The 142,979-nt window shown below is 45.9% G+C and overlaps 3 protein-coding genes and 1 long non-coding RNA gene across 9 annotated transcripts in view; 2 read left to right on the top strand and 2 right to left on the bottom strand.

Annotated features, from left to right (window-relative positions):
• Positions 1–12,179, top strand: part of RCN2 (reticulocalbin 2) — a 17,752-nt gene extending 5,573 nt beyond the window's left edge. The window contains exons 4-7 of one of the 2 annotated variants that reach the window (XM_081549554.1): positions 5,840–5,941; positions 9,251–9,347; positions 10,518–10,660; positions 11,334–12,179. In XM_081549554.1, the coding sequence (XP_081405680.1) occupies positions 5,840–5,941; positions 9,251–9,347; positions 10,518–10,660; positions 11,334–11,486 (495 nt within the window). In that variant the 3' untranslated portion in view covers positions 11,487–12,179. Of the gene's footprint in view, positions 1–5,827; positions 5,942–9,250; positions 9,348–10,517; positions 10,661–11,333 lie in introns of both variants that reach the window. The other variant, XM_081549553.1, reaches the window with a different exon arrangement.
• Positions 12,180–57,248: 45,069 nt separating this feature from the next.
• On the top strand, positions 57,249–99,626 carry PSTPIP1 (proline-serine-threonine phosphatase interacting protein 1). 4 transcript variants are annotated; one of them, XM_081549547.1, is made up of 15 exons: positions 57,249–57,734; positions 80,930–81,030; positions 81,367–81,441; positions 90,129–90,163; positions 90,404–90,510; positions 92,190–92,252; positions 92,855–92,953; positions 93,856–93,901; positions 94,814–94,893; positions 95,441–95,539; positions 96,610–96,706; positions 97,230–97,320; positions 97,990–98,045; positions 98,258–98,382; positions 99,327–99,626. In XM_081549547.1, the coding sequence occupies exons 1-15, from the start codon at positions 57,699–57,701 to the stop codon at positions 99,456–99,458; spliced, it is 1,242 nt and encodes a 413-aa protein (XP_081405673.1). In that variant the 5' UTR covers positions 57,249–57,698; the 3' UTR covers positions 99,459–99,626. The 4 variants fall into 4 exon arrangements, with proteins under 4 accessions (XP_081405673.1, XP_081405672.1, XP_081405674.1 ...); XM_081549546.1 differs by having other exon boundaries at positions 98,249–98,382; XM_081549548.1 differs by lacking the exons at positions 57,249–57,734; positions 80,930–81,030; positions 81,367–81,441 and adding an exon at positions 89,094–89,251 and having other exon boundaries at positions 98,249–98,382.
• On the bottom strand, positions 97,478–99,520 carry LOC145529343 (uncharacterized). The gene is made up of 3 exons (XR_014071127.1): positions 98,528–99,520; positions 97,971–98,039; positions 97,478–97,696 (listed from the first exon to the last, which is right to left on the bottom strand). It is a non-coding gene; the product is annotated as an uncharacterized LOC145529343 (long non-coding RNA).
• A 14,642-nt stretch (positions 99,627–114,268) lies between the features above and the next one.
• TSPAN3 (tetraspanin 3) lies at positions 114,269–141,017 on the bottom strand. 2 transcript variants are annotated; one of them, XM_081549550.1, is made up of 7 exons: positions 140,767–141,017; positions 126,791–126,982; positions 126,466–126,540; positions 123,267–123,368; positions 122,163–122,315; positions 121,822–121,905; positions 114,269–115,177 (listed from the first exon to the last, which is right to left on the bottom strand). In XM_081549550.1, exons 1-7 carry the CDS (start codon positions 140,827–140,829, stop codon positions 115,085–115,087), a joined length of 762 nt encoding a protein of 253 aa, XP_081405676.1. In that variant the 5' UTR covers positions 140,830–141,017; the 3' UTR covers positions 114,269–115,084. The 2 variants fall into 2 exon arrangements, with proteins under 2 accessions (XP_081405676.1, XP_081405677.1); XM_081549551.1 differs by lacking the exon at positions 126,466–126,540.
• Between the last annotated feature and the right edge of the window lie 1,962 nt (positions 141,018–142,979).

Genomic DNA, 142,979 nt, shown 5'->3' with positions numbered 1-142,979 from the left:
TCTTTTTGGCTATTGTGAGTAATGTTGCTATGAACATGGATGTACAAATATCTCTTTGAGATCCTGCCTTTAATTCTTTTGGGTGTACATCCAGAAGTGGAATTGCTAGTTCATGTATAGTAATTCTGTTTTTAAATTTCTGAGGAACTGCAACACTGTCTTCCATAGTGGCTGCACCATTTAAAAACTTATTTTTAAAGATTCAGTATCACTGTGAGTTGTGTTGTGTCTCATGGTTTAATTTGTTGAAATATACTTCTTAAGCAGAGTTGAGGAAGATGTATTTAGGACTTAATAGGAACTTTTAAAGACTTTACTTAGTAGTAGTAGGAACTCTGTAAGACAAATTACTATAAGTCTTAGAAATCGATATTGTGAATACTTTGTATTTCAGAGGTAATTTTATAGACTTTTTTTAAAAAGAGATTTTTGTATGTGGAAAAAACTTTTTGCAAAGGTTGTGTCCCAAAATATTAGTCAAGGGTGCTTTGAAAACTTTTGAGCTTCCTCTGTTGGTATCTACAATTGAGTTTTTACTGTGGCTATACTGTAGCATTGTATATGCTATTTATTTTAGAACCATATTGGCCACTTGAACTCTGTAGGTCATCACTAACTCAAAATTGGTTGTTTCTCTGCTAAGGATTGTCGACTAAAAAAAATGCACAACTTGAGAGTTGTGTGTTAAGTTTTATTTGAGGCAATAGGAGGACTGCAGCCCGGGAGACAACACCTCAGATAGCTCTGAGAAACTGCTTCAAAGTTGTAGAGGGGAAGAAAAGGACAGTATATATGTGATTTTGGTAAAGGGGGAGTACATACAGTAAAGCACATTTATTTTTTAGAAAGCTTCTGCTGGTCTTATGAAGCTTCTGCTAGTCATGAGAAACAGTTGTCAACCATGAAGGATTTTAGTGCTTTTCTAGAGATGAGGACATACAAGAATTGGGCTCATAAAATTATCTCCTGAGAATATCTAACTATCTGAAGGCCTGTCCTGCCAGTTTTCTCAGAACTCAGAGTGCCTGGTTTCTGCTGTCTGTCCTGAGCTCCTTCAGAGGGTGTTGGAGGCCAGCAGCTACAGCAGCACATGATTTAATTCTTGTAGAGGTAGATGGCAAGTACCCATGGCAAGTGCCAATTTGTGGTTGACATGATTATGCATATGCTATGCCTGTACCACCAGTAGGGAGGTTAAGGGCTCCAGCTTTGGGGTCAGTCAGCTTGGCTTTACATTCAGCATGGGCTTCCCCAGTGGCTCGTCAGCTAAAGAATCCACTTGCAATTCAGGAGCTGGAGGGGATGTGAGTTCAATCCCTGGGTTGGGAAGATCCCCTGGAGGAGAAAATGGAAACCCACTCCAGTATTCTTGCCAGGAAAATCCTATGGACTGGCGGGCTACAGTCCAAAGGGTCGCAAAGCATCAAAAAGGACTGAGCACACACACAATACCACATGACAGTGGTGAGCCTTTAGGTTAAATTAAGCCTCCTATGCCTCAGTTTGCTCATGTCTAAAAATGGGGATGATAATAGTATGGAGAAATAGTGACAAATAGTAGCAGTTGAACTGATAAATCCTATGTTAATTTGAAAGAAAATTGTTGAAGAAAACGTGTGATTCACATGTTTATCTTTAATACATATATACAATCAGCTTTTGGAAGTTGTTTAAGCATTTGTTAACTGTATCAGCTTTAGAATAGATAAAATTTAATATATAGGGGAAATATCCTCTTTTTCTCCTTATTTGGGTCTTCATCTTACAGCAGACTGAAAAGAGTGTAAATCAGTCTTTTCACTACTTAGTGCTAAAAAGAAAACAAATGATGATAATGAGATTTAGAATTTGTCTGTCTGCTAGTTATTCTCCTTTACTGTAGGAATTAACTCACCTTAAAAGCATCGTTCACATTCCAAGATTTTTTCTAAAACCGAACCATGGTATGACATTATGACTTCTTTACCAGGGAATAATACAAACGTTAAATACAGTATTTTAAAACCTTACCAGAAGTAGATTCTGTGTTTCTTTTTTTCACTCAAAAGATTTAATTATTATCCCATCAAAAAGTAGGAAAATTGTGTAGCTTTTTAAAATCTATATTCTTTGGAGGGTGGAGGGTGGAATGTAATAATACATGATGGTATTGAGAAGAAAATCTTCACTTTGAAGAAATACATGACTTGTTACATAAACTGTATATGAGCAATGTTTTTTTTTTAAAGATGTCTGATTTTAATGCCGTGTTTCCCACCCAGGTACTCAGGACATGTTGATTATAAGACGGTACTTTTAAAGAATGAATTAGATGGACCTTATAGCCTAAAGCAATCAATGGGTCCCTGAAATGAACACTTCTCAATGGGAGTCCTATTGGTCCTGTTGCTTATTCTTCAACAACATAAGAATATGTCTCTAAAAAAAAAAAAAAGAATATGTCTCTACAAGAAATTCTATTTATAATACATTGTTAGAACTTTATATATATATATTTACATACATAACCCACTAAAAGTAGATGTGGGATGTAAAAATAAACCCAGACACAACTGCATGATCCTGCAAAATAAAAAAAGAGTGAAGAATGCATCCATCTTGATCAAAGTTACAGCCTAAACATTGTACCATAAAATAATCATAAAAAGTAATTGGATATCCAAATAAAATGTTTCTGTATGGAAGCCTATTAAAAAACAAAAATCAATTTGATAGCTGAATTATATGTTACTTTTAATGTTTTCATATAGAGAATAGAGATAAGCTGGAATAATGACCCTCTCAGGCTGTGAGATGCCGGAAAAAAGTATTTCTTTATGACCTGATGAACAAGTATAGTCAGCACTTTTAAGCAGGATAATTAAAGTTTGAGGACCTACCTGGCAAAAGCTCAATTCCTCTAACTTCTAAAGCCAGCTGCTGAATGTGCCTGTATAAGCAGGATTTATTTGTGTAAGATATAATCATGCATGTGGCTAATCAGAATTTTAAGACCTAGACTTTTGTTCTGTTATCACAGGTTATATATTTCCTCATGTAAAATCTTTAGTCTACCAAAAGATGGCAGTTTTGTTCTTCACAGGTTTCTGTTACAATGTAAAAATAAATGACTATGGTAGTTGCTACCTTTTACTACCGGGTATAGTACTCTCCATGCACTAGAACACAAGGGTTTTATACAGAAAAAAAAGGGTTGAGGTTTTATGAAACTGACACTCCTTTGTAGTCGTCTGTTAGAAATTTCCCCCTTTGGAAAAAGTCTTTTGGTGTATTAGCTTCTTAATATGAGTCTCTAATAAATTGTGTTCTTTAAATGACCATGAATAAAACTTTTAAAAATCACATTATTTTTTAAAAACCTGAGAAATGTAAACGAGAAAAGTACTTTTTTTTTTTTTTAAGAAATCTCAGCTGTTGAAAGAGAACCTTTCTTTCCATAGGCAAATTTGGCCACATTTAGCTCCCTCTGCTGAAACATGGACCTTTTTGCTCCAGATTGAAGGGTTCTTTCATAAGGAAATCTAAGCACTTTAGTATTTTGAATAGTGATTTATTAAAAAAACTCAATTGACTCAGCTAAGTACCTCAAGTTCTTGTTTTTCTTCTTTTCCCCATGTTAAACCTGAACATGTAAGTTATTTAGTCTAGTTATTTAAAATTATGAAACATTAAGTTAAAAGCAGCTATTTGGAAACATTTTTTTTTCCCTCTGTCGTGATTGGGTGAATATAACTGGCTAGCGGAATCTGCGTGTTTAAAAGACAAATTCCTTGGGGAAAGAAGTGAGCTTCTCCACTGTAAATCAGTCATCGTAAAATAACTTAGTGTTTCAGTAAATGACTGCTACCTAACCTCTAGTATTCTAAAAAATTGAAAAGAACATTTCTTTTCAACAGTGAAACACATAAATTGAAAGCTTCTAAAATATTTGAAATTGTGCTTTTTAAAAAATGTGCAGTTTAATACACATCAGTTTATAAAAAGGAAAATTATTCCTAGAAATTTCTCAAAATAAAATATATGCAAGATTAGCAGTATGCCACTATTGGCTTCCAAGGCTCTTAATTACAGAATTACCTTTGAGAAAATTGATTAAAAGCAGCTTTTTCCGTAATAGTCACTACTGCTTGGTTTCCTACCAGAGTGTACTTGAGGGGAAAGGAAAGGAAGATGGATGACAAAGTAGAAAAGTTATGATTATTTAACTCAACCCCAAGACAGGGGCTTTTCAACTTCTGATGTGTTTATCTGGACATACAGAATTAGCACTATAAACAGCCTACAAATTGTAGACTCCCAAATATTATTTACCAAAAGTATTCTCATAAGAGGAGCATTTTTTGAAACCTGTTACAGTGTTTTTGAAAAGTCATTTTGAAGGCTAGAAACAGAAACAGGCATACCAAGGACTAATACATAGTCTAAATTCATTGCTTTGGGGGCGTTCAAAAAATTACTGCGATTGTTAAAGAAGAGAGTGTGTAGTATTGTAGAAAGAACCGGAAGGATCCAAGTTCAATATATTTTAGTTGTTTTCCTGACATCCCTTTCAATAAATCATTTTAATCTCAGTTTTTCTATCAATAATAGTAACATGTAACATTTATTGAATACCTAATATGTTTTCTAGTTGCTTGATAGGAATTCTCATCCCAGTTGCTTAATAGAGATTTTTTCTTATTTATTATGAATTGTTCAGTTTATTTAAACTAAAACAAAACAAAACAAGAAAAAAACAGTTCACTGATTCCTCTCTCTTCCCTACCAGCCACTTCTGGCAGCCACCAGTCTGCTCTATCTGTGAACTTGGTTTTAAAGGGATTTTTTTGTTTGTTTGTTGTTAGATTCTACATATGAGAGGTCATACAGTATTTGTCTTTCTCTGACTTATTTCATATAGCATAATGCCCTTGAGGTATATCCATGTTGTCTCAAATGGCAAGATTTTATTCTTTATGGCTGAGTAATATTGTACTATATATATATAGTGGAATATATTATATAATTTCTATATATAATTTCTTTATCCATTTATCCATCACTGGATATAGGTTGTTTCCATGTGTTGGCTACTGTAAGTAATGCTGCAGTGAACACAGAGGCTTGTATATCTTCTTGAGTTAGTATTTTTATTTTCTTTAGATAAATACCCAGAAGTGGAATTGCTGGACTGTCTTGTTGTATAGCATCCAGGTGTCAGGTGTACCTCACTGTGGTTTTGATTTGCATTTCCCTGATGATTTATGATGCCGAGCATCTTTTCATGTGCCTGTTGGCCATCTGTATATATTCAGAAAACATCTATTCAGACCTGCCCATTTTTTTAGTTGGACTGTTTATTTTTCTATTGAGTTGTACGAGTTCTCTATATATTTTGGATATTAGCCCCTTATCAGATAGATGATTTGCAAATATTTTCTCCTATTCAGTAGCTTTCATTTTGTTGATGATTTCTTTGGCTGCGCAGAAGCCTTTTAGTTTGAGGTAGTCTCACTTGTTTATTTTTGCTTCTGTTGTTTTTGGTGTCAAATTATCCCAATTGTATAGTTGAGGAGCCTAAAGAGGTTAAGCAGTTTGCCCTAAGTAACAAGTTAGGAAGTGGTGTTGCTGGAATTCAGATCTGAGTCTCCCTCTGTCACTGTACTGCTTCCAGTAAATGCTTGTTATTTGCCCAATTACCATCAAAGGGATGATGTGAGGATAAAATGTGATAATGGATGTAAATGTACTTTAGAGTTCACATAGCTTGTATTTTTCAAAGTATTTTTAATGACATTATGGGATGAATGAGAAAACCTTTAAACTGTTCAATATTTAATTTTCAAAGCTTCATTTAAAGGACAAGAAGCGATTTGAAAAAGCTAACCAGGACTCAGGCCCTGGTTTGAACCTTGAAGAGTTTATTGCTTTTGAGCATCCTGAAGAAGTTGATTATATGACGGTAAGGAAGAAAAAATTTCAAGATAACTATTGAATAGCCAAAACTTTAAAACTTACTTTTACACAGTAATGAAAATATATAGAAAACAGAATTTTAGGAGACGATCTAAACTTTTCCTTGCTTCAGAAAAGGAGTGGGAAGAAGGAGGTTTTCTGGTGGAGTGGGGGTGTGTACAGAGCAGGAGAAGGTAAGGAATGAGGTTTTCTTTAATCTCTGAAATATGTATGTGTGTCCGTCTTTCCCTGGCTCTTTCATAACTGGGTTATCTTCAGTGCCTTCCTTGTCCTTTTGTAGCTTTCAAACTTTTCTCAGGTGTTTCAATATCAGTAACACTAGAACTTCCTGTTTAGTTTACAAGGTTACTTGTGAAAACTTTTGGTCTGGGAACACTATCACATTTAGATCCTTTTCATAGAGTGTGGGGGTGGGATGAGGTAGGGGGATGCAACTGCTAATGACTAATAATGTTTTTGCAGCTTTAGGCATAATGAGTCCTCTCATCCTTTTAGTACTTAAACGAAGTACCAGCTCTTCAAAATTTTGTTGAAGTCTAGGTATAATTCAACACTGATTAAGTCCCTGCTATGACTTGGTAAACTTCTTGAGAGCAGAAACTATCATATTGGAGAGTAAACATTAACATAAGAAATGACTTTTAAAAAATAGACTAAACATTTACATTGAGATCTGTTGCCCAGCATCAGCCCCCAGCTGTGTGGCTTGGTTCCCTGGACATTTCAGGGAGGGAAGATGTAGCATTTTGCTTAATGGGTCATGGTTGGATGCTGTTGCCTTGATAGCAGGACTGCAGATACATTTTTCTCTCTAGCTCAGTGGCAAGACACCACCACAGTGCCATTTCTCTTGCCATTTTGAGACTTTGGATTTCTTACTTTCCACAAAGTACATGACCTAGTTTGAGAACATTGCTGAGCACAATTTGTTTAAGTGCCATAATTAAGTGGAGATAAGTTAATTGAGCCCTAGCATGGTAGGCAGAGGATGTTGGATCTTGATTATCTGAGGAATAAGGAACAGTTGAAGACTGAGGAGGGAAATGACCAGTGATAGTAATGAAATAATTTAGGCATTATGTGTATGGCCCTGGAATATAAGGTGGCAATGGAATGAATTGATGAATGAACAACATTTTGAAGAAAGCATAGACAGGAATGTTGACTGATGTAGCATGGGAGGGGAAGAGGGCGAGAATCAGAAATGGCTCTGAGGTTGGAAGCTTGAGTAACAAGGATACAAAAGCAGTACCATTGCAGAATGGGATATGTCAGGATGGGAAAGGATGGTCTTTGTGCTGAGTTGGAGTTGATGGCAGCACACAAATGGGTGATCCTAAGGTGGTGTCTCATTCAGAGCAGCTTCATTAATTTCTGTTTACCTTAATTGTCTTTGTGGATCCCTTTTTCTTTTTTTCTCCTTTAACGGTATATAGGATAGGAAAGGGCAGGATATAAGATCAACTAAGTGATTCTACTTTGAATTAAAAGTTGGAATTTAAAAATATTTTCATTCACATAATTTAAAAAATTATTTTAACCAAGACAGCATTCTTGAAATAAGTCTGTTGTTTCCCAAGAGGATTACTTGGATGGAGTAATAATCATTTTGATCAGTGATTCTTTTATTGGATCACAGACTCTTTTAAAAAAAAATATGAGGCAAGCTGTGTACCCGGCCCCAGAAAAGTCCTGAACATGTCCATGTTCATACATATAAGATACTGGGTTATAATTTCAAGAGATTCTCAGATCCTCTCTCCAAAACTAATCTTTGGGTCTCCAGGTTAACATCCCCTGGTTTCTGTATCGAAAATCTGTTATCTTTGATTTAAAAAAAATAACCAACAACTTTTACTTAAGGGTTGTTTCATACAGATGTAGATAAAGCCCCTCGATTTGACTACAATAAGAGACTTTTGAGAATAGATTTCACTGTAGTTGTGGTGCTAGAATTCAGGCTGAAAAAGTATTCAGGCAGCAGCAGGTAATGAGGAAATGAGAACAGTAGATGTTACCTCTGAGAGGAAAAGAAAGAACAGGATGGAAGTTAAAGAGTGCAGCCGAGTCATGGGAACTTGAATGTTTTTAAAGGCATAGAAGAAGGAGCTAGTGGAAAAGGTTGGAGAGGCTGGAGTTAAGAGTAAAAGAAAGCACTCAGGAAGTGGGGAAGTACAGGATCTAGGAAGACAATTGAGGGCTTCATCCTAGGGAAGAGGGGCAGAGCTTTAACTGCTGAGATCAAAGAGAAGGATGAGAGGAACAGGCATCAAAATAGAGGTGGTTAAAGGTGAGGATGCAGTGCTGGGAAACAAGGAAGGATTGCAGAAGACCTCTACCATGCTTAGAAAAACAGGAAGTCTTTGCCAAGAGCATGTTGGAGAGAGTTGGCATAAGGCTTAGAGAAAAGAGAGATGTCAAAAAACAGCCATAGAGTGTTAGGGAAGCGGAGGCAGAGATAGACTTCCAAGCTGCAGTGAGAGCCCACAGAAGTGGTAAAAAATAAATTTATAAGGATTAGGTTTCTATTTTTGTATCTTCCTCTGATTCTGGAATAAAGGAGAAAGTGATGTGGATCTGATGCATAGGGTGAGGACTGGCATAATAAGAAAAGGGTCCAAGGGGATACAGGAATGTAATAAGGGAAGCACTGAAGCATGTCATCTTGGGAAAGTATAACTAGAGAGGGTGTGATCTTTGGGTCAGAAGGGATTAGTTGGTAAGGAGCCTTAAGAAGAGTCAGGAACCAATTTGGGGGCAGTCTAGGGTGGATAAGAGTAGATGGGTGGAAGAGGAAGCAAGGAAGTTGAAGTTTTATAGGGGACTGCAGGCAACAGTTCTATGCAGAGACATCTGAGATGAGGGTTCTTTTGGCTTGTTAATGGATTGGCAGGAAAGTGAAATTAAAGAAGACAAAGGTAGTATAAGATATATCATTCTTCAGAAGGAGGTAATGTGCAGAAAATAGAAGTGTGAGTTTATTGCCAAGGTTTTCAGGAGGGTGAGGTGGAGTGCTCAATAATAGAAGCTTAAGGATGTTAAATTCTAAGCTATTAATATTTGAGGTTTTATTCCTGCTTCTAAATTCCAGTGTTTAGAAAGATTGTGTGGCAAGTATAGACAAAATAATTATTCCTAAAGAATAATTAGGTTAATTATTTCTATAGTAGGACTAATTAATTATAGTAGAAGTAATTCAATAATTAATTCTATAGTAGAATTGATTCAGATGGTGATGGGGTTGAAACTTTTGTGACAGATTTTTTTTTTTTTTTGGTGAACATACATGCAATAGGAATTTGTCATTCAAGAAGCTTTAGAAGAACATGACAAGAATGGTGATGGATTTGTTAGTTTGGAAGAATTTCTTGGTGACTACAGGCGGGACCCAAGTAAGTAGACTGGGGATGTGTGGAAGGAAGGGGGAAAAAAGGAAGAAATTGAAAGATAGTCTTGCTCATCGAGAGCTCTGTTTGACAAAGGAAAATGGAAGGAGAACTGGGCCTAATACCTCCTTGTTCTGCCAAGTTCAATAAAATACTAGGGAAACAAAGGGACTTAAAGCTTAGCTGAGAATGCTGTTTTGCTCACTTTTAGTTCCACATGTACAGCCAAGCATTCTTCTTCCTTTTCAAACAAATACTATGTAATTATCAATTCAGATGGGTGAGGAAGTAAAGGTTGATGTTTTTAAACATACTCCTGTACCTTTGCATGTAGATCTTAGAAGAAAAAAATATATAAAATCCTATAAATACTGGAGTAAGACTGTGGAAAGTGGCTTACTGAGTATTTGAAATTTAAGGAGTTTGTATATGCAGCTTTTTATATAAGCAGCTGTCTTTTAAGAATTTTTGCTTAGGAGCGTCACTTACTGTGAATGTCACTTTAAAATTACCTGTGGCATTACTTTATAAGAACACATAGGAAGATTTAGTCACATGATATTCATAAAACCATTACCCAGTTCAAACTTGGGCAAACAATATCAGAACAAGCAGCAGCAGTTAGCAAAATTACTAGTTTGTGGTAATATGCAACACATTTTTAATTTTTTTTTCTCCATAAGATTTTTACATAGACTTTCATGTTTGTTTGTTTGTTTTTCACTTTTTCAGTTGAGTTTTATCCCAGAACAGTTTTATAACAAAGCTGATTTTTTTTTCTTCTTTTTGGCCACACCACACAGCATGTGGGATCCTAGTTCCCCCACCAGGGCATTGAATCCACAGTGCCTGCAGTAGACGCACAGAGGCCCAACCCCTGGACTGCCAGGGAGGTCCCTGTGCAACAGTTTTACATAGGTCCCCTCCCTTTTGAACCTCCCTGTCATCTCCCTCCCTAGCCCACCCCTCTATGCAACAATTTTAAAACTCTGAGTATCACTTTTGAAAATTACTACAGAGTTTGCACTTATTTCAGCCCTTTTCAGTTAAGTGCTTTGTTTCTTTGGGCCTCCTTTATGTGGTAAGCTTTAAATTCATTTCCTCGATCTGGGGCTATATCAGACTTCTTTTGGATACATGTGATATTCTTATGTATGCATGTTAATATATTAATAGCCGCAAATGAAGATCCAGAGTGGATACTTGTTGAGAAAGACAGATTCATGAATGATTATGATAAAGATGCTGATGGCAGACTTGATCCGCAAGAGCTGTTGTCCTGGGTTGTACCCAATAACCAGGGTATTGCACAAGAAGAGGTAAGTATTACAGAATGATTCTCTCATCCCCAAATTGGTGCTATTGTTGGTAAAGGAAATTCAGAATCTTAAGCCAAAGAAGGAAGTAGTGGAGTTATTTAGGATCAATGCATTGCTATTTCTTGATTTAAATCTATGATCTGTCCCCGATGGGGAGGGAGGTGGGTGGGGGGTCCAGGAAGGGGAACACATGTAAACCCATGGCTGATTCATGTCAATGTATGGCAAAAACTATTACAATATTGTAAAGTAATTAGCCCCCAACTAAAATAAATAAATTTATAAAAAAAAAATCTATGATCTGTTTTAGACTGTCAAAGAGACAAGAAGTTAAGATGATATTATGTATGAATTCAATAGTACAATAGAATAACAAAAGTTTGTATTTACTTCTGGGGCTCAAAATGGGTTATACTAATTTTCCTTGACTTTGAGATAGCCTGAATTGGATTTGAGTTGGGAGGAGACAGAACCCAGCAGAAATTAAGAAAGGAGATAATGAGAAATGCTGTAGACAGACCCAGTCATGATAGTTAATTCTTTTAGATACTTAGACAATAATGAGTACACTTGGTATACCTGAATGATTTTGACAAATCAGATCCCATTAAAATGTGAACATCTTGCTGAAAAATACTTATTACGCTTGACACCTTTTTGTTTTATTTTAAAGGCTCTTCATCTAATTGATGAAATGGATTTGAATAGTGACCGAAGGCTCTCTGAAGAAGAGATTCTGGAGAACCAGGACTTGTTTCTTACAAGTGAAGCCACAGATTACGGCAGACAGCTTCATGATGAATATTTTTATCATGATGAGCTTTGATCCCCGGGTGTATCTGAGTAGAGCACTGGCTCCTTTTATAGTTTGTTACCAGCTTTACTTTTGTGATAAAATGTTGATGTTATATTTTACACTCTTAAGTCTTACCAGAGTCAAAATTATCTTAATGTACATTATAGTTTTGGCCTTTTAGGGGAAAAGAAAAACAAAAGCCTGATATTTATTTCCAAATGCATTGAAGAAATGAAACAATGTTGTGCCATATGACAAAAAAGTCTTTGCTAAATATTCCATCTGTTTAGTACTGTATTGTGAAATATTTGAGTTCTGTTTCCATACTTGAAAAAAAAATGGAGGATTTCAGAGATGGCTGAACAATATTATTTAAGTAGTATGTGACTAAGCTATCAGTTTTTGTTTTAAGTAGGTTTAACTTGGGAACTGACAGAAGGACATTGTTTTTAGGTTTAGCATTTTGTTTTAAAACCTTTAAAGGAACCTTAGAAGGACTTATACCTCACATATTAATGTTGAGAAGTTCTGCTTAATTTTAAAATGGTTTCTGTAAAGGGTTTTATTGTATGAAATAGAACTTTATATTTTTGCATATGTATAGATAGTAATTATATTTAATGTGTAACTATAGCATTACGGTGTGTGGAATTTGACTTTGTCCAGAACTCTTTTCTTTTCTTTTTTTTTGACTGATTAAAAATGAAATGTCCTATCTTTTTATATGTTTGCTTGATTTTCTTTGACCTTCAGGTAAACCTTGAATTCAGCAAAAGTTTTGTTGTATTATACATTACCTCACCTCATTCATTCCTGTATTTGAGAAGTAGATGTTCTCAAAACTTTGTAAATTATATTCTTGCTGCATATTCTTATTTTGTTTTTTTTTTTTGGATAAAAGAATCATATTGTAATTGAATGTACACCTGACACATTTCAGTTGCTAGTGTAGGAAATGTGGTCTTGCTCTTTCAGGCTGGAAACAATCATAAGGATCGCATGGGTTGAAATTACCAGTAGAGCCTCAGATCAGTCATACTGAAATTAAAATCACACTTGATAGGCATTTGTCCACACCTATGTGGTCAGTTTTAACCTTATTCAGGAAGTTAGCTTGTTACTTTTGTGGGGAGTAAGAAAAGTGAGGAGGTGAGAAATTAATTTTTTTCCTAGCTGTAACTCACAGATAGTTTCTGTTTCCTTAAATTACCTGTATTTGCGGGTGAAGAGGTCAGCTATGCATTCTGTTAATCTTTTTCCAATCTGAAGTTGTCTCTTTTGTAGTACGCACAGCATTGGAAGGCTCAGCTAGCCTTTATGAATGTTAGAGAAAACCTGAAACTCTTTTCTGATAGAATTAACTGTGTCTGCTTACCTCTCTATTGCTCCCATTTTTGCTGATGTGAGTTGTGAATGCACATTATAGACTCTCACACTTGAATGATAGCTTGCTTACTCTGGTGACTAAAGTACATGGTTTTCATTTTAACTTAAAATACTTGTCTGGTTCTTTAAGAATTAAAATATACACAATTATAACTCATCTGCCATTTGTCAACCTTACCGAAATCAGGATATTTGGAATAACTAGTTTGATTAGCATGCTAATCATTTGTTTTTCTTACTAGAGTCTCCAAAATCTATACAAGAATTGTTAGAGGATCAGATACAGCTTTTATTTTAATCTGATGAGTTAAGAGTTAGCATTCTACATTCAGCCTTGATTTCACATGGATATAAGAATTTTGGTGACATTATTAGTGGTCATCCATATCTGTACTTCTTTAATCCCTAGCATAAAGAAAGAAATTATACTTTCTAGCCGCCATGTAGGTGAACAAGGGCTGATTCTAACCAGTTAAATGTGAGTGGAAGTAGTATACGTCACTCCCAAAGCAGACCAGTGACAAACCTTTGCCATGCCTTTGCCCTGGTGTTGTAGAGGACGCCTCACTTGAAATGGTGAAGCCACAAGATCAAAGTAGTCCTTTTAAAGGTTTCTTGTGTTTTGGCTGCGCTGGGTCTTCATTGCCGTGCACAGGCTTTCTCTAGTTGTGGCAAGCTGGGCGCTACTCATCCTTGCCGTGTGTGGGCTTCTCTTGCAGGGGCTTCTCTCGTTGCAGAGCATGGGCTCTAGAGTGCAGGCTCAGTAGTTATGTCGCACGGCTTAGTTGCATGTGAAATCTTCCTGGACCAGGTATTGAACCCATGTCCCCTTCATTGGCAGGTGGATTCTTCATGGAAAGTCCCGAAGTAGTCTTGATTACTGAGTGACCCCAAGAAGGTCAGGTGGACCCTCAGTGGACTTTGCATGATCAAAAAATAAGACTTTTATTATGTTAAGCTGCTAAGATTTTGGTAAGAGCACAGCCTATCCTTACTAAGCGAAGATTTAGTATTAAATAATTGGCTTGTATAAGCATACAGAGAACAAGAATCTGCTTTGAACAGAGTTTCTATAATTCAGAATAGAAAAGTTTATTTCTTTTGCTAATTCAAAATAGAAAAGTTTATTTTTAATGCTTTCATTTGGATTTAAATTTTAAAGCTCTTTAAAAATAAAGCTTTTATTTTGATTTTAATAGAATTAGGATAATTTGAATTTATTCTTATAGAATGAGACTTTTTGAATTATTAGCTGATTCTGGCTGAAGGACTTAATAAATTCCTCCACCCCAGCCCCTGGCAAACCCTAAAATTACTGTCTCCTTAGTTTTGCCTTTTCCAGAACATCATGTAGTTGGAATTTTTGCAATATATGTCCTCTTTAGGTTCCTTTGCAGTTTTAAATTTATGCATTAAATTATGCATTTATCTCTCAGGTGTTTGTGTTACTGTATTTCCTTTTAAGTGAGAAATTTCTTCTTAAAAAAACTTCTATAAGATCTTTTCAAGTTTAAAAAACTATTTGGGAAAGCAAATTAGAGTTAAGTTTTTGAAACAAGTGTAACAACCAATATGCTTCATTTCAACATTGAGTTTTTGTCAAATATTTGGCAAGATTTTCTGGCTGCTATGAAGTTTTTTACAGCTGATATTAGTGAGTAGCTCAGCTGCTTAAGGGCATCCAGAACAGCTACTAATATGTCTCAGTTTTATTTGAAAAAAAAAAAGGACTCAATTCAAGTACAAAGGAAAATGCACTTTCACAGTGCGTGTTCACCATATCTTAATTGCAGATTTATTGCAACCTGGAGTTCACCATATCTTTATTGCAAATTAACCAAAGACAGCTCATGAGCTATAGAAAGTAAATTTAAATTCTTGAAATTTTAAAAATGGTTAAAGGGATTTAAAAAATTTACATAGCCTTTAATCTTGGTTTTGTGAAAAAACAAGATTAAACAAAAACCACCCTAGTTTTGTTTTCCGTTCTACAAAGTTATTTTTCTTCTCTTCTGAGGCCAGTTTCCAAAGAACAGAAGACATCACTCTTCTGCTCTGTGGTCCCATTAATAATGGTTGGTAACACAGGTAAAGAGACCATCCCATTACAAGAACACACTAAAAGTATGAACAAAGGTGAGTTTTCTTTGTGCCAGCTGCTGGCCTGTCTGAATTGATGCTTTGTTGTTCCATCTAACAACAAATGACCTCATGCAAGTGACTGATTTTGTTCGCGTACTCTAAAAAAAAAAAAATCTTGATTACCTTTAATTGTGATCTTGCATTCGTGGTGATAAGGAAAGGGAAGTTGGGCTAAGCGAAGGCTGAGCTGTGACTAGCTGTTTACTATTTCACCTGACCATCCTACAGCAATTAGTCCTCCAGTTGTGCTCCTTCTGCCCTTCCACTTTTTATACCCCAACACCTCAGCAAAACTAACTCCCAAACAACCCACCAAAGCAAAGCAACAGAAGCTGAGAGCCTAGAGAAGGGAAGATGAGGGTGATTTGTATTAATGCCACTCTCCTGCTCAATTTAAAAACATGATAAACATTTATAAAATTTCCTATATGACAAAGAAAAAGTATAACAGTTTATCTACAAATCAATGTGATTTAGATATATCACTTTATCTAAAAATCTTGTGTCAAGTTAAAGGAATGAAATATAAGTGTCTTGAGGACTACTCCTGTATCTTTATCCTTGTGTTTCCAGTGGCCAGTATGTGATTAGCACATAGTAGATATTTACTGAATGAATTTACTAATGGCACAAGATGAGAGAAAGCTGACATAATATCAGTTTGTCTCAATGACTAATTTTTTTTAATGTCTCTTAGCCTGTTCTTGTCTTGCTGCTGCTGCTGCTAAGTCGCTTCAGTCGTGTCCAACTCCGTGCGACCCCATAGATGGCAGCCCACCAGGCTCCGCCATCCCTGGGATTCTCCAGGCAAGAATACTGGAGTGGGGTGCCATTGCCTTCTCCTCTTGTCTTGCAGTCTCATTTAAAAAAGATTTTTTCCCCCTTTGGATATTTAAATATATTTATGTTTAAGTATCTTTGAGATTATTTTGTTGGTTCTAGGTGTTGTCCCATTTGTCAGTCCACTGACTCGTCTTCGTTATGGTTTGCAAATTTTGACTGAATTCACATTTAGTGAGAGCTGTTTGCATGGAGAGGCTTGCATATCTGAGGATGTAGAAGTCTTTGTTAGGCCTTGTGAGTTTTATCAGTTCTAGACAGGTTTCTGTGTTAAATTTCTTAGCCTAAAAGTTTCTATACTTCACAGTATGAATTTGGACTCCCTATGTATCTGCATGAGCACAGTTTTGGTGACTAGTTTCTCATCCCTGTTGGCTCATATGGTGAAGAATCTGCCTGCAAAGCGGGAGACCTGGGTTTGATATCTAGGTCAGGAAGATCCCCTGGAGAAGGGAATGGCTACCCACTCCAGTATTCCTGCCTGGAGAATCCCATGGACAGAGGAGCCTGCCGGGCTATAGTCCATGGGGTCGCAAAGAGTCAGACATGACTGAGCAACTAACACTTTCTCATCGATGACAGTTGGCAGATATTGTACTTCCTTGTTCCTTTTTAGCCCAGTGAGTGGAGTTTTTCTAGTCTTCATCTCAGAGAGAGCCTCTTCCTGGTCCTGGCCAGCTCCCCACTGTAGAAGCATCATCTCCTTTCTTTTTCTTTGGTATTAAGACCTCAGCCCCAGTGGTTAAGTTCACATTCAGGGACCCTATCTGATCCCCCTGTGAGCCATCACGCCCTTGTTCATTCCTTCTTTGTTTTTATTCCTTCTTTATTTCTAGCACCTGGAGGTTTCTTTCTTGCTCTTACACTCCAATCTATAATCTTCAATGTTTTGGATTGTATTTTGTCTAACATTTAAGTGTGTTTGGAGCAGGATTTCAGTCAGCTATTATGACTAAGAAGCCTTACTATTAATTTACGTTGATAGAAAGCTGGATTTTTTTATGTGACCATAAGCTAGTAGCATAAAATTGTGCAAAATATATAATGCAATCTTAAATGCTTTAAAAATAAATGCAATGTGCAGATTGTGAGAAAAGTTCTACTGCTAGTTAGATCTCATTTGTTTCTTAGACTTAGCCATGAGGTCAGAGCAAATCAGGGGTCAGCTGAGTCAACTAAATGACTAAACTGGAATTCTTAAAATTGCTTGAAAGAAGAAGAATGGGGACACATCAAAGGGATGCTGGAATCAGTTTGTAGGGGTTCTCACTGGCCAAATATGGTATAATTTAAGCATCAAAATAAATCATGATAATAGATTATAAGCTTTTGAATAAAATAAAAATCCAAGTCCATGGTGAAATGAAGAATTAAAAAACAGATGAGTGAGAGAAGAATACTCTTCCATATAGAGGAATGCCAACTTATAAATGTAGAATAAATGCTGGAGTTAAAAAAATCAAGGGATGCCAGAACTAATGGGTGAAAATTTGATGAAAAACATATTTACAATTTCAAAGTATCTTCCCACAAATTACTATTCTCATTATAAAGAGAAAAATAGTAGCTTTATAGCTGAGAAACCTGACAGACAAACCATAACCAAGTAGTCCAAGTTAATATCACCAATATAGGAACTAACCAACATTGTGTGTTTCTGATACGGTCATTGAGAAGGACACACCATCAGTTCTGCTGTATTCCTGAAAAACTCCAGCTGAGCCTTGAATAACATGGGCTTGAATTATGGGGCCCACTTATACATGGAGTTTTTTTCAATAGTAAACTCTACAGCATTGCGTGACCCACCATTGGTTGAATCTGTAGATGTAGAGCAGCGGCAGATCGAGAGGGTCATGTGAAAATCATTCTCAAAGTTTCCACTGTGCAGTGACTTGGCACCCTTACTCCCCAGTGTTGTTCAAGGGTCAACACCACATAGTCTGAATTTAACCACAAAGAAACCTCACAGACACAAAGTGAGGGACATCCTACAATACATTTGACCTATATTCTTCAAAAGTGGCAATGTCAAGAAAAGCCAAAAAAGGCCAAGGAGCTCTTCTAGTTTAAAAGAGACTAAGAGACTATGACATCTAGATATAGCGTGTGATCCTGGACTGGGTCCTAGAGAAGGGAAAAATAGGTATAAAGGATGTTAATGGAGTAACCCTGACTTTTGAAAATGCACTGTAGTTAATATTATTGTATCAATGGTAAGTGTCGTTACTTTTGACAACTGAACAGTGGTTATGAGAATGTCCTTGTTCTTACATGCTGAAGAATTTTTTTTTTTTGAAGTATTTTTAGAAGAGAAAGGAGTACGATGGCTGCAACTTACTTTCAAGTAGTTCAGGAAAAACAAAAATGTCTGTGTTTGTGCACTGGAGAAGGAGGGAGGGGAAAGACAGACTAATATGCAAATGGGGCAAAATATAAGCAGTTGATTAAGTCAAAGTTATAGTTTCAAACTTAAGTTTCAAAAATACATGAAAATTTAAGAATTAGCCCTCCCCCTAAAATACATTCTAACAGTAGGATTGATTATACACCATTCAGCAAGGTTGTTGCTGCAGATGGATTTAATTAGGAGGTAATGGCAGGAAATGTGTAGGTTATTTCAGAGTTTACTGGGTAACGCCATGAAGTGTATAAGCTTGGCAGGTTGACTTTGAGACGATCATTTTGGTTCCAGAGATAAGATGATCTGGAATAAGCGTGTGTAGCCAAAGTGCTGAGCCACCAAAGTTTGTCTCTGCCTTCTGAGTCCTAACCCCCATCCAATCCTCCTCCAGATGTTCAGTATTCTGATGACCTCTCTTGTTCTCAGTCTCTTGTTTCCTACTACTTACCTTCTTTATAAACTTCCATACCCAACAATACTATCGTACCTGTTGGTTTCTGTCCCTACCATCTTGAGAGCTTTTTAAACAGAGGGAAAAAAAAAAAAAATTCTCTTTTAATTGTATTTGTATCCCATGAAGTTACATTATAACTGAATAGGCTGGCAAAAGAGAAAGGATCCAGGAAAACTTTGGCATGGGGTGACTCTATTCAAAACCACGCGAGGGAGTAGAGTTCACCAACGACAGAGAAGCGACTTCCCTGGTGGCTCAGCTGGTAAAGAATCTGCCTGCAATGCAGGAAACCTGGGTTTGATCCCTGGGGTGGGGAAGATCCCCTGAAGGATGGTGTGACAGCCCACTCCAATATTCTTGCCTGGAGAATCCCACGGTCAGAGGAGCCTGGTGAGCGACAGTCCATGGGGTCACAAAGAGTCGGACATGACTGAGCTACTAATCACAGCACAGGGGTGGGGACAGGACAGTATCCCAAGCAAACAGGATATAGGAGAGGAAACATCTATTTCTGATGACAGAAACCTTGAATCCAAACCACTGCTGGCTCCTACCAGAGAAACTGGGTCCCCATCCCTGCTTGCTCGCCTGGGCTGGCATTCCTACGGCAGTACAGTCCACACAGAAGCCTGACTATGGAATTCACATAAAGTTTCTTGAGCACATGTCTCCTGACTTCAGCCTCCTGAAAAATGCTTTTTTTCCTTTTGGTTTTCATGAGGCCACGCTCTTCTACTTTTTCTCCTTCCCATTTGATCACTGCTTCTCAGACTCTTTTATGGGCTTTTCTTCCACCCTCTGGGGTTTTATCCATGGCTTTTTCTCTTTCCACACTTTACCTAAATTATTTCCACTACCCCCATAGCTTGGAGAATTTCTCTAAGCTGAGACTCCAAAGTCCACAACTCAGTGTTGAAGGAGCCTGCACATCAACTTTTGGTATATATGAATACTTGAGCTTTTCACGAGAAGTCCCTGAAAATGGGCACATTTTCTCATCCAGGAGAACTCTTTGCTTTGTGGGCCAGCAGTAAGAGGCCATGGGTTAAAGCCTGTGGTGTTTGCAATGGAGAGAATGAAAGAAGTTGAACAGGAGCTGGTCTCCCATATGAAGGGAAGCATGAAATGGGGGCAGCCCTTGGAATGTCCATTTAAGAACCCATATGGGTATAGCAGTCAAGCAGTGTAGCACTGACATAAGAGAAAAGAACTGAGAGTCCAGAAATTAATCTGTGGTGGTAGACAAGGGCGCCAAGACAGTTTAGTGGGGGAAAGAACAGTCTCTTCAACAAATGGTGCAGGGACAAATGGATAGCCAAATGTAAAAGAATGAAATTGGACCCCTTCCTCAAACCATATATGAAAATCAACTCAAAATGGAACATAGGCCTAAATATGAGCTGAAACTGTAAAACTCTTGAAGAAATTGTATAAGTAAATCTTTGTGACCATGATCAAAAGAAAAAAATAAACTGAATTTCATCAAAATTTAAAACTTTTGTGCTTTAAAGATAACATTAAGAAAGTGAAAAGATAATCCACAGAATAAGAGAAAATATTTGCAAATCATACCTGATAAACAACTTATATCTAGGATATATAAAGGACTCTTACCACTCACTTTTAACAATAAAAAATAAAATAGCTCAACAAATTATCCAATTAAAATATGGACAAATTATCCGAATAAACATTTATTCCAGGTATATATACAAATGACCGATAAGAGCATGAAAAGATGCTCAACATCACTCATCATTGTGTGCTTAGTCTCTCAGTCTGACTCTTCGCGACCCCATGAACTATAGTAGACTGTAGCCTGCCAGGCTCTTCTGTCCTTGGGATTCTCCAGGCAAGAACACTGGAGTGGGTTGCCATGCCCTCCTCCAAGGGATCTTCTCAACCCAGGGATCGAACCCAGGTCTCCTGCATTGCAGGCACATTCTTTATCATCTGAGCCACCAGGGAAGCCCTCACTAATCATTAGGGAAATGCAAATCACAACCACAATGACGTAACACATCATACATACTTGGTATGTATATAATCAAAAAGGCAGATAATAATAAGCATTCATGTAGAAGTGGATAAATTAGGAACTTTACATGTTGCCAGTGGGAATGTAAAATTATGGAGCTGTTTTGGAAAACATCCTGGCAGTTCCTTAAAAGTTAAACAGAGAATTACCACATGACCCAGCAATTCCACTCCTAAGTATTGGGTCGGCCAAAAAGTGTGTTTGGGCTTTTCTGAACATCTTACAGAAAAACTGGAACACGCTTTTTGGCCAACCCTCTATATACCCTGAGGAGATGAAAACATACACACACAAAAACTGTACAAAAATGTTCATAGCAGCACTATCCATAATAGTCAAAAGCATGAAATCAATCCAAATGTTCACCAACTGATGCATAGATAAATCAAAGGTGGTATATTCATATAAAGGAATGTTATCTGGCTATGGAAGGGAATAAAGTACTGATACAAACTACAACATGGAAGACCCTCTATATCATCTGCTAAGTGAAAGAAGTCAGTCATAAAAACCACATGAGCTATATGACTCCAAAATCTTGAGAGACAGAAAGTAGATTAGCGGTCACCTAGGTCTGGATGTAGGGGTATGAATAGTGACTGCTAATGAGTCCCTGGTGGTCCAGTGGCTAGGACCCCATGCTCCCAATGCAGGAGGCCTGGGTTCAATCCCTGGTCAGGGAACTAGATCCCACATGCTGGAACTAAGAGTTCTCATGCCACAACTAAAGATCCTGAGTGCCATAACTAAGACCCAGTGCAGCCAAATAAATAAATTAAATTAAAATGTTTTAAAAAGAAAAAATAAAAATAAATAAATAAATATATAAAAAGAAAAAATCAAATCATATATGGGTTCACACCAGAAGTCCCCCAGAAGACTTCCCTGATGGGTCACTATGAGCCACAGAATCAGGATAACCATCTGAGACAGGAGAGACTCCTCACTACAGACTGATCTTTCCCCACTGCCTGCCACCCCACCTCTCCTCCCAGACTCCAGCACCAGAAAGGAGCAGAGGACAGCAGAGATCCCAATTACTCCACCCCACTGAAATCCTCTGAACTCAGGGCTGGAGGGGGGACACCCTGGGGGCACTTTGCGAGCATTTAAAGTGCAAGGTCAGGGGGCCCAGGCGCCCTGCCATTTGGGGGGCAATCTTGTACAAGAAATAATTGTACTTTGTTCCACCTGGTTTTAGATTGTCCCAGTGGACATTCATGTAGGTGAAACTTCTGCTTATGATCATCTGAGCCTAGAATCAAACTCCACTTTAAACAAACTATTTTTCACATAGTTTTAATGTACACTGCATTTCCAGAAATTCAATACTATGCAAATCAAAGGAAGCTAGGCTTCCTTTTATTTAGAACTTTTCCAAGAGTTGTTCACCATTGCAGAAAAACAAGTCCCAAATGACATTCCCACTAGTGGTATGTTCATGTGTACATGTGTTGTCACTTCAGTCGTGTCCGACTCTCTGCAACCCCATGGACTGTAGCCCGCCAGGCTCCTCTGTCCATGGGATTCTCCAGGCAGGAATACTGGAGTGGGTTGCCATACTCTCCTCCAGTGAATCTTCCCTACCCAGGGATCGAACCCACATCTCTTGTGTCTCCTGCATTGGCAGGCGGGTTCTTTACTGCTAGTGCTACCTGAGTCCCTGATAAAAAACCTTGGTATCCTGCTTTTGTATCTGAGCTCATTCACAGTACAAACATCTGACAGCAGTACTTCCAGACGTCTTCTGGGATAGTCATTCCCAAGTATTTTCATGTTAAGATAATACCCTTCCCAAATTCATACACTGAAGTCCTAACCCCCCAGCACCTCAGGATGTGACTGTATTTAGAGATAGCACCTTTAAAGAGGTCATTATCATTAAATGAGGTCACAAGGGTGGGGCGTTAATCTCATAGGATTGGCGTCCATATGCAAAGAAGAAGAGACCCCAGGTGTCCAAGTGCACAGAGGAAAGGCCGCTGTCTGTAAGCCAAGGAGAGAAGTCTCTCCAGAAATAGACCTGGTAGACACCTTGACCTTGGACTTCCAGCCTCCAGAAGTGTGAAAAAGTAAATGTCTATTGTTGAAGCCACACAGTCTGTGGTTATGGCAGCCTTAGCAGCCTAGTATACAGTCTCCCGAGCTTCCCAGGTGGCACTAGTGGTCTGTGCCACATGTCTGCCAATGCAGGAGACACAGGAGATGTGGGTTTCATCCCTGGGTCAGGAAGATCCCCTGGAGGAGGACACGGCAATCCAGTTGAGGAGTCTTGCCTGGAGAATCCTACATACAGAGGAGACTGGCGGGCTGCAGTTCATAGGGTTGCTAAGAGTCAGACACGACTGAAGCGACTTAGCACACACGCACACTCATACCCCTCACCCACACACACACGAGCTGTGACTGCATGTACAGAGACGTGTCAATACTGTTGGCAACTCGGTGAGGCAGGGAATAAGTACACTCACCTCTCTCCTTTTGCTGTTGCCTCCCATCAGCTTAATGCTGCAGGAAGCCCGGGTGATGCAGTCTGTGGAGGTTGCGTCCCTGGGCCCAGAGCAGACCGTAGGGGCATGGAGAATATACGGAGGGGGAGACAATCAGTATATAATGATTTTTAAAAATTTTATATGTAAGTTATACTACATATGAGTTTTATTTCAAGATAGTAAAGCAGCTGTTAACAACATTATTATTATTACAGGGAATATGGGGTCTGTTTAGGATTGAAAACCACTGCCAACAGCCACCAGTGCCTCTAGGGAGGCAGGGAAACAGGCTTTGACTAGACACTAGTTTAAAAATGAAAAAGATTATGTCTTAAATACTGTGTCTTATACTGTGAAGTGGGGGAGTTGTAACCACAAAAACGACAGGCAAGTTTAGGAATCTGACCAAGATACCCTTGCATGCATACTCAGTCACTTCAGTCATTTCCAACTCTTTACAACTCTATGGACTGTAGCCCACCAGGCTCCTCTGTCCATGGGTTTCTCCAGGCAAGAATACTGGAGTGGGTTGCCATGCCCTCCTCCAGGGGATCTTCCTGACCCAGGGATGAAACCCACATCTCCTGTGTCTCCTGCATTGCAGGTGGATTTTTTATTCCCCACAAAGGAAGCCCCAAGATATCTTTAAGGAATCCAATTCCCAATGGGAAAGATGGGTATAATTAACCCAAACACAGTTGAGGGACAATTATTTTCTTAATATATAAATTATATCAAATTGCTTGTATAATTTTTTAAAAAGCAATAAAACAGTCTCTCTGGACTCAGTAACATTATATTTAATATCATTAAATCATGTATAATTATAGTTTGGAGGATAAGATAGTGTACCTTATCTAACCCAATTTTAGCAGATTGAAAAAATGAGACTTTTTCTGACCATGGAAGTAAATACAAAGATGCAAAATGGATGAAGTAGTCCTACCAATAAACTCGTCTCTGGTTACAAACCAGGAGCCAGCCCTCTGACTTCTCAATGCTCAATGTTGCCTTCTGTTTGCTAAAGCCCTTCCTCCACTTGCTCTTCACCTAAATAGCCCACAACAAATGATAGAGTTCCCTGGTCTGTTCCTCATCCAAACTGCGAGCTCCCTGAGGCAGGGACTGTGATGTGAACTGCTTTATATGTCCTTCAGTTTCTGGTGGACAGTTTCAGTTTCCGGTTGGTTGTTTGATTCATTTTCCAATTGGTAGGGGTTGAACCAGTAGTTTTCAAACTTTCACCTGGAGAGTTTTTCAGAAACACTGTTGTTTGGCCCCCTCCCCTAGAGATTCTGACCCAATTGGTCTCCAGACACCCAGGTGATTCCTAATATGTAGCTGGGTCTAGTTCAGGGTTTCTGCACCTTGGCACTGTTGACTTTGGGGACTGAATTATTCTTTGTTGGGGGCAGGGAAGAGCTGTGCATAGCAGGATGTTTAACAGCATCGTCAGCTTCTACTCATCAGATGCCAGTAGCACCCTCCCTTCAGTTGTAACAGATAAAAAACAGCCAAAAGTCCCCCGAGGGCAAACTCACCCCATGTAGAAACACTGGTCTAGTTGCTCTGGATATCACTTTAACAATCTAGTTTTGAAAGCCCATAATTTTGTTTTCTCTGGTCTGTTCTGACAGGAAGCTGCCTCACTGTGTCTGGGAAAAGCACTAGGCTGGTGTCAGAAGGAGGACCTGAGTTTCAGCCACTTAACCTCAGTGCAATCTGGGCAGCTCTCTTTGTTCCCAGTCTGGTTCCTCATCAGAGGACTATGGAAGAGTTCAAAGGAATGGGTCTTTATATTTCTTTCCAGCTCTGAGTCTTGGTCCTTGCCTGCTTTACCTAGCAACCGGTTAGAACTAGAGTGTGTTTTCTATTTAATACATTCATTGAAAAGAATTTTATATTTCCCATTTAATTAAGAAAAAGTAGATGAAATTGCCTTATGGTTGTGACTCTGATTTCCCACTCCAGCTCCTGTAGCCACCTCCCAGGAGGCAGATGAAAAGTAAGGCATGACATTGTTTTCATTCCTAAGTTACATAACCAATTTCAGGGTGGAATATGATTTAAACAGACAGGAAGAAACACTGCCTTTTTACGAGAGGAATTTAAAAGTGGAGATGATGGATTTAACAATTTAACTTTCAAAGACAAAAAATGTCTGTAGGAAATTTGGAAGGTGGATGTTATTTTTTTCTTTAATGTAATGCTTGTATTAAATGAATTTAAATGAAGTATTTCCAGTTTGGGGTGTGTGATTTCAAATGAATCTGTGATAATTTAAGGAGGCCCTGTATAACTACCTGTAAAAGAGGCAGAGTAGACTGGAGGAAGGTGGAGTAAAGCAGGCTCCATGGAGCCTTCCCCATGCTCTAAAGTCAAAAACTTTATAGAGTCCAATCCAGCAGCTTCTCACCCCTTCATTACTACTGCCTTAATTAGTGTAATTGCCTCTTATTCTTTGCACCCATCTTTTGACTTCCCCTTCCCCCACCCACCACCCCCTTCTCCATCATCTCTTCTCTACAAGGTGACCGTAGAATACAATTGGCCCCACTGCCCACTGCCACTTGGAAAAAAGTGTTTGTCTACCAGTGGTCTTAGTTGCCGCATGCAGGGTCTTCGATCTTTGTTGCAGCCTGTGGGATCTTTAACTGCAGCATGTGGGATCTAGTTCTCTGATCAGGGATGGAACCCAGGCCCCCTGAATTGGGAGTGTGGAGTCTTAGCCACTGGATCACCAGGGAGGTCCCTGCTTTGCCATTTTACTCAGAATGAAAACCGAATAGCTACAGGATTCTGCCCCTGCTCTTTTCCCTTATTCACTCCTCTCCCTCCACAATGAACACCGTTATAATTCCTAAATAGAGCAGGCACTTGGCATGTTCCTGCCTCAGGACTCTTGCACTCACTCTTCCTTCTCCCAAGGATGCTCTTCCCCCAGAGAGCCATAGGGTGCCTCCTTTACTTCCTTCAGGTCTTGGTAAAAGGTCACCTGGGTAATACAGCCATCACGACCACCTTATTTAATACTGCAACCTGCCACCTACATACTGACTCCTCATTCCTTAGGCTCTGCTCTTCTTTTGTTCCCATAGTACTACCATCACCTTCAAACACGCTAGATAATTCACTTATAACATCTATTCTCTTGTCTATTTCCCTCCACCAGAATATAAACTCCACGAGGGCAGAGTTCTATGTTTCCTTCTCTCATGTTTTCCAAGTACCTAGAATAATGCATGAACATAATAGTTACTCCAGAAACCATTTAAATGAATGAATGAGTGACGAAATATGAAGCCTGAGCTTGGGCAAGTTGCTTAGCTTCTCTGAGTCTCTCTGTCTCCTTACTTTTATTTACATGGAGGTGATGAGTTGCTATATTTACCTAATAGAGTCATTGTGTGAATCAAATGAGTTCTTACCTGAAGAGACGTAGCACAGTGCCTGACATACAGAAAGGTCTCAGTTAGCCGTTTTTATTGCTGTTATTAAACTGTTTCCCAGGACCGAAATTGGGGCGCAGCATCTGCTGAGTGAATGAATGTGCTCCTGGCTGCATGACTAAAAAGCAATGCATCTGAGGCAGCAGCTGGACAGTGAAGCTGGGCAAGCTGGAGCTGGAGCAGGTCAGGTGCGGGAAACCCACCTTGAAGGTAGCCCAGGGCTGCCCTGGTACCCCCTCCCCTAAGTGGTGTGTGGACCTGATATGTGGCTCCTAGGGAAAGATCTATGTTAGGGAAGTGTGTAGAGAATGATCATAAGTAAGATGAGAAGGGAAGGAGTGCAGAAGTGGGGAGATCAAGTAGGAGGGGGTTGACTCATCTCGGGAGTAATGAGCCCTTGGGTAAGACAACTGTGGTTGGAACAGATGGTGGAGACATTTTGGAGACAGAATCGACTCCTTCAAAGCAGGCTCAGAAAGGCAATCTGCTTTTTACACTCTGTCAGGTAGCAGAAATATGATGAACATGAATGATGTGGTTCTTACCTACCATTAATTCCTAAATGGACGTTGATTTTTTATTAACAGGCTCTGGGGCCTATTATTCAACAGAGAAGCAGACTGTTTTTCTCATGGGGAATGTTTAGACTAGAAAAAAAGGAAATTCTTTCCTTGCTAAGTAATAATAGAGAGATGAAGTAGACATGGCCAAAACACAATGTGAAGGAAAGCTCTGGAACCCGCTGTCATGAAACAGTTCTTGTCAAGCCTCAGTGAGGACCGAGGCAGTTTCTCTTAGAAGTTAAAACAGGAAATACCTTGTGATTAAAGCTCCTTTAATTTTTGATAGCTGCTGCTGGTTTGAGAACTTTGGCATTTCAAAATCTCAGTAAAGTGTTTTGTTTTTTTTTTTTGAAGCAACAGAAGGGCAAACCTTTGATAAGGCTGCAAGGTGAGATGAATTCCACAACTGAAGTTAAGATGCCAGAGATAAAGGCTCCTTTTATACATATATTGGCCGCCAATTGACAGTTCCTGCCCTTTAAACTTAATTGCCAGGGCTCTCTCTGGGACTAGGAGGTTTCACAGTCTGTTGTCAGTCTTTGATGCTCAGGTGGTGTTAAATATTTTAGAAACCAACAACAACCCCCACCCTAACCCCCCAGACTCTAACACCTCTTTGCCCGAATGACACCCCAGCCTCCTACTTTGTTCCCCCCACCCCCACCCCACACAGCTTCTCTTCCTTCCTCACATCCTCTAGGATTGCAAAGTCAGGTTGCCATTGTTGTTATTTGAGCGTTTCTCATCTCGTAGGAGCCGCATCTCCTGGAGTGGAACTGCAACCTGTCCTCTGTGTACTGACTCCTCATTCCCTAAGCTCCAATCTTCTTTTGTTCGCATAGCTCACCGCTGGAATAGGCCCGCAAGTCTTCTCAGAATTTTGAAATTGCCCTTGTTCAGATCCCTAGGACAGTCTGCAGGGACTTTAGGCCTACACAGGAGTGTTATTCAAATGCTTGTTGAAGGCTGTTCTCTTGATCACTGCCATCTCCAAGACAAAATGACTGTTTTCTTGCCAGTTTTTCCTCAAGGGCCAAATCTGGGTCCAGAGGAGCAGTTTCCTTTGGTCTCTGAAATGAAGTGGTCCGCAAAACAAGGCTAATGTGTCTGCTCCCAGCCCTGTGAGACTCTTTGTGGGGGCGATGCCATGGGCGGTGCCTGGGGAAGGAACCAGAGTAAACTCAGGCACCTGTGGAGTGTGTGGGTCTCACTGCACCCTTTTCTACTGGGCACTTAGAAACACTTCCATTCCTTGAAACCTTTCTGTCTTTCTCCATTTCATCCAGCCGTTCTCAGAGAGTAGTTTTGAAACCAGTAGCATCAGCATCACCTGGGAATAGGTTAGACAGGCAGATTCTCAGGCCCCACCCCAATCTTCTGATTCAGAAACTCAGGAGTCTTTGTTTTACCAAGCCCTCCAGGTAATTCTAGAGGTCAAGAGGGAGAACCATCTATCTGACCTGCTGTTCTATGGGTGTGGGTCCTCAGATTGCTTTGCTTATCGTTTAGAAAGCCTGCTGTGTATTTCTATATATCTGAAGTCACCTCATGGACCCTGACAACAAGAACCTCCATGGCAGGAGGGAAGGAGGGCAGTGAGTGTTGCGAAATGCCTGGGGAGGAAATCTCAGACAGGCTCCGGTCTGCTTGGGATCTTCACACCTTTAAAAAGGGAGAGCGCTCTCGACAACTGGGAAGGGGAAAAATATCCATTAAAGAGAAAAACAACTGCTATTTTGAATCAGTAGCAGAGCCAATTGAAGTGATAGCCATAAAACATTTTTACTTCTTACCAGAGAATCCCTTTAGGGCAGGTAATGATCTGTTAAATATCAAAGGAGCAGACCAAGGACCTGAGAACATTTAATAGGGAGAAGAGGTGAGGTGGGGGTGGCGGGGAGGAGGATGTGGGCTCTGCCTTCCACAGACCACAGCCCAGACTGTGGGGAAGAAGACCAGGATCAGGACCAATGCAGAGAACCACAGACAGGCATGTGCATCTGTGGGGCGGGGCGGGGTGGACTCCTCTGGATCATTAGAGCTGCCCAACAATGGTGCAGCATCTTAGGGGTAAAAGGGAGCCCCCCTGACTCTGGGACCATGTAAGTCTGGGCGGCACTGTGACAGAAACACCATAACAAAGGGTATACTTGTATCATGTAAGAAGCTGATCTAGGGTCAATGTTCTGCAGATTTTTTTAAAAAATCAGAACTCTTTCTTTAAGCGAGATAGTCCACCACGATACTTATAAAAAAGATCAAAGAGGGGCCTCTTCGGTGATCCTGGGGACATGTCCTCTTTGAAATATCCTAGATGAGTACCAAGGGCTTCCAAGGTGGCGCTAGTGGTAAAGAACCTGTCTGCCAATGCTGGAGACGTAAGAGACGTGGATTGGATCCCTGGGTCAGGAAGATCCCCTGGAGAAGAGAATGGCAATCTGCTCCAGTATTCTTGCCTGGAGAATCCTATGGACAGAAGAGCCTGAGGGGCTACAGTCCATAGGGTCACACAGAGTTGGACACTACTGAAGCGACTTAGCATGGCATAGCCCAGGTGAGTACCAAAATCCCTTTCCATATGAGCTCCTCTGATTCTGTGGTTCTTTGACCTCTTTTCAAACCAGAACATCTCTCTCTTCTCCCCAGGCTTCTCTGGAGTTGCCTACAAGCTTCCTGGGATATGCGCTACTAAACTATCAATAGTTACAGAAGATGAAAAAAACCTAAGAGTGCATGCAGTCACACACCTCACATGCCCCTCCCAGGGATGCACACAGTGAGGGCTTCCCATCCTGAGGCCAGGTGAGGGCAGGGGCCCCGATCTGAGCTCACCTGAGAAGGACGCGCCTGTCTTTAGCCACCTCCAGTGTAGACAGGGATAAAGGGCAGGCAGCCTAAAGTCTGAACCAACAGGTAGACCTGAACAGAATGGGTTTTCCAAGCTGTGAGAGTCCCATCTTGAAGCTGGCTCAGAATGCTCTCTGAGCCTGCCCTGGTGGGGGGTCTCAGAAGTGAAGAGGGGGGTTTCCTTAACGCTGAAGGGGCCAAATGTGAGATGAACCTGGGACACGCTGTGAGGGGGCTGGGAGCCAGGCCCTCCCTTCTCTGTCCAACATTGCTGGCTCTCTGAGCCTTGTTTTTTTTTTCCAACAGAAACAGAGTTTTTGTCATAAAATTCTTGGACCACTTGACTTTCTGGATTATAACATCTCCCGCCGGCCCCTTCCCCCCACAACAGTGATGATAGCTTTAGTCTCTCTTATAAACGCCTAATGGAAACTTTTTCCTTCAGAAGAGCAATAGAAAGAAAACATCAAGGAGATTTCATTATGGGGCAACTTCTTCTCTGGTTAGTGAGAGGCAGGGCAGTGACCTGGAGCTGATTTTGTTCATTTAAAAGAAGAGACAATTGTTTGTTCATGCAACAAACATTTCCTAAAGCCATGGAGCGGCTGGCTTTCTGCTAGACATTGGGGATATTTGCAGTTTCAGTTCTGAAGGAGCCATGAGGTCGGGGGATAAACATGGGAAAATCAGAGTCCAGGATCCATGCATTGATGGCAATTTGTATACATAGGCTGAATAAAAAAGGGACGAAAAGCCTTTCTAAAAGCCTTGTAAGCAGAGAATAGAGAATATGTAAGCAGCATGAAGTCAGGGTATTGAAACTGAAAAGCTGATTGACCTCTCTATCTAAAATTTTATTTCCTTTTCTGTCCTCTCTGACGTCAGTCTTGTGCTCACTGAACACTAATCAGCCACAGTCAGATGACTAAAACTGCTGTTGTAGGTAACCTTGATAACCTACAAACTTAGGTTGTTTCTCCAGGGCAAGATGAGCTAACAGACCCTGGAGCCATGCACCACCTGGCCAGAGAATCGTCCACCAGAGACATCCTGACTCCTGAAACCACGATTAAGAAATGTCACAGAAATGTCACAAGACCATGAGTAACCCCAGCTTCTTTGCTCTTCTGCTTTAAAAAGCCTCTAACTCAAAAACCAAGTGTGAGTGGGTCTGAGGCTTGTTTCCCAACTCCCTCGCTTGGCACCCTGCAATAAAGCCTCACTTTGCTGCCAACACCCGCTGTCAGAGTTAGACTTTCTGCACTGTGGACACACATGAGCGCTTTTTGCTTGGTTACAGAAGTATCGACCTGTTCTCCTGGGTGGAGATGAGCAGGAGAGGTGCTGCGGAGAAGGGGGCAGCGGATGGCCTGGTGAGCTGGGCAAGGTAAGATCTGATGGGCACTGTCTGCTCAACTGGGGAGCTGAGACTTTATTCTAAGAGCCAGGAGTAGCCGTTGATGGGTTCCAAGCAGGAGAAGGTCCTGACCACATCCGTACTTTAGAAAGACTCCTCTGTGAAATGACACAACATCTAGGATTTGCATCCAGATAAACCTAGACCAAGGCTTCCCAGGTAGTGCTAATGGTAAAGAACCTGCCTGCCAGTGCAGGAGACATAAGAGACACCGGTTCAATCCCTGGGTTGGAAAGATCCTCTGAATAGGAAATGGCAACCCACTCCAGTACTCTTGCCTGGAGAATCCCATGGACAGAGAAGCCTGGTGGGCTACAGTCCAGAGAGTCACAGAGAGTTGGACACGACTGAAGCAACTAAGCATGCACGCAACCTTAGACCAAAAGACAAAAAGCAATTAGTTGGTGGACTTTGTATTGGAAACAGCCCATATATCTATCAAAAGGCTCATTGAATAAAAAAGTATCAGGCAGCTGTAGCTGGGAATGAGAAATTTCTCCACTTATATTCTGAGTAAAAAGGGAATGTGTATATAATAGTTATTTAATAAAGACAGAGATCAAATATATAAGCATACAGATGTATCTACTTGTATTTAAAATAAACAATGGAGTGACAAATCAATGAGAAGGGGTGAGGGACCATACAGAGGGGAGGGATGGAGATAAAAGCTGAAATTATTTGAATAAACGTTGTTTTGTATATTTGACTTTGGAACCAAGCAAATATTTCATGTAAAGCACAAAATTAAATTTAAAAAAGGAATTTCTAAGAGTAAAGAAACAAAATGGAACAAATGAGCATAAGTGTGCCTGCGGTCAGTGGGGTAAGCAGGCAGGTGAGCCATTCAAACACAGTGATTTGACTGTATATCTATAGAGAGAAAAGGAAAGATACACCCATTTGAATGCAGAGTTCCAAAGAACAGCAAGGAGAGATAAGAAAGGCTTCCTCAGTGATCAATGCAAAGAAATAGGGGAAAACAATAGAATGGGAAAGACGAGATCTCTTCGAGAAAATTAGAGATACCAAGGGAACATTTCATGCAAAGATGGGCTCGATAAAGGACAGAAATGCTATGGCCCTAACAGAAGCAGAAGATATTAAGAAGAGGTGGCAAAAATACAGAGAAGAACTGTACAAAAAAGATCTTCATGACCCAGATAATCACGATGGTGTGATCACTCACCTAGAGCCAGATATCCTGGAATGTGAAGTAAAGTGGGCCTTAGGAAGCATCACTACAAACAAAGCTAGAGGAGGTGATGGAATTCCAGTTGAGCTATTTCAAATCCTCAAAGATGATGCTGTGAAAGTGCTGCACTCAATATGCCAGCAAATTTGGAAAACTCAGCAGTGGTCACAGGACTGGAAAAGGTCAGTTTTCATTCCAATCCCAAAGAAAGGCAATGCCAAAGAATGCTCAAACTACTGCACAAATGCACTCATCTCACATGCTAGCAAAGTAATGCTTAAAATTCTCCAAGCCAGGCTTCAACAGTACGTGAACCATGAACTTTCAAATGTTCAAGCTGGATTTAGAAAAGGTAGAGGAACCAGAGATCAAATTGCCAACATTCGTTGGATTATCAAGAAGCAAGAGAGTTCCAGAGAAACATCTACTTCTGCTTTATTGACTACACCAAAGGCTTTGACTGTGTGGATCTCAATAAACTGTGGAAAATTCTGAAAGAGATGGGAATACCAGACCACCTGACCTGCCTCCTGAGAAATCTGTATGCATGTCAAAAAGCAACAGTTAGAACTGGACGTGGAACAACAGGCTGGTTCCAAATCAGGAAAGGAATATGTTAAGGCTGTATATTGTCACCCTGCTTGTTTAACTTATATGCAGAGTACATCATGAGAAACACTGGGCTGGATGAAGCACAAGCTGGAATCAAGATTGCTGGGAGAAATAGCAATAACCTCAGATAAGCAGATGACACCACCCTTATGGCAGAAAGTGAAGAACTAAATAGCCTCTTGATGAATGTGAAAGGGAAGAGTGAAAAAATTGGCTTAATATACAACATTCAGAAAACTAAGATCATGGCATCCAGTTCCATCACTTCATGACAAATAGATGGGGAAACAATGGAAACAGTGACAGACTTTATTCTTTTGAGCTCCAAAATCACTGCAGATGTTGAGTGCAGCCATGAAATTAAAAGACGCTTGCTCCTTGGAAAAAAAGCTATGACCAACCTCGACAGCATATTAAAAAGCAGAGACATTACTTTGCCAACAAAGGTCCATCTAGTCAAAGCTATGGTTTTGCCAGTAGTCATGTATGGATGTGAGAGTTGGAGTACAAAGAAAGCTGAGTGCCGAAGAATTGATGCTTTTGAACTGTGGTGTTGGAGAAGACTCTTGAGAGTCTCTCGGACTGCAAGGAGATCCAACCAGTCCATCCTAAAGGAAATCAGTCCTGAATATTCATTGGAAGGACTGATGCTGAAGCTGAAACTCCAATACTTTGGCCACCTGATGCGAAGAACTGACTCATTGAAAAAGACCCTGATGCTGGGAAAGATTGAAGGCGAGAGGAGAAGGGGACGATAGAGGATGAGATGGTTGGGTGGCATCACCGACTCAATGGACATGAGTTTGAATAAGCTCTGGGAGTTGGTGATGGACAGGGAAGCCTGGCGTGCTGTAGTCCATGGGGTCACAAAGAGTCAGACATGACTGAGCGACGGGAATGAACTGAACTGAACTGAGCCTGCTGTGGTCCCCTTTGCCTGGCAAAGCAATAAAGCTATCCTTTTCTACTTCACCCAAAACTCTCTCTCTGAGATTTGATTTGGCAATAATGTACAGAGAAGCTGAGCTTTCGGCATCAGGTGGGAGAATTGGTACTGGTACTCTGAGACTGTAGTGTGTTCAATGCAGGATGAAGCCAATGAGAGATTATGTGAAATTCTGTATTGTGTGGTGTCTTTGAGAAATGAGACTCTTGGCATGGAAGAAAGGAGATGCAGGTGGAGGCAATAAGAAGTTATGCAAAAACCCCATAGTGCTGAATTTGAGTTGAAAGTATCAGTATGAGCTTACATGTTTTATCTTTAAGACTAACAGAAAACATGTTCTCTAGCTCTGACCTCTGAAAAGACCTAGGAATAGTAATCCAGTATCAGCAAGCACCCCCAGTGTGCCCAGAATGTAGTCTTAAAATTTCATTTCCCAATGAAAGATTAGGGCTCCGTGAAGAAATGGGTGATTCCAGGGCTGGGACAGGAAATAGTCATGAGGAGATGGTCATAGCAGGTGGGAAGGAAGCCCTCAGAGACTCCTAGGAGAGTGTAAGGGTTATCCTCAGGACTCAGGAGTCAACAGGAAGAGCCTCCTTTTGGCCAAAGATGGACACTTTTAGCATCGATAAAGGTAAAACTGCAATGGATTGAATACCTCAAATAGGTTTAATTCCAAGAGTTCATAATGATATTGAAACAAATCTAATCGCTCACCTTTGGAGTATGCTTACAAGCAAACTCATTCTTTTGAAAATCGACAAAGATGTAAAATTAACTTTGAGCATTTATCTGTGCTTCCTACACAAACTGCACTACTGCATAATGAAATAATAGATGAGAGGAAGTTTCCCTTTTTAAATATTATTTATTTATATATATTTGGTTGTGCTGAGTCCTTGTTGCAGTGCGCAAGCTTTTTCTAGACAGAGCTACTTTTCATTGCGGTGTGTGGGCTCCTCATTGCTGTGGTTTCTCGTGTTGCAGAGCATGGGCTCTAGGCGGGTGGGCTTCAGTAGTTGCAGCAGGCGGGCTCTGTGGCATGTGGAATCTTCCCAGACCAGGGATCAAACCCATGTTCCCAGCATTGGCAGGCAGATTCCTATCCACTGTACTACCAGGGAAGTCTAGGAAGTTTCTCTTTATAGAAGTAATTCAGTTCATAAATGAAAAAGGAATGATATAATTGGAATGTCACCATTTGGCAACTCTCAATTAATTAATGGATAGTGACACTGGGTTAGCAACATCTGCCAACATCACAAATAAAGACAATCAGATATTGCATGGCTTCTGTGAAGTATTCTTGCCAAAAAAGTCAACCTAAATCTAGATTCAAGTAGCAACTATAGGAAACACATGGGATCTAAGAAAATATTAAAAGACACCATGGAGATGCAATCAGTAAAATCTGTGTTGTGGAAACCTCTATAGGATAAATGATCTAGTTTCTTAAACCAATAAACTGCAGGAAAAAGTGAGGAGGAAACTGATATTTAAAAGAAACTTAAAAGACACATTACTAATTACAATGTGCAGGACTTATTTATATCAAGATTCAAACTGAAAAAAATGAGATAAAAATTTTGTGACATTTAAAACAACATTAAAACAAATTTGAACACTGGCTGGATATTTGATATTAAAATTATTATTGTTTTTAAGTGTGATGTTATTGTGGTTGTGTTTTTTTTTCCTGAGTCCTTATCTTTTAGAAATATATACAGAAATAGTTATTATGAAATGATGTATCTGTTTTCTTCCAGACTTCTCTGGTAGTCCTGTGGTTAAGACTGCCTACTCCCAGTGCAGGAGGCCTAGGTTCGATCCATAGTCAGGGAACTAGATCTGCCTGCCACAACTAAGACCCAGAGCACCCCACCCCCCCCCAAAAAAAATCCTTGAACTCTGTGCTGGAACATGGAACCTTGAAAAGGGCTCCCTTTTTCCTACCCCCCACCCCCAGCTTTTTCCCACATTACCAGGAACCTTGTGCACATGTGTGTGCACATCCCAGCTCACATATCCAAGCTCCATCCATACCCTCTGCCAAAGCTGCCCCTTGCTTGGTCATCCTCTGGGCCTATGGCTGCACACACTAACAGTTCAGTTTGCCCTTAGCAGGACAGAGTTGTGAGGAAGAGGCCCTTGCAAGTTTAGGGGCCATGTGGGCATGCTATTCCAGAGTCTCGGGGACCTGAAATTTGTTCTAGAAGGTATGCACAGCTCTGTGTGATTATGTGTCCTTGGTCCCGTTGACTCCTTATGCTGTGGAGAACCATATGGTTGAGGAGGGCCATGGGGGGCTCAGGGTCAGTGGGTCCTCAGGGTGATGCCAGCAACTGCTGGTGGGAGGATGGGAATTTTATCTCAGGTGAAGCAAAATTGAGAGGCTCCTGGTGTTTCCAAAACCCAAAATTAAATGTGTGATTTTCATCTAAGAGATGACAGAAAGAGGATAATATTCTTGGCCCCCAGCCCTAACCCCACAGCAAGATGACTTGTGGAATCTTAGTTCCCTGACCAGGGATCACACCCAGGCCCCGGTAGTGAAAACACTGAGTCCTAACCACTGAGCCACCAAGGAATTCCCTGGAAGGCATCTTAAAAGGCCTGATTTATCCTTTAAGGATTTAAAATCTGACTGTTTGGAGTAACATTATAAATAACACAATCATTTTGGCTCAATTTGAGGGGCAAGTATAAGATCAATTACACATATCTTACTTTCTAAAAAGAAGTCACAGCCCTTATTGAAATTGAATTCATATTGTGCCTCCAAAATGAAACTGGCATGCTTTCCAAAACCAAACATCAGGGGATGTTGCCCCCCAAGACTTACTGGTATGGCTGGCCAAGGTCTCTCAGTCTCATTTGAACAATCTTTGCTTCTCAGCCTCCTAAAACTCCACCCTCAGTACTTGTTGCTTTGGCATTAGTGGCATTGTTGTCAAACAATAATCAGTATCCAGCCTTCAAAGAACAAAGAAATTTGTGTGGGTCTGAAGAACTGCAATTTGAGGGACTTCCCTGGTGGTCCAGTGGGTAAGACTCTGTGTTCTCAAGGCAAGGGGCCTGGGTTTGATCCCTGGTCAGGGTACTAGATCTCACATTTGCTACTTACAAAAAAAAAATCCTGCATGCCACAATAAAGATCTAAGATCCTGTGTGCTGCAAATAAGACCTGGCACAGACAAATAAATAAATAATGTTTTGTTTTGTTTTAAATAAAAGAATTGCAATTTGAGAGACACAGATTTGAGTAGAATGGAAAGAGGGTTCCAGGGAAGCAAAAGAGTCAGGATTTTATAAAGGCAAAGACCACAAGTTGTTCAAATGGTCTGGTAGAAATTATGATGGACTCTGACACAGGAAAGGAAATATTTCTCCTTGAGGAAAAGACTGTCACGAGTTATTTAGGCTAAGGGTCCAAACGGTATCTTTACTGTCTGGAACACTGGGCAGATATTCTGGATGCCTGAGTTGAGACAATAACTGGTCAAAGTTCAGATTCCATCTGGGCTGAGGTGAGCATAAATCACACTCACTAAGCGCCTCCCGGCTCCATGTTAGAGAGCTCTCTTAGCAATACTGACTCCATTTTAATTTTCCTTTCACAGTGCACACCAGGTTCTTAAAGCATCATGCAACTTGTTCTAGGAAGGGAAACTTTTCAAACCCTCACACCTTAGTGAGAACAAGTGCATCAGCTCTTTTCACAGGATGGACCAGTGCAGCCAGAGAGTCCCTGGTGCCGTATGGAAGGGTGAAGGATGAGCACAGGACTTTAGGAATGGTACTTCCTAACTTCCACCCAAGTTTGTCTTCTTTATAATTGTGCTGAGGGCTCCTATATGTGATACAGAATAGATCACAGACATCAAAGGTCAGTAGTTTTTCAGGGCTCTGTAAGAAAGGCAGTGCTTTTGAGGCTTGTGTCCTTGGAATCCTGGCTGATTTTGGAGCTGGATACAAGGACAAAAATCCCAGCAGGCTTCCAGTTGGCCAGTGTGCTGCCAGGGCCCTGCCCTCACAGCCACAGCAGCCTGAACACTGAGCTGTTAGGCAATCAAGGCTTTAGAGGTAGGCCAGGACAGATTGCCCAGCCTCTGTTCTCTAAGTTTTGGTTCAACTCTAATAGACCTCCAACCACCCTTCTGGCCTCTAGCGGGCGCATTTCTCAGTCTCATGGTCTTTTTAGGGTGTAATTTCTTGACCCTTGACCACAAGTTCCTAGGAATTTTCTGGATGGGTGGGTGATAAACCAAATGCCACTGTTCTGTTGACTGAAACCCTTGGAAGACCTTGGCCCCAGAGCTGGAGCAGACGGACTTGACTTTGGGCTTGGAGACTGGAGCTTGCAGGGTTTTTCATCAGTTTTGCCCTTAGCTGTGGGCAGTGAGATTGAGTTACTTAGCCTCATGGTCCATTATCATCTTTGAGTAAATCCTCTTCCTTCATTTTGAATTAATGAATTTCCTCTTATCCCATTGTTGTTCAGTTGTTGTGTCCAACTCTTTGAGACCCCATGGACTGCAGCACACCAGGCTTCCTTGTCCTTCACTATCTCCCAGAGCTTGCTCAAACTCATGTCCATTGAGTCAGTGATGCCATCCAACCATCTCATCCTCTGTCACCCTCTTCTTCTGCCCTCAATCTTTCCCAGCCTCAGGGTATTTCCCAATGAGTTGGCTCTTCACATCAGGTGGCCAAAGTTTTGGGCTTCAGCTTCAGCATCAGTCCTTCAGTGAATATTCAGAGTTGATTTTCTTCAGGACTGACTGGTTTGATCTCCTTGCTGTCTAAGGCACTCATCCCATAGTTCCCTCCTGTTCTCCTATCCACTATAGGTAAGCACTCTAATGTGCTTAATGCATATCTTTTTATTTGCACGTGTTCTTGCATGTGTTTTGTGTGAATATATTTTTTTAACTCAGAAAATAATTTATTTTTCTTAAGTGTAAGGGGAAACTTAGAAGCATTAATACATTATCAGGACTTTAATCCAAATGTTGAATAAGCATATCATTCCAAACTCAGGGCCTGGGCAATAGGAAAATGAAAAATACTTTGAGGGATAAAAATATATTGTGAATAACACATGAATTTACATTTCCACTTGGGTGTACTATTTCAAAATTGATAGAATTTTGGTACATTTGAACTAGTACAGAATTATTGAGAGTAACCACTGAAATACCTTTCAACTATAAGAATATGGAAAATTGCAAAATAAAAATAATATAACATAGGAGAACTATTATATGATCATTCTGGTCTACAAAATGAGCCTCCAAATTTTGGTTGAGAAATGTTCCCCTAGTATCCTAAAAAATAAGCACAGTCTTTGAAATCTTTTACCCATTGATATCAGATAGTCGTGTTCCTTTTATTAATACCAGAGGCAATAGTACAATGCTAAAAATAAGCATGTACCTATACTTGTACTATGAATGTACGGAAATGGTATTCTGTTATAAAATCTCATCTGCCTTCCTACTTTTTTCACTGAACGCTTTGATTTTAAGATCCACATTGCTGAGTCTGCCTGCAGTGCGTCAGCCACGTGTTCCTCGTTCACGCCCTGCTGGAGGACTCTCAGGCTACCCCTCCCTCCTCCATCACGGGCACAGGGACAGAATTTCTGGGTCATAGGACTGAGATGGAGGTTTTAGTCTGGAAACCTACAAGCACCCAAGCGCCAAAACCCCTCCCCTGTGCCTGGAGGAGACGTTTTGGAAGTCTGCAGAGTCACGACGCCTCCCATCCTCCCTGCAGCACTAGGCTGAACTCCTAAAACTACAGGATTTGGGGTAGGAATGTCAGAGTTGAGGAGCAGCCATTCTCCCCCTCTCTGCTCTCGGAGACGACATTGTGGGGTCCAGTTGAGAGGCCCAGCATCAGCAAAGAATTTGCTGGCAAGTCCTGAATGCTGAGTTGGCCCCACCTGCACAGCTCAGGATAGGGGGACAGCCAGCCCTCACCCCAAGGCTGGGAAGTGACTGTGGCCAGGTCTCCACAGGCAGAAGACTTGAGCAGGGACACTCTGGGGTCAGGCGGCTCCCTCGCAACTGCCCCTGCCCCTGCCCCCAGGCAATCCTTTGGGGGCAGCTTCACTAACTGTTGGACTGAAGTCAAGAGGCTCAGGCTTCTCACACTAAAAAAAATTCAGAAACACTCTGATTGACTCTGACACAAAGCTCTTCCAGCCATAAGATGGGGCCGAGGGGGCTCTTGCTGATTTCCACTGCCCCACACTGCCAGCCTTCAGGGGGCGCTGTTCCTCCAACATCAGAGATTCTGAGCAAGAAACAAGGGCAGCTCCCGAGTGACAGCTCAGTGGTGCCTCACAGGGATGGTAAAGACCCTGCCAACAAAGGCTTGGGGAGAATGAAGGCAAACTGGATCAGGCAGAAACATGGCAACTCCTTTGGGCGTGTACCTGGGCTTCCTCCTGCCTTGCTCCAATAGCACCACCTGCTTCTCCTTGCTCCACGAGACCCTCTAAATGCAGACCAAGAGAGGCTGAGCCCTCCCTCCACACTGCCTGGTCCTGCACTTCTGTTTCCTGCCTCCTCACCTTCTAGCAGGAGAGCAGAGGCCTTCCCTGGTAGGACCTGAGGATGGCCTTCTCCAGAAAGACACAGCCACAACTTCTGTGAATGACAGACACCCTGTGACCAGAGGAAGGACAGTGTGGGGGAGGACATTTCTTTGCTCTCCGGACCTTTGTCCCATGGGCATCACTCTCAGTTAAGGAGAGCCTGGGGCAAAGCCAGTGAGATTGGGTGTGGGAGAGTGGGCAGGCGAGTAGAAGCCCATGACGTGTAAGGGCACCCTAGGGAAACCTAGGGCAGGGGTGGGTGACAGACTTGTAGGAAATAAGCATGGTCTCTGCCTGGAGAAAGGGCACTCACTATGGGGGTAACACCCATTCATGCCACAACTATTCTCTGAGCATCTCTTATATGTCAGGCCCTGGGCTAGTTGCAGCAAGAGCTGTGTGGTTCCAATGGTCTGGAGCCGATATTGGAGAGCAGAGACAAACAGTATACTTATGAGTGTGTGCATAGTTATGTCCTACTTTGCAACCCCATTGACTGTAACCCGCCAGGCTTCTCTGTCCATGGGATTTCCCAGGCAAGAATACTGGAGTGGGTTGTCATTTCCTCCTCCAGGGGATCTTTCCGATCCAGGGACTGAACCTGCGTCTCTTCCGTCTCCTGCATTGGCAGGCAGATTCTTTACCGCTGAGACACCTGGGAAGCTCAAGTAAGCAAACACATAATTCTAAATAGCAATATGAACAATGAGGGAAATTGGGAGGGTGCTGAGACGGAGAATAATGGGGAGGAGGGAGACATGCTGATCAGGAAAGGAGGCACACAGGCTGAAGCAGGGATTATGGAGGTTTACCCCTGCCCAGCATCCCTTTCCCTCTTCTCCTACAGCCCTCTGGGTTCCCTCCTCTACTCTTGATCCACAAGGCTCTGGGAGAGGACATGTGACCCATTTCCAGCCGATCAGGGCAGCACATCCCACACTGGCCACAGTGATTGGTTCATAGATGGGCACATGACCCCAGTCAGGCAAAGGAAAGTCAGGCTGGAAGTTTGACTGGACTATTGGATAAGAAGCTGTCTCTTTTTCATTTGAGGATATTAAAACAAGGGTGTAAGCCTTGAACAGCCATGAGTGGCCGCATGAAAAGAGTGTGCCTGAGAACACAGCCAACCTCAAGGAAAGCAGAGATGAGAATTTCTCCAGAGAGAGAGAGATCTTTCGATCAAGCCCTAAGGCCATTTTTGGAATCTGCAGGAGGGAAGAGGAAAAGAAACCTCAGCGTTCCCCTAAACTCTCTTCAGAATCGTCTTCATCAGTCTTCTCTCTGCCCTCACCTCTATATGGAGCTGAAGGATGGTGTTGGGCAGCAGTGCAGGGTCTGTTTGGAGCCCCCTTTTGGCAGGTCCTGCAAGCACAAGTAGTTCCCTGAAGTCTCTTGTCTTCACCTTTGGACATCAGTCAAAACTCTGTGGGAGCAGAAAAACCCCGTCTTTAACATCTTGTTACGTGAGTATTGTTGGCTGATTCCTATAAATAAGGAAAACGAAGCTCAGGGAGGTTGAGTAACTTTCCAAGAACACAGAGCTAAACTCATGCCCCAGTTTGCCTGGCTTCAAATCTTCCTCCCTCTTTCTACTATCCCAATCTAAGGGGTGTTATGGCTGGGCAGGCAGATGGCCCCTAGCGTTGGGGTTATAGGCAGCTTGAGCTGGGATTCAGGGCCATAACTCCAGCTCTGGCAGGCTGTGGGCAGGGCGGTCCCACATCCAGAGTGACATTTATCTGGAAAGCTCAGCTCAGGGTCTAGGCTTAACAGTCATGAATCAAGTGCCCAATGTGCTTCATCCAGATATGAAACTGATGACCAGCCAGAGCTCATGATACTTGCAGCTGGCTGCCTTCTTGTCCTCCTTTCCTGAGTCAGGGCTGACCCCTAGGATGGGGTGAGGCTGAGGCTGGCCAGCAGGGAACCCCAGCTGTTAGGAGCAGAAAAAGGCAGTGTCAGGAGCCAGACCCTACACCTTTCTCCCACATCCATCCCTTCCCGGACCAGGGCCAGGCTCCTCATGTCTCTCTGGAGTCCTCACCTGCCCCTCTGCCTCCAGCCTCACCCCTCACCCCTATCCCCCAGAGCTGCCACTGTTTGCCTGATCATTCATGTCTTGCTGCCAAATGAAGGTCCAAAAACATGTTTTGTAACAGCAACCCTTATCTACAGAGGATCTTTGAAATTTCTGGGCCTGGCATTTACAGTGGTTCAAAATGTGGCCTTCCTAAACTATTTTTAGCTTTGTTTCTCCTTCTTTCAGATGAGTATCCTGCATGTGTGTCAAACTGTGTGTGCCACACATTGGCTCAGGCAATTTCTTCCATCCCTGCCTCCCCTCTCCATTGTTACTAAGGCAGTTCATTCGTTCAGTCCATCCATCTTTTGTTCAACAGGTATTCCAGGCATCTCGCTCTACACCCATTCCAGGCAGCTTCGCAGACCACATCTCTGACACCTCACCCCTGTTTCTTCCCCTGCTGCACTCAACTGCAAACCTTTCAAGGGCAGGGGCTGTGTCTTGCCTCTTTTGCAGTCCCACAATGTCCTGCCTATGGCAGGGGTTAATAAATGTATACCATTTGAATGGGACAAACACAGGCTCTGGTGGGAAAGCACTAAAAACACTGGCTTGAGAGGCTAGAGATTAGTCTCAGCTCTGCCACTTACTAGTGTGGCTCATGGAGAACTACTGTCCTTCTCTGGGCCTCAGGATGCCCACCTGTAAAATGGGACTACCATCCTATCCTGGGCACCTTGCTGGGCTGGAGTGGGTGGGAGACTGTGCAGGTGTGGCTGTTACTACGATGGTCTCTCCCATAGGCAGGGTGTGTGTTGACAGTGGAGGGAGATGACTATGTTTCTTGGAGCCCTTTGGCCATGAGAGCTGAGTTGTGCAAAGACAGCAGGAGGACACTCTCAGGACCCTCAGACACCAGCCCAGGGGTTTCAGCAGGGGAAATGGCCAGCAACCTGATACACGTGTCTTTCTGAAGCTGGATGCGATGCTCCAATGCTCCAGGGCGTTCTGCCAGTATCCAGGGAGGTAGGGGCTGGCAGGAGCTGTTCTCCAGCCCCAGGCTGTCTGTGAAGGGTCCGTGGGCATGGCATCACTTGGCTCATTTGCAGTCCCATGGTCCTCAAGGCTCCAGACTGCCTCCAGTAACTTTCAGGGGGGTGGTGTGTGTAAAGGAAAGTGGAGTTTGAGTCAGAGCATTTTATCATCACAGGCTATCTGAGTGGAAAGGGACAGCTGAGCCCTCGGAGTCAGCAGCCTCACTGTCCAGAGGGGAAGCCGAGGCTCACACTGGAGAAGGGACAGGCCAAGGTCACTTTTATAGTCCAGGGGTGGGTTTTGGAGATTGAAGCCCAGCTCTGTCACTTACTCCTGTAAGAGCTGGAGCAAATTATGACCCTAAGTCTCAGTTTCTGTAAATGTTAATGTGTGTGTGTTAGTTGCTCAGTTGGGTCCAACTCTTTGTGACTCCATGGACTGTAGGCCACCAGGCTCCTCTGTCCATGGGATTCTCCAGGCAAGAATACTGGAGTGACTCGCCATTCCCTTCTCCAGGAAATCTTTCCGACTCAGGGATAGAACCCAGGTGTCCTGCATTATAGGCAGATTCTTTATGGTGTCAGCCACCGGGGAAGCTCGTAAATATTAATAGGAGTTTTCAATTCTAATATGGTACACCTGTGAGGATTGGCGGGACTGGTGTGTATAAGGTGCCAGAGGCAGCTCAGGCATGTCTCCAACCTGGCCCAGGGTCAAAGGGATGCTCCTTCCTGGACATCCTGAGCTGCTCAGGGGAAATTCCGCCCTGTTTCTCAGGTGACAAAACTGTCAAAGGCTTTTGGAGCCAGGGCAGGAGGAGGCAAGTCTAAGATTGTGCCAGTCAGGAGACTGATTCTGAGGAAGTGAGTAGTTTGGGGCCTGGGCCAGCCTTCCCACCCTTTCCTTTTCTTCATTTGCTCATTCATTCCTCAGACGTGGATTGAGTGTCTACTCAGCAATGGATTCTGTCTGGCTGCTGCTCCATCAGGGAGGAAGAAGACCAACTGCTCACCGTCTGAAACCCTCATGGTCCAGTGGGGAGAGAGACAAAGCAAGGAGACACCACAAGAGTGGGAGTTGCTGTGAGAGTCTGCACAGGGTAGGGGACACAGAAGAAGTGGAGCTGCAGAAAGCTTGCACTTTCTTTATTCTCATTTTAATTGCAGAGCAAGTTTACATGGTTGAGATCAAGCTGTATAATTTTATAATCTGCTATTTTCATTTGGCATTAGTCATAAATGTTTTCTCCATGTGGTTATTAAACTCTTTATAAATATTTTCAATGGTTGCAGCATATTTTCAGCAGAGCAACACCATAATTTAATTAGGCTTAGACATAGATTGGGGGATTTTTTTCCCCCTATGATACATAATACTTTTACAAACATCTTTATACATAAATTGTTTCCCATGTTTCTTGTTATTTCCCCAGGGTAGATTTCTGGTCATGGAATTCCTGGACACAGTGTATCAAATTTTAAAAATTCTTCAGTGATTCCTTGGTATCTACTGCCAAGTGTCTTTCTGAATTGGTTTTTCGGGGGCACCCCAGAGTGGCTGCTGTAGCACTGGCCGGATTTAAGTCTGTGTAGAGGTAGAAGTTTATAGTGGAAAGATAGGTTGGGGATGGGGGTTTGAATATACAGACTTGGGATTCCAGTCCCAGACCCTTTACTCCCTCACCCTGTACAGTTCTCCTGTGACGGAGCAATGACACTCTCCTTGAGTTGTTTTCTGAGGACGAGAGATGGTAGACCTGAAGCACACAGCTCGGCGTCTGACGCACAGTAGGAGCACAGTAATGGTGACTACCACAGATGACAGCATCCTGGTCAGGACTGGGAGGAATTCATGCCCTCTAGAAACAGAGGCTGCAGGGTGAGGCCTCAGCTCCAGCTTTCACCAGCCCAGGCACAAGTCCTCTTACACTGGCCAAGCCAGAGGTCCCAGCAGCCCTGCAGGCAACAGGGCAGAAGGACGGAGCCAGAGAATGTGAACAAAAGGCTCTGGGGGCAAACAGAGGGAGGAAGTGATTCCCATGCAGACTGAGGAGGGGAGTGGGAAGGAGAGGAAGCAGGAAGGGGGTAGAGGTCTAGGGGCCACAGGAAAAGGCGGGACCAAGGGGATGAGAGCCAAAGGGAAGGGCTGGTTCTATACTGGAAAGTAAGGTGAATCCAGGTACTAACCAGGTCTCCCGAAGCTGTCCCAAGGCCAGGGGTGGGCACTAGGGGCTCTGACAGGCTGCCCACACCTGGTTCTGTGACTAGCTCACTGGACAAGAACTTGACCCTTTGCCAGCACTGGCAGGCCCACCTGCAGAAGTCTCTGGGGTCCTTCTATTTCTGACATCCTCTGGGCAGGTAACTCCCTGGAGAGATGAATGACTCCCCATTTGGTCCTCTAAGTTTAAATATCTACCAGACAATTTCTCTGCTGCAAACAGGAGACAGAACCACTCTGGGTCTCTTGTACCAATGGGAAGACTTTTCTGGAGGATTGTTGGAAAGGGGAAGTGCAGAGCTCAGAGGAAAAATGCTTGCTCAGAGAGAGTGACCACAGAGCAGAGTGGACAGGGAAGCCCTGAGGCAGGCTGGAGGAGAATTAGAAAATGGTGCCTACTTTGGTGGGTGAAGTCCCATGTCATACTGCTTGGCTAGAGAAGCAAGCTCTGGTTTTCAACCCTCACTCATCCTCTTGGCTGGACCTTCTTATGCGGCAGTTTGCATTCTGCACAAGCAGACCCTGAGGCAGAGTTTGGAGTACATGATGTTTATTAGAGATCCACACCTGTTGAAAGGAAGGGGGAGAAATCAGGACTGGGCAGAGGAGAGTCAACCTGTGTTTCAGGCTCAGTCAAGCTCAGCAAACCCAGCACCAGGTCATCAGAGTTGTCCAAGCATCAGATCTCAATGGAGGGGCCTTTAACCTTGTGCCTCCAATAGTCACGCCAGGAAAGGTGTGACCTCAGGTACGGTGCCTCCTGCAACTGAGAAGGAAGGAATTGACAGCTGGAGACTCTGTGCTGGGTACTCTCCCTGCAGCGGTGCAGCAGGTCCTTTGGAAGGGGACCTGGGCTTCATGTCTTTCACGTCTTAAGCAGTGAACAACCTACTCAAATATACATGGCAGCCCTGTGGGAGAGAACTTTTAGAGGTCACAAACCTGTGCCTTCTCTAGATGCTTTGAAAAGTGTGGATGAGGAAAAATAAAAACAAGTGACAGATCATTGTCTTTGTGCTAAGGGAGTCCCGTCAGGAGAGTCACATCCTCTGAGCATGATGGTTCCTGATTTTCTGGCCTGGCAGTTTCGAAATGTCCGGGTTGTTGTATCTCACCACTTCCTCCCCTTCCCCTGCACTAGCTCCTGGGTCTTATAATATGCTTTCTGCTGGGAAAGGGTGTCAGATTACTGTTCTATTTGTCTCCTTTTCCACTTTCTGTGTGATTTGGCCACAAGTTCTTGACTTTTGGTAGTGAGAAGGCAGCCCTAGAAAGAGGCATGATCTTCACGGGAAGAAGGGAGATGGAACCCTCTGGCTCCAAGATCTTCAGTGGTCCCTCAGTGCTCCTAGTTTGAAGTCCAAACCCTCAACCTGGCATACAACACCTGCATGAGCTGCCCTGCCTCTTCCCAGCCTGGCACACAGCACCACTGAATGAATGGAAGTGTTTATTGTCATTAATAGTGATGATGATGATAATAATAATAAAAGAATTCATGTTTCTCTAGGCTCCTCCAAACTGCAGCCATCCATCATTCAGGGCTAAGATTAGCAATGACCTAAAACTTCTCAGCTCACCTATTCATACAAAATCATGACTCCTTAAAAGTCTACTCCAACCATTTTTGGGAGACAAAGGTAAAGAGCAGTGAGTTAAGAGCAAAACTTCAGGGTTTTCCCTGGCTGTCCAGTAGTTAAAACTTCGCCTTCCAGCATAGAGGGTGCAGGTTCCATTACTAGTGGGGAAGCTAAGATCCCACATGCCTTGAAGCCAAAAAACCAGAACATAAAACACAAAACAATATTGTAACAAATTCAATAAAGACTTGAAAAGAGCGAAACTTTGGACTCGCCATTGAAAGCAACCACGGATCCTCGGAGAAACCTTGATTCTAGAGCTAGGGGCAGGTAAGTAAGAAATACTCAAAAACAGTGTCACATGAAAAGGACACAGAAACTCCTCTAATCTGGGACAGTCTGATCATCAACATAAATAACAGTAATAACTGATTATAACCTATTGAAATAGAAATTCCTGAGTCTTCATTAATATAAATGAATGAATAGATAAATGAGGAAAAGGGAACACTTCTGTTCAGTAGGATGCCAGCTAATAAATCTAGATGGAAGGGTGGAGTCAGAAAATCGTCAATGGATGTCAAACCAAGCAGGCGAAGATGTGATGAGGAACAGATGCATATATTTACATAGTCTCAAAATTTTTCCTATAAAATACTTATTAAACGTGAAAGGAAAAACTGGTGGATACCACCTCAACCAAGTGACCAAAGTTAATGTCACCAACAATGGGACAAGTTGACCTCATGTGCCTCCTGATATGATGCACTGAGAAGAACACAAAAGTACTTATGTGGTGTTCCTGTCATACAAAGTATGTGATCTGAACGTAATCATGAGGGAAGAACCAGATGCAAACCCAAGTGGAGAGACATTCTACAAAATGAGCAGCCTGCCATTTTCCAAAGTATCAGTGTCATGAATGTCAAGGGAAAATAGAGGAACTGTCAGAGATGGAAGGAGACCAGGAGGGAAAAATAGACTTAAGGGACATTATAACTGATGGAATTAAAGGTGACTGAGGAGGGGGACGAGAAAAGAACATTGTATCAATGTTCAGTTTCTTGGTTTTGACACTTGCGCTGTGGTTATCTAAGAGAATGTCCTTGTTCGCAGGAAATACTGAAGAATTTAGAGGTAAAGTGTTCCATGTCTCTAGCTTACTCAGATAATATCTACTTCATTACTGCTGCTGCTGCTAAGTCGCTTCAGTCGTGTCTGACTCTGTGCGACCCCATAGACGGCAGCCCATCAGGCTCCACCATCCCTGGGATTCTCCAGGCAAGAATACTGGAGTGGGTTGCCATTTCCTTCTCCAGTGCATGAAAGGGAAAAGTGAAAGTGAAGTCGTTCAGTCGTGTCCGACTCTTAGCGACCCCATGGACTGTAGCCTACCAGGCTCCTCTGTCCATGGGACTTTCCAGGCAAGAGTACTGGAGTGGGGTGCCATTGCCTTCTCCAAAACTTCATTACTAAGCATATGTAATTAGTAGGCCTATGTAAGTACATAGAGAGATATAATAATAAAGTAACTGTGGTAAAAATTTAAATAATCTGTTGAATCTGGGGAAAGAGGATGAGAGTTCCTTGTACTCTTTACTTTTTAAACTATATCAAAATAAAATGTAAAAATTAAAAAAAATATGAGAACACATGTCTTTCACAGATATCCAGAAAGGGGTGCTGCTGAGGACAGGGCTTGGGAAGACACTAGAGAGCTGGGCACCGGCTCCCCAAGAACATGGGGTCTCACCGTCTGATGAGAGCCTGCTGCCATGTCCCTCCACACTGCCCAGGCCACCAGCCACTCCTGGGATCTGTTCTGCTGTTTGAAGTCCTGGGAGTAGGTCTTCTCCAGCCACTCCCTGAGAGGACAGCACCTTAGCAGCAACACTGCCAGGTCTGAAATGCTGTCATCACGGTGGGCTCACAGGCCACTGTGCACGGGATCTGAGCTAGACGACTTTTCATGTTCTTAAGTACTGGGCTAGGCATGTTAGAAACATCTTATATAAATTTTATAGCAACCCTGTTAAATACATAGGCTCATCATCCCCTTGTTCCAGACGAGGAACCTTCTCGGTGAGGTGAGGCTGGAGCCAGGATTCAAATCCTGCTCTTCGGTCTGCAAGTCTAGTGCTCTCCCCACCTCCCACCTGCCAGCTGGACGTGCCCAGCCCCCTTCTGCTTCCCCGTGCTGGTGTACGCTGTCTCCTTTGCTGCATCCGTGCTCCCTTCCCCATTTCTCAACTTAGTGATTTTCTGGCCCAGACAAAACTGAAGTCAAGGTCTCCTGCCTTTGAATGCCAGGATCTCAGTAATAATTAAACACCAGCTGGGCCAAAATCAAGCTTTGCCTTATTGTGAGCAAAGATACTTTCTGACCAAATGAAGACCAGTCCAACTGGGGAGAGGATTTTGAAAAACTGTTGATGCTCTTTTTTGAGACAGCTGCTGTTATGAAAAACACAAACCAAAACGGGCTAGAAAGGACCGGAGCAGGAACCAGGGGTGGGAGGTGGTTATACCCTGCCTTCTCTGTTATTAAAAGGAATCTGATCAGTGGTTCTGTCCTGCCAGGCCTCAGTTTCCTCACCTGTAAAATGGAGCAGTAAGGGAATGAGAGGAGTTCCCTTCCAAGCGTGTGCGTCTGACTCACAGACTGTGACTAGAAACTGTGACAGATTCCCTGCCCCTGCCCAGTCAGTATGTCTAAGCTGAGATCTGGCCTTATGTCTTTTAACCAAGTACCACTGGTCTTCTGATAGGCCCCCTTCCTGCCATTTGAGACCCTTGAAAGGGTCTCTTCGGGTCTTTCCACCTCTGCATTCCTCCGCCCTCTGCCTGGTGAGCTGGCGGTGGTGGTTCTCAGCCTTCACCAAGGAGCCCTTCCCCCACGTCTGCGGGGCTGGGTGGGGGGTCCTGGTGACCCTGCTGGCCACCTGCTGGCCACTTAGCACTTCTGTGATGTTTTCTAAGCCTTCCGGCCAGCAACACCCAGCTTCTGAAGAGTGATGATGACTGGAAACTCAGAGTCACACCCTGGTGGCTGCAAATTACTAAATCTGAAAGCTCCTTGTCAACTCGGAAGAGCTGCATGAGTGGGAAGAAGCTTTATTTTTTTTGCAACTGCTTGTCTGGGGCAAACTGAAAAGTAGAATCTATAGCACATCCTAAGGCCCACAGGCCTCATCCATGGGCCCCTCCATGAAGATCTGGGGCCAGGACCTCCCCAGGTGTCAGACAGGCCATCTGGGAGCCCTGCCCCCACCCCACAGGGCCCCTGGTCCCTGAACTTCCTCCTCAGCTGCTGACTTCCCCTCTTCCCTCTCCCTCCTCACCAGGCTTCAGCCCCAGACTCTGCCCTGGCCCCTCACCTCCAGCCCTACTCTCTAGGAAGGAAAGACTCCACTTGGGGTGGGACTCTAGCTCAAGTGGTAGAGAATCCTCCTGCCATGCAGGAGACACAAGAGATATGAGTTTGATCCCTGGGTTGGGAAAATTCCCTGGAGCAGGAACTGGCAACAATGGCTACCCGCTCCAGTATTCTTGCCTGGAAAATCCCATGGACAGAGGAGCCTGGTGGGCTACAGTCCATGGGATTGCAGAGTCGGACACGACTGAGCATGCACACACTGACAAGTTAGCTGAACTCTCTGAACCTCAGCTTCCATATCTGCTGGATGACATGAGACCTCAGGCGTGTGTGCTTAGCACATGGCTCTGTGTGCTGAGACCTCAGCAGGCCTTCACTGTCATTCTGGAAACTCCTTGCTGACTGCACCAGCGAGCTCCTTCTGGCTACTCAGGCCCCAGCTCCTCTCCTGTGGGAGGACTCCCCTCTCTCCTGCACCCACCGCTGTCCTGCAGTCAGCACATTTCCCTACCTGGGCTGCCTCCCCCATCAGACAGGCAGGAGCGCTGCCTTGTTTGCTTCCATGTCCCTAGATAAGAAGGCTCAGGAAATGTCGGTGGGTGCTGTGCAGCCAGGCTTGTTCCATTCCGGGGCAGGGTAGCTGAGGTTGAGGGTGGAGGCCCCAGCCTGGTGGACATGTGCCTCTGGCCAACTGGAGAAGCCTGACCCATTTCCCCCAGGGACAGTGGGCCATGGTGCTTGGGTACAGGAACATTCCTATTCAACCATGGGGTAGATGGGGTGAGCAGACACCCCACAGCCATGCCAGCATCATGGCGGTGCGTTCTGCTTCTCCAGGAAGGAAAGATACGTGTGTCACCTGGCCTGCCTGGACAATGGCAGATATTATCAAGACAACAATGAGAAAAGTGAACGTGAAAGTGTTAGTCGCTCAGTCATGTCTGGCTCTGCGAACCCGTGGGCTGTACACCATCAGGTTTTTCTGTCCATGGGATTCTCCAGACAAGAATACTGGAGCGGGTAGCCATTTCCTTCTCCAGGGGATCTTCCTGACCCAGAGATAGAATCCAGGTCTCCTGAATTGCAGGCAGAGAGAGGCAAGACAAATGCCCCCTGGACCACTGGTGATGCTATTTCCGAATAAAATTCATGGTAAGGGCCTTCTGAATGCCAAATGTCACCAAGGAGCTTTGAGATGCTCCTTTCTACAATGCCTTCCCTTTTCTAGAAGGCTCCAACCTATTGCTCAAGATTCTTTCTGTTTGAGATAAGGTTGAAGGGTAGGCTGGGGTCAGATCATGCAGGATCTACAGACCATGTAAGGCCAATGCCTATTATTCAAAGAGCATTGAGAAATCATAGCTAAGGTGACAATGGAAAGTACATGATCTAATTTGGTCTGAAAATGTCATCCTGATGTGTGGAGAATAGGCGGTAGTGAGCAGGGTTTGCTACAGAGATGTACATCTTGAAACTCTTTATAATACTGTCTTCGGCTTTCTGTTTTTAAGTGAAGCCTGATGGGACAATGAGACATGGATTCAGGGCTTGGAGCCTTGGCTCATGCATGGCTCTGTCTCCTACCACCTTCCCTGATGGGTTCTCAGCTTTCCCCTCCCCACTCCTGCCTACCCACCACTGCCACCCTCTGCCCCCAGCAGGGCCCTGGCATAGGTGTGGGGAGGCTCAGTGTTGCCTGGCAGCATTTCAGGATGGGGCATGGCAGTAGTTGTCCCCACACTGAGCTGACAGCACTGTGGCACATTCAGCAGGTGACTCAGGTCTCCTGCTCACTCCTGACCCACGTACCTAGGGCATCCTGGTATGAGCTTGCAATAGTCTTGGGGATCACCCTCCACCGTGAGAAAGGGAGATGCCTGGCTTGACTTCCCTGCCCCCAGCCGGAGAATGCAGTCTGGTGACTGGCAGGAGGGGAAACCCAGCAGCTGGTGGGTTTCCTCCAAAAGTTAGTCAAGAGATGGAGGGCGCTTGTCCCTCAAGCGTTCCCATGCCCAAGGGGGTGCAACATTAAATAGCAAATGAAGCAAGCTGACAGAACATAGGAAAGGAAAAGACTATATTTTAGAACCTTTAATGGCAATTTGTCCCTTGCCTTGTTAATAAGAGGCCCCACACTTTCATTTTGCATTGATGCTGCAAATGACAGCTGGTCCTGGCAGAGAGCTATCAGTGAGATCAAGCATGTAAAATGCATGCGGGCCCTGCAGGCAGTAATACTCCCCTGATGCTGGCTTGTGTTTTTGTTGTTTATTTGGCTCAAGAGGATAGATGAACTGGCTTCAGGAGCCAAACCTCTCCAAGGGGCTGGCTGTGGCAATGTTGTAATAACTGATTTTGCATTTTGTTCTCAATCCACGGACCTATTACTTCTTGAGTTTGAGTTCTTCAAGGAGACGTTTTCAAATGTCATGCAAAACAGGATGAGGCTCAGCCTTCATGGTGGGACTCCCTCTTTAAATAGGAGCAAAGTCTGGCTCCAAGCACAGCTGCCTGGACCTCAAGGCGAATGGTGTTTTGATGCAACTGTGCTTTTGATTTTCAGGACTGGGTTCCCTTCCCCAGGGACACTGGTGATGAAGGGAGGCCTGAGAGCAGTTCCTTTCCTTCTGAGAGGTGCTCAGATGTCTCCATCCTTCTCCTCTGTCTCCCTAATGTCCCACCAGCCCATCCCTTCCTCCTGGCCTGCCCACCCAGGACTCAGCCCTCTCTCAGAGTTATTATAACACCCTCTTCTGGTCTCACCCTCTCCCAACCACTTCCCATGTGGAGAGATCTTTCTAGAACCCATATGTGGGTCCTCCAGGGCAGAGACCAGGTCTTTGTCCTCTCTGAGCAGCAGTCCCAGCAGGGCTTGCCAGGAATTGGTACCCAGCAGTGTTCGTGGACCGGGTGGACAGAGGGCTGTGGTGGTCATGGTGGTTGGCTCTCAACATCCCCATCACCCCAATCAAGACATCCCCTTCCTGAGGCCAGTGATGGCCATACCTGAGCACGTGATTCTGTCTCATTCTGGCCAGTGAGACATGAAGGGAGGTCTCCCCGGAGCCGGGACGGGGAGGACTCTGAAGAAAATGAGACACAAGGAGAGGAATCCCTTTTCTTCCTCTGTGTCTGTGTGTGCAGTCATAGACCAGAGCCGTTGGAGCTGGAGAAGGGAGACAGTTCAGTTCAGTTGCTCAGTTGTGTCTGACTCTTTGAGGCACAGTAAGTAAAGGGAGACCATAAATGAGAAGAATCACAGAGAAACTGAGCCGGGACCCTAATGAATTTCACCCAGGCCATGCTGCCTCCAGACCCCTTGTATGGATGATAACACATGTCCTCCATATCAGACCCTCTGGTTTTATGTTCTTTGGGGTCAAAGCATCCTTAGGTGGTGCAAATAACAAAGGGAAATTGGACGATGATCATGTGCCAGGGCTGGACTCTCACCCAATAGCGCCATCAGCCCCAACACCCTCCCTGGACTCACCTTTTCCAGTTTTAGATCAGAGTGAGAGGTTCTGGAGGCAGAATTAGAGAAAGGAAGGATGAAACTCACTGTTAAGAGAGGTTGTTGGTAACAGACACAAGGGAATATTAAGACGTGGGCTTTGGCATCGGAAAACCTGAGTATGAAGCCCAGCACTCCACTTACTGACGGTGAGGTGTTGAACGAATCAGATAAACTCTTTCTCTTCTCTTCTTTGTTTTTTTGGGCATACCCCGCTGATTTTAGTTTCCTGACCGAGGATCAAACCCATGCCTCCCGCATTGGAAGGGGGAGGCTTAACCACTGGACCACCAGGCAAGTTCCAAGTCACATAAATTCTTTAATCTTTGGTTTGCTCCTCTGTGAGGTGAGGATGATGATAAGGGAGGACTAAATGAGGTGGTCCCGAGTAAAAGGCTTAATGATGCCCCCAGGACTCAGCAAGTGTAAACTAAAGCAGAGTTGGCTGTTGGCCACAGAGGTGGCCACGCCTCAGTGGGGAGTTGAGGAGGGAGGAGGGAGGCCTCCCTCTAGCAGAGCACTTTAGAGTCTCTTTAGAATCCTCCTATTACTTCCTTCCCTAATTGCTACAGCCCACAACCAGCATGACCATCCATCTGGGGCTGCCCTGGCTGGACCAGGGCAGCTGGGAAAGGAAGGCCTCATGTGTGGTAGCTTTGCAGCGGGCCTTGGGGGATGGGAGGATTTGTGCAGGGAAGGAAGATGAAGGAAGTCATGTCAGGAGGGAGGCTGGGGAGCAGAGGGAGGCAAAGATGTAGAGGTAGGAGGAGAGAGGGGACCTTTGGGGGGAAGGAAGAGGGCTATTTTGAGCAGAAATTTATGAGGGGTGATGGGAGGAGCCTCTGGAGAGGCAGGGGAGAGAGCCTGACTTGAAGTTTCCTGCTAATAAGAGGGTGCGTGTGTGCTCAGTGGCTACGTCGTGTCTGACTCTTTGAGACCCCAGGGACAGTAGCCCACCAGGCTCCTCTGCCCACTGGTCTTTCCAGACAAGGATAATGGAGCAGGTTGCCGTTTCCTCCTCCAGGGGAATAAGAGCCTGTCATTAACTGAGGGTTTCTTGTCTTTCTCCAGAACTAGAAGCATCACTCCATTTGGTAGATGGAAAACCTGAGGCCAGGGAGGCTGAGTCAGGGCTATCAGAGGTGGTGATGCCACTGGGATGAGGTTCAGCCTCAGCCTTTAGCCTTCGGCATTCAAGGTGATGTCTTCAGCTATCTTCAGCTGCAAGCAACAGAAAATCCAACTGGGGTGCTTTCAATGCTGGAGATGTTTATTAGCTAGATCCTAAGGATTCTGGGCTTCTCTTGTGGCTCAACTGGTAAAGAATCCACCTGCAATGCGGGATATTTGGGTTCAACCCCTGGGTTAGGAAGATCCCCTGCAGGAGATCCTGGGAATCTACTCCAGTATTCTTGCCTGGAGAATCCCCATGGACAGAGCCTGGCAGCTATGGTCCATAGGGTTGCAAAGAGTAGGACACGACTGAGCGACTAACACACACACACAAGGATTCTGGAGGTAGGGGGCTACCACCATAGCCCCACTGCTCTGCAGCTCTCCCCAACGAGTTCTCTCTTGGGTGGTTATTTCAGAGGCATGGGTGTGCCCCATCTCTAAATAGCTGGCACTTGGGAGCTTAGCTCTCTCCTGCAGCAGCTCTCATGTGTCTGATCACCACAGTCAGTGGTAAGGGAGGCATTGCTGAGGGTGGTGATTTGTGGACGATCCTGATTCATCCCTTCTTGCCAACCCACCCTGGGCTCTGGCCCCCCCTGCCGGCATCTTCTGCTGAGCGGGCAGGCCCTGGCTCCCCAGGTGTCTGGGGCTCCAACCCAAGGCTCTTCCCAAGGTAATACCGGACAAAGAGAGAGTGTCGCAGCATCTGCCCTACCAAAAGCAGAAATTCCAGTAATGTTCTCAACACTGTGTCTTTTCCAAAGATTAGGGGTGGCCAACGGGGAAACCGAGGCTCAGAGAGCTGGAGGGTGGATTAAAGTTCTTCTGAAGGGTAGAGCCCAGACAGAACAAAAACAGGGAATGCCACTTGGATTTTCAAACTCCCCTATTTATCGTCTGTAATCCTGTTTCTCTCGGTCCAACAACATTCTTCCAGCCTGAAGACCCCATCTTCAGAGGGAACTTCTTGCCCCAGAGTGGGTCTAATCTGGAGACCTGAGGAAGAGGCAGGCTCCATAAGGCTGTTCTCCATTGGCCTAGTTACCTGCTCCCCCCTCACTTCTGTGCTCTCACCGCCCCACCCCACCCCACCCCCAAGCCCACAGCCATGTCTGCTCCCAGACTGTGATCTCCTCAGGGGCAGGACGTGGACCGGAGTATGGTGCACCCAGGGTTTGATGATGTTCTCGGTTGCGTGAGCCCCTCCCTTCCTGAAGTGGTTTGCTGGTGAGGGGTGGAGAGTCTGGCCTCTCTGGACCTGGTCCAGGGTGGGGCTGGGGTGGTGGGTGACAGCACCTGGGTTCCTGCCCTCCTTGCCCACAACTGCAGTGGGCCTCGGGCTCTCTGAGCTTGTGGCTCAGAGAACATTCCCCGCTAGAACATCAGAAGGGGGCAAGTGGAGGCGCGTAGCAGGGTGGCAGGTGGCAGGCGGCAGGCGGGGCGGCACAGGGGAGCACGGGCGGCTCCACTTCCTGTGGGGCGCCGGCCCTGGAGCCTGCCCCGGGGAGGTTGCACAAACCTTCCTGCGGAGGCCCGGGGACCGCCTCTCGTGCTGGCCACTGCCTCTACTGACCTGGGGCTGCCCTCCTTGCTCTCAGTCCTGCAGCCTGGACTGAGTCCTCCATCTCCGCGGGGCTGGCGAGGGGCCGGGCCAGACCGTGGGGCCCTTCCTCCCATCACTGGGCACCAGTCCTTCCTCATTTTGCCGCTGATTCTAGCCCCAAACAAAACAGGTTGAGCCCTTTTCCTCCCTCCGCAGTCTCTGGCTTTCGGCTGCCTTCAGAGGCGCTGCAGACGGCGCCGCCGGCCAGGGAGGGGGGCGCCGGGCCAGCCCTGCCGGGACTGGGACGGTGCGCCTGGCTCCCGGCCCTCGTTCAGCCCTGACTGTGGCGGGAGAGTGAGTTTTGCCGTGGCGGTTGCCTGAGGATGATGCCTCAGCTTCAGTTCAAAGATGCCTTTTGGGTGAGTGAAGACGGCTGTGGGTTTGAGCAAGCGGAGTGTGCCTGGGGAGGCCAGCTCAGCTGACATTTCCTCAGGGCAGTGGGTTGGGGATGTGACTCCCAGAGAGGGGTTTTCTCATAAAAATGATGGCTGATTTTTGATCCTTTATCATCGCAGGGTGAGGGATGTGACCTGGGCTGTTTCTGAGTTGGAAGAGGACAATGGGGGTCCTCCGTCTGGGGTACTGATTCCTCTGCAGACTTCAACAAGCAAGGGATGGATATTCTCTGGGATCCCAGGGCTGATCTTTCCTCTGGGAGACCTCTCTCCACAGCAGGAAACTTTTAGGAGCATCTGATATTGCTGGGAACTGGATGAGGACTTGTGAGGTGAAGGAGGGAGGGTCACAGGTCTGGGGACCAGATAAACTTGAATTTGGATCTTGGCTCTGCTATTTAGAGGCTGGACGAGTCATTTTACCTCTCTGAGCTTCATTTCTGTCCCTCCCCCCACCCCACTATATTGTAAAGATAATTAACAAACACACTAACTGAATGAGAGGGCTAAACATCCTTCCAAGGGGATCTAATGTAACAAAATCCCCCGCACCTCTCTGGAGCACCACATGGGAATCTCTTGCTCTTACCCAGCCCCTCTTCACCCCTCTTCCTTGCAGACCATAGGGGTCCTTCAGGGAGGCAACAGGGCTGCGCGATTCCTTGTTCACTTTCTTAAATTCAGCACACGTGTAAATCAAATCTTTTCCTTGTGAAATTCCAGCGCCCAGCTGGCTCGTAGGGGTGAAATTGCTGGGCCCAGGCCACACAGTCTGCAAGCCCCATTTGGACCCCACCACCCTTTTTCCCCGCTGTCTCTCAGCCTACCCTCCTGCTTCTCAAGCGCTGGCTGTTCCCAGTGGCTCCCAGGGAAAAGCTGAGACCTCTCTGGTTAGAGCTGGGGAACGTGGCTGTCCTGAGGGCACCCCCTCCAGCCCTGCAGAGGACACTGGCTCTTTGCTCAATCGGCCCGGACTCAGCCGACAGTCTGGCCTCCCTGGGCCCTTTCCTGGGGCCTCCAGCCAGGAGGACGAGAGCTAACGAGCCAGGTCTTCCTTCCCTTCTGGGCCACGCTCTCCTTGGGGCCCGTGGCCAGAGTCTGAGTGGCTCGCTTCCCGCCTGCTCTAACTGCATAGTAGGCAGAGGGCTGTCTCTCTGGGCCTCCATCTCCCCATCTCTACAGAGAGGGGCTGGGAGCAGCCCAGAGAAGCCAAGGGAAGCAGACCTGCCTCGGCCCCTTCCAAGCACCAGGCTGGCAGCTGGGACCCATGTGAGGGGTGGGGGGCTACAGTCAGCAGGGGATGCACAGACTGGACAGTGAGTCACTACCTCATTGCTCTGACCTGAAGTGCAAAGCTGGGGAAAGGTTAGGGCTTCCCTGGTGGCTCAGATGGTAAAGAGTCTGCCTGCAATGCAGGAGACCCGGGTTTGATCCCTGGGTTGGTAAGATCCCCTGGAGAAAGAATTGCCAACCTACTCCAGTGTTCTTACCTGGAGAATCCCATGGACATTGGAGCCTGGTGGGCTACAGCCCAGAGGGTCACAAAAGAGTCGGACGTGACTGAGAAACTCACACTTCCACTTGAAAATCCAGGTGTTTAGCAGCCCATGGCGGGCCAAGCACACCCTGGCTGTACTTTAGTTCCAGGACATCTGGTCCAGCCCAGAGCCTTTGGTTCCACCTTCCCTAGGACAGAGCTGGCCCAAGGCAGGATCTGGGCAGGAAGGGGGGAGGTGGTACAGGAGGGAGCAGGGTGTGGTGGCAGCATTCTACCTGTGGCAGCTTCCTGTGCGGCATCCCGCCCACATTCTGTGCTCGCCCCACCTCTGAGTCACCCACAAGTTCTCCTCTCCTCTGCTGCTGGCTCCAGGGGCCTGGGGTAGGGGTGCCGCTTCCCTACGGAGGGCCAGAGCAGGGAGGGAAAGGCCAATGCCCCCGGGCTCTGAATCCTAACACGTGTCCCAGACGCCCAGCCTGGCCCAGCCCACAAGGACAACTAACCCAAGCACTAAAGATGTGCCGGGCTCTGTCCTCAGGACTATGCATCTATTGACCATTTAAACCCAGAAAGTGGATGCTATTATGATACCTATTGTTCACAAGAGGAGGCCGAGGCACAGAGAGCCTCATTCACTTGCCCAAAGTCACACAGCTGGGTGAAACCTGGACAGATTGGCCCCAGTGTCTGCTCTCACTCAGGTGCTTCATTACCCCTTTAGCCATAGCGCCCATCACTGGATCTTTGGGCCACGTTGGCGAAGGAGGGAAAAACTCAGTCCTTCCTACCTCCCAGAGAAATCAGATCTGATGGGCTCCACAGAAGTCTTCTGAACCCCAATTTATAGACAAAGAGGTAAAATGGAAAAGACACAGTGATCCAAACGCCGTGCGGGTGTTAGGGACAGGGCTCAGCCTGCCCTTCCCTCTGGTGTTCCCCCACCCCATGCCCAGGCAATGCCATTAACCACAGCTTGGGAGCACACTGCCTGCAGATGGCTGGTCTGTACTGGAAGGAAGCTAGAGCTAGAAGGATCGTGTCTAATACCTCAGCCCTCCCCTTACCTGGCAGCCTCAACCATCCAAAACACAGGTGAGAGCCAGCCTTGTTCACAACAGCACTTCATTATGAGCAGGGAAACAAAAATGGTTCTGAGGTTCTAAGAGTTTGCATTAAAGCTTGCATACTTTACTCATTCGAGATGCCCTATAGCTTTCAGTTAGGGCCCATGAACTCTGATTTTACCCACAGTTTTAACAAGCTTGGTCATGTGGTTTTGTTGACCTATAGATACAGCAAATAGTAGGGATCTACATGGAATCTGATTGATTAAATATTAGTGGGCCTGACCTGTTAGACATGTTAGGGATGACAGAGGATGAGATGATTGGATGACATCACCGACTTGATAGACATGAGTTTGAGTAAGATTTGGGAGTTAGTGATGGACAGGGAAGCCTGGCGTGCTGCAGTCCATGGGGTCGCAAGGAGTCAGACATGACTGAGCGACTGAACTGATACTGACCTGTTAGAGACAGTTTCACAGATAGCTGGTAGTCTGATAGTAAGAGAGGAGACAAAAACTTATAAAAAGCAGACACAGTGGTTAGAAGTGTAGAGTTGACCAGTCCTGTCCCTCAGTAGGCCTGTATTTGCAATCTTGTCAGTGTGACCATGCAGTATTTATTTATAGCTTACTTATATCTGCAGCCTAACGTTCAGATACAGGCTGCTGTGGGAGTGAGGCTGGGGTGGGCTAGCCACAGGGGAGGGAAGGGGTCATTTGATTTCTGTTAATACACACACAGTGATAAAGAAGATCACAGTTTTGCAGGAAGTTTGTGACTGAGCCTCAGAGCAGGGGGCTGTCAGAGAGAAAGCTGAGGATAAGAGTACCAGGTGCCCGAGCTGACAGGGCTTTACAGCTCATGGAACCTGACTCAGCACCAGGTCAGAGGGGCAGAGAATCCCAGAGAATGCAGGATTACCACTCCCTTCCCCAGTATATACAGCTTTCCTTGCAGGAGCTCTGCTCCTAGCAGCAGCCAAAGTGTACTGCAAGAAACACCTGTCTGCATCCTCAGCATAGGGCTGGTGAGTGGGGTATGCGTTTGGTCAATGTTAATAGAATAAGTGGACAAACAGTAGGACCTCCACGGTCCTACTGCCTTCCTGAACCCATCGTCTCCTTCATTTTGCTTTAGTTACATTCAACAGATATTTGTTGAGAAGCGTTCTCTACTAGGTAGTTTAAGCTGGGCCCTCCGATCTTCACCCCCCATCCAAACAGCCAAATGAGACTGTCAGACTGCCTTGCCCTAGAAGAAGTCAGGATCGACTTCTTCTGGAGTCTAGAGTTCTCTGATAATAGACTGGGCACAGGGAGCGCCCAGAGGACTGCTCTGAGCTGCCCTTTCCTCTCCTGCCCTTTCATTGCCTCCCAGACCTATACATCCAACCGCCTTTGCAAAGAAGTCATGGGATATTGTTTTAAGAAGGAAAATCTAGTTCTGGACCAGGTTTTATTAAGACCCACATCCTGTCTTTTTGGGGTTGTTAAAAGGAAAAGTAATGGCCACATATACTGCCTCTCATGCCTTGCTCTTCCCTCCCCACCATCATGGCTTTGGGCGGAAACCATCAAAGGGGACCGAGAGACCAGGCCTGAACTTTTCCCTCTGACTTGAGGTTACACTTCTCCCCTTTGAGGCTGGGCTCCAGCTTCATTTGGAAACTTCTGTGCTAAGCAAGGAGGCTCTGAGCTCCGCAACAGAGGACAGAGGAGGTACCACTTCCTTTGGTGGGGGAATGACTCACCAAGGATGCGCGGGCTGGGGCCAGAGGCGAGGACTGAGGCCCCACATGTCTGATCAGCTACGGTGGCCTCTTCCCCTCTCCGGTTCGGAGACTCTGAGGTTCCCTACTGAGGAGGAGAGTGTGGGGGGATACCCCTCTTCTCGACATAATTTTATCTTGGACATGTGTGGGCCTGGGTGTCATTTCCTTATCTTCAAAACACCATTGTTAGTGACTGCACAATCCTCCAACTTGTGGATTTGGTGGACATGCTGTGAATCCCATGGACAGAGGAGCCTACAGTCCACAGGGTCACAAAGAGTCAGACATGACTAAGTGACTTAGCACACACGTGATTTACTTATACAGTCCCCTGTTGTTGGACATTTAGATTCAGTTCAGTTCAGTTGCTCAGTCAAGTCCGACTCTTTGTGACCCCATGGACTGCAGCACACCAGGATTCCCTGTCCTTCACCAACTCCAGGAACTTGCTCAAATTCACGTCCACTGAGTCAGTGATGCCTCCGATCATCTCCTCCTCTGTTGTTTCCTCCTCCTGCTTTCAATCTTTCCCAGCATCAGGGTCTTTTCCAGTGAGTCAGTTCTTCACATCAGGTGGCCAAAGTATTGGAGCTTCAGCATCAGTCCTTCCAATGAATATTCAGGACTGATTTCCTTTAGGATCGACTGGTTTGATCTCCTTGCAGTCCAAGGGGCTCTCAAGAGTCTTCTTCAACACCACAGTTCAAAAGCATCAATTCTTTGGCGCTCAGCTTTCTTTATGGTCCAACTCTCACATCTATATATGACCACTGGAAAAACTGTAGCTTTGACTATACAGACCTTTGTCTGCAAAGTAATTTCTCTGCTTTTTAATATGCTGTCTTAAAAAAAGCAGAGATTACTGCCAACGATTTAGCATTCTGGGTCGATCTTTGTGTATCAAGATTTTGCACTTGACGACCACTTCTTGCATAGCTTCCCACATGAGACATTTCTGGGTGAGAGGGTGTGGCCAGTTCTCCGGCATTTGGCGCTAGCTGCCACTTTGGGACTGCTCATAGTCCTCTGGCTGAGCAGGAAACTTTTCATCCAGGAAAGAGGGATCAGAGTAGCCTGGAAGGGGCTCTGCTGGGTATCAAAGCCCACTCAGGCTTCGTGGATGGACTTGCAGCAGGGCAGGGCCCTGCGGCCTTGAAGGCCGAGGAGGCCAGTGGCTGAGGAGGGTGTCCTCCTGAGCAAGAGGGGATGGTAGAGGCAGGAGGTGGGAGACGGAGGCCCCTGGCTGGCCTTCCTTTGCCGCCTCCTACTGCCCTCCCTGTGCCTCCCTGGCCATGGCTGTCAGAAAGGATGAGAACGGACTCTTTCTGTGCTGGTCGCAGAGCTCTTTGAGGCGTGGTGTTCTGTGTAAAAAGCACAGAGCCAAGCCGTGTGTCTTGTGTGCAAGCCATTGTGAAAAGTGGTGGAAATAAGCATTAGTGTTGGTATAGGCTTGTATTAGGTTTCCTTGATGGCTCAGATGGTAAAGAATTTGCTTGTAACAGAGGAGACCTGGGTTCGATCCCTGAGTCGGGAAGATCCCCTGGAGAAGGAAATGGCTACCCACTCCAGTATTCCTGCCTGGAGAATCCCATGGACAGAGGAGCCTGGCGGGCTACAGTCCAGGGGCTTGCAAAGAGTCAAATACTGAAGTGACTTAGCACGCACGCACAGGCTCGTATTAACAATGAGAATCTCTGGAAAGACACACAGAGAGCTAATTAAAGTGATGGCCTTTTGAGGGAAGTGAAAGAAGAAAGATTGATGGGTTTCAGGGCTGGGTGGCATTGAGTATTCTCACTATGTACTTTTCTATAGCGTTTGATTGTTGAACCATGTAAATATATTACCCAATGAAAATTAAATTACACAATTAAAAATGAAAGAGAAGATGTTTATTTCCTGTGCTGTGAAAATTGTTTTTTCTCTGAGTCCCAGATACTTACATCATTCTCAGAGGAGAGGAGGCTGTGCCTGGTTGTTGTTCAGCATCCCTTATGCACCAGGCCCTGTGACACGTGTGTCCCCAAATCCACCTTGCAGGGAAGGACTTGCCAATGTCCTCTCATGTCCAGAATGGAGACACGGGGAAGTCAAGGGCCGAGTTCATGGTCATACATCCAAGGCAGAGCAGGGACACCCCTTAGCTCTGTCAGACCCCATCGCATTCTGCCCCTGAACCCAAGGAGACTGGTGAGTTCTTGGTTCAATTATAATTCCTAAAGGATGAAAGGGTGGCTCCCTATTCGGTAACATTGGTTTCCATGGTTTTGGAAGTAAGGTGATTTCTCTCGCCATAATTTTCTACAAATGATCACAGATTACATATGCCATTAAAAGGAAAATGTTTAAAAAACAAAACTAAGCAATTCCTGTTTTCAAGCCGAGATGGTGTTTTTAGGTGACATTTGTGGTTCAGTAGCGTGAACTCTTCCACATACTCTGTGCACACTTTGTGGTGTGTGTGCCCCCAGGGACCCAAGAACTTGGTTCCTCCACACCCACTCCATAGGACGTGGTTTACTGTCTGATGGCAGAGGTGACTGCAGAGGTTCATGGTTGCGTTTGCCCTGCTTTTGCGATGCCTGCAGGTGTTCCCATGTAGGGTTTCCTGGCTGCTGTGTCCTGGGTCAAGAACGTAACCCACACCTTTGATTTTATTCTTGGTGGAAAGCAAGATCTGCTTCTCAAGATCCTCCTTGTCGTCCAGTTCCCAGGAACTCAGAGACTTTGGCTGGCTTCTCCTGGGACCTCCTCACAGCTGGGGTTGCTAGCCCCTGGGATGGAGAGGAAGGGCCTTTCTTGGGCTTGGAAAGGTTGTGGGGGGGATCTTGAGAGGTGGTGGGAGGGCAAAGGAAGCTCCAGGTGGAAGGACTGGCATGGGCAAAGGTATGGGAGGGGGAGGGGGTGCAGTGGGTTTGTAAGACAGTTTTCTGGCCCAGAGGACTGTGTAGGGTGACTGTAGGAAGGGAAGACTCTGACTGGGCTTTAAAAGGTCTTGACCAGCCTTGAGTGGAGGCAGAGAGCCTTTCTTCCTTTCTTCACCCTCTCCAGTAGCGGATGTAAAAAGAGGCTTGGAGGCTGTGGGCTGTGGTTAGGATGCCTGCCTGCCTCAACTAGAGCCTGTCTGACGCTGCAAATGACACGATGGAGGGAACTAGTTGCGGAAATTGAAACTGCCTCACTTCTAGCAAGAGAGAGTGGTACCCGGTGCCCTGGGGGCTGCCCATGCTAGCTGGGGCATCCTGCTGGACTAGCTCTGGAAGGCCCCTCCCTCACGGGCTTAGTCACTCTCTGTGCTCCAGGCTCAGAAGGGGGACAGGCCTCTTTGAAGCTTCCCCCTCACTTGCTGAAGGGGAACTTGGAGAATCCTTTCTCCTTTCTGAAGTTCAGTTTCCTGTCTGTAGGATATTAGAGAGATTCTCAACTGAGATAAAAGCTTTGAGGATGGAGACACTAAGCATGGTCCTCAGGGGACCACGTGCTGCTGCTCAACGTTGGGGGCTAGTAGACCAGGAAGAGATCCTAAGGGAACCTGACTTATAATTGGATAGGCACCTATAGTATGAGCCTCATATGTGGGTCTTCCTCATCTCAGGATGCCTGCCCAACTCTGTTCACCATTGGATACTAAATTCCACCATTTGACAGTCATTCCTATGGCTTCAGGTGACAAGATGCAATAGCCCCAAGAAGCTGGTATTCTTATTCCTGCTTTAGAGAGAGAAAACTATGGCTTATAGAGGGGATGTGGGCCTGGGGGTGCCACCCAGATGGACTTTAGGGCTGCTGGGCTAGACTTGGCTGCTACCTTCCCCAGCCAGGTCAGAGCACCCTTGACATGAGCAAGAGCGTGTGGTGGTTTGCTGAGACCTGACACCCTGAGCAATGCATAACAGGAGCAGGCCGGTGAGTGATAGGCCCTTACCCTGGTGTTGACAGGCTGCCCACTATTGGGCAACAGAAAGTATCTGCTGATGCTCCAGAGAGAAGCAGCCAGGGTGGGGATGGGTCAGCCAGATGGGATCAGGGTTCCCAACTGCGGAAATAGAAAAGCAGAAGCTGAGCCATACTGGAGAGAAAAAGAAGGGACGATGGGCTGAGTCAGGAGGGTGCTTGATCTATTCAGGGGACAAGGAGGCCTATGCTGCTGGGGGAGAGTGATGGAGGTGAAGAATGGTTGGAGATAAGATCAGAAATGTGACAGGGGTCACGAATCCCAATGCCCAGTTGCAGCCCCAGGTCAATTACATACAAATTTCAGGGTGGAGGAGCAGTAGCTTTCACAGTTCTCCATTGGTGTTGAGAACTGTGGTTTTTCTGCTGCATGGCCATTGCTGACAATGAGCATGTATCTGCTTTTACCATTTACGTGACCTCATTTGACTCACTTGTGAATTAGTAGAGGATAGAGGGAATTTTTTTTAACCTTATACAATTACTTTTTTGTGGCCAATGTCAGTATACATAACAGAAAATTTACCATTTTAATCATTTTTAAGTGTGCAATTAAGTGGCATCTGTATGCTCATAATGTTCTACCAACCATCACCACCAATTCCAAAACTTTTTCATCATTTCAGACAGAAATTCTATACCCCTTAAATAATAACTCCTTATCTCACTCCTTTCATCTCCTACTCCACTTTCTGTCTCTATGAATTTGCCATACTAGGGACCACATATAAGTAGAATCAGGCAGTATTTGTCCTGTTTCATTTAGCATAGCGTCTTTCAGGTTCATCCATGTTTTAGCATATATCAGAACTTCTTTCCTTTTAATGGCTGAAAAATATTCCATTTTACATGCATACCTCATTTTGTTTATTGATTGATCTGTTATTGGGCACTTGGGTTTTTATCTCATTTTGTATATTATGAAAAATGTCACTATGAACATGGATGTACAAATACTGGTTTGAATTCCTGCTTTCAGTTCTTTCGGGTATGAAACTAGGAATGGCGTTGCTGGGTCATAGGTAATCCTATGTTTCACATGTTGAGTAACTGCTAAACCATCAATGTTTTCCTCAGAAGCTGCTCCACTTACATTCCATCAGCAATGCACAAGGGTTCCAATTTCTCCACATATTCTCCAGGGCTTGTTATATTCTGTCTCTTTTCCACGATCATAGGCATCCTAGTGGGCAGGAAGTGGTATTTCATTTTTTGTTTTTTTAACTTTGGCTCTTTCTACTTATTTATTTGTCTATCTATGCGATGTGTGTGATCTTCGTTCCCTGACCAGGGATCAAACCTGGGCCTGCTGCAGTGGAAGTGTAGACCCTTAACCAGGGGACAGATAGGGAAGTCCTTCACTGGTGTGTTGATGTGTATTTCCCAGTGACTAGCGATGTTGAGCATATTTTTATATATTTATTGTTTGTTTATTTATTTGTTTATCTTCCTTAGAGAAATGTCTATTCAAGTCCTTTGCCTACTTTTGAATTGGGTTATCTTTTTGTTGTTCAGTGTTAAAAGTTCTTTATATAGTCTGGGTAGTAATTATTTTAAATATGATTTGCAAATATTTTCTCCCAATTTGTGGATTGTCTTTTCATTCTCTTGATACTGTCTTTTAGTGAAAAAAAGTTTTTTGTTTTGATAAAGTCTAACTAATTTATTTTTTCTTTTATTGACTGTTCTCTTGGTATCATATGCAAGAAATCACTGTTAAATCCAATGTCTTAAGACTTTTCCCTTATTTTCTGTTCAGAGTTTTATGGTTTTAGCTCTTACATTTAGGTCATTTATCCATTTTAAGTTAGCTTTTGTATATGGTGTTAAGTAAGAGTTCAACTTCATGCCTTTGCGTGTGAATATCCATTTCCTCATCACCTTTTGTTGAAAAGATGGTCTTTTCCACATTGAATGGTCTTATCCTTGTTGAAACTCAGTTAACCATATATGTGAGTGCTTATCTTCAGCTTTCCATTTCATTCCATTGGTCTATAAGTCCGTCCTTGTGACAAAACCACACTATTTTAATTGCGATAGCTTTGTAGTGAGTTTTGAAATTAGGAAGTGTGAGTCTTCCAACTTTGTTCTTTTTTTCAAAGTTGTTGGCTATTAAGGTCCTGTGTTGAGGGTTTTTTTTAATTTTTAATAAAAAAATAAAGTACAGCTGATTTACAATGTTGTATTAGTTTTAAGTATACAGAAAAGTGGTTCAGTTATACATATTTTATATATGTGTGTGTGTGTATATATATATATATATTCTTTTCAGATTCTTTTCCCTTATAGATTCTTTTCCCTTATAGATTATATAAAATATTGAGTGTAGTTCCCTGTAATATACAGTAGCCCCTTGTTGGTTTATCTATTTTATATATAGCAGTATCCCTGGTGGCTCAGATGGTAAAGAATCTACCTGCAAAGTGGGAGACCCAGGTTCAATCCCTAGGTCCAGAAGATCCCCTGGAGCAGGGCATGGCAACCGACTCCAGTATTCTGCCTGGAGAATCCCATGGACAGAGGAGCCTGGCGGGCTGCAGTCCATGGGGTCACGAAGAGTTGGACACGACTGAGCCACTAACAGTTTCACTTTTGCGGCTTCCCTGGTAGCTCAGCTGGTAAAGAATCTATCTGTGATGCAGGAGACCCCGGTTCAATTCCTGGATCAGAAAGATTCCCTGGAGAAGGGATAGGCTACCCTCTCCAGTATTCTAGTATAAATCTGCATCTCTATTCCTGCCCTGTAAATAGGTTCATCAGCACCACTGGGGCTTCCCAAGTGGCCTGGGAAGGCCCAGTGGTAAAGAACCCCCTCTGCCAAAGCAGGAGACACAAGAGACGCAGGTTTGATCCCTGGGTCAGGAAGATCCCCTGGAGGAGGTCACGACAACCCACTCCAGTATTCTTGCCTGGAGAATCCCATGGACAGAGAAGCCTGGTGGGCTACAATCCATGGGGTCACAAAGAGTCAGACATGACTGAGTGGCTTAGCACAGCACACAGGTATCTGCTAATCCCAAACTCCTAACGTATCCCTCCCTCCTTTTCCCCTTAGGTAACCATAGTTTGTTTTCTGCCTGTGGATCTAGTTCTGTTTTATAAATAAGTTCTTTTTTTTTTTAGATTCCATATTTCAGTGATGTCATATGATATTTGTCTTTCTCTGTCTGGCTTATTTCACTTAGTATGATAATCTCTAGGCCCATCCATGTTGCTACAAATGGCATGATTTCATTTTTATGGCTGAGTAGTGTTTCATTGAATATATGTACCATATCTTCTTTATCCATTCATCTGTTGATGAACATTTAAGTTGCTTCCATGTCTTGGCTATTGCAAACAGTATTGGAATGAACAATGGGATGAAAGTATATTTTTGAATTATGGTTTTCTCTGCATATATACCCAGGAATGGGATTGCAGGATCATATTGTAGCTCTATTTTTAGTTTGTTAAGGAACTTCAATACTGTTCTTCATAGTAGCTGTACCAGTTTACATTCCCACCAACAGTGTTGGAGGGTTCCTTTTTCTCTACACTCAAGTGTTTTTATAGGTGAGGAAACTGAGGTTTGAATATTCCTTAGGTGGTGCTAGTGGTAAAGAATCTGCCTGCCATTGCAGGAGACACAGGAGATTTGAGAGACTCGAGTTCAATCTCTGGGTCAGGAAAATCCCTTGGAGGAGGGCCTGGCAACCCAGTCTAGTATTCTTGCCTGAAGAATCCCCATGGACAGAAAAGCCCTGGCAGACTATGGTCCATGGGGTCGCAAAGAATTGGACGTGACTGAAGTGACTTAGCACGCACATGTGAGGTTGCCACCAGTCTATGACAACCCACCTCTAACTCTCCCAAGCCTGGACATACGTGGAGAGACACCATCCTTTGAGAGAATCCTTGGGATGGTGGGCTCCTCCTTAGAGTTGTCCTACCTCTGGCCCCCTGGGAAGGCCCATGACTTCTGAGCTTCCCCACCAGCTTTCATTCTTTAAGGACAATTGTCCCATAGGCTGGAGTCACCTACTTCTTCAGTGGACTATGAGAAGGCCTTGAGGGAACTGATGTTGACCTTGGCCTTGACCTGCTTAGACCTGAGAGGCCTTTGAAAATCAGGATTTCTGATCCTCAACTTCCCAACTGGCAGCCACTGAAGCAAAAGAAGTCTCCTTCTTTGTCACCTCTTGAATGTTTTCCTTTCATTTGGACCAGCTCTGAGACCACTCTCCCAGGCCTGGGGACCCCAGACTGCAGGTGGTAGGAAGGTCCAGTAGGTCAGCTGGGGTCAGTCCATGCAAACAGGGTGAGGTGGTAGGCAGGGGATCAACAGAAAAGTCTGGATCATGGAGCTGTCGTGAATACTGAAATTGTGGGGCATGAAGGTCTGCACAGCATGAGGGTCTACACTACTGGAAGGCAGCACAGTAGTAGGTGCTGAGCTGGTGTCTGCAGTTGCTCTCACTCTGATCCAGATGAGGATGGAAATTGATGCTGGAACCAAAGGAACAGTGTGGCTGATTCCAGGGCCAGGGGAAGACCAGCAGCTAAAACTAGGCCTCAGGTCAGGGCAGGAGCTGCTGTGAGGTTGCTGGAATTTTATTTTAGTATGCAGATCACCCCTAAGCCTAGAAGGACTGCAGATTCAATGAGGGGAGGAGTTTACACTCCAGGATCCAATGGTCTTGGTTTGAGTCCTACCAACATATTTGGTGCAGTGCAGGAGACACAGGAGACAGAGGTTCGATCCCTGGGTCAGGAAGATCCCTTGGAGGAGGAAATGGCAACCCATTCTGATATTCTTGCCGGGAGAATCCCATGGACATAGAAGCCTGGTGGACTAGAAGCTCTAGTCCACGGGGTCGCAAAGAGTCAAACATAACTAAGCGACTAAACACATGTCAACAACGTGTGGGTGCAAGTGAATGCTGAGAGGGAAAGTTAAGCAGTGATGGTCCCAGAGAGAACAGGCTTCCCTCAGGCGGCCCCACAGCCCCAGGACCCCAGAGGTGACATCTTGCTCACTTAAAGATGTATTTTCCCTCAATGCTGCTCTATGCCTGATACATGCTGGCTGTGTTCAATTTCCCAGTCTCTAACACAGAACCCAAAGATGGTGGAGGGCGCCATCTTTGTCTCTCACACTGCCTTTAGAACCCAACGCCCTGCTTGGATTCCATTGCACTCATGGTTGAGTCCCTCCACACTCTCAGTTTCTGGCTCCCTGTCTGTATTAAATCTATCACTGTGGTTAAAAGACAGAGATGTGGTAAAATGAATGTTAATGGCCTATTAAAGGCAAGAGCCCCACATGCAGACCCCCAGCAGGTACAGGGGACCCAGAAAGCCCCTGGGCTTGGAGAGTGTTGCAACCAGAGCCCAAGGGTCAGCTCTGAGGTCCAGAACCTGCCAAGGGCAGCAGAAGAGGCTGAGGGGCCTTCTGCAGGGGCTGCTGGGGGTCTATTCCTGCCTTTGGGGAGAGGTGTGAGGAGCAGGCCCATCTCCGTCTTGAGTAAGTCTCGAGCCCAGAGGAAGCTGCCAGTTCTCACCCTGCAGTAGTTTATACCACCAAGCAAGACACCCCGCCTTGGCCCTGTGAGCGTCAGAGTCCAAGTGTTCTTTCTGCTTTACGGATGAAAAACCTGAAGCTGAGAGACTGGAAGCAACCAATCGAGATAAGCGTCACAGCTAGGATTCAAACCCAGCTCTCCTTTTTTATTTCCTTTCTTGATTTACTTTCACTTAATACACACTAATCACCATGGCCACCCTTTTCCAGGAGCTCATTAAGTCTCAGGATGACCTCTCTTGGGCTCCTACATTTATTATTTCATTTAGTCCTCAGGGCCCCTGGGAGGTGGGCAGTGTGTTCACAGTCATTTTATAGAGGAAGGAATCTGTGTACGGGAGGTTAAGTAACTTGTCCAAGTTCACATTGTCTGTAGGCATGGGCTTTGCCAGGACCAGAACCCAGTGCCTGGACTCTTTCCACGCTCCCTGCCTGAACTTCTTCTTGATAAGGAGGTGTACCAATGGGTCATCCCCTGGCAGGTAGAGGTGGTGTGGAAGGGGTGATGCTTGGAGAAAGGGACAAGTAGAAACAGAGCCTTGGCTATTGGTACCAGCCCCCAGTTCCTGGCTGGTCACTCACAAGCTGGAACCCATGCAGCAAGGAGCCGTGGGGCTGGCTATGCACAGGGTGTGGTCAGTGCCTGTCCTTGCTTATGGGTCAGAGTCTCCTCCGGGACTTAGTGTCTGGGGCGGCTCAGTAACCTCCATCCACCTTCCCCACCTGCCCTCAGCCCTGGCCCCTGACATCTGCCTCCGGCCCCGCTGCAGAGGAACTGTGTGACCTGGGCCAGTCACTCACCCTTCATGAGTGCGTGTGTGCTCAGCTGCTTCAGTCGTGTCTGACTCTGTGCGACCCCATGGACTGTAGCCCGTCAGGCTCCTCTGCCCATGGGGATTCTCCAGGCAAGAATACAGGAGTGGGTTGCCATGCCCTCCTCCAGGGGATCTTCCCAACCCAGGGATCGAACCCATGGCCTCCTGCATTGCAGGCAGATGCTGAGCCTCAGTTGTCACCTGTGACATGGGGCAATAAGGGTACAGTCCTGACACTGCAGGCTTCTCTGAGAATTAGAGGCATAGAGGACACGGGCTTCTACTAGTGCACATGCTACCCACCCTGCTCCCTTCTCCTCACCTTGGAACCTGGCCCTGGTTCCCGTTACCTCCTGGGAGGGTCCCACCACTGGCTCTGCCTGACTCGGGGCTCTCCCCCAGCTGGTCTCAGGCCACCTCTTCAGACACCTGCTCTGGCCCTTCAGCCCCCTCGCTGCTCACAGCTCTGAGCATCAGGCTTCCAGTCTCCTGAACCTGAGGGGCTCACTGCCACCTCCAGGCCTCTGCCCAGACTTGTGTTCCCTCCTTGCCCTGCCCCTTGTGCTAACTTCTGCACATTTTAGTTTTTTAACACAGGAGGAAGAGGTGGGGGATTGAGCTGGGCCTTTAAGAGTGGAGGGGAAGTGAGCAGTTCTTCACAGGATGGGGGAGGGGAGTGTGGTAGAGGAGGCCTTTCCTTCCTGATGTTGGAGGAGGCCTGCTTGAAAGAACAAAGTCACAAAGTCGGAAGCCAGCACACCCACACAATTGGTATTGGAGTCGGGACAAGTTATATAACCTCTCTCGTCCTCAAATCCTCCTGGGGTCTGTATTACTGAGATAAGAGGCCCCAGGTTGGCACAGTAGGTCCCTTTCTGGTACTTATGCTATTCCCCGGCCTCCAAACTCTGCCATGTGGGATTCCTAGGAGCCCCTGAATGTTCACAGGGCTCTAACAGCTCCCCCTCCCCCCCACCCAAGGCTGCAGGAAACAATCAGCGCCAGGTCTCCAGGTTCCCCAAAGCTTTCGGCCTAGCTGGGCCCCAGGTCAAGGGCCTGGACATCTCAGGGACCATGCAACAGGGCTGCTTGGGTGAGGAGGCCTCAGCCCAGGGCTCAGTGGAGATCTAGAGCCCTCTGGAAACTCATTTCTAATCCCAAGCCCCAGATTAGCTCATTTAACCACGTTAAATGTGCTTTTGTTCCTTAAGAGTCTATCTGCTTTCTTGGCTCTCTCCTTTTGACACTTATCCTGAGCTATCTTAGAAAAGCCATAAATCACCCCACATTTGCCTGCTTACGGATGGGCCCCTCCAATCTTTAAGTCAGGGGACACCTAGACTCAGAACACCTAGTTGGACACATCTTCTGAGGCTTGAATCCTCTCTGTAGAATCCCTAACCTGCTTACCAGATCCTAGCTACGGGGCACTCTCTACCCAGCAAAGCAACTTACCTGTGCTCCACATTTGGGGCCACTTGGGCTCTTGGAAAGTCATTCTTTGTACTGATCTGGAGTTGGCCTCCCTGTCTACTTCCCTGTGAGTCCTGGCTGAGCCTCTGGGGACACCAAACACAAATGCTCCCTCTTCCGCTGAAGGCCCCACAAAGGCCTGCAAATGATTCCTTATTGGCTCCTCAAGGATTGAGGCCTGGGACTCTCTCTGTACCCAACCCTCCTCCTGGGATACTCTGGGTAAACATCCAGCTTGCTCACTGAAGTCTCTGGTTTATCCATCCATCTATCCACCAATTCATTCATCTATCTACCCATTCATCCATCCATCAAACCCATTCATCCAAGCCATACCTGAGTATCTGTTCTTTGCCTTCTCTCAGTTTAGCAACCAATAATGGTGGAGACGAGACCTACTGTGGGGTACTAGCTGTGGGGCAGTGGAAAGATCCTGGCTGTTATTCATTGACTTATCTTCTCTGAGACTCAGTTTCTTTATCTGTACAATGGGGATAGTAACATGTTGTACGAAGTAGAGGAGATGGGTCTGTCTGGCTTATTTAAAGGTGCTGGGTAACTAGTCGTTGAATTGCAAACAAATGGTCTGGTCTTCTCCTTGGGGTGGCTCAGGAGCCAGCTGTCATAAAGGCACGTCCACTTGAGGGCCTCCCTATGTCCTCAGCCTTTGTCCAGTTTATTTGCTGAGCATTGCTGTACTGCCCTGGACACTGGGACCCAGGAGGCAAACAGACTCACATTCTGCCTTCTCCAGAGGTCAGTGCTCACTTCCTCAGGTGTTCTGACAATCCCAATGATTTTGCTTCTCAGCCCACAGCAGACAAGCAACAGTGGACTGCTGCTGCTGCTGCTAAGTCGCTTCAGTCGTTTCCGACTCTGTGCGACCCCATAGACGGCAGCCCACCAGGCTCCGCCGTCCCTGGGATTCTCCAGGCAAGAACACTGGAGTGGGTTGCCATTTCCTTCTCCAATGCACAAAAGTGAAAAGTGAAAGTGAAGTTGCTCAGTCATGTCCGACTCTACACAACCCCATGGACTGCAGCCTACCAGGCTCCTCCATCCATGGGATTTTCCAGGCAAGAGTACTGTAGTGAGTTGCCATTGCCTTCTCCACAACAGTGGACTAGTTGCTAGTAAACTAGCTATGGCAGGCGCGTTGGCACAGAAGTCCCTTCTGTTAAACTGCAGTGAAATTAGAGGGTGAAGTCACCCGAGTACCATGCAGCCTATGACCATATTCAAAATTGCTGTCCTTGGCTTCTGAGGCTTCCTGAGTTAAAAGAAGTGAGTCCAGTTTCCTTGTTCTGTCTCTTCTTCCACCAGTAAAAGATGATTAAAAAAGAGTTAGATAAAATATATAAAGAGCCTAGCAACCCAAGAGCATGTCAGTCATTAGAAAGGTTTCCGACAAGAATGGTAAGCATTTTACAAAATGGTCTCTGAACTTGGTAAGGCAAAAGCAGGAAACTTTAATTTTTTCCTTCCACCTTCCAAAGCCACTGATAGCTCTCCCTTCCTCACTCCTGGGCATGTGTTAGAGTGTGTCCAGTCCTTTTCAGGTCTAACTCCCTCCAGTTCAACCTCATATCAAAATCTCACTTTCTTGTTCACTTGAAGGCTCCCCAGTCTACCCCCACTTTGCCTGTGATTGGAAGCCTATGATGGGCACAGAGCGCAGGGTCGGTCTCTGTCACCCCCAGTGCTTACTGCTTCTTGTGTCTCTGTAGACGGCATGCATGTGGGGTCGGAAGATCTAAAGGGGTGAAGGGTTTTATTTCCCTGGTGCAGCAGGTGACTGATGACCACAGGTCAGCTCTTCCTCTCCTGGCTACTTTCGCAGGTCCTTTGGTGACCTCATCCCCTGGCTATCCCACTCTCTTCCCTGCAGCTGTCCACGTCTGATCTCTCCCAGCTGTACCCCGCCATCTACTCCACACAGCTTTTTTCAAGGGCTCCTCCTTTGCTACCAGGCATTTCTCACCTGCCAAGACTTACAGGCGGCTCTTCCCAGCCACCTTCCCGGCCTCCACTTGGTTCCCAGGAGACGTATGGGTGTCAGTACCCAACCGCTCCCTTCCAGGCCTCACATGCCCTCAGACTCCCCTTGGGCAGCTCCAGCCCACCCCTGACATCAGACATTTCCAGGTAAGATGCAGTCATGGTTGCCATGGTTTCCGAAAGCCAACAGACACACAGCAGCCTCCAGGCTGGAAGGACAGTTGAAGGTCACCTCCTCTCCCCAAACCCATAACACAGTCAGGCGGCCCCAGAAAGGACAAGGGCTTCATCAAGACTACCCAGCTTCTTCCTGGCAGATCAGACTTATGGCCAAATCCCAGGCCGCTCCCTCTAAGGTGAGAGGCTTAGCTCTCCTCTGAGATACTTTATATTCTGGAATTTCATGTAAGGGAACATTTGAAAAAGCTTCTGCAGCCTTTTAAATGGACCCTCTGGTGGGGGAGGGTGTATAACTCAGTAGAGTGATAACTCGGTGTTTTCCAGCCTTGAGCAGCTGGGTTGTCTGGTGAGAGACAGCCAGAAGGGGCTGGTGAGAGCCGGGTGGGGCCAGGGCAAGGCATGGGGAGCTACTCTTGCTGAACACCCACTGAGTTCGGGGCTTTGCAGAGAGGTGAGGGGATGAGCTGAGATCTGGCCTGGGAGAGCCAGGCTCAAAACCTGGCTGTTTCCCAAGGACTTCTGAGCAGGTTAGATAACCTCTCTGGGTTCCATTTTTCTCATCTGTAAAATGGGGGTAATAATCCTCAGCCCCGTTTCCGGCTCAGGGCAACCTCTGATCTTGTGTTTCCTCATCTCATCTGTGTACATTGTTTCACTGGCGTCTTAGGTCAACTGTAGGTGGACGGAACCATTAGGCCTCTTGTTACAGGGAAGGAAGTAGAAGCTGAGAGAGCCCAGGACAATAGGGTAGGGTGTGAACCCATATACGGTCTGCTAAACTCTGTCCAGTCTCTCAGGCCAGGCCTGGGCCCCCTCCCTAAATTCAGCAGCCAGTCTGCCCCGAGGAGGCTGTGCCCTCGGGGGGTGGGCTGTCCGGGGCCAGGAGAGGTTGTCCTCTGCATGCACTTCCTCGATGAGGAAACCCAGTCCTGAGAAGGGAAGTGGCCTGCTTGGGGCTCTGGTCTCTGTGGCCCAGCCAATGCAGCCACCAAGAATGGTACGTGTGGGACAAGGAGGATGTGGCAGTGGGTACAAAGGCTCCCTCTGTACCTGTGCAGTGGGGACATGGCAGGGCTGGGGCTGGCTTGCCGGCCTGGACTGTGGCTCACAACCAGGGCCATCCAGCCAAGGGAGCAGGTGGGCTATCCCTGAGCAGAGACCAGAGCCCCAAGCACGCAGGCCTCTTGCATGCCACCTTCAGGTGAAGGCAGGAATACTCTTCCTCTGGCCGGAGCAGCCCAGAACACCTTCTCCTGTAGCCCCGATCTGACCAGTGTGGGGCAAGGGAGGCCAAGAATGGCCACACAGCGTGGATGGCAAGACCTGGGGTCCCACATCCGGCTTGGGGGAAGTCTCCCCAGGAGGGGGCTGCATCTGTCTGCCACCTGGCACCCCGCCCTCGGGTGGATCGCCCTAGGTGCCACATGGCGAGGGTGAGGCCTCTGGCTGTTTGCTGGCTCTCCGCTCACGTCTGCAGAGCCAGCCGGCCCTTCTCCAGGGCAGCGTTCCTCTGACCCAGCCTGGGCAGGGAGCTGGCTTCCGAGAATCCATGGTAACTGAATGACAGACGGAAACACGGCTTTGGTTTGAGGAGAAACACGGCTTTGGTTTGAGGCAGAAGGAGTCTGAGTAATCATCTTCAAAAGTTTTTTTTGTTTTTTGTTTTGATGTTTCAAAATGTAACAGAGTTGCTGGACTATCAATGTCTGAACTGAACTGAATGTCTGATGTAGGTTGGGGGACAAACTGTGTGTGTGCTCAGTCACTTAGGTCGTGTCCAACTCTTTGAGACCCTATGGACCGTCAGCCCGCCAGGCTCCTTTGCCCATGGGTTTCTCCAGGCAAGAACACTGGAGGGGATAGCCATGCCCTCCTCCAGGGGATCTTCCCAACCCAGGGATCAACCTGCGTCTCTCATGTCTCCTGCATTGGCAGGTGGGTTCTTTACCACTAGTGTCACCTGGGAAGCCTGGGGACAAGCTGACCTGCGTTCATATCCTAGATTCTGATCTTTACCAGCTGAGGAAACTTGGGCAGTCACTTACCCTCTTTTCCTCCTCATCACCATCCTTAACTCCCTGGGTGTGTGGCATTTTTCAATAAGAAGACAGCTGTGATATTCCTGGTATTGTGTGTGGCTGGTGGACTCCATAAACGGCTGTTTCACCGAGGGCAAGGCCACAGGCAGGTCTCAGGGGACAGAGGCTGCAGGGGGACACACGGAGTTGGGAGGCCCTGCCTTCTCATAGCTTCCACACCGTGGAAATGTCCGCCTGAGCCTGTAAACAAGGGGTTGAGAGGGAACCCAGGATACCTGCGGGCTGTGGCTAGTTAAGTGCCGGGAGGAAAGGCCAGGGTGGGCCCCTGGAGGGCGGTGAGCCTGCAGGACTGATCGATTAACTGATTGAATGATTAGCTAGTTCGTTTCCTCAGCAGCTTCCTGAGCCCCACTCTGCCTCTCTCTGAGCCCTGAGTCAGAAGCCCTGGAGGAGGCGGCTGAGGTGGTGTGGCGGAGGGGGTGCAGGCCAGCCGGGGACAGCCCCCAGGGAGTCCGGCACTTCCTTGGAGCAACCTACTCACTGGTGACGGTGGCTCACCCGGCCAAGGCCCCACCTGCTCTGAGTCAGGGCTGGGCCAGATTCTAGAGCCTGCAGAACTCTGGGGACTTGAGCTCCGAGGACCCCGCCTGCAGGGGCCCTCTGCCTGCCTCCTCCTCCAGAATGGCCAATGTAGGTTTGGTTTTGCTTCTCTTTCCACTCTGGGGGTCTCTGTGATTGGAATTCCACTGTGGGGTTCCTCTGGGGAGTGGGGGCTGGGTGTGGGGCTGGGAGGAAAGAACAGAGCGTCTGCTGTGGGGCTGGGCTCGGTCAGCCCTCCCCTCCCCGAGAGGCATGGTGGGGTAACAACAGGGTCTCAAGTCCAAGTCCTCGTCCCGCTCTGCCTAATGGGACCTCAGGCGCATCTCCCCCTTCTCTAGGCCTCAGTTTCCCCAAGGATTGAGGGGCACTGGACAAGATGCTTCCTAGTTCTGGTGGTCTGTGGTGTCCAGCTCAGAGTGACCCCTCAGGGCGAGAGGGCAGGGGCAGGGAAGGAGCAGAAAGAACCCATCTTCCTCCCTGGCCACCACTGGCTTTTGTCCTGGGGGTCCGGAGGGGCAGGGGGGGAGGCTGGGGCAGGAAGCTGTGGTCTGCTGCCTGGTTAGTAGCAAGTGGCCCACGAAAGCTACAGAAATGGGGCCTGGGGCAGGCACACCAGCCTAGACTCTGGGGCAGGCAGGCCTGTGGGGATTGGGTGATGACCACTCTGCCTGGGGCCCTGAGTAGCCAGCCAAGACCCAGGCCCGCTGCTTGTCAGTGTGTGGGCAGCTGAGCCTGGTCTTGAGAACTTCTAGGGCTGCTTATGGAGGAGGCATGCGCTTGGGATCCTAACCATCCTGTGGGCTGGCAGATTCCACCGTTCTGAGTTGACTGAGGTGGGCTGGGCCCGGCATGGGGCCAGCTGGTACAATTTGTGGCCTCTCTGCCTTTCTCTACTGCGTCCGATTCTCCTTAGACCTTGAAAAACAACACCTTCTCTTCCCAGTGCGTGCTAAGTGGCTTCAGTCATGTCCGACTCTTTGCAACCCCATGGGCTCTAGCCTGCCAGGCTCTTCTGTCCCTGGGATCCTCCAGGCAAGAATACTGGAGTCGGTTGCCATTTCTTCCTCCAGGGGATCTTCCCAACCCAGGGATTGAACTCATGTCTCTTATGTCTCCTGCACTGGCAGGTGGGTTCTTTACCAGTAGCGCCACCTGGGAAGCCCAGAACCCGGCTCAAATACCTCTTCCTGAAGGAAGCTCTCCTTGATTTAGACTTCTCCCCCCCTCTCCCCACCCACCCACAACACAGCATTTGAGGGGAGGCATGGGGCAGCATGGCCAGCTCTTGACTCAATTGTGTGCGGCTTTGGGAAAGACCTGCTGATTCACTAAGCTCTGAGACGGGGCTGTGGAGTGTGCATCAGGGAAGTGGGGGCTCCCTTCCTCCCACCTCCGAGGCTCGTGATGGGGGATGGTCTGTGGAAATGGAAAAGAAAACAGCCTCTCAGGGCTGGCCCCAGTTGCCTGGCGGAGCACCCTGGTGGGTTGGGGTCCTTCCTCAAGAATGGATAGGAAAAAAAAATGGATGGGAGCCAGGCTGAGAGGCACAGAAGCCCTGCTCTCAACACTGTGAGAGCTGGATCCTGACCCTCGACGTTCACCCAACCCAATGGGTGCAGGAGGATCCCCTGAGCCCACGGGGTGAGCCCGGCGTGGCGTCCGGCACACAGTGGATTGTCAGGGAACAGCAATTGCTGTTCTTTGCAGAGGCTGTAAAGGGTAGGACTGAAGGGTGTGGGCCTGAGCCCGACAGCCTGGGTTCGATGCCAGGCCTGCCGCTTTCAGGCTGCGTCACCCTGGGTACACCTCACCCATCTGTGCCTCAGTTTTCTCACTTGGGCACCTGAGATAAGAGGGTTCTTGAGAAGGCGACAGGGGTGAACGGTGCCAGGCACCCCCTAAGGCTGTCATCATGGGGCCTTGTGGTGGGGGCCCTTCCCCAGGCCGTCTTAGGTTAGAGCATCCTGACTGTGAGCTCTGATCCCTGCAGGGCTCACCTCCACCTGATGCCTCCACAGACGGGTTGGGGGAGACCCTCTGTGTGCAGCCACGTGCTGAACCCCAAGAACTTATCCTCAGATAGGGGAGATGGAGGCTGACAGTGAAGCCAGGTCCCGGAGGCGGTCAGTGGGGTCCTCGCCAGGCTGCACACAGGGTTCCCCAGTGGTGGCCCTCACGCGCCCCTCTGTCCTGTGTCCCAGTGCAGGGACTTCACCGCCCACACGGGCTACGAGGTGTTGCTGCAGCGGCTGCTGGATGGCAGGAAGATGTGCAAGGACGTGGAGGAGCTGCTGAGACAGAGGTGAGCGCTGGGAGGGGAGGGAGGTGGCCGAGCCCCCAGGCCAGCCTGGCTGCTGGCAGGGCACCCCCGCCCTAAGAAGTCAGGAGTGTGATTCCCCTGTTTTGCCCAGCCTGGGCCTTTCCCCAAGTGGGCAAATAATCTGATGTCCCATCAGACGTGCTTGAATTTAGCCAATGTTTATTTAGAGGAAGGGCCGGAGGCTTAACTGTTTCAAGGAGGTGTCCGCAGGGCCAGAGTTTTGCATGGGCAGACCCTGCCGCCCGGATGCACCCGTCTGAGGGTGAGCCTCAGGTGGCAGCTGTGGACAAGACCATTGCCTGGGGGTTGTCGTTGCAGGGCCCAGGCGGAGGAGCGGTACGGAAAGGAGCTGGTGCAGATCGCCCGCAAGGCAGGCGGCCAGACGGAGATCAAGTAAGGGCGCCCTGCCTGCTTCCCCAGGCACTTTCTGGGCCTTCCGACAGGGTTCAGGGCTTCCCGGGGTGGGCTGGATGGGGAGGGCCAGCAAGGGTCTGAGTGGCTCCCGGGGCAGGGTGGCTGGCGGGCAGCCTTCTTGGGTGCTGGGCACTCTGGACAAGGTCAGGTTCTTTGTGGGGGAGAAAAGCCTACAGTCTGAGCACCCAGGAGACTCCCTGGGCAAGAGGCACAGTCCACGCTCCCTGGGGGTCTCCATCCAAGTCCTGAGAGCCCCGGCGAGGGGTGACAGGACCCCACTGGCTGCCGCACCCCCTGCAGCATTGGCTCAGCTCGGGCTTCCAGGGGGGACGTGTGGCCCAGCGGTGGGGGTGCCAGCTCCTCACCTGTTGGCCGTGTGACCTTGAAGGGGGGGGTTGGTCACTGATACTCGATGTTTCCATTTTCTCCTCAGTGAGGGGATGACAGTGCAGCCTTCCTCAGAGGGTGAGGTGCGTCCAGGGCTGCCCGGGCCTGGCTAGGAGGGCAGTTGCTGCTGGGAAGCCCCCAGGCCAGCGCCTCTGCCTGCAGACTGTGAGAGGGACGCAGGTGCAGAGAGAGTTTCAATTTGAGGGCAGCGAAGGAGAACGTTCTAGCAGTGGCGAGGAAGGGTGGACTCTCCCTGCTGGGTGAGGACTGAGTCAGGCCAAGGGACAGATAGGACTCCGAGTCCTGGAAGGGCTCAACTGAGTCCTCCTCCTCCTACCCAGGAGCCCAGAGACCTGACCCAGCCTGCAGTTGCCATAGCAACCCCTGCCTGCACCCCTGCCCCCGTTCCCCATGGGGGTCTGGCTCTGCTCAAGGAAAATGGCCCCAGAGCTTGTCAGCTGCAAAGCCTGGAACCCAGTCCCCTCATTTGAGATGAATAAACAACACTCTCCAGGTCTCCTAAAGACACAGGTGACCCTGCTTCCAACCTGGAGCCAGAGAAGATGCAGGGAGGGCTAGAGGAAGGTTGAAGAATGATATGAGCCAGGAGATATGGATGCTCAATGCCAAGGGTCATGCCTTGGACCAGAAAGTGTGAACGCAGCGCCAGGAGTAGGAATGTAGGCGCTCTAATCCTCACTTGGCCTTTATGAGCTGTGTGACTGTGGGCAAGTCACTTAACCTCTCTGAGTTTGGTTTTTATCTGTCTGCTCCAGTGGACTGTTGAGCAGATAAAAATGGCAGGACTGAGGCTGAGTACAGGCTGGGTACAGAGGAGGGCGTTCCTTATCAGGACACAGTAAGGAAAATGAACGGGGACCTTCTTTGTATTCCCAGGCAGGGGTGGAATCAAGGGAGCATGATCCAGGAGTCCCCACCCCCCTCCTGACCTCCCAGCGTTGCTGGAAAAGGAGAACTTTCCCAGCAAGAGACAAGCCTTCCTGGGGGATGTGGAGGGGGTGCTCCAGGCAGGGCCACAGTGGGAGGTCAGGCTGGAGGCAGAAAGTGTGAGGCACACTCAGGGGGCTGTGAGTCACAGGGGACTTAAAACAGGGAAGGAGAAACCACCAATGAAGAGAATAAAGTGGAAATGGAGCCGGGTGGGCAGTGAGAAGGGTGGAGAGGTGCACAGTATCTGGCCCTATCTTTAGAACAATGAAGGGGCCAGGGCGAAGCTCTGGGTGGCCCTGATTCCTTATGTGGTTGTAGGAGGCCGAGTGGAACAGGGTCTGCCCTACCCTAAATGGTGTGTGACCCTGGAGAGGTCACTCCCCCACTCTGGGTCCTACATCCTCAGCTGTGAAAAGTCACACTCATGAGTTCCTCCGGGCAGTCACAATGTCAAGCAGAGAGTCCTAAGCCACGGTGATGCTTGAGAAACATCAAGGGTCATTGGTCATTACGATCTCATGGGCCCCTCCATGAGTCATAAATTGGGGTCGCGTGGCTTAGTTTAGGGCTGAGGAGACTGCCTGGCCCAGCTAGACCATTTACTCTGAGGCCCAGCCCTTCTCTGGCCCAGAGAGCTGGAGGGTGGGGTCCCTGGAGAGAGAGCCTCCCTCTGAGGTGAGAGCACCAGGGTGGAGCCCCAGGCCAGGGCCGGGAGCTCAGAGTCAGGGTCCACCTTGCTACCTACCACTTAAGAGCTAGAGCGTGGGCTGGCAGGGCCAGACCCCAGGGCTCAGCCTCCCCAGCAGTAGGAGAGGCAGAAACAAAACCCACAGGGGCCTCACCGCCCCGCCGCATAGGTTCCAGAGCAGGCTGGGAGCAGTGCGTGTGAGAACCAGCCCTGTCCCGAGTTCCCCAGTGAGCTGGAGCAGCCAGAGGAGAGGTCAGAGCGGAGGGCACCTCCTGGGGGAGGGCACCTCCTGGGGGAGGGCCGTGGACAAAAGCTGGAGGTTTCTCAGGGCACATTTAGAGCCAGAGAAGCAGGAGGCAGGGGTTGAACTATCCCAGCCCACCTGCTGCTTCCCTTAGGGCCCTGCCCCTTGCAGCTCCCAGCTCAGCTGACGATGCAGTGTGGGTGCTTAATAAGTGTTGGTCCATGAGGTATGTCCTAAGGTTGGTGAGACCATGAAGTCATTGCTTTCTTTAACTATGGGTCAAGCATCCATCATCCATCTAAGTGTGTGCCATGCCCCAAGCTGTGTTGGGGGTATGGAGACTCAAAGGTTTTAAAGTAAAATAAATGGCCCCACTGTCCTGAATCTGGGGTCTAGCCCACTGGGGGTGACCTCACTCTCATCCCTGGTCTTTTGCATCAGAACCTTCCTCCAGGGCCTTCTCATGCCCTACCTCCTCCAGGAAGCTCTCCCAGACACTCTGGCCTTGCCTGCCTGTCAGTTTTTTGGCTTAGACCAGGTCACCCTGTTCTACACCAACCTGGAGGGGCTCTCTGTGCGTAGGGTGAGTGGCAACCATGACAACATGGGTCGCTTCCTTGTTGCCACGGAGACTTGTGAGCTTGTGTGTGAGGTTGGCACCTGGCAAAGCTGGCTTGGCTATTCTATGTGGGGGCTGGAAGCTCATCCTCCAGGGCCTATCCGCCACTCAGGGAGGGGGGAGCCCCGTGCCTCCTCATGGCCAAGCCCCCTGTCTCCCATGGGATGCTCATTCTCAGCCCCTGAGAGGACGAGTGGAGGGGGCTGAGGGTGCACAGACTGAATGGGGTGGAGGAGGAGGACCAAAGCCAAGGGCTTCCGTGACCCCAGAAATAGCCCAGTGAGAGCTGAGAGGGGGGAGCTGTCCAGACTCCCCCACCCCTGGCGCCTGAAGACAGAGCATTTCTGCGTCATCCCCTGACCTCAGACTGGCCAGAGGGTCTGAGACTCAGCCACATACATTGAGACGAGGTTATTCTGGCCTTTAGGTGATTTTAGTGCTCACCTCATTCACACATGAACACAGCAAGCATCTGCTGGGCAGTGGCAATGTGGGACACACAAATAAGACCTGGTCCCCAGCTCAGGCAATCCCCACAAGCTCTTTCAATGCATTTTAAAGAAGCACTAGGTGGGTGCAGGAGGCTTATCAGTATTACCTAAACCACACATCCAACCCTGCAGAAAGCTCACCTTGACTCTCCTTCCAACCTTGGGGCCTTTGCTCTGTCTGATGCCCTCATATCTCCCCTGTGAATTCTCCCTGAAATACCATCTCCCCCAGAAAGCTGTCATCTCCCCTTCTTGCTCATCCTGCCCCAGCTAGGGTGCTGAGTGCCACACAAGCCGTGGAAGCTGCACAGGGGTTCAGGAAATGAAGGGGAATCGCGGCAGGGTTGGGGTCGGTTTTCTGTGAGTCCCTTTGTATTGGGTTGGCCAAAAATTTCTTTTGGGTTTTTCCATGTTATGAAATACCCAACTGAATTTTTTGGCCAACCCAATAGTACCTGTGAGCAAGGATGGCCCCCACTTGAATCCTTAAATGTTCACGTCCCTGCTTCACCCCCAGTTGTCAAGCCTGAGACACTGTTTTCCTGTCAGAGGCTTTTGTTTTTTTTTTTTCCATCATCTGTCTTCCTCTGAGCTCAGAGAATGAAGGTATCACTGAAGATACTGCAGTGAGAGAGGGGGGCCCCTGTTCTTATCAGGGCTCCTCCTCCTCTAAGGAGGTCAGCTCACTCCGGCCCAGCCTCCAGCAGGGGTGTGGGGCAGTGAGAGGAGCCCTCTCCTGGGAGCTGGGAGGCAGGAGCCTCGTGGCAGGCAGGGGGGCAGGGGTGAGGATGGCAAAGCAGGGGTCGTGAGATGGTGTGGGTCACATGGTAGTACAGAAGGAGATGCTTACACTGGAAATGCAAACTGTCTGAAACAGAATTCTAGGCTGAGTGTCCTGAGAGCCAGGTTGGAAAGGGCAATGGGATGAGTTACATAGGAGGACAGTGGGGACTGACAACAGAGGGCAGAGGCCTGCAAGGGGTTTCCATCCCTGACACGTGGTGGAGACACAGTAGAGCAGTTGTTGTTGTTCAGTTGCTCAGTCGTGTTCGACTCTTTGTGACCCCGTGGCCCGCAGCACACCAGGCATCCCTGTCCTTCACCATCTCCCGGAGTTTGCTCAAGCTCATGTCCACTGAAGCAGTGATGCCATCCAACCATCTCATCCTCTGTCGTCCCCTTCTCCTACTGCCCTCAATCTTTCCCAGCATCAGGGTCTTTTCTAATGAGTCATCTCTTTGCATCAGGTGGCCAAAGTATTGGATCTTCGGCATCAGTCCTTCCAATGAATGTTCAGGGTTGATTTCCTTGCAGAACAATGGACTCTCAAGAGTCTTCTTCAGCACCACAGTTCGAAAGTCTCTGGGAAATCTTGATGATTTCCCTGAGTGGTTTGGAGTTGAGAAAGGCCTTGGGGTTTATCGAGTCTTGAGTTTAATGTACTGGGCTGTGATCCTGGGGACAATGGGGGAGGAGAACCAAGCGTTACCCCTGTTCAATAGGCTCTTATTTCAGTGCAGTGATAGATAATGTATCAACCTAAGATGACAATAGAAACAAGTGCTCAGAAGAGACAGAAGGGAGAGCCAGGCAAAGATGCTGTACATAGGGAATTAGCATGTGCAAAGGCCCTGGGGCAAGAGGGAACATGGTATATATGAGCAACTGCTGAGTGGCCAAATGACTGTGGGCAAAGAAAAAGGATAAGAGATGAGAAGTGAAGTTGGAGGGATGGAGGTGATGGGGCAGGGACTAGGGTGGTGGCAGTGAGAGGTGGATGGATAGATTTGGGAGGTGAATGAAAGAAGGTAATGTAGGGGGAGGTGTGCATGACCTGGTGGGTGGTGGTACCTTTGCTGAGAAGGGAGCCCTGTAGGAGGAGCAGGTTTGTAGGGTGCAGAGCCCAGTTTTGGACACTCTGAGGTGTCTGTGAGATATGAAGTCCAAAGGGAGGTGAGGACTAGTAGGTTGCAGTCCCTGGCCTCTGGGAGGGGTCTGGGCAGGATGTAGTCATGTTGGGGGTGAGGGATGGGGTGTAGAGAGGTGGCTGTGCTGGGCCTAGAGAGGTTCTAACCATAAATGGGGAGACTGAGGCAGGAGATGAGTGTGCGAGAAGGAGCTGTAACTGCTGGCAAAGTATAAGTTCTGTCAGAGTCATGACCTCTCCACCCCCTACCAAGGCAGGTGGGGTCACCATGCCATTACCCCTTCCTTTGGAAGAAGCAGAAGGTTACACCTCTTGCCAGTTGTGCAGCCACGGTCAGTTTCTTCACCTCTCTGATCTTTGTTTTTCTCATCTGTGAAATGGGGCTAATGATGGTGCCCTCCCTGCCTGGCAGAGTTGTGAGTGTTAAATAATGAGGCCAGCATTGGAATGTACATCAGCAGCACCTGGAGGCTTGTTGAAACAGTGTGCTGGGCCCTACCTCTGAGCTTCGGCTCCCAGAGGACAGCAGTGGAGCCCGAGAAGCTGTGCTTCTAAGGAACTCCCAGGTGATGCTGCTGCTGTAATGGCCAGTTTCCTAAGTGTCCCCACGGGAGGAGGGAGCCCCTTGTGAAGCCTGCCTTGCAAGGATGGTGAGGAGATGCTGGCGGGTGAAGTCTTCACATGTGCTAGTGGTAAAGAACCCGCCTGTTAATGCAGGAGACGAAAGAGAACGCGAGTTTGATCCAGGAAGTGAATTGCAATTTGATCCTGGAAGATCCTGTGGAGGAGGGCATGGCAATCCAGTCCAGGATTCTTGCCTGGAGAATCCCGTGGACAGAGGAGACTGGCGGGCTACAGTCCATAGGGTTGAAAAGAGTCATATACGACTGAAGCGACATAGCACGCACGCTCACAGGCACGCAGGCCGTTGGGCAGGGCTGTATCGCTGGGTGGCATGTGGTCATATGGCCACCAGGGGGCAGGAACGCTGCTCTGCACAGGGATACAGCCAGTGACAGGACGCCTCACTTGGCAAGCTTTGGCGCGCACGCGTGTGTCTGTGTGTGCGCGCGTGCGCGGCGCGTTTGTGTGTGTCACTCAGTCACGTCTGACTCTTTGTGACCCCATGGACCTGTCAGTCTCTTCTGTCCATGGAATTCTCCAGGCAAGAATACTGGAGTGAGTTGCCATTCTCTTCTCCAGGGGATCTTCCTGACCCAGAGATAGAGCCCAGGTCTCCTGAATTGCAGGCAGACTCTTTACCCTCTGAGCCACCATCAGCCTCACTGGCTGTGGCTCCTCAGGTGGCCTGCTGAGCAAGGAGCGGCAGCGTATTTTTGCCTCCTTTGGTAAGGAGCCATAGTCAGAGGCAGAGAATTTTACCCTTGAGAGTAGACAAGCCTCACTTCAGAGCCAGTCTGCAACCTCCACACACCGTCTCTGTGCACTTGGAGACTTGGCACCCATCAGCCCACAGGGCTGTAGGGGGTGACAGGAAGGGAGCCCAATCTGTGGGGGCTACTTCAAGGGGAGGTCTCCAACATGAAGACGAACTCAATGGGCATTTCTGATAAGAGGGGGGTGTGTGGTAGGCTCTTAGGTGGGGCATTTGGGAGGTACAGTTCAGGTCAGGTTCAGAGGCCTGGGGGACCCCCAAGACTGGTCAATGTATGCAGATGTGGGCTCAGGGGAGAGTAGCACAATGACAGCAACCCTTGCAAAACATCTACTTTGCACGAGGTCTTAAGAGACCTTTAGACATATAAATTCATTTAATCCTCACAACCATTTTGCTTGTAATATCATTATCCCCATTTTACAGAAGGGAAAACTGAGGCATAGAGAGGCTAGGCCATTTGTCTAAGGTCATACAGAGTGTGTGGCACAGCTTGGAATGAACCCAGGCATCTGGCTCCAAGGTCTGCTTCTAATGCACGTGGGAGTCGAGGGCAGGAAGCTCTAGCCAGGTTCGTTACCTGGGATTCCAAGTCACCTCCCTCCTCTGCCAGGAGGGGGAGCTTGCCCCTCAGAGAGGCCCCTGCTGGAGAGCGGATGCGTTGGGAGAGGCACTTTTCCATCAGTCCTGTTCTGACCAAGGTGCCCCTTACCTATCAGTAGCAGACAGGACTGGGTCCTGAGTGAGCTCCAATTCAGACCTCACCTCTGTTCGTCGCTCTGGGTGACAGCACCCTTGGCAGGACTGCCAGATAAAATATAGACTGTCCCATTAAGCTTCAGAGGGACTTCCTTGGTGGCTCAGAGGTTAAAGCGTCTGCCTCCAATGCGGGAGACCTGGGTTCGATCCCTGGGTCGGGAAGATCCCCTGGAGAAGGAAATGGCAAACCACTCCAGTATTCTTGCCTGGAGAATCCCATGGACAGAGGAGCCTGGCAGGCTACAGTCCACGGGGTCGCAAAGAGTCGGACACGACTGAGCGACTTTCCTTTCCTTTTAAGCTTCAGAGAACAAATATTTTTAAAATGTAAGTATGTTCTAAATATTACATGGGCCATGTTTATATTCAAAAAGCTTTTGTTGTCTATCTGAAATTTGAACTTAACTGGGTGTCCTGTATTTTTATTTACGCCACCTGGCAACTCTACCCTCGGGCATCACCCTCCACACCTTGCATGCTTACCCAGCTCCTTCCCTTTGCTTCCTCCTTGGTGTCCTCCCAGGAGTGGGCAGCTCCTGCATGTCTGCTTCAGACTGTTACCTCCTGACACCTCCTACTGTGTTTTCTCAAGCACCCCAAGCTCAGTGCACCCTGAAGTAACTCCCCATATCCTCTCCTGGGCCCTCTCAGAGGTGTCACCACCATCCACTCAGCCACCAAGCCGGAGACCAGGGAGCCCCTCAGCTTCTCACTTTACTCAACTGTACATCCCGTTCTTCCTGCCCAAAGGCCCCTACATCTCTCCTCCCCTTCAGCACCTCTGCCCTGCTTGTCACCCATCTTGCCCTATAGCCACCCTTCATCTCCCTCCAAGACGTCCTCAGGCCTCCTGCCAGGTCTGAACCCCACCCTCTCCTGCTTCAGTTCACCTGGGAGAGGACTATGGAGGAGGGGCTCCCAGGAGAGAGGGAGGGCCTGAAGATGTGCAGAAGCCAAGAGCATTGGGGGTGGGGAGGCAGTGTTGATTGCTTTGTAATTTCCAAACAGAGTGCTTTGCATTCCAGAAATCCCAGCTTGAGTTCTGAGTCAGTGGTCATGGGCCGAGTGATGGTCCCTTGGGTCTAGGTCAGCGTGTATGGGTGACCCAGGGCCCTCCCACCAAAATAAAAGTCCCTGGGCCCAGCCAGGACTTCAGGTCCCCCTTCACTGACCTCCTACCGACCCTGGTCTTTCTGTTTTGCAGCTCCTTGAGGGCCTCCTTTGACTCTCTGAAGCAGCGTAAGTCCCGCCTGTTCCCCACCCTGGGCTGCAGGGGGACAGGACCTTCTGGGAACACCAGATCCCCACCGATGGAGAAGGGTGGATTCTGGTTGGGAACTGAGGCTGGTGGAGGACTTGAGGGTGACAGAGATGAGCTGTGGGGTTGGGGCTGGGCTGGTCCAGGCAGGGGCGAGGGTGTCACTGGTTGGGGCCCATCAGGTCTGATGCCAGGGACCAATGTCCTTACTCTGCCCCCAGAAATGGAGAATGTGGGCAGCTCCCACATCCAGCTGGCCCTGGCCCTGCGTGAGGAGCTGCGGAGCCTGGAGGAGTTTCGTGAGAGGCAGAAGGAGCAGAGGAAGAAGGTAAGGCGGGTGCTGGGGATGGGCCTGGTGGGAGACTGCGGTGGTAGTGGGGACTGGACTCTCATGACGGAGGGCAGGGCAGCACACCAGGCTTGGGGGTGGTGGTGATCTGGAGGAGAGAAGAGTGTAGACAGAGGCCTGGCACTGGAAACAGGGCCTGGCTCTCCAGCCTGAAGGCCCCTCTGGGGCTCTTCCTACTGAGGTGTCTCATGCCAAGAGCGAAGGGCATGGGCCTTTTCGATCATCCTGTTATAGCAGGCTATGGAGGGTACGCGACAACTTGGGAGTATCCAAAGGAGGAAAGCTAAGTTAGGGAGTCACCAGAAACTGTGCTTATCTGGGAGAAAGGAAGACCTGGGGGCTCAGTCACTGCAGCCACTCTGCAGGGCTGCCTGAGGCTGAGGTGGACAGAGCTTGTGGGGAATGGGAGGTGTTGAGCTTGCCCTAGCATCCCAAGGTATTCTTCACCCATCTGTAGGGGATGGCTGTCCCTCAATGCATGGAAAGGAAGTGAGATCCCCATTATGGGAGGTATGTAAACAGAGACTGGAGGCGACTTGTCAGAGAAGCTGCAGAGCTTGGATGAGAGGTGGGGTTGGTACCCTCTGTGTCCCAGCGCCCCGTCCCAAGCCTGAGACTCTCTGATTGGCTGAGTATGTGGCCCTCTGGGAAGGCAGGTGTGGACACATGATCAGCCTCTTGGGGCCTCAGTGATGAGGATGGAACTTGGACAGGGTGGGAGAGGTCAGCACACAGAAAAACTTCTTGCTTGGAGAGGGAGCATCTTTGTACACTGTCCAAAGAACTGAAAATGGAAATGGAAACTTTTCAATTTCCCCACACAACTGACCTGTGAAGGGGAAAAAAAGCAACAGTTCATGGCTGGCGCCAGGCTGGGGCTGGGTATCCTGGCCAAGCCACTTACCCTCTCTGTGCCTCAGTTTCCCTCTCGCAGGATGGGACACTTATGTCCACCTCCCAAGCTTCAGGGACCCAACTGAGAACCAGGCCCCCTCTCAGTCTTCACAGGCAAGGTGCCGGCTCCAATGAGTGGTTCTGACCACAGAAATTTCACTGAGGCTTTCGGGATTCTAAATTTGGGTTCCTGAGCAGACAATGGGCCCTCAAAGCCCACCCCACATGTCAGCCCAGCCTTGAGATGCTGGAGCAGGTGACCTCTCTGAGCTGGGACTTGCCTGCAGAGCATCTGTGAGGCCCTGGGATGGCTATTTCGAGCTTTCCTGTGGCCGGTGAGGCTGTGATGTCTGCAAAAGCTATTTCGGAGAGAGTGACACCTTCTACAGTGTGGCTGGGGTCCCATGAGTGTGATTGCTATGCGTGGTTATAGAGGCTTGTGAGTGAAGGACAGTGTGTGTGCACGCACATGTGTGTGTGTAGGCTGGGTATTCTCTGGCTAGAGACCAAGTCCTGGCTGGGGTGGGGGGTGGTCTGCAGGGATTGGATACCTGGGGTGCATCCTTGCCCCAGGCTCCTCTAGCCTTCTGTTGGGAGCAGCAGTTGTGAGAGAGCAGGCTGAAGGAGGGGGAGGGCATCTTGTCACCGCCCCATCAGAGCCAGGAGGGGAGGCTGGGCCTCCTCCCAGGGACACCCCGTCCTCTTGGCCTAGGGGAGCGTCCTGAGGCTACAGCCCCATGCTCAGAGCCTCATGTCCCCTGCAGTACGAGGCTGTCATGGACCGTGTCCAGAAGAGCAAGCTGTCGCTCCACAAGAAGACCATGGAGGTGAGCCTGGAGGGGCAGCCGGGTTTGGGGTATGGATCCTAGGAGCCCTGGGGCGGGGCTGGCCTCACACCTCCATCCAGCAACGGGCACAGTGGCCTGTCATGTTCCTGGAGCTGCACTGGCTGCCAGGGTGCAGTGCAGATCAGCCCGGGGGGGCTCTGCCCCCTACCCTTGTTGGGGGGGGTGGTGTGCTCCTGACTGATGGGTAAGCAACCAGTCTCAGACAGTGGTCCACAGGGTCACACACGCTGTCAGCTGGGGATTCCATGGGTGGAGGGAGAAGGGACTCCTGAGCTGTCTGCAAGGACCGCGTGCACAGGGCCTGGCATCATGATGACACATGGCATTTCCTGAGCTCTGCAGGTGGTCTGACGTGACCACACCTCTGAAGAGGCAGGGGCATGGACCAGGCTACATTGTCCCCAATGGGGAGGGGGGCCTGGGAACAAGACTCCCTTCTCCATCTCCATTCCAGACCCCAAGATCTCTGTCCCTGGTGTGGAGGCCCCCTTTCCATCTACAGCCCCTGACAGGGAGAAGGGAGGTCGGGCTTAGCAGCCTCACCCTGGGGCCCCCAAGTCACGCCCCTCCACACCCCCCAGTCCAAGAAGACATATGAGCAGAAGTGCCGGGATGCGGATGACGCTGAACAGGCCTTTGAGCGCATTAGCACCAACGGTCAACAGAAGCAGGTGGAGAAGGTGCGTGGAGTCACTGAGGCTGGGTGATCTCACGGGGCTGGGGCAGGGTGGGAAGGGGTGCCGCAGACACCCCCAGGCAAGGTTTCCTAGAATCTCAGGGTCTAGACAGACAGTTTGATCCTCTTTGCCATCTGCAGGCTGCACCCAACGACCCAGTCCTCAGAGCAGGCCCACTGCAGCCCAGGCCCAGAGCTCACAGGGCAGTGAGAGCAGACGCTAACCCTCACTCAACCCTTCAGAGAAGGGCTCAGTAGGCCCATGTCCCAGAGAGGAAACAGACCCAGAGATGGTGAGTGACTTGTCCCAGGTCTCAGAGCCAGGGAGGAACAGAGAAAGGACCCCAAACCCAAGTTGTCCAGAACCCAAGGTCTTGACTACTCCAGTCTCTTGGCCAGGGTGGGAATGTCAAAGCTCCCAGGACCCAAGAACACATTTGGCCCATTGCACAGACAGGAAAGCTGAGGCCCAGAGAGGGCAGGGGCCTGCAGGTGAGTTGGTGGCAGCAAGTCAGGGACAGAGCCCAAGCCACAACCAGCAGGTCCAGCAGTGGCTGTAGAGCCCCAGGGCCTGGGCCCTGGTCTACATTTCTTCCTCTAGGTCTCTAGGTCTAGTTTTCACATGTATCTGCATGACCAGGTTTCTGTTTTATTCCTATTTTATTGGAAACAGCCTGTGGTCCTTTGTGGGGTGAGGCTGGAGTTAATGATGGAGCTTGCCCACAACTGGTTCTGGAGTGTCCCCCTCAGGGTTAGTGTCTGCTCTCCCTGCCCTGTGAGAGGTGGCTAGGGAGGGTGTGACAGAAACCCTTCAGGGTGGCCCAGGGAGGCCAGGAGTCCAAGGTCTGGGCTGGGAGGTGCTCGGGGCTGGGAGAGGCCTCAGTGCTGCTTTCCCTGTCTCCTCAGAGCCAGAACAAAGCCAAGCAGTGCAAGGACTCAGCCATGGAGGCAGGTACGCGGCTAGCCCACCTCCTCAGCTCAGGGGGTGGGGCAGCCTGGACATCTTTCCCCCCATAGCACACTTCCTTCACCCTTGGGACACAGTCCCACACTCCTCACTCTTGCTTCCTTATGCAAGTAAAACGAAAAATTCGTTTTCTCGCATTTGCCAAGACTGTTCTTGGTGTTTGCATGTTTTAACCAATGCTCACAACAATCCTGTGAGGTATACACTATTACTATCCTTGTTTCTTAACAGGTAAGGAAACTGTGGCACAGAGAGGTTATTTAACTTGCCTGGGGTCACATAGCCAATAAGTGGTGGTAACTATACTTGAATGCAAGCCAGCTGGCTCCAGGGCTCAGGACTTTCACAGCCACTGATCAAGGGAGACAGGCCCACTCATTGCACATACACTACTCTCTCTCTCACATACACTGAGACACATTACAGCCTTCTCTGGGCATCTGCCTCTTCTATCCTCCTCCCGATGCCAGAAGATCCCAACACCCCTCATCTCTGCTGACACAACTCTGCCACACCACCTGTCCAAACACCCAGTTGCTCCCTTGGCTGGGGGGCACAGAGCTCACAGTCCAAGCCCAATGGCTTCCCAGCCCACCAGCTCCCAAAGCTCCCCCTCACCCTCCTCCAGGGCCGCCCCCTCTGAGCCTCAACTTCTCATCTAGAAGGTAGGATGGTGAGAGGGCGAGACTCTGACCTTAGGCTCTGCCCCAGCCCGAGGCAGCTGGAACACAGTGGGCGCTGAGCACCTGTCCAAGGCTGGTACCAGGGTGAGGGGCCCTGACGAGCGTTCACCTGCAGATCCAGCAGCCAGGGCAGGTCTCTCCAGGGAGGAGGAGGGCACTCTGGGCAGGGCCACAGGGGTAGGCTGGCCTCCATGAGGACCCCCTGCGCTTCCAGAGCGGGTGTACAGGCAGAACATTGAGCAGCTGGAGAGGGTGCGGAGTGAGTGGGAGCAGGAGCACCGGACCACCTGTGAGGTGAGTGACCTCTCGGCATGGAGCCGATGCCCGTTCCTGCTCTGGCCACTTCATGGGGGGAAGAGGGGGCAGTGGTGGGGGAAAGCCATCCTTCCTTCACTCATTCACTCATCCACTCACTCCAAGGCCCTCCCCAGGGAGCTCCCTGCCTGGCTTTGTTCTCAGAGTCCCTTTCTGCAGGCAGGCAGGCAGGCATCCTTCGCCCCTTTTGGCTGAAGCCGCAACTGAAGCTTGAACAGAACCCATAGCTTCCCTGGGCTCTGCTGATGAACAGGGCCTGGGGAGACAGGATTCAGGGTCCAGGACTCCTAAGACATGCCCTAGGAGTGTGGTAGAGTCTGGTGAAGGGCAGGGGGCAGAGTCCCACAGGCAGCTCAACTTCCCAGAAGCCTCAAGGGCTGGCACAGAGGTGGGAGTGGGGACCCCTAGCCTTTAGGCTTCCTTTAGGCTTGGTTTCAGCAGACCGGGTCTGGCTGGTCAACCCCAGCTGAGCTGTGGGTGGGGCTCGGCCCGGCCCAGCCCTACAGTGACCCCCGTCTCTCCCCAGGCCTTCCAGGTGCAGGAGTTTGACCGGCTGACCATCCTCCGCAACTCCCTGTGGGTGCACTGCAACCAGCTCTCCATGCAGTGTGTCAAGGATGATGAGGTGGGGGCTGAGGGCAGGGAGTGGGTGGGTGGGCGTGAGGGGAGGGCAACCTCTGAGCGACAGCGCAGCCAGGTCCACCTGAGCCTGTGAGCAGGCCTAGTCCTCTGTGACCTGAGCCCTGGCCTCAGGGTCTCCGACCCAAGCGCCAAGCCTCTGCCCCAGGCCCCAACGACAGGGAGCTCAGTACTGTGCAGGCCACTGCCTCTCAACCTGGAAGATGTGCTTTGCGGTTACCCTGACGTCTGCCCTGTCTGCTCGCCCCTGCTCCAAGGCCTCAGCTCTTTTATGAGAGCCCTGGAGCTCTGTTCCCTCTGCTGGGAAGGGAAGGGGAGGGGAGGCGGACACAGCCCCTCAGAGGTTTGCAGAGAGGCTGGGAGAACTTGGGGTTGCCCTGCTCCAGGCCTGGTGCTTGCAGGAGCTGAGGTTCAGTCCCTTTTCTGTCCCCAGACATATCCAGGGTGTCCTGGCTTCCCCCCAATCCTTACTGAGCTCTATGTGCCAGGTGGGCCCCCCTCAGCAGAGAGGGGTGGCCAGCTCCCCACCAGGGGCCTTGATCTCTGCTGATGCAGGCCTCGCTGTCTCTCTCTCTCAGCCCTGACTCCGTGATCCCACCACTGTTACCTGCCTAACCCCTTCTGCCCTTGGGTGTGGAGTTTTGGGGGCTTTCCCCCCAAATGACTTGAGCCCACCCGGTGGCCTCATTGTAGCAGAGGAGGGAATATGGGTTCTGAATCCTCTCATACCGGATCCAAAGCCCAGCGCACTGACTTCAATTCCTGCTTTGTGACCTTGGGCAAGTCACTCTCCAGAGCTTCCTCATCTATAAATGAGGAAGTCCTGTCTTGCACAGAGGAGGAAGAGGAATGCAAAGGATGCAAAGGAATGTGCACACACAAGGTATTCAGGAAACAGGAGAAGCTGGCAGCCAGGGCTCTAGCCCCTCAGGCAGGCCTGGGGCAGTTACACCTCAAGGCCCCTGCTCAGGGTTCAGACCCAGAGGGGGCAGGCTTGACAATGTGGGCATGGAGATGAAGCCTGGCCCCTCAGCCTCTGCTCCTTCCTACCTCCAGCTCTACGAAGAGGTGCGGGTGACGCTGGAAGGCTGCAGCGTGGACGCTGACATTGACGGCTTCATCCAGGCCAAGCGCACGGGCTCTGAGCCCCCAGGTGCCTGCGGGCAACACGTCTGCTGGGTCCAGGTCCACCTTCCCTGGAAGGCCTGGCCTGGGTTCTCTGAGCCTCAACTGCCAGGACAGAAGCAGGGTGGCTCACGGGTCCCTTCTGGGTGCCAGGCCCAGGGGAAGGTCAGGGACAGAGCAGTCCCCTGGCTGGGTCCTTAGTGTGCTGCCTCCTCGAGAGAGAGGATAGGCAGGGCCTAGGAGCACTGTAACATTCAAGGGGAGACGGGGCAGGGAGAGGCAGGAGCCTCCTCAGAGCTCCCACTCCACTCCACGGTTTGGCATCGCTCAATCTTGAGTCTAGAATGTTTGGTCTTGGTGGTACCCACAGTGGGATCTCTCAGGGAAGTGAGGGGGGGCCCCTCCTCAAGCGCCAGGGCAGGCCAGGGCCAGGATGGGAAGGTTGGGCCCCAGTCTGGGTCTCCGGAGGGGGAGAGGGTGGGGTGTCAAAGGGCACAGGTCCCGCCTGCCCTGCCCTCATCACCCTGGGCCTCTCACACTGTCACCTGCAGCGCCGGTGCCTTACCAGAACTACTACGATCGGGAGGTGGCCCCGTTGTCCGGCAGCCCTGGCGTCCAGCCGTCCTGCGGTATGATAAAGAGGTGAGCGCCTGCTGGACACCAGCTGGCTAGGACACACAGCCAGGAAGGTGGGGGTGGGGGAGCAGCAACAGCTTCTCCTCATGTAAGCTCTCAGCACCTCTGCTTCAGGGCACCCACATGGGCCTACATACTAGGTACCCCAGGGTCTGCCTCTTGCTTCTTGCAAATTTTTTTTTTCTTTTATTCAACACACTTGCATGACTCTAGCTCAGTCCAGGTCTGAACCAAGTACAGAGGATGGAGTGAATCAGCCCAACACTTCCTCCTGGATGACCACTTTGTGTGGTCGGGGAGCGGGGAGCGGCGGGGCTGGCCAGGCTAGTTAAGGTCCCAGCAGGGCGTGAGTGGGCTGAGCTCTAGAGGACAGCTCCTTTGCCTGTGGGGGAGGTTGGAGAGGGGTCTGGCCGGTGTGGGGCCCAGGCCCTGGAGCACAGAGGCGTCAGAGCTGCCAGTTGGCCCTGCAGGGAGCAGGTACTGAGAAGACGTCTACAGAGTAAGGGACTGGGAGAGTGCTGCTGGGGAAGAGCCACTGGGACCACCCTTCGGAGAGTCCGCATGCCCAGGGGCACCCCATAAGTCACATCTGTGCCTGGAAGCTAGGGCTGACCTTGCGGGCTCCCTGCCTCATCTACTCCCCCACCCTGACTCACCTGTCCTTCCTGCCCCCAGGTTTTCTGGGCTGCTGCACGGAAGTCCCAAGACCACACTGTCAGCAGCTTCTGCGGGTAATTGGGGGTGACAACTGTCACCTTGGTTGGGGGGAGGAAGAGGAGAGGATGCCTACTTGGCACAGATGGGCCCTCCGACAGCTGGGAGGTTGGGGGATGGGAAGAAGCTGAGCAAGTCTGGGGATGCTGGGAGTCAGAGGGGCCTCCGGGGACTACTGATTTTTGCAAGGGGCAGGTGCGAGGCCTCACTTTACACTCAGCCTCCACAGAGACCCTGACTCCTACCCCTGACCGGAATGAGGGTGTCTACGCTGCCATTGCTGTGCCGGAGGCGCCAGGGCCCCCCACTGTGCCAGGCCAGGACTACAGGGCGCTCTATGACTACACAGCCCAGGTGAGGCCCCCTGCCCTCCCCTCCTTCTTGGGTGGACACCAGCATGCCCAAGGGTGTGCTTACATGTGGGCACATGCACTCTGAGGGTGCTGGGGTGGGTGCCCTTAGAATAGCACCTGGCATACAGGAGGGGCCTGGTACACACCTGCTGAATGAAAGCTGATGAACAGCACCAGGCCCTGGGTCACGCGGTGTCCAGGCAGGTGTGGGCACTGCTTGGGCAATGCATATGTGCAGCTGGCTGGTGGAGCTGGAGCTACCTGAAGAAGTGGTCTGAGGGGCAGGCTCTGCATCCGTGGGTTAAGGCCTTGTTTCCCATGACCATGGGTGCCCAGAACAAGTCATGGTTGGAACTAGGTCCTCAGCTGTGCATGGTTGATTTTCTGAAGCCCACAAGGGGAGGACGAGTAAAGCAGCCACAGGACAGCTGTGCCCAGATCCCCAGAGACTCTAATTTGTCCCTGCTTTGAGGCGAGGGGTACAGAGCTGGACCCCAGATCCACTGGGACTGAGGCATCTCCTTGGGGCTTGGATGGCCACATTGACTCCCAAAGCCTGTCCCCTGGGGAGGGAGGCACAGCCCAGGAGAATGATGGTGTGCTTGCAAGACAAGGGCTGGTGGGCATGGGGAATAGCAAACACCTCTGCCCCCGACTTGCTAGCTTGCTGTGTCTCAGGCAGGGAGCGGGAGAAGGGAGGAGCTTGGAGGAAAAGCTAGGAAAGAAGTCCCAGGTTGTGACAAACCGAGGGGACAAGAGGCTGGTCTCCCAAGGCTGCCCTAGCCCAGAGTGGCCTTCTCTTGCAGCCCCAGGAGGCCAGCATGTCTCAGCTGACAGCCCAGCTGCGAGACACTTACTGCCTGGGGTGGGGGGTGGGGGGTCCCCTGACCAGAGGCCCTCCCAGCAGGCCCCTTCAGCCCGATGTGTTTTCATTCTCTTGCCCAGAACTCCGACGAGCTGAACATCTCTGCAGGGGACATCCTGGAGGTCATTCTGGAAGGGGAGGACGGCTGGTGGACGGTACAGCGGAACGGGCAGCGTGGCTTTGTCCCTGGCTCCTACCTGGAGAAGATTTAAGGAAGAGACAGTAGCCCCTACCTGGACCTGTCCTGCCCGTGGGGCCAGCCGTACCCCCACCACTGCCTTGGCCTTGCGGGGGTGCCTCAGACAGAGCCTGCCCTCAGGGAAGGTGCCAGCTGCTCCCCAGCAGTCTTTCCCACAGGGAATAAAGCAGCGTTCTTTTTCCTCCTGGCATCTGTGTCCAAGTGCTCCACTGGGAGGAGGCAAAGGAGGGGAGGAGTCCAGGAAAGCAGAGCCTCCCACCTGCAGTGTCGCCACTGAGGCCCCAGGGGGGGTCTGTGCTGGGTCTGCTGGGGATGGGGAGGTACCCTAGCGAGGGTCCCTGCCAGGGAGACACACTCACAGCCGCCAGGGGGAGAAAGCCACAGGGGTCAGGGAGGATGGGGAAGGGGTCAGGGAGGGATCAGGGAGAAGCCCACAAGAGCCAGGATAGGGGAGAGCAGGCTTCCGAGGGACAGAGGGACTAGAGCAGGGCAGCAGCAGACAGGAGCCCAGGCAGGGAAGAGCACTGGGACGGGCAGGTGTGTGAGCACAGGGAGGAGGGAACACCTGGAACATTCTGGGGATGAGCAAGCTTAGCTCCAGGCAAGAAACAGGTGACAGTCTGCCAAGGCAGAGGGGCCGTGGTACAGTCTGGTAAGGGGGGCCTGCAGGCCTCTGGGTCAGGGTGCGGGTGACACTGTCTCCTGACCCAACTGTATGCTGCTCCTTTTCAAACATGGCAGATCCCACCAGGCAGGGGCCCCAAGTCTACACAGGCCCACCCTGCGCAGAGGTGGCCAAGCTCCTCTTCTGTGCTTGATGCTCTCAGGACATTCTCTTTTTGGCCCCAGAAACATAACTTCTACCGCTGCCCCAGGCCTGCCAAAGCCCTGCTCCAGCCACACCACACCTAAGGCCCTGGGAGTGAATGTGGAGGAAAGCCAGTGCTAACCGGCAGCCAGAAGCGTTGCCCAGGTCAGCCAGATACGAGACCTGTCAGAAGTAATTCAATCAAGCAAGGTATCTTAATGACTTCTCTGTGAATGACACTGTATTTGAAAATGCGGGGGGTTGCGGTTGGTAAGGTAAAGGGGTGGTGTCAAAGAGCTTGCTCACCCCAGAAGCTGCACAGAGATACTATCAACCCTCTGATACAAGGCAGACAGTAAGTAGGGTAAGAGTGGGACCAGGAGGCCATGTGCAAGCTGGCCAACACAAAGATGATGGTGGCTTGTCCAGGAAGTAGCAACTGAACTGGAGAGCAATTCTGGAAGAATTAGGAAAATATATCAACAGCCCTTGGAAACTTATAGGATGTGAGGCAGGAATAGGAAGAGTGGAAAGAAAGGAGATGAGAAGATTTCCCTCCTCAGGTGCAGTAGAAGGTAGAGACGGGGCAGCAGCAGGGACAAAGTCTGAACAAAGGCCCAGAAGAGGCAGGACAGCCAAGCAGACCGACCACTGGCATCAGGTCATACAGGAGCAGCCAAGAGGAAAGAAAAGAGAAAGCTCTAGGTTTCAGTGCTTTACTTATTCCTTGAAAATACCTTGTCATCTAGATTGAGCATTCCATTCAACTGCAAAGATCTTTTTTAAAAACTACTGGCCTAGATATTTATCATCAGCTCTGACAGGTGCCACAGTGTCTACAGCGCTGGAGGGTGATGGGTAACGAGTGTCGGATAACAGAGCCTGCCCTCCAGTCATTTTGGCAGCCAGGGAATAGAACTGAGAGCAACTCTTGGGTCACAATTTATAGCAGGGAGAAAGAAACCCACAAATGAATTGAGATCAGATTCACTGCCTCTGCAGCATTCTCCGTTCTCTGTGCACCAGGTCACAACCTCAGCTGGACAGACAGCCATCCCAGGAGAGGAGATGGTGACAGATAAAGAGGGAGTTGGCATGTGGGCAATGGGGTGTATAAATAACTGCACCCTTCTTCTTGACAGAGGGCTACTCACAGGAAAAATGGAGCAAAACAGATATGAAAAGCATGGCCTCTGAAGTCAGAGCATCAGGATCTGAAATCGAGGCTCATGCTTTCTTGTGTGGTCTTAGGCAAGGTACAGTTTCTCTGGATCTCAGTACCATTATCGGCAAGATGGGTGCAATAAGCTCCTGTGTAAATTTCTATCCTTGGCAATTTCAAAATTAGACATTAAAAGTGCTAATGAAAAGCAAGTGGGCACCCCATCCTCAGCACCAAGCCCACAGGGATGTGGCTTTCAAACTGTGCTCAACGAAGCCCTATCAGGGGCCAAAGGGAGGGGAAGGCAAGCCCTACTCCACTTCAAGCTCCACTTGTAGAGTCTACCTATTGGACCAGGGGTAGTTCTCATCCTTGGCTGCTCCGTAGAATCACCTAATGAAGTTTTTTTTTTTTTTTAATGTTGATGCTCTGGTCCCACCTCAGTCAAACTGAATCCAATTGTCTGCCAGCTCAGCTTGAACATAAATATTTCAAACATTCTCCTGGTGATTCTGATATGCAGCCAGGGTTGAGAACTTTTCTAATGGGTACTTCAGCTGCAAAAAGAAAGTTTGAAAACCAACTTCTTATGGCATCATAGTGACTGATTTTAGATACTGAGTGTCCACTCTGACTACTATGGTGCTGAGGATACAAAGATAAACAGGTCTGTTTTCTATGCTATTATAACTTTCATATCCATTTTGCTTTCAGTGGATAAAGTCAAGAGACATGACCAGTGTATGAGTCAACAACCCCCACGACTAGCCATACACTCAACACTGTCCAAAAAGGTATTCAGGAGGTAAACTTAGGATATTTCTGCAAGGTCCTGCACAACACCCTCAGGAAATCTCAGGGACACTGAGACACACAGGACACACAAATTATTTTCAAGATATGCAAGCATATAAGATCAAGTACTCAAAGAGCAGGGATTCCTACCCATCAACAATAACCAGTTAGGAAATGTATCAGGCACATAATCCCGTTACCACAACGGCAATACACACTGAGTTTCACAGAAAAGTTTCCCAAGTAAACTTAACTGTTCATTAAGATCCATAAGAAAACCAAAAAACCCAAACAACCAATCCAACTGGGCAGATGATACAAACTGGAAATCCAGGAGACACAAATGGCTGGAACAGCTTTGAAAATATCCTAAGCCTAGCTAAGAGTCATAGATAAACATCTTTTCATCTACTGATGGGAAGAAAAGATACAGGCTGACCCAGAGTGTCAAAAACAGATCAACGTGGCCGAGTAGGAGGGTGGGGAACTCATCTCTCCCAAGAAGCACATCAAAACTACATCACATGTGGAACAACGCTCACTGAAAACCAGCTGGAGACAGGCAAAAGACTCCTGCACAACCACGGCTGTAAGAAAGTCACAGAGAATCAGGCAGGAAGAGCGGAGCAGTGATCAGGCCGGGACTCGTGCCCTAGGAGGGGACTCATAGGAGCCCGGAGAAAGAGCCTCCCTGTGGAGTGGGTGCCCCAGGGAGACATGAGGAAGATGAGATCCCCTGGTTGGTTGGAGGGCCGATGGTACAAACAGAACGGCTGTGGGAAGCCTGGACTCCACTCACGGGGAGCAGCACAGGCTTGCTTATCCCTGAAGCAGGGCAGAGAAGGCAGACTGAAACTACAAAGGTCTCTGACTAGTTTCCTACCACTGCCCTGGTATGTACCCTAGCCTGGGCTGAACAACAGCTCTGACCTCACTTGTTCCACAAAGCAGCTCCACACCCAGGCGAGGGCTGTCCTGGCCAAGAGGAAAGCTCGGCCAAGAGGCACAGAGGTAGCCCAGATCCAGAGCAGTGTCTCAGTGGGGAGGGGAGAGCCGTGACGCACTGACCCAGGTGGTCCCTCAGAACCTGTCTGCTGACTGTGATCAGACCTCCACAGCCCAGGCCCGACTCACGCCGAGCCCGCACACAGGTCCTGCTTGCTCTGTGTTGATGCCACGCCAGGGTAAGCATGGCAGCAGCTAAGTAGAGAGATAAAGGAGGCTCAGACCTGGAGCAGTGTCTGAACAGGGCGGGGGCATCCATTATTACTGCTCACACAGGCAGCACATCAGAAGCTCTCTAGACGTCTGACTGGCCAGACTGCAGCAGCCTGCTCCAAGCACCACCACCAATCTCTCTTGCTCCAGCACTGCTCCTCTCTGGGGTGAGGGTGCCAGTGATGGGGGCAGAGAGCACACACTTAAAGGGAACAGAGCTGGCACGGACCTGACCCCTCAGAACTTCTGCCCCAGCAACCTGAGACCCAGTCCTGGCCCCAACAGCACAGTGACAGCCACTGAAAATAAGGGAAGTCACCTCTCACACCTGGACTCCACTCATGGGGAACAAGCACAGACTTGCTTACCTCTAAAACAGTGCAGAGAGGGCAGACTGAAACTACAAAGGTCTCTGACCAGTTTCCTACCACCACCCTGGTGGCTGTGGTCCTAGCCCCTCTCTCTGCAGCCCCGCCTTCTAACCAGGTGATGGCTGCCAGCACACCCTGGAGAAAGATGTGACTTGTGTTCATGTCAGATTCCCCCCCCCACCAAGGTCACTGGGTGCATGCAGACTGTGTAGAGTGGCTCCCACACAAGGATACCCCTTTTCAAGACTGCAATAGGTAACTGTTTCACCTAATTTCATAGAGACAGAGAAAGGTAAGTAAAAGGAGAAGACAGGAGGGGTTTGTTTGAACTGGAAAAGCAAGGGAAAACCTCTTGAGAAAACAACTAATGAGACAGAAATAAACAATTTGCCAGATAAAGAGTTCAAAGCACTAGTAATAAGAATGTTAACTGAATTAGGGAAAAGAATAAACAGTAAGAATTTTAAAAGGAACTAGAAAATATTTTAAAAATCAATCAGAACTGAAGAATGCCATAACAGAAATGAATAACACAGAGAAGGAATAAACAGAAGACTAGGTGATAAAGAAGAATGCAAAAGTGATCTGAAAGACAGAATAATGGAAATCACCCAATCAGAACAGCAAGAAGAAAAATAAAAATTGAGAACCGTTTAAGGCATCTCTGAGACAATATCAAGTGTACCAACATTCATATAATAGGGGTCCCAGAAGGAGAAGAGAGAGAGAGAGAAGGGTCAAAAAGGTATCTGATGATATTATGAATGAAAACTTTCCAAACCTGAAGAAGGAAACAGATATCCACATACAGGAAGTACAGAGGGTCCTGAACAAGATGAACCCAAACAGATCATATCATAACTAAAGTGGCAAAAGTTAAAGAGAGAATTCTAAAGGCAACAGGAGAAAAATAAAAGAGTCATATACAAGGAAACCCCAATAAGTGCTGAAAAGGGGGAAGCCTGCAACCAAGGATACACTCATTACCCAGCAATATAATAACTTAGAGTTGAAGGAGAGATGAAGAACTTGCTAGACAAGCAAACCTGAAGAGTTCATGAATACAAAACCAACCCTAAAAGAAATGTTAAATGGTCTTCCTTAAGTGGAAAGAAAAAGGCTAAAACAAGAAGTATCTATAGGAAAGGAGAAATCCAACTAATAAAAGCAAATATATAGTAAAGGCTGAGGATCAACCACTTAAATAAGCTAGTACAGAGATTAAAAACAAAAAAAATTTGTAAAAGCAACTATAACTACATCAATCAGTAAAGGGATAAATGACAAAGATGCAAAGTTAAGACATCAAAAACATAAAATGTGGAGAAGGGGAGTAAAAAATGTATACCTGCTGGAATGTGTTTGAACTTAAATGACTACCTGTTTGAAACAGGAAGATATAGTTATAGGTTAGCATATATAAACCCCATGGTAATCACAAATCAAAAACCTACAATAGACACAAAAACTAGAGAGAAAGAGATATAAAAGAAAGTCAGCGAATCACAAGGGACAAGACTAAAAGAACATTGAAAAGCTACAAAAATAAGTAACAAAATGGCAGTAAGTACATACCTACCAATAGTCACATTCAACGTTGGACTAAATGCTCCAATCAAAATACAGAGGGTGGCTGACTGGATGAAAATACAAAACCCATCTATATGCTGCTTACAAGAGACTCACTTCAGAGCTAAAGATGCCCACAGTCTGAAAGTGAGGAAATAGAAAAAGATATTTCATGCAAATTGAAATGACAAGAAAGCAGAGGTAGTAATACTCACATCAGACAAACAGACTTTAAAACAAAGTTTGTAACAAAAACAAAGAAGGACATTATATAATGATAATGGGATCAATACAAGAAGAGAATATAACACTCATTAACATACATACAGCTATTATAGGAGCACCTAAATACATAAAGCAAATATTAACAGACATAAAGGGAGAAATTAACAATAATACAATAACAGAGGGGACTTTAAGACCCCGCTGACATCAGTGGAGGTCATCAGACAGAAAATCAGTAAGGAGAGTAGTCTTAGATAACATAATAGAACAGACGGACTTAATAGATAGCTTCAAGACACTACATTCCAAAAAAGTAGAATACATTCTTTTCAAGTGCACATGGAACGTTCTCCAGGATAGATCACAAAACAAATTTCAACAAATTTAAGAGGACAGAAATTACAACAAGCATTTTTCCCAACCTTAACAGTCTGAAACTAGAAATCGATTTGGGGAAAAAAATAGGAAAAGCACAAACACATGGAGACTAAGCAACATGCTAATGGGTCAAAGAAGAAATCAAAGAGAAAATCAGAAAATACTTTGAGACAAATGAAAATGGAAACGCAACTTTCCAAAATCTATGGGACACAGCAAAAACAGTTCTAAGAGGGAAGTTAATCGTGTTACAGGCCTTCCTTAAGAAACAAGCAAAATCTTGTTTCCAACCTAACCAATCATTCAAATAAATTAGAAGAAAAAGAACAAAAAACCCCAAAGTCAGCAGCAGGAAGGACATGCAATAAGGATCAGAGAGGAAGTAAATTAAGAGACTAAAACCTAACAAACAGTAAAACATCAAAAAGATCAATGAAACCAAGAGATGGTTTTTTAAAAAAGAAACAAAGTTGAAAAACCTTTAGTCAGACTCATCGAGAAAAACAAAAGAGAACTCAAATAAACAAAATAAGAAATTAAAAAGAAATAACCAATATCAGAGATACAAAAACTCATAAGAGAATACTATTAAATTATATGCCAACGAATTGGAAAACCTAGAAGAAATAGACAACTTTCTGGAAACATACAATCTTCTAATACCCGAAGCATCTACAAGGCTGTAGGGAATTGCAGAATTTCATATACTGCTCAGTTCAGTTCAGTTGCTCTTTGTGACCCCATGGACTGCAGCACGCCAGGCCTCCCTGTCCATCACCAACACATGGAGTTTACTCAAACTCATGTCCATTGAGTCAGTGATGCCATCCAACCATCTCACTCTCGGTCATGCCCTTCTCCTCGCAGTCCAAGGGACTCTTAAGAGTCTTTTCCAACACCACAGTTCAAAAGCATCGATTCTTCGGCACTCAGCTTTCTTTGTAGTCCAACTCTCACATCCATACATGACTACTGGAAAAAACATAGCTTTGACTAGACGGAACTTTGTTGGCAAAGTAATGTCTCTGCTTTCTAATATGCTGTGTACGTTGGTCATAACTTTTCTTCCAAGGAGCATCTTTTAATTTCATGGCGGCAGTCACCATCTGCAGTGATTTTGGAGTCCAAAAAAATAGACTGGCACTGTTTTCACTGTTTCCCCATCTAATGGGAATATAAATTGGTATAGCTTTTCTGGAGGGTAACTGGATATATCTATTAGACTGGTGCAAAAGTAACTGTGGTTTTGCATTGTTGAACTTCCCTGTTTGATACTGGAATACATTCTTAAATAAATGTGGTTATGCATCATTTTATGCATATTTCTCACTTTATTTTTTGCTAATGACTTATTTTTTTAATTATTTATTTATTGGCTGCTCCATGCAACATGTGGGATCTTAGTTTCCTGACCAGGGATCGATCCTGTGCCCCTGGCATTGGAAGCACAGAGTCTTAATCACTGAACCACCAGGGAAGTCCCATGCTAATGACTTATTATTTGCAGTTTATTTTATATTTATTTTAGCCTAGAGAAATGATGTTAGAAAAAAAGCAAATTCGAGCAATCTTTTGAGTTCAAAATGAGTCGTAAAGCAGCAGAGACAACTCACATCAACAACGCATTTGGCTCAGGAACTTCTAACAAACGTACAGTGCAGTAGTGAGTGATTCAAGAAGTTTTGCAAAAGAGATGAAAGGCTTGAAAATGAAGAGTGCAGCGGCTGGCCCTTGGAAGCTGATGATCAACTGAGAGCAATCACTGAAGCGGATCCTCTTACAACTACACGAGAAGTTACCGAAGAATACAACATTGACCATTATAAGGTCATTTGGCATTTGCAGCAAATTGGAAAGGTGAAAATGCTTGATAAGTGGGCCTCATGAGCTGACTGCAAATCAAAAAGATCATTGTTTTGAAGCGTCGTCTTATTATACACAACGAACCACTTCTCAATTGGACCGTGACATGCGATGAAAAGTGGATTTTATACAACTGGCGACAACCAGCTCAGTGGATGGATTGAGAAGCACCTCCCAAGCACTTCCCAAAGCCAAACTTGTACCAAAAAAGATCATGGTCACTGTCTGATGGTCTGCTGCCTGTCTGATCCACTACAGCTTTCTGAATTCCAGTGAAACCATTACATCTGAGAAGTAAGCTCAGCACATCGATGAGACGCACCAAAAACTGCAATGCCTGCAGCCAACATTAATCAACAAAATAGGCCCAATGCTCCATGAACATGCCAGACTGCACATCTTACAACCAATGCTTCAAAAGTTGAACAAATGGGCTATGAAGCTTTGCCTCATCTGCCATATTCACTTGGCCTCTCGCCAACTGACTACCACTTCTTCAAACGTCACAACAACTTTTTGCAGGGAAAATGCTTCCGCAACTAGCAGGGGGCAGAAAATGCTAAGAGTTCTTCAAATCCTGAAGCATGGATTTTTACGCTATACGCAAAAACAAACTTATTTCTCATTGGCAAAAATGTACTGATTGTCATGGTTTCTATTTTGACTAATGAAAATGTGTTTGAGGCCAGTTATAATGATTTAAAATTCATGGTCTGAAACCACAATTACTTTTTCATCAATCTATTAAAAGTTCAAAGCGAACCACTACTAAGAACCTATCCTCGAGTCCATGTAAAAATGTAGAACATGGGGTAATGAAAGTGCTTTGGAACTAGACAGAGGGGGTAGCTGCACAATACTGCGAACATACTAAATGTCACTGAACTGTTCGCTTTAAAATGTTAATTTTATGCTGTGTGAATTTTACCTTAATAAAGTTTTAAATTAAAAAAATTCTAAATGCCTGACAGTATGTGTAGGAAAGTGTTCACTGCAGTGAGGCTGGAATCAAGTGTCTGTCCACTGTACATTGGTTAATCACAGTATTGCCATATCCATGCAGCTAACAAAAAGCAAAGACAAATTCTACAGTCTGATACAGGTAAGAGTACACATTTTGTTGTGAAGAAAAAAAGAGGACCTATAGAATAGAATTCAAGAGGACCTACAGAATAGAATTCAAGAGGAACTACAAAATAGAATTCACGTAACAGCAAAAAGTAAACCTACAAACCATGATCAAGTCTGTTTTTGTATATGTAAATTCTAGTAGGATACACAGGAGAAGGCAATGGCAACCCACTCCAGTACTCTTTTGCCTGGAAAATCCCATGGACGGAGGAGCCTGGTAGGCTGCAGTCCATGGGGTCGCTAAGAGTCGGACACGACTGAGCGACTTCACTTTCACTTTTCCCTTTCATGCACTGGAGAAGGAACTGGCAACCCACTCCAGTGTTCTTGCCTGGAGAATCCCAGGGACAGTGGAGCCTGGTGGGCTGCCGTCTATGGGGTCGCACACAGTCAGACACGACTGAAGCGACTTAGCAGCAGCAGGATACACACCACTGCTAAACTTGCTTACCTGAAGACACTTTTTCCTTACAGATGTCTGTATGGTTTACATTTTTTAAAGCACTATTACTTTTGTTAAAAAAAATTAGAAACAAGTTTTAAAAGGTAGTAAGATAGCTCTGACAGAATGAGAAGCAAAGTCACCCCAACAGCAATGAGTACAGTTAGCACCAGGGACCAAGGTTCCTTAGAGAAACAATGATTCCAGGGCCAGGGTGAGGTGGGTATAAGATGAATCCGGAACATCTTATGTCAGAAATCACAGAAGTGTTAAAAAAAAAAAAAGTCAGGATGTATGAGACAATTTGAAGGGGCTCCCACCGATCACATCTGGGACTATTTGAGATCCAAAAACAAGAACCAAAGGACAATAATGAATTACAGACCACTGGAAAAAAGGAGAATCCATCAGTTCATAAGGAATATAAATAAGATATGTAAAAATAAACAATTGAGAGAGAAGGGAGTGCAGACCGGTAAATGAGGAAGGAGTGCTGAATTGGGAAATCAGTACTTCACAACCATCATAGGAAAGACTGAATCGGGTCAGAGTCTGCCCTATTTGCTAAATTGAGGGAGAAGTCTGGTGAAGAGCAGGACTGTTACGTGTCTTACGAGTGTATCTCCAGAGACTGCTTGAATTGAACGGGGATAAAACAGTAACTATACCATGGAGAAAGTGGAAAACATCCTGACCGGGTGCGCTAGATATTAATTTGTTGCCTCTTAGCTCCAAACTTGCCTTCCTTCCCCGCCACACTACAGCTGGAACTCTGCAAACTACATTTCTCTTTGCCAGCTGGCTAACAGGGGCCTCTGAAGAGGATGACAAGGCTGGAAGACACCATTTGTGTCTCAGTCTGGCCTGGATCCCAGCAGCATCGTCCACGGTGATTGTTCTCTGCTCCCAGGTGCAGCGGGCACCTCCAGGGAGTCGATTCTGCAGCACAGGGCTGGCAGCACACTCCTGTTGGAGGTCTGCCTCTCAGGCTTACAGGGCTCTCCTCTGACGTTCTAAGTTCCTTCCTTGTCTTCTCTTCCCTTGATCCTCGGGGTAGTAGCCGTTTTCTAGGCAGATGCTTTGGAGCTCTTTTCTCCCTTACAGTAGTTAATGACTTCTTACTCAGTCAACAATTATATTAAAATTTTCCTATTAACTTTTTACCTTTCACTAGACCCTAAATGATACATTAGGTGATCAAAATTAAGATCACTGAGGGACAGATGACACTGTGTTTCCTGAGAGGATATATGACACAGTGTTCTAGGCACCTAGAATGCAAAACAATCTCATCAAATCAACAGGAAACATCAGATAAACCCAAAATGAGCAGCATCATTTTAAAGGAGAAACTGTAATCTTCCAAAACGTCAATGTCTTAAGTGACAAAACTATGGAAATGCTCCAGGTTAAAGGAGACCAAAGAGACATGACAACTCCCTGTAACACATGATCCGAGAACCGGGTGGGGGTAGGGCTCTACAAAGGACATTAAGAGATCAGAATTCGAACAGTATTTTAAACTACTCTATCAGTGTTAACTGTACTGAATTTGATCACTGCACTGGGATTGTTGCAGAGTATCTTTATTCCTAGGAAATACCCACTGTTAAGTATTAGAACAAAAGGACCAAAATGCAAAGGGAGAGCACATGCAAGAAGACAAGTGACAAATCAAGTGGCATAAATGTTACTCAGTGAATCTAAGCAAAGGGTATTTGGGCCTCATATGTACAATGTTTATTCCTGCAACTCTGTAAGTCTGCAATCATTGGATTGGCCAAAAGGTTTCCTGTAACATCTTAGGAAAAACTTGAACAAACTTTGTGGCCAACCCAATATTTCCAAATAAAATTAATTTATTTTAAAAAAGAAAATGACTACAGCAGTAATTCTCAACCTTCACTGCACCCTGGACACTGCAAGCCATCTCAGGTCTGGGATTCCAGGCATCTGTATTCTTAAAATTCCCCCAGTGATTCCAACACGCAGACAAGGGTGGGAAACGCTGGTCCAGTGGGAGAGCTCACTTATTAAATTCAGGCATAAAAAGTGGCTCTTTTGCACTCGAGAGAATAAGCCCTGGGGAACAGGTCTCAGGGTAATGCAAACTCCTAGTTTCAGCTCCATGTGGTATGGCAGAGACCCTGGAGATATTAAGTAGGTAGGTGGTGGTGGTGGTTTAGTCGCTAAGTCGTGTCTGACTCTTGCGACCCCGTGGACAGTAGCCTGCCAGGCTCATCTGTCCATGGGATTCTCCAAGGCAAGAATACGGGAGTGGGTTGCCATTCCCTTCTCCAGGGTATCTTCCCAATCCAGGAATCGAACCCGGGTCTCCTGCATTGCAGGCAGATTCTTTACCGAGCTACCAGGGAAGCCCAAGTAGGTAGGTAGTAAGTGGAATTCATATGGATCTGGTCAACATGGAGACATTTAAGATCCAGAGCTTCCCAAAGGAATAAGGCATTTCCCTGACTATGCCAGGAATTAAGCACGACTTAGAGCTGACAGGAACTAGAATGGGTTTAACTGGACCCAGAGCTACCATCTCCCCTTGTCTTTTTGGCTCCACTGCTAGCATGATGGGTTTGGGTCCGGCTGACAGAGCACAGGAGAGGATGTTGCTCTCTCACCAGGCAAGCTGGGGAATGAGTGAAAGGGGTGGTGTGGAATTAGTTTCTTGGGCAGGTTCAAGGAGTGGGTTACTAATTGGCCTATTTTCCCAAAGCATTTTCCTACTCTGGAGGCTCATCTAGGTAGGTCTCGCAGAAAGAGCTGAGGGCAACCAACATTCCAGTCCAGCTACTTCTCACCTCAGCTCCAACCTGTGACAGAGCAGCCACAGAATGGTACATATGGAAAACTGGGAGCAAGGATGGGGAGACACGGCTGGGGGATGGGGAAGGCGCTAGTCAAAGGCCCAAAGACAAGCAAAACATTCCTGTCCAATGTGCAACAGACAGGAACAAGAGATAGGTTCGGTCAACAGAACATAGCCAATCTCCTACTCAGTTCAGTCGCTCAGTCGTGTCTGACTCTTTGCGACCCCATGGACCACAGCACGCCAGGCTTCCCTGTCCTTCACCAACTCCTGGAGCTTGCTCAAACTGATGTCCATTGAGTCAGTGATGCCATCCAACCATCTCATCCTCTGACGTCCCCTTCTCCTTCTGCCTTCAATCTTTCCCAGCATCAGGGTCTATTCCAATGAGTCAGTTCTTCGCATCAGGTGGCCAAAGTATTGGAGTTTCAGCATCAGTCCTTCCAATGAATATTCAGGACTGATTTCCTTTAGGATGGACTGGTTGGATCTCCTTGTAGTCCAAGGGACTCTCAAGTCTTCTCCAACACCACAGTTCAAAAACATCAATTCTTTGGTGCTCAGCTTTCTTTATAGTCCAACTCTCACACCCATACATGACTATTGGAAAAAACCGTAGCTTTCACTAGACAGACCTTGTCGGCAAAATAATGTCTCTGCTTTTTAATATGCTGTCTAGGTTGGTCATAGCTTTTCTTCAAAGGAGCAAGCATCTTTTAATGTCACGGCTGCAGTCACCATCTGCAGTGATTTTGGAGCCCAAGAAAATAAAGTCCGTCACTGTTTCCATTGTTTCTCCATCTATTTGCCATGGAGTGATGGGACTGGATGCCATAATCTTAGTTTTCTGAATGTTGAGTTTTAAGCCAGCTTTTTCACTCTCCTCTTTCACTTTCATCAAGAGGCTCTTTAGTTCCTCTTCACTTTCTGCCAAAAGGGTGGTGTCACAATCTCCCACAGTTCTCTAAAAGCAGCCATGTTTTGGTTAACCTGCACTTTGTGAACAGAAATTAGTCTCTACTCTCCTTCCTCACATCATCTCCATTTTCAGGCAGGAGAGACCTGCGTAGTGCTTAGGCACCTCAAAATTGATGGATCCAAAACTGTACAAGAACTCATGTCCCTAGATATGATCCTTACTGGCTCCCGATCCCTGCAACTAATTCTGTTTTCCCAGTCGACTGAGCCAGAAACCTGGGACTCATCCTCAAATCCTTCCATCCTTCTCCTTTCTCTCCATCCAATCAACGATCAAATTCCACTATTCTCCCCTACTCCAAATTCCTCCTGAGACCACCTCCACCAACAGAGCCCCATTCCAAAGAGTTCTTGAGTTCTCTCCTAAACTACCATAGCCACCCCTCACTGAAGCCTGCACGGCCCCTCTAGCCCATTCCCACGGCCGCAGGGAGGCCACGACAGGTCTACTGCACCACTACCATGTTCACACATGGCTGCTTCCACCTTCAAGTAAAATCTGACCTCCAAAGGATGTCAAGGAAGACCTAGAAGACCTAGGCTCTGCCACACTTCTTTTCCCAAGCATTGTTATTTCAAGCCCCAGGCACAAAGAGTTCCTTGTAGCTGTCTACATACTCCATCACATTTCACACTCGTGTGTACCCTCTTCTACAAAGTCTATCTAGCCTCTGGGCTTGGGCCTCTCCTCCAAGAGTTGCCTCTGACCTCTCCAGGCATCTCCTTCAGGCCCCCATTTTCTTATCACTACAATCACTGCACCGTATGGGAATTATCTGCTTTTGTAAATTCTCTGATACTAGCACTCCACATTCCTTGAAGAAGAGGACAGCGCCATCACTGTATCCCCAGTGCCATGCATACAGCAGGTGCTTCATATCTGCAGAATGTACTGGACTGAAAAGCATTTGTAGCTTTGTGAATACCAAGGCCTTTCGAATTTTGCAACAGATATAACTGAACCACATGCAAATCATAATGAACTACAGATAGCACCAACATTTAAAACATTATACCGCTGCTCTGGAATTGAAGTGTCTCCAAATAATTAAAAACTACATGTTGAGGGGGTGATACACAGTTTATTGAATTAGATTTTTCTATTTACAACTGAGATCACATCTACATACTATTTTGCTAGTCTACATGGGTACATTATTTCTAACGAGTTTAGACTTACGATGAATGGGCTCAATCATACAAAAAGACACGCACACACTCACACTAATTGTTTTAAAACAGTAGTGCATACATTATACTCCTCCTATAAAGCCAGCTTTGATTAAAAACCGCTAGTTTCAAAGATCAGTCTGATTTTGAAGATGAACCAAGATACACAAGGTATGATTCTAAAATCTATCTTAGCCATTTTGTACAGTTGCTATCTTACTGGACTATAGTATATATTTTTAAAAAGGACACTGATGAGGGGCACCATCTGGTATTAACTTTAACCAGACAGCTGACTGCCTCCTCCTCCTCCCAAAAACCTTTGGCCAAGAGTTCTCCACTGTGAAGACTGAAAGGACCTGGTGATACTACAGCAGCAGTCCCATTATGCTTGGAGGTGACAGAAGTAGGGCCACGTCAACCTTTAATTCTACCACACTAAGCAACTCACAAACGGTTCTGCGATTAGAACATTTACCGCCGTACTCAAAACACTTACGGACATGGAGAGTCAGCTAGAACAGAGGAAAAAAAAAAGTCATAGGTGGGTAGGTAAGAAGGGAGACAAATGAAGAGTGAAGCTGCTCTGTCCAACACTTGTGTACGTGTGCTTTAACTAAATGAACTCAGGAGGCCAATAGCAGTGGACCTGCTCAATTCACCTTCCAAATCAGAACAAGACTAAAAAGCTCAGACTTGAGTTTTCTACTATGCATAGGTTCCACCGGTGATGAGGAGCTCATAAGCAGGATCTCTACTCCTTCTGCATAACACGATGCAGGCACACAGCATGCCCAGCAGCTGTAGGAAGAAAACAATGGGGAAAAAGGGCTGAAAATCCTCTTATATCAAGTGTGTATTTCTTTGTTGGCAATGGAACTGTTTCACAGTTCCAAGATCTCAAATCATCAAAAAAAATCATGAACAGTAAGCAATTTCTAATGAACACATTATCCTTTTAGGAACTAAGAACCCAGTTTTAGTGTCCCTGCTGCACATCTAAGAATAATCCCTGAAGCGAGCAGAGTATCCAGGCTCTCCTAGTGCCATTCCCATCTTGATCCAGACCAAGGCTGTACAAAAGTGAACTTTCTGCAATGATGGTACCAGTCCGTAACTGAGCTGTCAGATATGGTAGCCACTAGCCACATGAGGTTCCTGATCACTTGAAATGGAGCTAGTGCAACTAAGGAGTTGCATTTTTTATGTTATTAATTTAAATTCAGATGTATGTGGCTAGTGGTTACCATACTAGACAGCAGAGGTCTAGGGAGTGGAATGATCAAGACTACATATGACAAAATCTAACACTGGTCTTTCACACCTCTGGATTTTGGGGAGACAGGCTTTACGACAATCCACAGAGAATGAAAAGCCCAATATATGAATAGCCCCAAAGCCCTATGCAGGGGGAACCAATCCTGATGTCAAAAAGTGTGGTTTGAAGGTTTTTGCTTCTCAATTATTTATTTTTTAACTCCAGGATGGCTCTGTGGTATTATATACATATTGCTTTTTAAAGGTCATTTTCTTCATCATTTTAATGGGCCTAATCCTCTTGTGGTAGCAAACTGGAATAGTAATAGTCATGCCATGTTATTTTAGATAAGTGAGAGGATTAAGCTGGATTAAAGAGAAACGAGTCTAGAATTTCTGACCTGCCTTCTTACAAAATATAAACAGTTATTAAAGAGCTAAATAAATTAATGTGCTGTTCTAACTTTTCAATGAGAGTGAAAGGTCTCAGTTATTTGATTTTAAAAGGCAGGGCCCTTTGTACATATAGGGGTCAATCTAATTTCAACAGAATGAACCCGATCTATAACTAGACGCTCAAAGTCTGAAGTGGAAGATTACTAATGAGACACACGTAGAGAGACAAAGGATGTCCTCAGTCTGAATTCTCCATGATGAAGTCACACACTCCAACTTCTCCCCTTATTTAGCCTCTATTCTACCCATTTGGGATATATACTTCCTGCTTGAATTCATCAGTTTCATTATATCAGCATTTGCTGAGTGCTTACTAGTGCAAAGTACCTTAAAGACATTTTAAAAGTAGATATTGTTGAAGTTCACTATATATCTTAAGCCAATTCTAGACATGTTTAGTATCTAATTCCTAAAAAAACACATTTCCATTCACTGTACATCAAAACATTTTTAGAATAGCTATAAAATCAAACACAATTATGTTCCCAGGCAATGTTAAATTGAGCAATAAAAATGCTAAGCTCTGAAATTATTGATTTGGTTGGGGAAAAGATCTCTTCCCATCCTCACCTCCTCACATTCCTTTCACTGGCTAACTTCTACTGGAGTCAGCACTCTCAAAATGCGGTCTGAAATAAGTATCCTTTTTTTTCTTGAATTTAATTTAATCAACCTGTACTGATTTAAAAACAACTCAATAAGCTTGATAAAATCCTACTCATGCCTGGAAATGAGTCTGTTTAATAACACTAAATAGGCCAATAAAAATTTAAAAAAAAATTAAGTGCTACACAATAACTTCTTACAGTGCAAACCCCATCACTAAGTATTACAGGTTCATTTCCAAAGCTTTGCTACATTAAAATCTCACTGATTACTGAAATTCTCCAACAACAGATTTAAAAATATCACAAATGTTTTAGCTCCAGTGTGATTTCTTACAATGAAACTTATCCCTACAATATTCAAGTCATGAGAAGTAATCTGCACCTAGTCCAAATATAACACCCAGCCAACAGCAAAAACGATTACTAAATACATAAGCAAATGATTAAAAAAACTGACTGCCAAGGATTAAAATGCTCTATGATACACAATTATAGATGGCATTATGGGAAAGTAGGTATTTTATACAAAGTAATTAAAACTGGACATTGGAAACACTCTTTTCTGAGAAAAATTTAGAAACACCTATCAAAAAGTCATTCCTATTCTCTGACCCCTCAACTTAAAGGCTACAAATTTTTTGCTATAGATTTTGCACATACATACAGAGGGTATTCACTACTTGCATTTCGGTAATAGCAACACTTCCATAAGTGCCCATTAATGCAAATAAATTATGAAGTAGGTAAAAAAATAGAATACTTATAGATAGCCATGGTAGCATATTAATTTGTCTTTAAGAAGGTACAAAAGGTTACATATATTATTCCACTTATATAGTATTTTTAGAATGATGAAGTTTTAGGAATGGAGGATGGATTAGTGGTTGCCAGGGTATGGGGGAGGAGGCATGGGGGAGGAGGCATGGGAGGGAGGTGGGTGCAATTATAAAAGAGTACCAGGTGGGACTCTTATAGTGTTGTAACTGTTCAGTATCTTGACTGTGGTGGTGGTGGATACAAGAACCAAACAGGTCATAAAATTGTATAGAACTGAATACACATACAGAAATGAGAAATCTAAATAAAACCAGTGGATTGTATCAATGCCAATGTCCTGGTTGTGACATATAACAGTTTTGCAAAATGTTAACCACTGAGGGAAACTGTGCAAGGCACACAAAGATTCTGTCTGCACTGTTTCTCAAAATGGAGGTTTCATACAATTATCTTAAGAAAAAAAGGAGAAAATTGCATCCTGTAAACTTCTATTTGTATAAAAAATATTTATGTGCTAGTCTAACCACAAACTACTTTTGGAAGAATATACAGGAAACTGGGAACAGTGGTTGCCTCTACAAGGAGGGACTCAAGAACTGGGGTCAAGAGCAGGCGTTTCACCTCTTATTAAATATGTATCATTTGAAGAAAAATTTATCAAGTGGGCTTTTCAATTAAGGAATTTTCAAAAAGTTAACAATTAAGATTAATTTTCCCCAAATTAAAAAAAAAAAAAACTTAGCTACTCAGGAATTAGCTTCCCAAGCTTTGGTTTTAAGTAAGGAAGAATTACTTGAAATATTTTTTTCAAAAGATGGTCAGAATTAAGCCACTCAATTTTAACTATCTAAAGGGCCCAATCCAAAGTGCTATTTACATATGTATTTTAACTCATTTTAATGAATTAAAATAGAAGTCAGAAGAAGCAGGAAGGAAATAGCAGTCTGAACCTCCTTCACACTTGGCATACAGACCAGAAAAAAGCAACATGGCCTTGGGAAGCGGTTCTCTATAAAATTTTATTCTTGATCATTCCATCTTAAGGATGTGCCAGCGTTGTGAGACTCCAAGGACTGATAATTTCCATTTTTTCCCACACTGCCTTTGTAGAGAGCGTTACCTGTAGCTGATACGTAAAAGAGCTTGCCAAATCAAAAATATAGATTTTAGTATTATGACCGGACTGTTGAAATATAAAATTTATAGCTGATCATTTGTACATTTAAGAGGCTGGTTACTATCAAAGAAGTGAAATATCTTGCTGACTAATAAACAAATAGTATAAGGTGTAGTGAAATCTTTAAAATCTCATTGTCTTTTATCAAAAAATCCTGTTGTAACAATTAACTAGCACTTTTCAGGTTTTTCTTTCTTGATCATTTTGGTCCTACCCAAACCTAGACCACTTAACAAGACTAGAACAAGGGTGGGCCCATGTTTCATAAAGGGCAATTATAGTAAATATTTTAGGCTGTGTGAACCAAGACAAAACTGGTCTCTGTGGCAACTACTCAACTCTGTCACCATAACACAAAAGCAGTCGTGGACAATACATAAAATGAATGGGGCTCACACCAAAAGAGGTGGTGGGCTAGACTGGCCCACGATACTCAAACAAGAGCCTTTTATTGGTAAATTATGCTTATGAGAAAATTTTATCTTAAATTCACCTTTGTGTCTTAGAACATTGATGAAATGTAGCTTAACAGTACCACAAATCATATTCAAAATCAAAGGAGACAGCACATAGTTTTAATACTCACAACACTACCAAAAATCATCTTTCTTTACCATTAAATAAAACTGAGTTTCCTGCAATAGCTCTTAGAGCTTCCCCACTTTAGAACCTGAAGAAAAATGCTAACAATTTTTCAATGCAATTACATTGTGTATTCCATCCAGCTTAAAGTGTTAATTTGCTGTCAGATTTCATAACAGAATTTAGGAATTTAATCTTTTGAGAATCTTAATTCTTCAATTTGTAATCAGAGGCAGCACACACATGGAGACAAGGTTCAAGATTTAGTGATGGTCATAAGTCATGCTATCCCTGCTCCTCCTCAATGTCAAGGTCTTCAAAACTAAGGGAACAGGGACTGGAGAATCTCCAAGCATCTTTCTAGCTCTTTCTCTATCAGGGTAAGTATAAAAGCTCACTGCTCTTTGAGCTGTTTCTGCCTTCACCTAGGTTTTCCATATCCTGGGCACCAATCTACATCAGATTCTGAATATCAAAAGTTTAAACATTTACAGGTACTCACACATATTAGAAAATCCTTTTACTGCAAATGGATGTTTTTTCTCTTAAAACTAAAATTTAAAAAATTCTCAAAACCACTATGTTTCAAGTTTGCAAAAGTTCTCAATCTCTGACTTAGTTCTGCTGGACTTGAAACATCAAAGCTTTATCAGATATTATTTAAGCCATGGTGATTTAAGTATAAAATGGTATGAGAAGGCATATTTAAGAGACTGGTTAGAATGTTTATTAGTCCCCACTGAAAAATATTTAATGAAGAAATATTAATAAGTTGGTTAATAAGCTCAAGTAGATGACGGACATATCGAAATGTTGATTTTCATTAGCCTTCTATGTACATGTTGCATACTTCATGATCATAAGCATCATATACTTAAGCTTTTCTGCTGCATGCTAATATATGCAGCTTTATTACCACACATAAAATTATTAAAAATGCACAGATCAGGATTTCACTTGGGTAAAGACACCACCTCCATGTTTCGTTATTTTTAGCTAAATGACAGTGTTTACACAAAGAAAATATGAAATACATCCCTGCTGATCTACAGATTACTGCTATGCTGAGCCACAAAGTAAATGCTTAGAAGGGCAGAGACTATAGCAAATAGAGCTAGGCTTTTTAATCAATCATTTCAGAGCTGTTTGAATATCAGCAAAGTAAACAATCACCTTATTGCCATTTTAAAAGGCACTTCCTACTAAATACACTATTTTCTGTTCAAATATACAGAGAGCAGACAAGCCAAGCAACTTACATATAAATTAGCAATTACATTGGTTTATCTAGCAATTAAATGATATAAAAACTTTAACACATTATTGCCTGGGGGATTTTTGCAGAAATTAATGCCTGTGGTGTTAATATGTCTCTGGTCAATAATGTGCTGGAATAGATTCTCTGGACCTGAAGCATGTTTCAAGAATATACTAAAAGAACACTAAAGAACACTCTGAGAACTAGATCTGATGCAAAAGATTTTCAATCATTTTCAAATAGTTGTAATGTTCCTCTAACAGAATCTCTAAGATAAAATATATATTCCTGAGGTAGTTTAACTGGGCAGAAAAATAGTTATCTTCCTTATTTGTTTTTTAGGTGGGTATGAGATTGAAGATTGAAGGCAAAAGGAGAAGGGGATAACAGAGGATGAGATGGTTGGATGGCATCATTGACTCGATGGACATGAATGTGAGCAAGCTCCGAGAGTTGCTGATGAAAGGGAGGCCTGGAGTGCTGCAGTCTATGGGGTCACAAAGAGTCGGACATGACTGAGCGACTGAACTGAACTGAATTGATGATGTATAAAGGATATGTGTGGGTTTGTTTGTTTTTGATAAAGTCAGAGGTAATTAAAACAATTACCAGCTACTTTGTACAAGCTATTAATAAGAGGGGGAAAAAGACTGTTTTCACTGGTAGCAGCTGGGACAAGTCCCCTCAGCTACCAAAAACACATGGTACATTTCCAGATATGCCAAGTGGTATGACAGACTTCTTGATGCCAATCTGTCTAAAAAAACTAAATCCACAAATACTAGGGCGGTTAAACCTCAGTTTTTACTTAACAGTCTTTTCTGTAAAATGATAAAGTTGCTCCTATTAGTGTAAGAGACTACTGTAGTGCCAGTTCTTGATGTATGTATATTAACATATAAATCCCTTGGAGACAGGAAAGCAAGAAATGGAAAGAGAAACAAAAAAATTAAAATAAAGCTTTCCATCTCCAAGCTAAAATAGAGCAGTTTGATTTTTTTAACAATTGTGTGAAGTTCTACTAAAGCACCTCCCAAGAGTACATTATGACAACAGTCTGTATTTTGAACAGGTCACTCACTAATCAAGTCAAGAAAATAAAAGAAGTCCCCCATCCATGGTTTCCCCGTCCAGATCTCTGGTTTCTGGGACCATTCTGGGTCTATGTCTGGAGACAGGAAACAGATGTTCGAAACTCGTGTCTGTACCTCAATCACTTCCAAGTTATCCATATACACAAAGCTTAACCGCACTTGGTGGTTAAAAACCATTTGGTGTCAACACTGGAGAATCAGTGCACTCTGATAACTCCCTGGCTAGCTGTGCTTACCTGAATAGCTGCAAATGCCAATGCTGCCCAGATAACATGCATCATGATTTCTTGTAGCTTCTTCACAACTAGAGCCTCACACCCCTGAAACACCCAAAGTCATCTTCATTAGTCTTTTTAAAAAGGGAAAAGCTGCAGGCACACATTACTACTTACTGGTAGAAATGGAAATGCCAAACTACAAGACAGAAAAAGACAATGCATTTGAAAATAACTTACATTAAAATTAAATGACATTAAAGACAAGTAAAAGAAGGCAGAAAAGTTCTAGGTAGAGATAATTCACCAAGAAAACAGGTTACCAGGCTAGATTCAAGTGCTAGTCAAGAAAGTGAACTTACCTCAGCATAGAGATCAGAGGGGTGGGCCAGACTGCCATTACAGCTGCTGGCTGTCTCTTTGCAACAACTAAGAGGGACGCTCTGGTTTTTGGTTTCTTTGAACCAGTCTGTATTTTCCCAGTCTGAATAGTTGTGAATTCCACAACAGTGCAGCTAACAAAGAAGAGAACAGAGACATCAGTCCTCATAGAACACATGGCCCTGTGCTGAACTTCAGAGTTCTGTGCACTGCAGAACTTTAAGCTACTTTAGACCAGTGATGTCCAATAGAACTTTCTGCAATGACAGAAATGTTGTAGGTCTGTAAGCTCAGTATGGTAGCAACTAGCCACATGGAACTACTGAGCACTCACAATGTGGCTAGTGTTGACTGAGGAAGTGAATTTTTAACTTTAATTTAAATAGCTACGTATAATTAGTGGTTCTAGACCTTCTGTTTGAAAAATCTTATTGCCAACAAGGGGTAGTTTATAGCTAAGAAAAAAATCTTTAATTTTGCCTGTTAAACATCTGATTCTGAATTAAATATATCCAAAGACAAAGTATTTAAAATCTTTTGTCTGAAATGTCTGGGATTTACTCTAAGTTATAACTAGCAAAAGACATGTGGGAGTAATAGATGAAATAAGATTGAAATAGATGAAATAAGATGAAAGCAGATAAATTTTGAGGTGAGTTTATGGATACAAAGATCTACTAGATGATTCTACCCTGAAGTATGTTTCACATTGTCTACAATAATTTTTCTTTTTTTACGGTTTTGTCTGTTATCTTTGCTGGTCTTGTCTTCTAAAGGTATGTGAAAGACTTCTCACCTCCTCTAAAGTTCATTTGGGCTCTCAACTTTCCTGTGACATAAACCTCTCGCCCATTATCACCCCTTTAGCTAATTAGTTTTTGGGGGGAAGGGCAGATGCTTATCTGGCTATGCTAGGAAATGGTGGAAAAAACTTTTCAAGGGTGAAGGTAAAAATATTGGACTCATTATGCAGCTAACCATGGCTATAAAGGTACACTGCTAATTTACACAGTAACAGAGATAAGTTTAATGTTGACTCAATAGCCATTGGTTCTCAAAAACAAATCAGCTTCAAGAGAACTCACCTGTCTCTGAACATAGTCAATGGCCCGGCTAGCAGCATCAGGGTTGGTTCCATTGTAGGTCTTGTATACCTTCTGAATGCTGCGATCAACTTCATTTTCCACCTGAATCAAAACAAAGAATCCAGTCCCTCAAAAATACTGGTGAAAGTAACATGAGTCAAGGCTCCAGCTAAATGCCTAAATGGCATGTATGTAAAGTTGCGAGATATCGCTATGAATTTCTTGTAAGAAAAAAAGTTCTCTCCCTGCCTGCCTTCAGGCAGACTCAGGTAAAATGTCAGACATATTACATTAGATTAAAAGCAATCAAAGAGACGATTGTGTGTAAGATGGCAGGCTACCTATTTATGAAAGACAGAGAAAGCAGTTGAGCCCTGTGATAGGTGTCCTAAATTATAAATATATCACCTCCTTTTTCAAATGGGGTTCTTAGAAGACCTACTCATTTTCCTTTCCTAAAGGAGGTAAAAATTAAACAACTTAAAAAGCACTCACAGGATACTTTTGGGACAAATACCGATATTATATTTTACTTATTTAATGTTTATTTATAGACTTGGACAAATACGCAAAAGTAATCAATAGATTAAAAAAAAAACGATCAGGAAATCAACTCTTCAAAATATATCACTGCCAACAGAGTGGCAACTAAACTGCTATTTAATTAAGTTTGCTTGTACCAGATTCTCCTCACCCTTCTAAGATGATAAGACCTATTTGGTAATTTTATAAGTCACGTGGTTAAGATCATAAAATTGATAACCAGACTGTAGGCAGACTGTAGGCATGATCCATTGCATTCTTTTTTTTAGCATAGCTGTCTGGTACCTTATACAGCAATGGTTAAATAGTAAATCAGCCTATCATGTCTTTGACTCCAAACCATAAGTTACAATGAGAATAACCTTACAATACCTTTGCATTGGTTCTATGTTGTTGTTGTTTAGTCGCTAAGTTGTGTCCAACTCTTTTGCTAATGCATGGACTGCAGCCCACCAGGCTCCTCTGTCCGTGGGATTTTCCAAGCAAGAAATGGAGGGGGTTGCCATTTCCTCCTCCAGGGGATCTTCCCCATGCAGAGATCTAACCTATGCCTCCTGCATTGGCAGGTGAGTTCTTTACCCCTGAGCCACCAAGGAAGCCCGTAAGAGCTCTATAGTTATACCCAAATTAATTAATTTAAAGCAGCCTATTTAGCCTTAAATGCTGTTGTAGGTGGAAGGCAAAAGTGGGCAAAATAGAAAAGAAAGGAGCAAGAAAAGAAGAAACGACCAGAAAAGAGGAAAGAAGGACAAGAAGGGAGTGGCTGGCAATAGTTGTCTAAAAGAGGAAAGAAGGACAAGAAGGGAGTGGCTGACAATAGTTGTCTTGGTGTTTGAGTTGGTAGGGCCCCTCATTCCTCAGGAACAAGTTGTAGGGTTGCAACTCCCAGTATGATGCATTTGAACTGTGGTGTTGGGAGAAGCTTGAGAGTCCCTTGGACAGCAAGGAGATCAAATCAGTCAATCATAAAGGCAATCAACCCTGAATATTCATTGGAAGGACTGATGCTGAAGCTCCAATACTTTGGCCACCTGACTCGAAGAGCTGACTCATTGGAAAAGACCCTGATGCTGGGAAACACTGGAGGCAACAGGAGAAGGGGATGACAGAGGATGAGATGGTTAGATGGCATCACCAATTCAACGGACATGAGTCTGAGCAAACTCTGGGAGAATGAAGGACAGGGAACCTGGCATGCTGCAGTCCATGGGCTCGCAAAGAGGTGAACACAACTGAGCAACTGAAAACCAACTCCCAGTAACCTTTTTCTATGTCTAGGACCAAGGCATTTTTTTAAGAGGCAATGGAAAACGAAATCTTTAATTTAATTCTTCTAAAATAGAAAACTGGGAATCTATGCAGGGAATCTATGGACTAAGGAAATTTGAACAAATTTCTCAGCTGACCAATTATTCATTTGTAGATCATTCTATAGTCAAGGAGATGCTTGTTCTTTGGAAGGAAAGCTATGACAATATGACAAAGACTGAGGTGGCACTAGTGATAAAGAACCCACCTGCCAATGCAGGAGACGTAAGAGACATGGGCTTGATCCCTGGGTGGGGAAGATCCCTTGGAGGAGGGCACAGCAATCCACTCCAGTACTCTTGCCTGGAGAATCCCATGGATAGAGGAGCCTGGTGGGCTATAGTCCATGGGGTCACAAAGAGTCTGACACGACTGAGTGACTAACACTTTCACTTTCACATGACAAACCTAGACAGTATACTAAAAAGCATCACTTTGCTGACAGAGGTCTGCAGAGTCAAAAGCTATGGTTTTTTTCAGTAGTCATGTATGGATGTGAAAGCAGGACCATAAAGAAGGCTGAGTGCCAAAGAATTGATGCTTTCGAATTGTGGTGCTGGAGAAGACTCTTGAAAGTCCCTTGAATTCCAAGGAGATCAATCCATTCAATCTTAAAGAAAATCAACCCTGAATATTAATTGGAAGGACTGATGCTGAAGCTCTAATACTTTGGCCACCTGATATGAAGAGTCAACTCAATGGAAAAGAGCCTGATACTGGGAAAGACTTCAGTTAAAAGGAGAAAGGGGCAGCAGAGGATGAGAGGGTTAGATAGCACCATTGACTCAATGGACATGAATTTGAGCAAACTCTGAGAGATAGTGAAGGACGGGGGAGCCGGGCGTGCTACAATCCATGGGGTTGCAAAGAGCTAGAATGACTAGCAACTGAACAACAACTAGAGTCATTTAAAGAAAACTATCTACAAACTAGGGGTTTCCCTCATAGCTCAGTTGGGAAAGAATCTGCCCACAACGCAGGAGACCGGGGTTCAATTCCTGGGTCAGGAAGATCCCTTGGAGAAGGAAATGGCAATCCACTCCAGTATTCTTGCCTGGAGAATTCCATGGGCAGAGGAGCCTGGTGGGCTACAGTTTCATGGGGTTACAAGTTGGATATGACTTAGCAACTAAACCAGCACCACCTACAACTAGGACAGCAGGAAACTTTGTTATGTTAAATGAGACAAGAAATCCTAACGCATGATTTCTAATTACCTTTATATTTTTCAAGTGGTGGCTAAACTGAAGGCAAAGGAAAATGTTTACTCTGAAAATGAGTTTGTTCTATTTCACTCAAAACACTTAAACCACCTTTTAAAACATATAAATTACAGTAGACAACATACCTTTGCTCTGTAAACATATCCCAAAACCACAACAACAACTTCTGTGACAAAAACCAAGAGTAGGATGATGACAAACTGTAAGGAAAATGTAAGGAAACATTGTCAAAAATTAAATACAAATGAAAAAATTAGCTCTAAATACTCTCTGGATAAAAAGCAATTATCTGAGATAACTGCTACAAGTTTAAGACAAGTGCTAATTCTATTTCAATTAAAAAGAGAGCCAGAGAGAATATGGAGTTTCATGCTCAAGTCAAGCAAGTAACACAAATGAATATTCCCACATATTATGACGACACATATGGTCAGGGAAGAGCTAACTTACCGTGGCCAGTCCACAGCGGCTTTCCCGGATTGTGGCACAGCAACCAATTAGCCCAATAATGAAGAGCAGGGCCCCAACAGCTATGATCACCACAGCAGGGATGAGAGTGTACACATCTTCAAAGAAGTGGTCATAGTCGTCGTAAGTGATGAAGACATAGGCTCCGACGTAGCATAAAATGCCAGTGGCTCCCTGTAGAAAACAAGGTCAGAGCGCTGGTAAAATTCTCCAACCCCTGCTGGTCAACATTCCCACTATTTCTTGGCACGTTAGAACTCAATGAGATTTTCCACCACTTTTAAATCTATTTGTAGACTTTTTTCAGTGAAGCTGAAAATTATTCATTAGTAAGAACATTTCTTTACTAAAGTTGAAAAGTCTTCCAAATTCCATCTACTCTTTGGTAATTCTGGCTCATCTAGGACCGAGAAACCATTAATCCCGTATATAATACGATGACAAGAATGAACACACACACACCCCCCAAGGCCTTCAGTAGTCAATTACATGTTCAATGCAGATCAACACAGAGGTGAGGGCTGCCCCCCTCAAGCAGGGAAATCAGGACACGTGGCAGAGTCAGGATTTGAACCCAGGTAATCTGACTCCAGAATCTGCATTTATACTCTGATCTCTTGCCTTGGGGAAATACAATACAATAGTAACTAATAACCATGATACATGATACCCACTTCTAAAAAATTTGCTGTCCTAGTTGAGACTGTGAAATGGTAAAGCTAGAGGGCTGAATGACTAAAGAACTTTGCAAATCCTTTGTGTGTGTTAGTCGTTTCTGACTCTGCGACACCATAGATTATAGCCTGTCAGGTTCCACTGTCCATGGGATTCTCCAGGCAAGAATACTGGAGTGGGTTGCCATTTCCTTCTCCAGGTTATCTTCTTGACCCAGCGACTGAACCCGGGGTCTCCTGCATTGCAGGCAGATTCTTCACTATCTGAGCCACCAGGGAAGCCCCTTGCAAACCCTTTAAGTCTATTTATGCTTTAGAATTGTGTTTCTTGAACTACATGAATAGGAATCACCTGAAGATCTTATTAAACTGCAGACTGATCAGTAGGTCTGGGGATGGGACCTGAGATTCTGCATTTCCAATAAGCTCCCAGCAAACACTGCTGATTTTTGAACTACACTTTGAGGTACAAAGTTTTAGAGCACCTACAGGGAAAGTGAATGCAGAAAGTCATGGAACAGCTGCCGCTGCAGACACTATGCTCCACCTACACAGTTTTATTAATACATACATTCTTCTCTCATCATTGTCAATTTTGCCAGCACAATGCTGACAGCCCAGTGTTGCCTGCTGTTATGTGAATGAGCAAATACAGCGTGAGGCAAAGTGTTAAAACATCAGTTTAATGAATTATCATTTATAGAGCACTTTGCTGCTGCTGCTAAGTCGCTTCAGTCGTGTCCGACTCTGTGAGACCCCACAGACGGCAGCCGTCCAGGCTCCCCCGTCCCTGGGATTCTCCAGGGAGTGGGTTGCCACTTCCTTCTCCAACACGTGAAAGGGAAAAGTGAAAGCAAGGACGCTCAGTCGTGTCCGACTCTTAGCGACCCCATGGACTGCAGCTTACCAGGCTCCTCCGTCCATGGGATTTTTCCAGGCAAGAGTACTGGAGTGGGGTGCCATTGCCTTCTCCGAGAGCACTTTGAGGCTTTCATATAAAAAGAATTATTTCACCATTCTTTAAAATTAACACATTCATCATTAATTTTCAAACTACAAAGGAGCCTCCACAATGATATTGGAAATATCATTAATTCCTCTCAACCTGGAAGCAGTTTAAGTCTGTGGGACTCTAAACTTGGGCATCATCAGTATATTTTCATACACTAGGCAAGTAGAATCACTCAGATCTGGAAGGAAAAGACTCCATTTATAGAAAGTTGAGAAAGTAACTTGACTTAAAAAATAATAATAACATGGACTTTTTAAGAGACATCAATTAGAATAATGGAGCCAATTTTAAAAAACCATATTCTTTTCAAACTCTCCTCTGGCTTTCAGGAGGCCCCACTGCTTGCTCTCTCATTTTCTTTAGGGACTCTCCTTTACCAGACAAATGTTAGTGATCCCCAGGGTTCTACCTTCAGCCCTATTTAGTTCTAATTTTGTAGGCTCTCCTTGGGCTAGCCTAGCTATGGCTTCACCAGTCACTGCAGCTCTCCACCTAAACCATCAACTCAGAACTACACATTCCCTTCTGGAAGTCCCACAGACGCCCTGACCTCAGCCTACCTCAAACCCTCGCTGCCTTCCTGCTCACTCCATTAAATCTGCCCTCATATTTCGTATTTCAGAGCAAACGGCACCAGTTACTTTTCCCAGTCAAACGCCTGAGAGTTACTTTATACTCTTTCTGTGACCTACCTCTATATCCCATCAATCTCCAAACTCCTTCAGGTTTACTTTTTTATTTTTTAATAATTTTATTTATGGCTGTGCTGGGCCTTCATTGCTGTGCAGGTTTTCCTCTAATTGTCACGAGTGGAGGCTACTCTTTGTTGTGGAGCACGGGCTCCCAGGCTCAGCAGTCGTGGTACATGGGGTTAGTTACTCCGCAGCATGTGGGATCGTCCTGTATCAGGGATCGAATGTGTGTCTCCCAAGTTGGTAGGCTGACTCTTTACCACTGAGCCACCAGGGAAGCCCCAGATTTACTTTCAAACCACCACCTGAATATTGTTAACTTCTCTTTAACCGTCTGCAGTGCTTTGTCTTAATCTGGGCCTTACCACTGTTCACCCTAAACTTTACTTGCTGACCCTCCCTCTGTCCCTTAATAATATGTTCTTTATATGATCAGTTATTTCTGTTAAAAATATAAACCAGAACAAGGCATCAGCATGTTTAAAATCAGGACAAGGGAAGTAAAGCCTCTGATAAACTAAGCTGTTCCTTCCCGCTTTTCGGGCTCAGACTCCACAACCCCTCATGCACCCTGAACAACTGAAAGCTGTTATTCCAAATGTACTGTGTATTCTCTCACTTCTTTACCTCTGCTGCTCTCTTTGGAATGCTCTCTTCATATGCTTAGGAACTCCTTGTCACCCATTAAGATGCAGTTTAAATATCACCTCTTCTGAAGCCATTCTTGACCATTTCAGACTAGATTAGGTGCCCTTGGTCACAAACCATCCCCTACATAGCCCTAACGGCATTTATCACAAGTGTTGAAATTATAACTATATACATCTCTGCATGCCTTTAGGGCACAAACTTTGTCCGTCAGTCTTTCAGCCCTGAACCACCATCCGGCACCTAGAACAGCTCTTGGCACTTGGTAGATACTTGTCAAAATTCATTGAGAACACTTCATCTCATCCCTTCCCTCGAAACTTCCCTTCAAGCTCAATCATAAATCTTTGGTTTGAATTTGCTTTGTTTCTCTTCAGTCCAATCTTACAGATTTTAGTTCACTGTTCGAACAAGGTTTAGCAACTAGCTTACTTAATTCTTAATGGCCATCAGATCTGGAATATATTAGTTTATAAATGGTTTACTTACAGCAACTGAACCTGTTCAAAGACCCTCAGTTCAGTGACCTACTTACTTTGGGGACATATTATGGGATGATGGAAGAAATGAGAGAAAAGAAGAGAAACAGTTTAACAATCTGGGTGCATTAACCACAGAAGTATATGGAATACTTAACACTCATACCAAAAACTACTTTTTCTTGACTACATATGTGTGATATGCAAACACACACACATATGTCCACACAAACATTTTGTTACAGTAAACACTTTTAGTCCCCTAACTGAATTAGAAGAAATTCTATATATGAAGCAATCAAATTTTATCCAGTCTGTCTTCACTAGTCATCTCTCTTTTCTTTGGATTCTTAGCTTTTCTTACTCTAACAGGCAATCTTCGTTTCTTACAAGGCTTGAATTAAAATAAATTCCATCTTTGAGCTGCTAGTAAACGTAATTAAAGGCTACATAAATTTGAAAATAAAACTGGAAGATATATGTACTCAACAGTTTGAAACACAGGACACTGAAGAACTATTTCCATTTTAGACATGAAATGATGAGTCTGAGATCCCTACAAGGCTCACCCTTGGTGCTGCCTGGGAGTGGGCCAAGTGAACACTTCCAGTGCAGCCATCCTCCACCCAGACAGATAATGAATGTAATGGAGGGAGGAGATGCCATTTGTGAAGCTGCCTGTTCCTTTTCTAATAGATTTGAGAGAAGTTTCTTTTCCCAGGCTGCAAACTAGTCAACATCTAAATCACACAGTGCAGTTGAGAACATAATGTTTCTATTTTGACAACATACAGGGGGAAGCAGCATAGTCGCTGCACATATCAAGCAAAAACTGCAGTGATTGCTGATACAAAACTATATAAATCAAATAACTCATAAATAGAGGATGTCCCCTAAATTTCCTTCTCTTAATGACATGTGTGTGTGTGTAGTCGCTTCAGTCGTGTCTGACTCTTTGCAACCATGTGGACTGTAGCCCACCAGGCTCCTCTGTCCATGGGATTCTTCAGGCAAGAACACTGGAGTGGGTTGCCATGCCCTCCTCTAGGGGATCTTCCCAATCCAGGAATCGAACCCATATCTCTTATGTCTCCTGCATTGGTAGGCAGGTTTGAAGCCCAATGTCATGTATATATGGTGCTTAATAGAAGTTGTATAATAAATAACTTATGAAATGACATCAGTTACTCTGAAAATACAGAGAAGGTGTCCTAACAACAGCTGAAGACCTAAAAACAGCAATACACAACTGCTTTAATGACATCCAACCATCCAAATGACAAACACAGGTGGAACATATATGGTAAATGTAAGGAAGGTTATAAGTAATTCCTAACTAGGGACTTGCAGTCATGAAGATTTTTAACATAGGAGCTGTGGCTATTAGAAAGGCTAAGAGGTGAGCAGGGTTAAATCCTTCTTCTGAAGGGTCATGCTCGGATTGAGATCTATCAAAGGCTCTGGGCTTTGCCAACAAAGCAGCTGCAAAGGGGATGAAATGTAGAACTTGGAAGCAGCTGAACTGCTTTAGTCACCACTGAGAAAATCTGAGCCTATAAGGAGGATTTGTGGAGGACAGTATACTAAAAATATTCACCCTTTTTACAAAGAAGTGAAGGGAAATTTAAGGGAAAGGCTGAGAGCTGAAACAATAGGAAAAAAAAAAAAGAATTTTCTGAAAACTGTTCTTCCTTATCCTTTTTTAAAATCTGCACCAGGTCTTTAGTTGTGGCATGTGGGATCTAGTTCCCTGATCAGGATAGAACCCTGTTCCCCCGGCTGCACTGGGAGCATAGAGTTTAAGCCACTGGACCACCAGGGAAGTCCCTCTTCTTTACCCTTTAATATACTCATGTTCTAAGCTGTCACGAAATTTTAAAACCTTAGGAAAGCCAGTGCTTTTGCACAACACCAAGCTATTCCTCCAAAAATAAAGCTACCTGTTAGAAAATTTTAGAAGTATGAGTTCCAGAAGTATGGCACTTCACTTTATCCTTTCACCCTTTCACTCCCCACATACAAATGTAAAGTCCTTTTAAAGTAAGAAATTTCATTGTTATGTAAGATTGATTTTTCTATAGTTTAGAAACCAGTGTTTTGGTTTTAGAAACTAGTTGTTTTGTTTCTGTACTTTTCAAATCTTCTGAGAGAGATGATGAAATACTAAAATCCACAAAACTCCTAAATTCTTTACTTTTCTAAGAAGAAGAAATAGGAAATGAAAGGGAGCACATCAAGCACAGTGAGCTCGCCACTGGAATGTGGCGACATTAAAATTAAACAGACTATTCCACAATTGGAGATGAAACAGCTCAGCTGTGAAAGTGTATCTATATGGAAATTTAGAAATGTGAAGGGAGAAGCATCCCACAGAGCATTTAGGTGAAGATAAAGCAAAGAAGAAGAGAAGTGATTTTCCTGCAGGAGAGGGTAAAGATGAGGGGGCCATCTGAAGTCATTCAGCTAAAAGCAGAGTCTGACAAATTCTTCTCACCTACTGAGAACTACTTCTTCTGTGTGATTTTTGCCTCCAACAATCAATTGGTAAAGCAGAAGTGATTGGAATGTTGGGAGGAAAAAATAGAAAGACTTGGCAAAAACCCCTGTGTACTTCAGACTTTGTAAGAATGCAGATTTCAAAAAGCAGAGAGGGAAAAAACAGCAGCAGGAATTCATCTTATGTATCTATTTTTAAACATTTAACTCAGAGCTTTCTGTATGGTCATAATAGTCTCTCATGTACCTATCTCCCTTCTCTCCTACAAGCAATCCATTGGTAATTCTATACAGCACATTTAATGCATATATATGGAATACAGAAAAATGGTACTGATGAACCTATCTGCAGGTCAGGAAGAGAGACGCAGACGTAGAGAACAGACTTGTAGACACAATAGGGGAAGAGGGTGGGGTGAACTGAGAGAGGAGCACTGACATATATACACTATCATGTGTAAAACAGATCGCTAGTGGGAAGTTGTCGTATAACACAGGGAGCTCAGCCCAGTGCTCCATGACAACCTAGAGGGGTCGGACTGGGGGTTGGGAGAGAGGCTTCAGAGGGAGGGTATATACCTATACTTAAGAGTTGATTCACGTTGCTGTACAGCAGAAACCAACACAATATTGTAAAGCAATTATCTTCCAAGTTAAAAAAGTTATCTATTTGGCTGTGCCAAGTCATAGTTGCAGCACTTGTAATCTTTGATCTTCATTTCAGCATGCTGGATCTTTAGTGGTAGCATAAGAAATCTTTAGCTGTGGCATGTGGAATCTAGTTCCCTGACCAGGGATTGAACTGGGCCCCCAGCATTAGGAGTGCAGAGTCTTAACCACTGGTAGGTCCCTATACAGTGCATTTCTGAAAGTTTCCCCAAACTCCACCCTCAAGCCATAGATTTCTTAAAATCACCTTAAATCTTTCAGCATTCTACTACTTACGTAACATTCTCTAGTCAAACATAGTTGTTTCAGTTCTGACTTACTCTGATGAAATACTTCGTATCACTAAACAAAATTACTCTTTTACCAAGTCCAATGCTGCATATTTCTCTTATCACTCAAGAAAAAAAAAGACTACTGTACCAAAGATTTCAAATCCTCTTAACAGAAATTAAAGCTATTTTAACCAAGAATTTAGGAAGCTATTAAACATATCATTTTCTCCATAACAAACTGGTCAATAATAAAGACAAGCAGTATTCAAAGATATGTAAGGATACAGAGAGAAGAGCCCTCAGGAGTATATGAATCTTTATTGAACACAATCTGGCAACACATCATTAGCCTCAGCATTTATGCTTTTGCACCTATTAACTGTACTTCTAGGAGTCTATTCTTAAGAAAGGAGGTCAGATGGAAACAAAAGATTTGTAGAAGGTGCATTCATCAAAATGTTACAATAACAAAATTATAATAGCAAAAACAAAAGATCATGTTGAAGTTTGACAGAAAACAGCAAAAGTCTGTAAAGCAATTATCCTTCAATAAAAAATTAATTAATTAAAAAATAAATAAATAAAAATAAAAAAGGAATACTATACACACACACAAAAGAAAAAACCCAAGCATCCAGAGGTATATTTGCATTATAGCCCTTAACTATGTTGAAGCATAATTTAGTAACACGCTTGTGGTATGTTAGGGAAAAAAACACTTATGCATGGATATTTATAAGCACCAAAATGTTAATACTGGTTGTCTCTTGGTGGTGAAATTATGGTAATACTAAAATATTTTTTAGTGTCTTCTTTAAAAACGAAATATATATTTGCAGAATCATGAAATTCAATATTTAAAATTGTATCTGAAATTGAGACTTTGTTGTTCTTTAACAAACGAATTCTTAAATCTGTCCTTAACCAAAACATAAAATAGGAATCTCTTCAATCCCAAATGTTTTAGGCACCTCTGCCAATCTTGCCTGTTTATGACTTCTCTTGGGTCTGCCTGGCTTTGACTCATCTTTAGATGTTTTCTGACTACTTAACACAATTCTGATCATTTCAGTACACATCTTTTCCCCCCATAAATATCACCTATCAAGGAGACAAGTAAAACAAAACCCTACTTTGAGGTGTAAAATTTTGACAATAAGCCACTTCTTCCTTCATTATCAATATCACTATCATTATTGCCATTATTCTTAAAGAAAGTATATTTTAATCCTTTAAACCAATATTACTCTGAAGATATTCCAAAGGTCATGTTCCTCACTTCTGTCCTATTTTCACTTTTTCTGTATTTGACTTTTTATAATCATTGTTTATCTAGCTTAACAAAATTTTTCTATTTAATCCAATTTCTATCTCTCAGTTGAAAAACCCAAAACATTCAGGCAGCAATGAAACTGGAGATCTGCAACTGCCACAGTCAAACTATTGTAACAGCATGGAAATTAGACATTTTCAGACTGCAAGGCTCCAGGGGTCAACTGAAAGAGTATTTTCAGAGTATTTAAATACACATTTTTCTTTGAGACTCTCTATCCTCATACCCTACTCTAACTGTAAAGAGTCAGTTATTACTACTGGAGCCTGAGGTGTTTCAGCTTCATAACAGGAGAGTCTGCCTTTGCTTGGGTTATGTGTTTAATCAATAGCAACAACAATGTAAAATACAGTATGTCAGCATTTACTATAAATTTCCTTTTAGTAAGTCAAAAACAAATACATCAATGCAAATAATTTTTCTCAGCTACTGGCTCTACCACTATTAAAGAGGGGGAGGGAGGAAAGAGATGACATTTTTAAAGGAAGATTTGAGACTGTCCATGTGAAAGGGGGAGGGAGAGGAGCGGCTAGAAATTAAATTCAATAGAACATTAAATGATTTTGCCTGTCTGTCTGACCCCTCTTCCTATAAGCTGTTAGAAAGCAGGAACTATACCTTTTGCATTTCTCAAACAGGTAAAGCACAGATATTCAGCAAGTATTTACTGAGTGAATGAGTCTTAGGGTATACTTGTTTGATGGAAGTATAAATTTTATGGAATAAATTTTTTGCAAAATTCCTAATGTTGGATCTTATGGAATAAAATTCATTGAAATATTTCAAAGCATGGTAAATACCTTAAAAAGGTAATAAACAACCTATTTCTTAAATTGTCAATTAAAAAGAGTCCTACATTCCCACTGCTTTGAGTTCTTTCAGTTAATAACTCACAGCCACAAGGTACTTGGTCCAGTGGACAGATGATTGAGAGTGCAGTAAGACTGGAAGTAATTCATTTTCTTAACTGTCAAAGACAAGAAATAGGTCTCCTGTTATATACCATAACTTGCTTTTCTTCTAGTAAACTGAGAAACAACTATGAAAAAAGAAATCTGTTAGCTGAAGGTGTGCTCCAATGACATATTCTTTGTCGGAGCAGTCACTTGTGAAGATGGGAATACAAAAGGTAGAGAAACAAATTCCAGGATGTTAGATGAAGGATCCAGTTTTAAAGTATCATATTCTCAACTCGAATGTGCAAGATGTGCTAGAAAACACAAAATATGTATATGGAGATGTGTGACAAGCAGTTTTTCTTCATTTATAATGAAATATTTCATTATAAATTTTTATCTTTTAAACAAAAGCATGAAGGTATAGCTAAAACTTCTTTTGGTAATTTCAACACATCAAATTTGCCTTAGGGCCTGTAGGCGGTTCCTTGTCTTAAATGTCCCCCATTTCCTCCAAATCACCCCAACATCTGTTCCTTCACATATTCCAGATTAAATTTCACCTCTTTGGAGAAGACTTCTTTGCCAACCTAAAGCAGCCACCTAATCACTCTATCACATCATTCTGTCTTAATTCTCTGCATAACATATCACTATCTGTTATTTTTCTTGCTTATTTTTAACTGTCTGTCCTGTAAAGCTCTGTAAGAACAGAGATCTTCACTTTTCCACCACTTTATCAGTAATATAAGCAAAAAGTGGGTGCTTAAACATTTGTGTAGTATCTGCTTAACAAAGCACATTTCCTTAATTTTATGTATTCACAGAGGGAAATGCAACGTGAAACTTTTTTTAAGATAAGACAAATTTCAAAGCTTAAATAAGGCTTTTAAATAGGATTTGTATTTCCTATGAATAAATGATTAGTGAAGCTGCCACATTCTAAAGTTGTTTCCAAAAGCTTTTAAAAGGTGTTTAACCTTCTGGTATTTCCTACTCCACAGCCGTTTTTAGCTTACTATGGCCTTTCATACTAATGAAAAACAACACCCTAAGCAGATGTGCCAGACTAGAAATTCTGCAAGCATGGACAAAGCTTTCTTTTACAGTCTCTATAATGCCTAAGATATGTGTGAGCAAAATAAACACTGGCCAATTGACTCTTCTTCTAGGGTAGAAAAAGTAAAGGTAATTTGTATAACATGGGACTTTATTAAGTACTCAATTAACTGAACAGAATAAAACCTGAAATTATCAAGTAATGATTTAAACTTGTTTTAGATGAGGCCTCCCAGGTCAGGTCAAATGACCCACTGAATTAAGGCTCTTGTCTGACCTTGGAGCAAAAGTGCAGTTTAGAGAAGAGGTTAATGACTGTTTATTCTAATAGCCTTCAAAATTTAGTAACTAAACACTTTTGTCTTCCAAAAATCATCATGGGTCTAGCACTACTAGCACTAATAAACTTACATTTAAAGCTATGTCACTCTGTAAAAAACAAAGAGATCCAAGTTGTAGATCCCTTCACTTGTCCAAAATTACCTTTCATGCTACAAGCCCTAATATTTTGGAATTTGGTGATGAGCTCTCAATTTCCACTAAGACAAGCTTAAGGACTTTAGAAACCACTGTTTCCCCTTTGTCTGTGCCTTTCCACAGTAATTTTCTTAGACTGTACTGTCCAAATAATCTACACCAAGTCAACATTAACAACTTTGGCTGATGCCGATTCTAAGCGTTTCAAGTACGTATCTATTTCCACATCACAACTCACTGAACAAACTGCCAACTGAACCAGGATATCAAGATATTAAGAGGCAGAGTTTAAATATGTTGCCAAAGCAATTAAACTTCAACACTCATCAACAATCAGCTGATAGTAAAGAGCCAATGCAACAGTTAAAAAAAAAATCTTTGCTAACGCTGACCAGTGGTGGTGGTGCCACTAAGTTGTGTCGGACTCTTGCAACCCCATGGATTGTAGTCTGCCAGGCTTCTCTGACCATGGGATTCTCCAGGCAAGAATACTGGAGTGGGTTGCCATTTCCTTCTCCAGGGGATCTTCCCGACCCAGGAATCGAACCTGGGTCTCCTGCATTGCAGGCAGATTCTTTACCAACTGAGCTATGAGGGAAACGCTGCCCAGGGGAACCCAGATAAATGTTAGAGATGCTCTATGTAGGGAATGCTTATTCTTACACTTACACATTAAGGTATTAAAAGGTGGAACAGACCACTATAAAAGAATACACCTATTAGAACTGAAGAATGCAATATAAAAAACCAGGAAGAACAGGTTGACATGTTTTATGTACTTCCTCATAATGACCTAATTTTTTAAACTGACAAGTTAAATAGTTTAAATGCTGGCGGAAGTTCTAAACAAGGTTAAAATTGTAGGTTAAAATCGTGTTTTGGAGCAAGTGAGTCTAACACTGCATAAAGAGCTCCTTCCCCTTTGCAAATCTTTTGAAAGCACACTTTGCTCTCACACCACGGGCTCTAGAGTACAGGACACCCTGGGTTTGAAGGCTGGCTCTGCCCCACCTTGGGTGTGCCACTTTAAGCAAACTTTAATGTCCTCATCTGTAAAAGAAGCATAATATTCCCTGCCAAATGAGGCTGTTATGAGGATATTCCATTAAAGTGCTTTAGCACAGTGCCTGGGTATAAAAAGTACTCAAATTTAGTTATGATTACCAACATCTCAGATTCCAACAGTTGGTCCCTAAACTACTAACTCTGTGGAAGACACATCTAATATTGCTTCCTTCTTAGTTATGTTACATGAATCCTGCTCTGTGCCACATTTTTTCCCCTACATGTCTGCTTAACTTCCTCATCACAGCTCACCTCACAAACATTTTACTATTCTACTAACCTAGATAAAGGGTGTTTAACCTCAGCCTTGGCAAGAACCCACCATGAAAAGCACAACCGAGGTTCAACATAACCTTCTTCACTAGGTGCCAATAATAGTACACATACTTATACAATTTCTAAAGATCAATGAATCTTTGAATAAACTGCAATTTTAAATGAAAATTTAATTATTTAAAGAAAATGATTCCTGTATTTCCAGTATTTTGTTTAACAATTCCAGTCCCTGAGCTTGAAAAGCCTAGAAGTCACCTGATAGTACAGATTCTCCTTCAAAATCAAACTGTATGCCCATAAAAATAATAAGGGACTGTAAAGGATACAAAGCTAAGTCTACACTTAAGAATCTTCTTATCTAAAAGTGTTTCTCATCTGGAGATACTAGGAGATTCTTTTATCTTTTGAAAAGGTTTCTAAGTCATACTAAAGTATAAGAAACACTGCTCTAAACGGAATAGAAGAAATCATGGAATCCTGATGTAACGTGGGTGATCCTGAACAGTACTCTCAGTCAGGATTCTTTCCATCACACCATACCCTGAAAGACTCTATGGCAAAAGATGTGTGTGGTAAGTGCCCTGTGATGTGTAATTATTCTTTTATGCTACAACAGTCAGGATATGAAAAGTTTCATCCTTTTCAAGGGGAGGAGGGAACCGGGTTGTAAGAAGGAAAGGATTCTTTCCAATTTAGGTATGTTTGTGGGAAAGAGGTGAATGGAGACATACAAAAGGATGGGAAATGGAAATGTTCAAGAAGTGTCCTGGAAACTGGGGACAGAGAAGTTGTGTCCAGGTGTTTAAGAACACGGTTTAAGAACATGGTCAATCGTGAGGAAGGAAAAGATGATCTGAAGACTTTGGTTGCAATATCAGGAGGGCGTTGAACTTTATTCTACTGCTGTAGCTTTGGGGGAGGGGTGTGTGTTTATTTTTTAAATGAAGTAAAGTGATGTGAAGGAAGAAAAGCTTAATAAGATTTATCCGGGTGCAAGGTCCAGATGAACTACAGGGTGGAGAGGCTGATAGGAATAACACAGGTTATTACAAAAGTCCCTGACGAGATAAGGACCTGATGTAAGATGAAGTGCTTTATAAAGGGCCCTTTCTTTGGGGGCGTGTCCAAAAAAATTCATAAGCCACCTTTTATTGAAAGTGAACTCATCGCTTTCTAGATCTTGTGACACCCGAGTCATATTTAACCAAGGTTTATAATCTCAGCCTACCCACCCCCATGACAAAACAAATAAGATTGATTTTCCTGGTCACAGGATTATTTAGCTTCTCAAGTTGAAACCTTTCCGTTTTCTGGGCTGGTAACCAGTCGACCAATTCTCCACACACAAAGAGCTCTAAGGCAAAATTCCTCACGCCTGAGTCGGAAGTGTCCCCGCACTTCTGCACCGTTTGCTCGCTCGCTCGCCTCGGGGCTGCCAGTGGAGCCGCGGGGGCGCCGGGCCCTGACAAAGAAAGCGGAGCCCGACCCTTTGGGGAATATCCTATTTCGAGCCTGACGTCCTGAAAGAATCTGCAATGAGAGCTCACCGTCCAGCAGGCTGCTCCGGGGGGGAAGTCGGGGGAGGTGGGGGTGGGCTCTCAGCGCCGGGCTCCTGGCACAGAGCCCGCCGGCCGGGGCGTCGGGCCCGAGACGGAGGCCGCCAGAAGCCCCCGAGGGTTTCTCCTCACCGCCCTCTACACCCCGAGTCTTCGTCCCGGCCGCGGAGGAACCAAAGCGAAGCGGCCTCCTGGGCCAGGCCCTCCCGGGTCTCCGCCGCAGGGTCCCGTCTCTCCCCCACCTTCTCAGCGCCAGCCGCGACCCAGCCTGGGTCCCCACCGGCGCTTCAGCCGAGGCCTCTTCGGGCCGCAACGCCGGCCCCTCGCCCTTTCCCGCCCGCCGGCCACGCTCACCCAGAAGATGAGGTTGAGAAACACCAGCACGGTCTTGGAGGAGGTGATGCCACATTGGCCCATGGTGCCGGCGGTCGGCTGCGGCCCTGCTCGGCGAGCGGGACGCGCTCACCGAGCGAGGTGGCAATGGCGACGGCGCCTCCCCACAGGGAACTGCACGGCCTCCGAGGCGTTCACCGCAGCCCCCGGCGCCGTCGCGCACCCCAGCCCCAGCAAGCACCTCGCTCCTACGCGCAGCCGCCGCAGTCTCCGCAGGGCCCCCGCGCCGCTCCCTAGCAACCGAGTCCCGCCCCGGGACAGGCAGCTTCAGCCAATCACTCGTGTGGTGGCTACAGCGAGGCCACACCTCTTAAAGGAGACGAAAGCTCAGCGCCCTTTCTTGGCCTCTGGCCGCCCTTGGGATGCAGATGGTTTACTAGGGAGGTTCCAGAGGACCAAACCCAATCCTTTCCTATTGAGCTACGTTTGCTATGCCAGGCTTATAGGTGATTCAGAGCCCGAAGAACTCCATCTTTCTACCTAGTTCGTTCTCCTAAATCAGAGACTCTAATTATCTCCCACTCCACACTGAGATTTTCCTGACAAACTAACACCTAAGCATTGTCTGGGAGCGGTGCAGTGAACATCAACAAATAATTATGGAGAACTTATTGTGTCAAGCCCTAGGCTAGCTCTCAGAAGAGTCATCAGAAAGGAGAAAAGGCTGGTGATGGGGCTGGCAAGGCGGAGACATTTTCGTGTAGATGTGTGGTTGGGGATAAGGTAACACATTGAGTCTATTCCTGGGTAGGCCCCTTTGGAACAAGATTTAGCAGGATTACATAAACATTGTTTTATATTACAACGTTTCACACTCTTCCCCCAATCTGGGATTGATCATAGTAATTAACAGTTGTTGAGAGCTTACCCCATGCCAGGCTTTTTATGACCATTTGCTCAATTAATTTCCATCACAACCTTTAGGTGGAAGGTATTATGGTTATCTGGAGAAGGAAATGGCAACCCACTCCAGTATTCTTGCCTGGAGAATCTCAGGGACTGAGGAGCCTGGTGGGCTGCCGTCTATGGGGTCACGCAGAGTTGGACATGACTGAAGCTACTTAGCATGCATGCATGCATGCATTATGGTTATTAGCCTCATTTTACTGGTGGGTAATTGAGGCTTAGAAAGATTAACAAATTTACCCAGAGCCACACAGAGAGTAGGTGGTGTAAGGCAGAAACCACATTCTCAGCCACATACAAAACTGTTCATTGTCTTACCTGCCATTACAGCCCTGCACGTCCTCCTTAAAGATGTCCATTTGCTTGTCCTTAATCAACTCATTCTCCTACAGTCTCCCTAGCTAATCACCTTCTCCAGGCACTCTCAGCAATACATTTTCATCTCAGCCTCCTATTGATTAGCACCAAGCAGCAGCAGCCAGCTATTCATTCATTAAACCTTTTATAAGTACCACCTCTGTGCCTCACAGTTATAGGTGGTGAGTATTTAACAGTGAGCAAGACAAATCCTTGCCCCCATGGAGCTCACATTCTGGTAGAGGAGGTAGACCTTAAACAAATAGGCAGGTAGGTTTATGACATGATATTGTGTAGTGATAGAAAATAATTCAGAGAGGAGCATTGACATATATACTCTACCGTGTGTAAAATAGTTAGCTAATGGGAGGCAGCTGTTTCGCACAGGGAGCTCAGCTCTGGTGCTCTGTGATGACCTAGAGGGGTGTGATGTGGGTGGGTGTAAGGGAGGCTCAAGAGAGAGAGGATATATATAGCTGATTCATGTTGTTGTCCCACTCCAGTACTCTTGCCTGGAAAATCCTATGGACAGAGGAGCCTGGTAGGCTGCAGTCCATGGGGTCGCTAAGGGTCGGACACGACTGAATGACTTCACTTTCACTTTTCACTTTCATGCATTGGACAAGCAAATGGCAACCCACTCCAGTGTTCTTGCCTGGAGAATCCCAGGGACGGGGGAGCCTGGTGGGCTGCCATCTATGGGGTCGCACAGAGTCGGACACGACTGAAGTGACTTAGCAGCAGCAGCATGTTGTTGTACAGTAGAAACCAACACAACACTGTAAAGCAACTATAGCCCAATTAAAAATAAAGAATAAATATTTTTAAAAAGAAAAGAATTCAGAGGAAAGCCATAGAGAGTGATGAGAGAAGTCCTCTGAAAGGACATGGAAGGAGACCCAGCTGAAGTT

Source organism: Giraffa tippelskirchi, chromosome 12 (genome assembly GCF_054371585.1).
Source record: "Giraffa tippelskirchi isolate mGirTip1 chromosome 12, T2T-mGirTip1v1.2.pri, whole genome shotgun sequence".
In the NCBI taxonomy this organism is placed as follows: Eukaryota; Metazoa; Chordata; class Mammalia; order Artiodactyla; family Giraffidae; genus Giraffa; species Giraffa tippelskirchi.
This window is presented reverse-complemented; position numbering and strand designations above follow the sequence as displayed.

Excerpts from the sequence above, each read along its gene's own strand:
- PSTPIP1 (XM_081549546.1), top strand. The coding sequence starts at position 57,699 with ATGATGCCTCAGCTTCAGTTCAAAGATGCCTTTTGG. Across the intron at positions 92,253-92,854 it reads TCCACAAGAAGACCATGGAG|TCCAAGAAGACATATGAGCA; the intron begins GTGAGCCTGGAG and ends CACACCCCCCAG. Across the intron at positions 98,046-98,248 it reads ACTGTCAGCAGCTTCTGCGG|CCTCCACAGAGACCCTGACT; the intron begins GTAATTGGGGGT and ends CTTTACACTCAG.
- TSPAN3 (XM_081549550.1), bottom strand. The coding sequence starts at position 140,829 with ATGGGCCAATGTGGCATCACCTCCTCCAAGACCGTGCTGGTGTTTCTC. Across the intron at positions 121,906-122,162 it reads CCTCTGATCTCTATGCTGAG|GGGTGTGAGGCTCTAGTTGT; the intron begins GTAAGTTCACTT and ends TGGGTGTTTCAG. Across the intron at positions 115,178-121,821 it reads TGGCATTTGCAGCTATTCAG|CTGCTGGGCATGCTGTGTGC; the intron begins GTAAGCACAGCT and ends TTCTTCCTACAG.